The sequence below is a fragment of the Stenella coeruleoalba genome (assembly GCF_951394435.1).
Source record: "Stenella coeruleoalba genome assembly, chromosome: 10".
NCBI lineage: Eukaryota > Metazoa > Chordata > Mammalia > Artiodactyla > Delphinidae > Stenella > Stenella coeruleoalba.
Window position 1 is genome coordinate 20734451 of NC_137156.1, and position 140898 is coordinate 20875348.

Below are 140898 nucleotides of genomic sequence, written 5' to 3' on the forward strand. Positions count from 1 at the left end.
CCTGTTGGGGTCGATGATGACTATCTGAGAATCTTGGGCAAATAAGGAAAATCTGAGGAAGGTCAAATGATCTTTTTCAATCCTAAAAAGGAATTTCTCTGGTGTGTGATATTGTTCCATGATTTCTTCCATCTTGTTATACCTTCAGTATTCTTCTCCATTTAAGTCTTCATTTCATTTGAAAATGCCTCTGTCATCTTCCTCTAATTTTCATTCTACGGACCAAACTATCTCAATGTCTCTTCTAGAACTGCCCATATTGCTTCCCTTCACATCCATTCTTTTTACATTGTAAGCTTTGCAATTCTATCTTCTCTCTCCCATGATTTTCAATTAGCCTAATTTAATCTTCTCCTTGTCATTTCCTGGTTGTTAATCTCCTGGAAATCAGCTAGTATAAATAAATGTCTATCTTGCCTGATGGAAATAATCCTAATGTAAATAATTTTTAAATGGCCCATTTAATTTTAGCATGTGAATTTTAATAGAATGTAACCACATAAATAAACATCCATGTTTCTCAATGTATAAAAATGTTAATGCTGTGGATTACAGCCTTAAAATTCTGTGCTGAGCTCTAGAACATACAACTCTGGTTCTAGTAGATCTTCTCTGTGTCTATAATCGCCCTCGTGAAGGTACTTATCAGTGATTACTTTCACACAGCTTTTTATCTAGTTTCTTACAAAAAGGAAAATTCAAAGGCAACAGGAATTGATGTTTCAAGTTTGTCTAGCAGTTTGTCAACCCTGGCTGCATGTTAGAAATCCTGGGGAGTGTCTAAAAATTAGTGATATCTGGGCTTTATCCCAGACCAATTCATTCAGAATCTCTTCAGTAGAGCCCATTCATCTGTATGTTTTAGAAACTCCCCAGGGAAATCTAACATGTAACCGAAATTGAGAACTGCTGAGCCTATGGCCAAGAATATGAAAAAAGAATGATGATAAGTAAAAAATGTTGAAAAAGTTAATGGTCAGTACTACATTTAAGTCTGCAACTATATCCTCAGAGACGGCTAAGAGTCCTCTCTTTGGCCCAGTGCTGGATTTCTGCTTGTCCAAATGTGAGGTAAAAAACCAGGCCAAACATGTTGACAGCAGCAGCAAGGAAAAAGACATTCCTCCATCCAGACACAGAATCCTGGAGGAAAAAAAAAAAAAAATACACAGAATTCAGCCTCACAGTTCCTTCTCCACTAGTTCTAGAAATCCTCCATTTTGTATATTGCAACACTGATCACAAAGAATCTAGGGAACAATATGCAATAACCACTGAGCACCTTGAATTCTCAAAGAAGGTTTTATGAAACTGATGGAAACAAGAGGATGCTAAAATGAACACTGGGTTCTGGCTTGGATGAGCTTTTCTTTAAACCCAAGTAAATTAACCTACACTAATGTTTTTCTAGAAATTTGGATCTCAACATTCTTGAAAATATCATTATTACTCATTTTAAATTATGCCTAAAACAACAGCTTTAAGATTTTCACTCTTGTGTTCTCTCTGATTTGTTTTGTTTTTGACTCTTGACATCCATCACACCAACCCCCTGGATGGACATCTCAATATGATGTGAGTTACATTTGGTCTGACTGTATGATTTCCCTCATCCAGCCCTTGTAAGTCACAGTTCATTTCTGGCATTATAGTCAAAGTGGATTCCTAGCAATTTGGTCAAAATCAACCTGAAAATAGATCACCTAGAGATGTATTGAAAACAAAACAAATCTTTTTCTGTAAGTTGGCTCATGTCATCCTGCCATCCATCCCAGCCTGGTTCTGCCTTTCCATCCTCCCTACCAGACCACACTTGGTACTGAGCAAGCCTCACGGGCTATGCTCCGTGCTTTGTGTCACAGCCTTTCTCTTTCCACCCAAAATTTAACCTCCCTTCAAGCTGGCTTTGGGACCCTTTGGGTTTCCATTTTGTGATTTTTTTTTTAGAAATTGGAATTAATCTGAACAGACTGTTCATAACCTTCCCCTTCTGATCCTGTGTCTTCATCTCTTATCCTTGACATGTATCATTCACTCTGGTCATAACTAAGAGCTGTTTCATACTTTTGTTCCTCTAGGAAGTCATATGTGCTATTTTCTCTGCCTGAACTGCTCATTTTCATTAATCTAATACCTATTCATCTTTAGAAATTCAGCTTTTACTTCTCTTTCCCTGGGAAATGTGAACTACCAGACTCTGATTAGAGTCCCCTAAGAATAGAGTAATTGTGCTGGCATCCAGGCTTATTTTCCCCATCAGACCATACAATCCTTGCAGACAGAGGCCCTGTTGTGAATCCCCAGTGCCTAAAACAATACCTGCCACTTGCAGATGTTCAATAAACTGGCCCAACCTGACTGATAAGGAATCCGGTGGCAGTGGAAGAGATGATTCCTGCGATGAGCCCAAATCCCCTTGAGATTCCCATGAGGAAACTTGCATACCTGCGGGGAGATGATTTTATATAGAAAGCTGCCTATCACTCTTCAGCAACTCAATTTTAATGCAGTTCAGCTTTAATAGCAAAGTCATTTAGCCTAACGCAGGTTTTTTCTGTTCACTTCAAAATAGTTAGGGCAATGTCTGTTTGCCAAACCTGAAATCACCTATCCACCGACTCAACAACTAGGAAACAATTCTGTCTCTCAGGAGCTCAGGTTCCCACCCCAGCATCTCAGCATGGCAGGCAGTTTGCGCAGTGGATGAGACAACATACACTGGACAAACATACACTGGACAGACGGCCTGGGTCCAAATCCTGGCTCTGCCTTTGTGTGACCTCAGGCATGTCACTTAAACTTCTTGTGCCTCAATCATCTCCCTCATAAAGTAAGAATAACAATAGGACATGTAGTTATGCAGACCAGATGTGTTAATACATGAGAAGTCCTTTGAATAGGGTCTGGCTCAGGACAGGTGTATACATATGTGGTAGCTAATATCATCAACACTTTGGAAGCTTTTCCAAAACACGTGTGTGGGTCCTTTCCCAGAACACACAGTCTAATCTCTAGTGGAGAAGCTAAGGAAGTTTCATTTACTTGTCACTGGCCAAGATTGGCACTGTTTTTCTAAAAACACCTTAGGTCATGGCCACATACTGACATTTCTAGTTATTTTTCATTACTCTGCCATCATTTTGTGCATGTCAACAACAGGAAGCAGTTGCAAGAAGACTGAGGCCTAAGCCTCCGGAAGGGCCTGGGGGAGGGGAACAAACAGGTCAAATCTTACCGGGGAGCGACATCTAGGGTGTTGATGATGAATCCTGAATCACACAGGTTGCTGGTCCCAGGAATAAGTATCAGCAAAATAATAGTTGTTGTGTAACTGGAAGCCACAAAAGGCAGGGCGACAGCACACAGTGATGGAAGGAGGAGCCCTGGGCAATGGGGACACACCATCAGGAAACTTCTCTGACCATGTGTGGATAAAGGGATTGGTTAACCGAGTCCCCGCATCCTTACCTAGGGATGAAAAGAGTTTTCGGACGGTGATTAATCTGAGAAGATTCCTGGACAGCAGGAAATCTGCCAACTGACCTCCTAGAATCGTACAACTTGAGGCAGCAATAAAAGGCAGGGAGGACAGAACACCACTCTGAAGGGAGGAAATGTATACAGTAAGTAGTTACAGAGGCGCATATGAGCTTATGAGCTTATCAGTTACACAGAGCAACCATTAGCCCACCCTCCTGACACTTGGAGTTGCTTTAAGGAAATTAGCATCCTTTTCCACATGAGGAGAACACTTTCTCAGGTAAGAGAGCCAGAACTTGCATTACACTGGTCTCCAGAGAAAAGCACTACTCATTTCTAAGGGAAATTGAAGCATCAGCTAGTATGGCAGCATTGCATAGTGGTTAAGAACACAGATACTGCAGCAGCTCTACCACTCGGTAATTGTGTAATCCAGGGCAAGTCATCTCCCCTCTGTGTCCCCATTTCTACACCTGTGCAATGGAAATCATTACAATGTCTCTCAATCATTGTGAGGGTTAAATGAGTGGTTATGTGTAAAGTCAGAATGTAGTAGGCAGCACAGAACTGTTTCTTCTTATTGCCATTATCATGTTCATAGAAGTACAGGAAGCATACTCACATCTCTGATGTTGACATGGAGCACAGAACTGATGTACGTTGGTAGATAAGTTATGATTATGGTGCATAACCAGAAATGGCTGAAAAAACCCGTGAAAATGGCCCAAAGTGGCAGGCATCTGACCATAGCCTTTATGGGGACAGATCGTCTAGGAGAACTGGACTGAGAGGAAATATCTAATCAGTATGGGTATTAGAACAGGACAGAGGATGCCTCACCTGAGAGCCCCACACCCTACCCTGGAGATCTCTGCATGGCCCACAGGTAGAAGGGCTGCACTGTACCTGTTGAGCCAGTGAAGACATGATGTGGTCCTTTTCCCTGACGCTTATGCATGGGTGATGCATGGGGTCATCATAAATCACCATGAACCACAGGAGACAGCAGACACAGCCAATGCTACCTGGGAAGCTGGGATCCAATTAGTTTTCAGGTAGATTTGTGTGCTAGGGGAAGGGAGTTTCCTCTGAAGTAGCACACATCACCCCAAAACACACATATCAATTCATGGTTGTTCCACCATCATGACCTAAAGTTTCCCACTTCTTCATCTCAACTCATCTACAAATCGCCTTTTGACTAAATGTAGAGTGCCATTTGTCAATGTCAGAGCCCTCTCAACAGAGCAGAAGCATGAACGTACCACTGTATAGCTGATTAGTTACTCTTCAGACTCCAGTGGATATATCGTGGTGTGTCATTAGCAACAACTTCTTAATACACACATTACTGTCTTATTTTAGAAGATCTGAATAGTCAGGATTGAAGAGAAAAGTATTCATCCATATACAAAACAACCTGCCATAAAATGAGTGTGGCAAGGAAAATTTACCAACACATTTGCAAAAGACAGTGTTATTTGTATTCAAACAATACATCCGTTATGGATTTCCAGAAAAATATTTCTTGACAGTACCTGATCAACATGTGTGGACAAAAATGACCTGGGATTAGCATCATTAATGAGAAAGCCATCCTAGCTGGAACCATATTGAGAATAGAAACTTGTCTCATTGCTGAGATTTGTCACCTGAAGAGGTTCTATGTTAAAAGACTCTGTGGACTAATGTTCTTTAAATTTCCTCTAATTACTGGATTTATCCATTCTTTTATTTATAAAGCTATAAGTCAGGCACTATGATAGTACCAAAGTGATAAAAAAAATATGGAATGAATTTCTTGCCTCAGTCATTTCATAATCTAGTGGAGAGGCAGAAGGGGAAATAAATAATTACATGCCAACACAGCCTAGAAAAGAAATTATCAGTAAGCATCATAGAGGACAGAAAGACTTAATCTGATGGGATAAGTCTTGGTAGTCCCCATAGGGAGGTGTACATTTAATTTGAGCTTTGCATGATTCACCTGGTAGAAAATAGGTTAAGGGCATCTTGGCAGAAATAATAATTATAATAAAATATGAAGACATATTGAAAATGTGCTTCACCAGCTCTGACATATTAACCATATAGAGCAACTAGACCTGGTGTTTCAGACGTGGTGGCAGAGATTCTACAGAAGATGCCTGGGGTGGGTGTGTAAGGCTACACTCCTGATTTCTCAGAAGTCAGCACCATGCACATGGTCATCTCTTAGACTAGACTAAGAAATCTACCAATCCTCAACATTCTTCGTCATCTCCCATTTAACAATGGACATTTTCTCTCAAATGGGAAGAATGTGGGCGATAGGTAATGTAAGCCTAAAAACAAATGCCTGGGAAGTGGAGGTGTTAGGAGTTAAGAGAAAGTGACTCACCAAAGATGTAGAAGATAAAAGGCCAGCCCAATGTCTGTGAGATTAGTCCCCCCACGCAGAGGATGATGAAGGACCCAAATGCTGCCCCTGAAGAGAAGAGGGATAAAAAACACTGAGGAAAATAGCAAAGGTTGAGACTGAGTGACTTCCCTGGATGTTGTCCCAACAAAGAGGTGGCAGACTTAGAATTACTGGGTGATGAGAGTCTTTCTTCTAGCTAACAGATCTCCCCCAATAAAGTCATGAGAAGTAATTAGAAATAATCAATAATAACAATATGCCACCTGACACTTCAACGGCTCCTTAACTCCAATGTGACCAAATACAAATCCCTTTGTTTGTCATAGAAACTCTCTGCAAACATAGCCCACCAGTATTTCCTTATAATTAGAGTTACATTCTGGCAGGGGCAATATGAGGTTGGCAACAGAAAAGGAAACTCTTACAAAAACTAATAAGATAAAGTCCTTGACCTCAAGGGGATTTCAGCCCAGTTGCAGAGAAAAACGTGAACAAAATTCACTATTATAAGTGTAATAAATTGTAGACCTTGGAGTCTGAACATATTTTTCAGAGACCCATAATAAGAAATGTATCTTTCATGGCAACACAACATATACACAAATACACACACACACACACACACACACACACACACTTCAAACAAGAGTTTCATGAATCAATACTTAGTCTTACTGTGTTCAATTCACTCCCAAAATTTCCATTCTATTCTATTCACTTTCATTTTAAAAATACTGGTTTTGACCTACTTAATTGATTTTATGACCCCTTCAATGGGTCCCAATATATGCAATTTGAAAAAAAAGAATGTGGAATATAAATATGATAATAAAACTACAATTTTCTTTGAAAGTATACATGAGAAAATTAAAACTGATGATAGGATTCACAAACTGTTTACATGAGCTAAGAGTAGGATGGATGGAATTTTGGTAAAAGAAGCTGGGAGCAAAAGACCTTCCAGGAAAATGAGCCAGTAGAAGTAGAGCCAGAGAGAAGTTAAGTGCAGACTATACATGCTACAATCTGAGCATTGCTTACAGAGGGATGTTGAGTGCAAAGGCAGGTTGGGACCAAATGGTAGAGCATCTTTATATCCATGCAATAAGGAGGTCAGTCTTCTGTAATCATGAAGGCACACACTGAAGATTCCCAAGCAGGTTAGCAAAAATGCCCTGTCTGTGCTTTAGGGAGATAACCTGGCTTTGATGAGAAGTTTGAAGGAAACAAAGCTAGAGGAGAGAGAAGACCAACTGAGCATTTGTAGATAGAAGAGATGCTGACAACTGCAATGGAAGGAGCCACACAGGACGGTGGCTTTGGAGTAAAAATCTGCAGGGTGCAGCCACGCATTGGACTGGGGAGTGAGAGGCTTGATGACCCTCAGTTCTGTTCTTCAAGTACACATTCTCAGTGCTACCAGTTGGGGCAAATAGCAATGATGTAGTTATCAAGTCCTTACGATCACAAGCTCTGGTGGGGGAGGGTAGAATGGTGATTGAGAGTGTACACTCTGGGACCAAATTGCCGGGTTTCAAATATCAGTTCTACTGTCAGGTATTTATTTGTCTCTGGGAAATTTACTTAATCTCTGCATACTTTGATTCCCTCCTTTGTAAAATGAGAGTTAAGATTGGTTCAAGATGGCAGAGTAGAAGGACGTGCTCTCATTGCCTCTTACAAGAACACCAGAATCATGACTAACAGCTGAACAATCATTGACAGGAAGACACTGGAACTCACCAAAAAATATACCCCACATCCAAAGACAAAGGAGAAGCCACAATGAGACGGTAGGAGGGGCGCAATCACAATAAAATCAAATCCTATAACTGCTGGGTGGGTGACTCACAAACCGGAGAACACCTATACCACAGAAGTCCACCCGCTGGAGTGAAAGTTCTGAGCGCCACGTCAGGCTTCCCAATCTGGGGGTCCGGCAATGGAAGGAGGAATTCCTAGAGAATCAGACTTTGAAGCCTAGCAGGATTTGATTGCAGGACTTCGACAGGACTGGGGGAAACAGCGACTCCACTCTTGGACGGCACACACAAAGTAGTGTGCACATCGGGACCTAGGAGAAGGAGCAGTGACCCATAGGAGACTGAAGCAGACATACCTGCTAGTGTTGGAGGGTCTCCTGTAGAGGCGGGGGGTGACTGTGTGTCACCATGAGTACAAGGAAACTGGCAGGAGAAGTTCTGGGAAGTACTCCTTGGCGTGAGCCCTACCAGAGTCTGCCATTAGCCTCACCAAAGAGGCCCAGTAGGCTCCAGTGTTGGGTCACCTCAGGCCAAACAGCCAACAGGGAGGGAACCCAGCCCCGCCAATCAGCAGACGAGTGGATTAAAGTTTTACTGAGCTCTGCCCACCAAAGCAACAGCCAGCTCTACCCACCACCAGTCCCTCCCATCAGGAAACTTGCACAAGGCTCTTAGATAGCTTCATCCACCAGAGGGCAGACAACAGAAGCAAGAAGAACTACAATCCTGTAGCCTGTGGAACAAAAACCTCATTCACAGAAAGATAGAGAAGATGAAAAGGCAGAGGGCTATGTACCAGATGAAGGAACAAAATAAAACCCCAGAAACACAACTAAATGAAGGGGAGATAGACAACCTTCCAGAAAAAGAATTCAGAATAATGATAGTGAAGATAATCCAGGATCTCGGAAAAAGAATGGAGGCAAAGATCGAGAAGATGCAAGAAATGTTTAACAAAGATCAAGAAGAATTAAAGAACAAACAAACAGAGATGAACAACACAATAACTGAAATGAAAAATACACTAGAAGGAATCAATAGCAGAATAACTGAGGCAGAAGAATGGATAAGTGACCTGGAAGACAGAATGGTTGAATTCACTGTTGCAGAACAGAATAAAGAAGAAAGAATGAAAAGAAATGAAGAAAGCCTAAGAGACCTCTGGGACAACATTAAACGCAACAACATTCACATTATAGGGGTCCCAGAAGGAGAAGAGAGAGAGAAAGGACCCGAGAAAATATTTGAAGAGATTATGGTTGAAAACGTCCCTAACATGGGAAAGGAAATAGCCACCCAATTCCAGGAAGTGCAGAGAGTCCCATACAGAATAAACCCAAGGAGAAACACACCAAGACACATAGTAATCAAATTGGCAAAAATTAAAGACAAAGAAAAATTATTGAAAGCAGCAAGGGAAAAATGACAAAAACATACAAGGGAACTCCCATAAGGTTAACAGCTGATTTCTCAGCAGAAACTTTACAAGCCAGAAGAGAGTGGCATTATATACTTAAAGTGATGAAAAGGAAGAACCTACAACCAAGACTGCTCTACCCAGCAAGGATCTCATTCAGATTCGATGGAGAAATCAAAAGCTTTACAGACAAGCAAAAGCTAAGAGAATTTAGCACCACCAAACCAGCTCTACAACAAGTGCTAAAGGAACTTCTCTAAGTGGGAAACACAAGATAAGAAAAGGACCTACGAAAACAAACCCAAAACAATTAAGAAAATAGTCATAGGAAAATACATATCAATAATTACCTTAAACATGAATGGATTAAATGTTCCACCTAAAAGACACAGGCTCGCTGAATGGATACAAAAACAAGACCCATATATAAATGTCTACAAGAGACCCATTCAGACCTAGGGACACATTCAGACTGAAAGTGAGGGGATGGAAAAAGATATTCCATGCAAATGGAAATCACAAGAAAGCTGGAGTAGCAATACTCATATCAGATAAAATTGACTTTAAAATAAAGAATGTTACAAGAGATGAGCAAGGATACTACATAATGATCAAGGGATCAATCTAAGAAGAAAATATAACAATTATAAATATATATACACCCAACATAGGAGCACCACAATACATAAGGCAACTGCTAACAGCTCTAAAAGAGGAAATTGACAGTAACACAATAATAGTGGGGGACTTTAACACCTCACTTACAACAAGGGACAGATCATCCAGACAGAAAAATAATAAGGAAACACAAGCTTTAAATGACACAATAGACCAGATAGATTTAATTGATATTTATAGGACATTTCATCCAAAAACAGCAGGTTACACTTTCTTCTCAAGTGTGCACAGAACCTTCTTCAGGACAGATCACATCTTGGGTCACAAATCAATCCTCAGTAAATTTAAGAAAATTGAAATCATATCAAGCATCTTTTCTGACCACAATGCTATGAGATTAGAAATCAATTACAGGGGAAAAAAACGTAAAAAGCACAACCACATGGAGGCTAAACAATATGTTACTAAATAACCAAGAGATCACTGAAGAAATCAAAGAGGAAATCAAAAAATACCTAGAGACAAATAACAATGAAAACACGATGATCCAAAACCTATGGGATGCAGCAAAAGCAGTTCTAAGAGGGAAATTTACAGTTATACAAGCCTACCTCAACAAATGAGAAAAATCTCAAATAAACAATCTAACCTTACACCTAAAGGAACTAGAAAAAGAAGAACAAACAAAACTCAAAGTTAGCAGAAGGAAAGAAATCATAAAGATCAGAGCAGAAATAAATGAAATAGAAAAGAAGAAAACAATAGTAAAGATCAATAAAACTAAAAGCTGGTTCTTTGAGAAGATAAACAAAAATGATAAACCTTTAGCCAGACTCAAGAAAAAGACGGAGAGGACTCAAATCAATAAAATTAGAAATGAAAAAGGAGAAGTTACAACAGACACCACAGAAATACAAAGCATCCTAAGAGACTACTACAAGCAACTCTATGCCAACAAAATGGACAACCTGGAAAAAATGGACAAATTCTTAGAAAGGTATAACCTTCCAAGACTGAACCAGGAAGAAATAGAAAATATGAACAGATCAATCACAAGTAATGAAACAGAAACTGTCATTAAAAATCTTCTAACACACAAAAGTCCAGGACCAGATGGCTTCACAGGTGAATTCTATCAAACATTTAGAGAAGAGCTGACACGCATCCTTCTCAAACTCTTCCAAAAAATTTCGGAGGAAGGAACACTCCCAAACTCCTTCTATGAGGCCACCATCACCCTGATACCAAAACCAGACAAAGATGTCACAAAAAAAGAAAATTAAGACCAATATCACTGATGAATATAGATGCAAAAATCCTCAACAAAATACTACCAAACAGAATCCAACAACACATTAAAAGGATCATACACCATGATCAAGTGGGATTTATCCCAGGGATGCAAGGATTTTTCAGTATATGCAAATCAATCAATGTGATACCCCATATTAACAAACTGGAGAAGAAAAACCATATGATCTTCTCAATAGATGCAGAAAAAGCTTTTGACAAAATTCAACACCCATTTATGATAAAAACTCTACAGAAAATGGGCATAGAGGGAGTCTACCTCTACATAATAAAGGCCATGTATGACAAACCCACAGCAAACATCATTCTCAATGGTGAAAAACTGAAAGCATTTCCTCTAAGATCAGGAACAAGACAAGGTGTCCATTCTCGCCACTATTATTCAACATAGTTTTGGAAGTCCTAGCCACGGCAATCAGAGAAGAAAAAGAAATAAAAGGAATACAATTTGGAAAAGAAGAAGTAAAACTGACACTGTTTGCAGATGCCATGATACTATACATAGAGAATCCTAAAGATGCCACCAGAAAACTACTAGACCTAATCAATGAATTTGGTAAAGTTGCAGGATACAAAATTAATGCACTGAAATCTCTTGCATTCCTATACACTAATGATGAAAAATCTGAAAGAGAAATTAAGGAAACACTCCCATTTACCATTGCAATGAAAAGAATAAAATACCTAGGAATAAACCTACCTAGGGAGACAAAAGACCTGTATGCAGAAAACTATAAGACACTGATGAAAGAAATTAAAGATGATACCAACAAATGGAGAGATATTCCATGTTCTTGGATTGGAAGAATCAATACTGTGAAAATGACTATACTACCCAAAGCAATCTACAGATTCAGTGCAATCCCTATCAAATTACCAATGGCATTTTTTACAGAACTGAAACAAAAAAATCTTAAAATTTGTATGGAGACACAAAAGACCCCAAATAGTCAAAGCAGCCTTGAGGGAAAAAAATGGAACAGGAGGAATCAGATTCCCTGACTTCAGACTATACTACAAAGCTACAAAAATCAAGACAATATGGTACTGGCACAAAAACAGAAATATAGATCAATGGAACAGGATAGAAAGCCTAGAGATAAACCCATGCATCTATGGTCAACTAATCTATGACAAAGGAGGCAAGGATATACAATGGAGAAAAGATAGTCTCTTCAATAAGTGGTGCTGGGAAAACTGGACAGCTACATGTAAAAGAATGAAATTAGAACACTCCCTAACACCATACACAAAAATAAACTCAAAATGGGTTAGAGACCTAAATATAAGACCAGACACTATAAAACTCTTAGAGGAAAACATCGGAAGAACACTCTTTGACATAAATCACAGCAAGATCTTTTCTGATCCACCTCCTAGAGTAATGGAAATAAAAACAAAAATAAACAAGTGGGACCTAATGAAACTTAAAACCTTTGGCAACGCCAAGGAAACTACAAACAAGATGAAATGACAACCCTCAGAAAGGGAAAAAATATTTGCAAATGAATCAATGGACAAAGGCTTAATCTCCAAAATATATAAACAGTTCACTCAGCTCAATATTAAAAAAACAAACAACCCAATCAGAAAATGGGCAGAAGGCCTAAATAGACATTTCTTCAAAGAGGACATACAGATGGCCAAGAAGCACATGAAAAGCTGCTCAACATCACTAATTACTAGAGAAATGTAAATCAAAACTACAATGAGGTATCACATCACACCAGTTAGAATGGGCATCATCAGAAAATCTACAAACAACAAATACTGGAGAGGGTGTGGAGAAAAGGGAACCCTCTTGCACTGTTGGTGGGAATGTAAATTGATACAGCCAATATGGAGAACAGTATGGAGGTTCCTTAAAAAAACTAAACATAGAACTACCATACGACCCAGCAATCCCAGTACTGGGCATATACCCTGAGAAAACCATAATTCAAAAAGACACATGCACTCCAATGTTCAGTGCTGCGCCGTTTACAGTAGCCAGGTCATGGAAGCAACCTAAATGCCCATAGACAGAAGAATGGATAAAGAAGATGTGGTACATACATACAATGGAATATTACTCAGCCAATAAAGGAATGAAATTGAGTCATTTGTTAGAGACGTGGATGAATCTAGAGACTGTCATACACAGTGAAGTAAGTCAGAAAGAGAAAAACAAATATTGTATATAAATGCATATATGTGGAACCTAGAAAAATGGTACAGATGAACTGGTTTGCAGGGCAGAAATAGAGACACAGATGTAGAGAACAAACATATGGACACCAAGGGGGGAAAGCAGTGGGGGGTGGGGGGTGGTGGTCTAATGAATTGGGAGATTGGGATTGACATGTATACACTGATGTGTATAAAATGGATGACTAACAAGAACTTGCTGTATAAAAAAATAAATAAAATAAAATTCAAAAGAAAAGAAAATGAGAGTTAAAAATTATCTTCAAAGGCATATTGTGAATATTAGCTCAGAAGAGTAAAGAACTCAGAATAATGTGAGCTCTTGAAACTCTACTTTCCAGACTGATTTATCTCCTTACCACTGATAGTCTTAATTCTCATTTGCATATCTTTGCTAAAATGGTGTTTATACAGTTTACTTGTTTTTTTTTTTCTATTTTTGCAAATTCTTAAAGTTCTAAAGTTTTCCCTACAATGCTTTTCTGACTGCCCTCACAGTGCTCACAATGGTCTTTTCTGCTTCTGAGTCTCAGTGGCTTCACAGCACAGATGTATCTGTCTTATTTGTTATGTAACTGTCTTACATTGTTGAATATTTTTACAGCACTTTTCTCCCTGTCCCCCAAACCATCCTATGCATAGAAGGAAAGGTGTAATAGGGTGAAGCAGATTACAAAGTTGTGATCTATATGCATTTCCTTACCTGATCCCGCAATGCTGGTGAGCTTGCTTCGTTCAAGTGGGGGAGCCCATTTTGCCCAAATTGTAAACTGACCTGTCCATGCCATTCCCTGAAATGAAAATCATTAAGACTCTTGATCTCTAGTAGAATTCAGGAATCCATATCCCACACAGAATGAGAAAGTAACCGGCTACCTGGGCCATGCCCTGGACTGTCCGAATCACAATAACCAGAATCACTCCAAAGTCAGCAGCCAGTGGTGTAAAGAGGGTGAGAAGGGAGGAGATCAGCAAACCAGCACCAAGCATCTGCTTTGCTCCAAATATCCCTGCTAAATAGCCACTTGGGATCAGAGTCAGTATTATCCCATAGCTGATGGAGCTAAAGATGATACCCTGAGTCTCTGGGCTCCATTCATATACAGAGGCCTGGGGGGAAAAAAAGGAAAATTCTTTGCTAAGAATTTCTTTTATAAAAATTCTAATTTATAGCCAGAGCTGCTTGGGGTTTTGACCCTCCTATGAAATATCAATTTTGGCTTTCCTCCATTTTTTACCAAACAAATATTCCACCTTTTCCAAACAACCAATTATATCTCTAATTTGCTCCTCTCAGAGAGAGAAAGAAATAGAGAAATGAAGAAGAAAAGGAAAAAAAATAGAGAAGTGAAGAAGAAAAGAGACAAAGAAATGATTACATAGGTAGTTGATAGGAAGATATAAATGAAATATAGTGAAAGAGCTTCTTTTAACTATTTTGGTTCTAGTAAATAATTCAGGTGACATGCTGACTCTCATTTTAAAAAATAAGGAAAACACATCTTTACTGAATGCTTATCAAAATTAGTCCCTAAAATCAAGTTTAGGAATCATGGTCTGCCCTGGCAGAGATGACTTCCTAAAACACATATTACACATTAATAAGATCACATTTTCTTCTGATGTAACCCAATAAATAATTTTGGTAGACCACTAGATACATGGCATCATGGTATACATTGAAGTAAAGAGCCAAAAAGTGTAAAATATGAAATATTTTGTCCACTTAAAATAACTATAAATAATACAAGATATATGACTCATGTCAGAATTCAAGTTTGAGGATGAACGGCAGTAAAATAGGGACTTTAAAAAGAGGGAAGAACAATTTGGGAAGGTCCCAGGAAGGAAGAAGTACTTGAACCATTCTTTGAAGAATGCCTATGATTTGTGTAAAGAGAAATAGGAAAACTCATTCTTATTGAAGAAAAACAGCAAAAGTGGACTTGCAGTATTTGGAGTGATACCCAGTGAAACTAACCGGGACTCTCACTTGCTCAGAGCAAAGACTCTCCCTGGGTCATTGATAGCAGACATGAGTGTGCTGAGAAGTGGGCCTAGGTTCTGGAGAGTACAGCATCTCAACAGAGGAGTTTGCGACTTGAAGGTATTCTGGATTCTTGAGCACAGGTGTGTGAATGTGTAGAATGAATGATGGAAGAAAGACTGGAGACAGAGAGGTCATTGTAAATAAGCTGGCTCTGAGGTAACAAAATCATAAAATATGAGGATGACTTTAGAAATTTAAGATAAATGTTAGTTTAAAGAAAAAATTTAAATGGGTTATAACCATGAGTCTTATACAAATAAAAAATGAACATGTAATAAAGATTTTATTTAACTCATTGATTAATGGGGGAATTGGTAAGATGTTACAACTGGCCCAAAGGAGAATTCAAAGACCCACACATTTGTAAGTGGGAAGTAATGCTGAAATAGATTTTAAATATATAGCAAAACTGGCTTATTTAACTGAGAGGCAAGTGGAGGAGAGTAGCAATTGATTTTTCTCAGAACAAAATTCATTTCCAGAGCTATGGCCAAGAATCATTTGTATTACCATTTATTATATAGAACTTACTGAGTTGTAAAATGGCTCAAAGACTATGAAAAGTACAGAGACCTGCTTAAAATCAGGCAGAAGGATGTGCTTAGATACATCCTAGTGCCTAGTTTTTCATTGAAGATACCCAGTAATCTATTCCTTTCTAGAAGTGTTCACAATTTTTTCCTAGAGTCCCTACCCCCAACCTTGTAATCATAATAATCTCAGTGAGACTATTTTAATCACAGAGGTAAGCAATATCTCAAAGAAAAATACTTCCAGTCCTTTTTAGTTTGCCACTGAAAATTCATGCTTCTATATGCCACAGAATCAAGATACAATTCTTCCTTTCAAACTGGGTTTTCCCTCTCAACAAAGAGCCTTGTTCTCCATTATACTTACTCCCGAAGTAAACTCCTTGGTGGATCTGTTGGAGCGATTGAGGGTGAATGCAAGAGGTCTTTCTGTGGAGGCATTGAATAAACCAGGCTGCTGAGTGCTGTTCACCATGGCAATGATTGCAATGCTCAGACTCACACGCTGGGTTATCACGGTAAAGTTTGAGAAGTGCATGATGAGAGCCAGTCCATAGCGTAATGAACAGAATTCAGGAACTAGAGAATAACACAGATGTCTGCAGTGAGTATCCTGACTGAGATCACCTTCTTTCCATTTCTGCCACTGCTAAGTCTGAGAAAACTACAGATGATTTCATGCAGTCCCACTATCTTTTTTCACCGAAATAATCGTAACCACAACCCTTCTTTGTCATATTCTTTAGTTGGCTTCAAGACAATAAATCGGGGATCTAACCATAAAGTAAAACAAATACGGCCTTTTTTCAGAGGTGTGGGAAGCAGATGAAAATATAAGAAAAATTAAATGAAGGCATTTATGTCACATTGTTCCAAAATAAAGTGCATGAGGAAGATGGGGAAGAGCCAGTCACAGAACCTGAGTCTCCTAATTTCAAGTCTGTGGTCCCATCTGTTTTGCATATTCATCTACCATAAAGCTTGGAAGTTTATACTTAGAGAGCTGCCTTTGAATTAAGCTAACGTCCAAAGGTTCTCTTTTAATTATTTATTTATTTATTTTTAGTTATTTTATTTTTTTTAATTCATGCTCATGCCTAATTCGAAATTTTCTGCTATTTCTTTTTTTTTCTTTTTTTTTGTTGAAGATATTGGGGGTAGGAGTTTTTTCATTAATTAATTTATTTTTGCTGTATTGGGTCTTCTTTTCTGTGTGAGGGCTTTCTCTAGTTGCTGCAAGCGGGGGCCACTCTTCATCGCGGTGCGCGGGCCTCTCACTATCACGGCCTCTCTTGTTGTGGAGCACAGGCTCCAGACGCGCAGGCTCAGTAGTTGTGGCTCACGGGCCTAGTTGCTCCGCAGCATGTGGGATCCTCCCAGACCAGGGCTCGAACCCGTGTCCCCTGCATTAGCAGGCAGATTCTCAACCACTGTGCCACCGGGGAAGCCCCAAGGGCTCTCTTTTAAAATACCTGATATATAGTGTATAAATGAGCACAACCACTAACTCCTTAGTGTAATGTCCACTTGGAAGTATTTTTGTTGTATGTCACTAGGCTCTGCCTTCACATATATTCAGCTTAAAAAAAAACTAATATGGGGAACCATTTTTACTGTTTGTAGGTGATACGGTACTGGAGGAACTGTCATTCTGTTACAAGAGCAACACATTCTTTTAGGTCCCTGTGAAGTGGAACAGTGGGCCTATTTTGAAAGGGTTCCCATGTGAATGATGGATTAAATTTTTTTGCACATTTGGAGAAATGGGACTAAAGAGAAACAAAGAGAGAACCTGTGAAGAAACAGATAAACATATAAAAATATATATATAATGGGAGAAATAATTTTTAATGGCCAAATAGGCTCAGGGATGAGATTTGGTTGCCTGCAAAAGAATTATTTCCCTATTACTGGAGGTTTCCAAAGCTCATGGGAAATAACCAGCTACATAGCAAAGATATTGTAGCAGGAACTCATATATGGGTTAGGGGTTTGTTTAAAATGACTTTTTCTGGACTCCTTCCGTTCCTTATGTCCTGGAATTCAGTGATCATTTGACGTAATTTCTCATAGATACCTCATTGGGGCTCCCTAAGGAAAAAGTAGCAGGTAACAGAATGAGGGGCTGGATCTGGTCCAATGTTACACTGGGAGAATCTCCACAACAGGGAGGCTTGATAAAAAACAAAGGAGAAGGAATGGAGAACGAGGATGTGGAAATAAAACTTCCACTCTTCCATAAGGTAGCCTGCAAATACAAGACGTGACTTGGGACTTCCCTGGTGGTCCAGTGGTTAAGACTCCATGCTCCCGATGCAGGGGGGCCCAGGTTCGATCCCTGGCCAGGGAACTAGAGTCCGCATGCCGCAACTAAAGGTCTTGAGTGCCGCAACTAAGACCCGGTGCAGCCAAATAAATAAATTTTAAAGAAAAAGAGAGAGAGAGAGAGAGAGAGAGAGAGAGAGATGTGGCTTTACCTTTCCTGGTGGAAGGCTTCTCATCCATTTGGCTCCTCTGGGAAATGGTACCACACTTTGTGGGGGAGATTCCCTCTGCCCTGAATCTCTTTTACCACGACGGGCTTTTATCTATGGGGAAGAAGAACAATCCAAAACAAGACACACAGATAATTTTCTCGTGTTAATGTTGCATTCTCTCATCATCAATGAAAGTTTTGACCCAACACAGGTATATGATTTACATTTTGCAGTACGCTTCCTTATTGCTATGCTTACGGAGGACTCTATTTTTATAAGAAATCTGACTAAGTCCCAGCTAAGTGACGTAGAGCTAGTCATTTAAATTCTCTAATTGGCCATTTCCTTGTCTGTTCAATAAAAATAAATCTCCTTTCTGAGTGGTGCTGCAAGAACTGAATGAGAAAATTGCAAACCACAGAGAACCATGCAAAGGTAAGGCATATTATGGCTTGAAGCAAGGTCAGAAGACAGGAAAATTAAGCCCAAGAGCTGGGGAGGAAAGTTCCAGAGCAGCCCTTTCTTTCATTTTGACCATGTTTCTGTACATCTTTCTGTACAACCAGAACAACGACCCATGGTTCCTTCTTTGAACATGAAGAATGACATTGCATAACACATATATATATATAATACTAATAGTATTTAATGGTTTAAAATGTTTATTCTTGTCTTTGCTAACACAATTTGGACACTTTACTGGGCTGAAAAGTTCTTCAAATCACCTGAATGAGGGCTTTCTACTATAATTATGAATAAATCCAGCTACTTGACAGGTAAAGAGAATTCATGACCTCGAAATGGACATGTCTAATTTGATACCTGTACCCCAATATTTGGGGATTCATACATTTATTTCTTTTAGGTACAATCCTCATGCTAAGAATATCGTAAGTTTTGCAGTCATTCCTAAACTGAAGCGTCCATGACCTCACAAACACGTCTCATGCTTATACTGCATCATCCAAAGCTTTGCATTCTTTCTGCGTATACATTTAACAAGACTTACCTGCACACTTAAGAATGGGGGATGGAGGATCATAATGAAAGAGACAGGTGAAGAATTTTGTTCAAAAATATTCTTTGCAGTATTATTACAACATAATATTGGAGACAAATTAACCTAACCATAAGGGTTTGGTGAGTCAATTTTAATAGATTCTTATAGTGGACTTTATTAAAATAACGTTTTCAAAGATATGGAATAATATTAAGGAAATGCCTGTACTCTAGCATACAAAACAAGCACTATGCCTGTGTGGATACACGCACATCCAAGAAGAGAGAAGTGGATTCACACAAGTGCCAGCAATGGCTATTTCTGGGTTGCAGAACACACTGTGGTCACGTAATTCTGTATGATTTTCCATATTTATCAAGTGTTTTTTTAAACAATTAGTAGTTATTTTATACTCAGTGTCTTTGAAGGAACAATAATTAGGCTTCATAAAGCCAGTCAGGGTAGTTTTCTTTTTGCCAAATGGCTCTAGAATTCTGAGAACAAGGTCACCCCATCTGAGTTTTGAAATTTTCTTTTTTTGTTACAATGTACCCAAATAGATGCCCAGTTGCCAACAAGAGAATGTCAGCACCAGGAAACATGTTGGCTTTTGCTGTGCTTTTTTTTAAACATCTTTACTAGAGTATAATTGCTTTACAATGGTGTGTTAGTTTCTGCTTTATAATAAAGTGAATCAGCTATACATATACATATATCCCCATATCACCTCCCTCTTGCATTTCCCACCCTCCCCCCCTCCCTGTCCCACCCTTCTAGGTGGTCACAAAGCACTGAGCTGATCTACCTGTGCTATGTGGCTGCTTCCCACTAGCTATCTATTTTATATTTGGTAGTGTACATATGTCAATGCTACTCTCTCACTTCGTCCCATCTTACACTTCCTCCTCCCCGTGTCCTCAAGTCCATTCTCTACGTCTGCCTCTTTATTCCTGTCCTGCCCCTACATTCTTCAGAACCATTTTTTCTTTTTTAGATTCCTTATATATGTGTTAGCACATGGTATTTGTTTTTCTTTATCTGACTTATTTCACTCTGTATGACAGACTCTAGGTCCACCCACCTCACTACAAATAACTCAATTTCATTTCTTTTCATGGCTGAGTAATATTCCATTGTATATATGTACCACATCTTCTTTATCCATTCATCTGTCGATGGACACTTAGGTTGCTTCCATGTCCTGGCTATTGTAAACAGAGCTGCAATGAACATTGTCGTACATGACTCTTTTTGAATTATGGTTTTCTCAGGGTATATGCCCAGTAGTGGGATTGCTGGGTCGTATGGTAGTTCTATTTTTAGTTTTTCAAGGAACGTCCATACTGTTCTCCATAGTGGCTGTATCAATTTACATTCCCACCAACAGTGCAAGAGGGTTCCCTTTTCTCCACACCCTCTCCAGCATTTATTGTTTGTCGATTTTTTGATGATAGCCATTCTGACTGGTGTGAGGTGATACCTCATTGTAGTTTTTATTTTATTTATTTATTTTTTACATCTTTATTGGAGTATAATTGCTTTACAATGGTGTGTTAGTTTCTGCTTTATCACAAAGTGAATCAGCTATACATATACATATATCCCCATATCTCTTCCCTCTTGCATTTCCCACCCTCCCACCCTCCCTGTCCCACCCTTCTAGGTGGTCACAAAGCACTGAGCTGATCTACCTGTGCTATCCAGGACATGGAAGCAACCTAAATGTCCATCAGCAGATGAATGGATAAAGAAGATGTGGCTCATTGTAGTTTTGATTTGCATTTCTCTAATGATTAGTGAGAAATCATTAATGATGTTGAGCATTCTTTCATGTGTTTGTTGGCAATCTGTATATCTTCTTTGGAGAAATGTCTATTTAGGTCTTTTGCCCATTTTGGGATTGGGTTGTTTGTTTTTTGATATTGAGCTGCATGAGCTGCTTGTAAATTTTGGAGATTAATCCTTTGTCAGTTGCTTCATTTGCAAATATTTTCTCCCATTCTGAAGGTTGTCTTTTCGTCTTTTTTATGGTTTCCTTTGCTGTGCAAAGCTTTTAAGTTCCATTTATTCCCATTTGTTTATTTTTGCTTTTATTTCCATTTCTCTAGGAGGTAGGTCAAAAAGTTTTGCTGTGCTTTGGAAGGCTTTCCAGCCCTGCTAACATCTGGATGATATCAGGAGTTCAGTTCAGGGCTCTACACTCAGATCTTAGCTGACCCGGAGTTTGGACCATTTTCTATTTGATCTCTCTTGTTATGTAAGATCCCAAGACTTGGCAGAAGGCAATTTTTCAACTGTACACTCAGCTACAAGTACTTGTACTCCAATGAAAGGTTTCCCACCAACCTCTCCAACCAATCTGACAAACATTGGGCTCTAGAGCTGAAAGAGACTTGGAGATTCTCTGACCCAGCTGTTCTTTTTTTTTTTTTTTTTTTTTTGATGAGGAGATTGATGTGCAGAATGCTTGAAGTTGCTTTGAGTCACAGAGTATACTGAGTCAGCACCAGGTCTCCCGATGCCCAGACTACTGCTTTTTTCTATTAATACTACTTCCTCTTTATGGGCATATTTTAAGCACAAGCTTAAAATACAATTGGGTAGTTTCATTTTAAGGTATTCCAGATAGGAATTTATATGATTTTAAGTTAAGGTTTTTTTTTAAAAATTGAAGTATAGTTGATTTACAATATTATATTAGTTTCAGGTGTACAGCATAGTGATTCAGTATTTTTGCAGATTATACTCCATTCTAAGTTATTACAAGATAAATTGCCATAATTCCCTCTGCTCTACAGTATATCCTTGTTGCTTATCTATGATTTTAAATTAAGTTTTAATCATTTATTCCAGAAGGAAATTTGATGATGAAAATACTTTCAGGTTGAGCTTTGAATATTTAAAAAAAAAAAAAAAAAGACTACTCTTTCTTGCTTTTTTTTTTTTGGCGGTATGTGGGCCTCTCACTGTTGTGGCCTCTCCTGTTGCGGAGCACAGGTTCCGGACGCGCAGGCCCAGCGGCCATGGCTCACTGGCCCAGCCGCTCTGCGGCATGTGGGATCTTCCCGGACCGGGGCACGAACCCCTGTCCCCTAGCATCGGCAGGCGGACTCTCAACCACTGTGCCACCAGGGAAGCCCTTTCTTGCTTTTTTGACTAGTGGAATTATATCACAAATCCATCCCTTCAGTTCCCATTCCATCTGCTGCCATCCCTACCTTGGCTTTCATCGTTTCAAATGCTACTTTGAAATTTGCCTTAATAGCTAACTTCAGTTGTTAATTGCCCGTTTCCTGTGTATGAGACAAATGCAGAAATCAGGCAGACATCCCAAACCAATCGAAAAGAGGGTCCTTCTGTGACATAGTAATGGCAGCTATTTTTCTAAAATAATCACAGAAGCATATGATAGTATGCGATCTGAGAATTGGCATAATTGATATCACTTAGAGACAGTGGAATGAGTTTTAGCCCAATTACAAACATTGTCAAGGACCTTCCTACTCAGGAGTGACATTTCTAAAAAATAGTGAATCCTAGTGTCAAAGCTGTAAATAGGGGCTTCCCTGGTGGCGCAGTGGTTGAGAGTCCGCCTGCCGATGCAGGGGACACGGGTTCGTGCCCCGGTCCGGGAGGATCCCACATGCCGCGGAGCGGCTGGGCCCGTGAGCCATGGCCGCTGAGCCTGCGCGTCCGGAGCCTGTGCTCCGCAACGGGAGAGGGCACAGCAGTGAGAGGCCCGCGTACCGCAAAAAAAAAACACAAACCTGTAAATACACATGGAAAAAATGAATTAAAATTAAGTAAAATAAAAATTCTATACTTTAAAAATAATTTTATGACACAAAATAGAGTTATATTTGGTATAAAAATAATATAGACATAGACAAGATGACATGCATAAGCAAAATAATTTTTATCCTCTTACTATTAGTCTAGAACTCACTATTTTGTTATAATGGTCTTTCTGTTGCTCTTAGATTTCCCTTAATACTGAGCCTGTCTTGCATCACCTCTGTTAGCCGAGTCCCCTAGTTTACTCAAAGTAAATGTTACATGTGGTTGAAAGAGCAGGAACCTGCAGGTCAAAGGGTATCCAAGGACCAATTCTTCTCTGTCATTTACAGTCCGAGTAAAGCAGAGCAGATTTTATAAGATCCCAGAGCTGTCACAGTTTCATAGGAAAAATGGGGATAATATTACTTCACAGGACTATTGGGAATGAAAACAAAGGTATGAGACACGCCTTCTCAATGTAAAATATCATAATTGTAAAATGTTATTGATATTAACAACAGAAATAATAATAAGTAGTCACAAGATTGGCACTTGGGCCCTCTCAGATTAATAAATACAGGTTTACAGCAAATGAAATATCTTTCTATAAAAATGCTTTTGATTGATTGTTAAATTGGTTTTAAATGTTTCCTTTTAGAAGTGGGTTCTTCTGGACTAGAATCCAGAAGATGGATGAGGAAGGGATGCACCTTGCTACCAACACCAGAGAACATGCCAAGAAGCAATTTCTTCCATGCTAGTCAAACTGAGGCCTCTTTTATCACCTGTTTACCTTTCTGAAAGATTGGTAGTTCTGGAATAAAATTGGTTATTCCAGTAGGTCATTTACATCATGCTGTTAGTTCACGTGAACGTAATCATGAAAAAAAGAAAAAGAAAAATGTACTAAGCGGGCTTCCCTGGTGGCGCAGTGGTTGAGAGTCCGCCTGCCGATGCAGGGGACACGGGTTCGTGCCCCGGTCCAGGAAGATCCCACATGCCGCGGAGTGGCTGGGCCCGTGAGCCATGGCCGCTGAGGCTGGGTGTCTGGAGCCTGTGCTCCGCAACGGGAGAGGCCACAACAGTGAGAGGCCCGCGTACCGCAAAAAAAAAAAAAAAAAAAAAAAAGTACTAAGCACCAATAGTAGGTAATCCTAGAAGGCAGGGTTAGGTCAAAATTAAGGCGCAACTTGGGCCCTGCCCACAGGGGACTCACAGCTCTGCTCACCAAGAAATAACACAGGAGTGTTTGGGCACCTTTCCTCCAAGGAACAACCTCAGGTATACCTTCCAGGCCTGTATGAGTCCATCTCTGCTATGGAATTGGGGTTTTCTCTGGGCAGGATGGGAGAGGGCACCTTCATTGCGTCTTTTCCCCTAGGCCTTCCCATCACAGCACTGATAGGTACTAACCATAATCTCTTGGGGCACCTTTCCTCAGCTGTACAATGAGGGCAACAAACCAGGTGATCTCCACAAGTGTAGAGGTTTTCTTGCCTTCAATCTCATCCACAACTTTGTTCACATTCTCCTTTTCCTGAGAGACAATTTCAACTATATACAGAAATCTGAAGAGGCCCATGAATCACAGTCCCCAATCCCAAACTTCGTTAGTTCTGATCCAGTATTTTATTCTGCAGCCAAAGCCTGTTCGATTCATCAAGGTGTCACAGTAAATACTTACGGAATCCTTGGAGAAGTGACAATTGTCCACAGAGTCCATTGACACTGGTGGCCTCTCAAACCTTGCTGTAGGGTCTTGACTGAGTCAATTACATTTTTTAGAAAGTTTCTTCTTCATTTTGAAATCAGAAACCATATTCCCAGGTGGAAATCCTTAGGCTGCTGACAATGTTTTCCTCTGACTTTCCCTTAAACTGTTCCCTCCCTTTAATGGATCTCTGATTGATTAGTAATTATCCTCTGATCCCAAAAGAAGAAATGCACTTACCTTCACCATTAAATCAGTATTGTAAGCCCTAGACTATAGGCTACCTTGAAGAAAGAAGGCATTTTCGTCCCTTCTTCTCTTTCAAATAATTCCACAATTTCACAAGGATAAATATTGCATCACACGGCAGGCAGACTGCACTAGGTTTAGCCCTACGTTCTCGGAGCAGAGAGCCTGGGTTTGGCTTTGCCGCTTAATTTTTAACTTCATTTTCAAGTTCTCGCTGATAGAATATCTCAAAAGATGACACCATGTTTTTTCTGCTTTGAAGTCTGCAGACAGCTGAAAAAGTCAACACGACTTTTTCCTGAAGGGGAGGCAGCATGATGTGGAAGAAAGATCAGGGCTCCTGGAACTGGAGGAATGAGGTCAACCCCACCTTCACTTCCTAGTGTTTTCTGTGGCCTTGGACAAGTCATTTAACCTCCTTGAACTGGTTTCTACCTTAGTAAAACAAGGGTTTAATGCTCAACTCATGAGGTTATTGGGCAAATAAAATGAAATACATATACTAACCAGTAATAGGTCCTCAATAAATGAGATGCCCCCATAAAAGGGTTCTGTTAAACCAGCTAGACTTTCCTTAAGCATTTGGTGCCCACAGCTTAATAAATGTGAACTTTGGCTACTCTGACATCTTCCCATGAAGCTACCCTGCATCCTTCCTTCCTGCTTCTTATCTGTGCTCTTTCTCATCCAGTCTCTACCTGACTCTTGGTATTTGGACTTGTGTTTTATTTGAGATTCTTAAATTTTGGACTGTGGTTGCTACTGGGTCTTCCCAGTTTGACTCTCAGCCCTTATAAAATGAGGTGAAGTCCTGCCCTTTCTGCCTTTATTAGCTTTAAACTGCCTTAGTTGAGTTTCCCTGTCCCAGTTAGTCTTGCCCAAGGAGCCTATTGGAACCAGCACCTTAGCTTAACTACTTGTTTCCTCTGTATTAGTGTTCTATTGTGGCTGTAATCAATTACCACAAACTTAGTGACTTAAAGCACCATATATTTATTCTTCCAGTTCTGGAGGTCAGAAGTCCCAAATGGGTTTCACTGGGCCAAAAATCAAGATGCCGCCAGGGCCACACTCTCCCTGGAGGCTTTAGGGGAGAATCTATTTCATTTTTTCTGACTTCTAGATGTCACCTGCCTTCCTTGGCTCATGGCCACGTCCTCCATCTTTAAAGGCAGCAGCATAACATCTTCAAATCTTTCTAACTCTGACCCTCCTACCTCCCTCTTTATAAGGACCCTAGTAATTATATTGGGCTCACCTGGAAAATCCAGGATAATCTTCATGTCTCAAAATCCTTAATCATACACACAAAGTCCCCTTTGCCATACAAGGTAACATGTTCACAGGTTGCGGGGATTAGGATGTGAAAATCTTCAGGTGGCATTCCTCAGCCTACCACAGTCCACTTTTGAAAAGTGGAGGAGTAGCATGGAGAGCTGAAACAACAGTGTCTTCCTTCCTGTAATTGAAAATTCTGGTTATGACTTATTATAAAGTCATTCTGTACTTGGTCAGCCAATAAAAATAGTTAAAAAGAGGGCAAATGAGAACTTCTTTTGCCTAGTTTGCCCCAATGAAGGTGTGACATTCTCTAATTTGTGCAAAGGTACAGCATGACCTGGCAGCAGCCTTGGCAGAAAAAGTAGCTGAGATTGGATCCCCAAAATAGGACTAAATATAATAAGGAAAGAGTGATCAACAGTGTCCAATGCCAGAAGGTTCAAACTATATTTTTCAAGCTACATATTTTGTTTAAGTAGTGTAGTCCTATAGTTGGACTTTGCAAGCTCCCTGAAGGAATCGTGTACTTTGAGAATTTCTATATCCATAGCTCTTGGCACAGTATTTGGACTATAGAATATATTCAATAAACATTAGTTCATTGAATGGATGAATTCTTGAGTCACGCTTGCCATTAAAAATCAAGATTTCTGTAGCTGGTCCAAACCCCTTAGCCCCCATCATGATTTTCACATAACAAAGTGTCAAATCAACTCAGTGAGCTCCACTCTTAATACGTATCTATAACTTATTTATAAATATCAAGAGTAATGTAGCAGAAAAGATCAGAATCTTAGAAAGTTAAGTCTCTTTGGCCTGGCATTAGCAGCTGTTTCTAATCAGAGCAGTTGAATCCCACACTCTTTTCTGAGAATTTATTATATTCCAGACAGGATGCTAGCTTCTGAGAATATCAATTTGTTTAAGACCTGACCCATGACTCCACAGAGTTCAGAGTCCACTGAGTGAGACTATACACAAAGACAGACAACTAGGATGAAAAGTAATAAAAACTAACAATATAAGCGTGCACAAAGCACTAGGAGAGAACAAATAAGGACCCCTGTCAACACAGGGGTGTCAGAGGAAGGCCTTCTGGAGAAGGCAGTCTGGTCAGTCTTCATGGGTGCCGTGGAAGAGCCAGTAATATAGGGAAAGGACTTTCCAGAAAGAACACGGCCATAGAGGCAGGTGTGGGGAATTAGAATTGTTCAACATCCCTGGGGATTAAAGTACAAAGGCATGAAGGAAATTTGGTCAACTGACGGGGAACATGACAAACATTAAAAAAAAAAATCAATTGCTTTTCTCAGTAGTAGAAATAACTAGCCAAGAATGGAAATTGAAAGAAGCTTTTAATGTTCTCTAGTAACAAACACTCTAAAATTTTTAGGAATTATTTGAACAAGAAAAGTATGACTCAAAGGAAGAAAACAATAAAATTGCATTAAAAGACATAAAACAAGATCTGGCTAAATGGAACTATATACTATATGATTGGGTGGGAGAACTTAATATCATAAAAATATTGATCTTTTCTGAATTAATAGACAGATTCAGTAAAAATCCAACTAGAAGAAGAAAAGATGGAAGGACACACTGGAAATACCCTAAATGTTCATCAATGGGACTAACAGAATACATTGTGATACAGCCTTATCACAGAAAATTAAGCAACAGTTTAATAGAATGAGTTGCATCTATACCATTTGACTTGGATGCTTTTGTACAGTGTCATGTAATTTTTTTTTTTTGCGGTACGCAGGCCTCTCACTGTTGTGGCCCCTCCCGTTGCGGAGCACAGGCTCCGGATGCGCAGGCTCAGCGGCCATGGCTCACGGGCCCAGCCGCTCCGCGGCATGGGGGATCCTCCCAGACTGGGGCACGAACCCGTGTCCCCTGCATCGGCAGGCGGACTCTCAACCACTGTGCCACCAGGGAAGCCCAATATCATGTAATTTTAAATGAGTAAAGCAGATGCAGAGTACATTGAAAGAGATCCATTTTTTTCTAAATTTTAAATTTATTTATCCAATTTCGAATTTATTTACCCAAGAAAAGCCTCTATGAGTATTTTTGTATGAGATTCTATGAGCCAGACTGGCTGTTAACTTTGGTTATCTGATTTGGGTAACTAGTGAGATGCTAAAAGAAACCTATAAAACTAAACAAAAAGGTGACTACAGAAAAGGAACAGTTATAGCCTATGCATGTAAATTGTGTGTGTGTGTGTGTGTGTGTAAGTTTACATACGCACACATTTGTCTATGTGTGTACGTACGTGTACATACATATACGTATGTATGGGTTTCTTTGTTTTTCTGTTCTGCGTTCTGAACAAATCTCTCAAAATTTTCTTCCACTGCCCTAAAATAGCACTTCTTAAATTTAATGTGCATATGAATTACATAGGGAACTTATTAAAGTGTTAAATATATGGGTCTGGGTGGGCCTGAGGTTTAGCATTTGTATCAAGCTTCCAGATGGTGCAAGTTCCCATGCTGCTGGCCCATTGTTACTTTGTGTAGAAAGAAATGCTCTTATACTCTCTTCCATTGTATTTAGTCTACAATTCATTCCAGGAATAATATTTAGTCAAAAATTTATTTAGCAATAGAGGTCCTTCTTTCAATGCCCATATTTTTCCTAGGATTTCTAAATTGTAAAAATAGTCAACTTTTCTTGTTTAATTTCTACTTATTTCAGTTTCGTAATTTCCTGGTGATTTTAACTAGAAGTTAATCCTTCATTTATTTCCTTGAGCAGTCTAAACATAGTTACCTTTGTCTGACTAAAATTATTTTCTTTTAAAGTAAATTCATGTTCTGTTTGCTGAGTTTGACTGCTGTCTTTTAGGTCTATATTCATAAATTTTGAAATTTGGGGGTACAAACCAAATTAGTGTCTTTACTTATCTCTCTTTCTCAGTCTATCTTCTCTCCCCTCACTGTCTCTCTCAGTGCTTACCTTACACTGTCTAGAATTTTTTGTGTCACCTTCATCTGCATTTTAAGGTTCACGTTCCAGAACCATTCCAGGGCTTACCCTAGCATTCCAGGTCTCCTGCCCTGTGATAATATTCTGGTCATCCCAAATCTGGTCTCTGATCCCGTGGGCAGCTTGATTGAGGTCCCAGTTGCCAGCCTTAGTCTTTGTTTGCCCCGCTGCCTCCTCAGGACTCTATCTTGCGAAGGCCCATAGCCCTGGATGTCACCAGTCACAGAATGATCTGCCGCCTCTTTCATCATGTGTTAGATTCTAAGATGACCTCTGTCACCCCTGTCTCCTCCATGTTCATGCCTGTGTTCATGCCTTTGAGTGTGACCTGTGATTTGCTTCCAACCAACAGAATATAACAAAAGTGAAGGAATGTCATTTCCATTATTATATTATATATTATTGTATTATATATTATTATATTATATATTATTATATTATATTATATATTATTATATTATATTATATTATTCTCCATCTTGCTAACAGGTTTGCTCTCTTACGCTTTTGTTGGCTTGGAGGAGACAAGTGGTTGGATTAGGGAACACCCACCCAGGCAGAAACTAGGAGCCTGTAGGAGCTGAGGCAGCCTCCACCAGGAAATTTAAACCTTCAGTCCTGCAGCTGCAAGGAACTGGATTTTGCCAACAACTCGAGGGAGCTTGGAAGTGGATATTTCCCCCATCATGCCTCTGACAAGACTTCAGGCTCTTCCAACACCTGGATTGCAGCCAGGTGAGACCCTGAAGCAGAGAACCCAGCTAAGCCATGTCTGAACGGACCTACAGACACTGGGTAAAAATAAATACGCAGTTTTTCAAGCCACTAAGTTTCTAGTAATTCATTTTGCAGCAATAGATAACTAATACCCATGAGCAGTAGAGTCTATCAGCACTAGATGTCAAACAGTGAGCCTGTCTCTGGTCCCATGTCCTTACAGAGACCACTCTTTATCTCTATCCTCTTAATTCTGAGAGGTCAAATTCCCAGACACCACTACCAGCTCTCAGTCCTCGGGTTCGGTAGGCCTGTGGCCTCAGCCCTGTGCAAAGATTTCTCCTTACTTTCTAGCTTACAGAGATGTTTATACTGTTTCTAAGTTTTGTTATTTCCCTCCTCTATTTATATTTTACCTATTAAATAGATAAAATATAATGAAATGAAATAAAGGAGAATGAATTTTATATTCATCTTAACCATCTTTACTCCAGTAAAGATATTAAAAAAAAGACACTTAAAAACTAAAAAAAACCACAAAAAAACCCATATATTTTTACACACTGGTCTGATTATTTTCTTCAGATAATGTCCTGGAAGTAAAATAAGTGGCTCAGTTGTAACACTTACTACCAGACTGCCTTCCAGGGTGGTCATTACTTCACATTTACAACAGGCAATTCTCCAACAAGGCCCATGTCCTCCTTGTACTTTATGCAATCCTAGTCTCCAGTTCTTCTGCTTTTATTTCTCTAATTTATGCAACACCCCAAGTCCTCAATAACCCTGCGTTGATGCTGTTGGGAGTACCAACTCTATCTCCTCCAGAACAGAGGCAGAGGTTCCTCTTAGAAAAATGTCAATCCGTCATAACCTCAAGTCTCCCCAATGTCATTTTCCACCTAATTTCTTTGTATGACTTGGGTCTCAGGATAGACAGTTACCCCTGAAGTTTGATACCTGGATTTGTCTGAATTCTTAACCGAAGCTTTAGACCACGTCCAACGGAACACACTGCCTCTCAAGCCTTCAGCCGAGCTTATAGTTTTAACTACGTAATTACCACCTGAGCATCTTCCAACGCAAAAGCCGCGAAAGGACTCAGTCTCCAAAATTCACTTAACTTGCTGCACTGTACCAAATGTTAGTCTGAATGAGATAGAAAATATTTTTCAGGATTTAAAGGCCCAAGATCTTCCAACAATCAACTTACCACTTCCCAAGTTTCATGGGGGAGATTGGCAGTGGAGACATTCCAGGGTCAGTGGCTCTAATCTAGGAGGGAGCTTCAGAATCACCGGGGGAATTTTAGGAAAACACAGGTGCGGGGCTTCTCAGGAGTGAAGCTTAAGCATGTGGATGGCAGCAAAACTTCCCCTTTAAAAAAACAGCTGCTGCATCTCTAGACAAATGAAGACTGCTTTTTAAATTCTTATTATAAAGCTTGGCCTTAACCTAGTGGTTCTCAACCTTGGATAAACATTCAAACTGCCTGGGGAGATTTACAGAGCACTAGTGCCTGAGCCAAACCCCAGAGATCCTGTTGTAATTATTCTCAAGTGTGTCCTGGGTGATGAGAATTTGAAAAGCTCCTCAGGTGATTCTAATGTTCAGGCAGACTGAACATGATTGAAATGATTCAAACCCTTCACGTGGAGATTTTATTCTGGACAGCTGAGCTAGACCATGGCTCAGTCACCGGAAATAAAAGAGAGGCCACAGACTCATTTCCCAAAGAAAGCCGTTGCCCTCTTCTAGATGTATAAAGAAGCCCTGGACACACTGTATCTAAAGCAGACCCAGGACAGATACTCCAGAAAATGCTGGATGAAGCAATAGGAGTCTTGGCTTTAGACTGTACCCTCTCCCACTCTAATACTAATTCCCAGTGAAGTGTTACCAAACTGACCACTGTGTCAATTGGCAAAGCAGGAGTGTGTGTGGGTGTGCGTGCATGACTTTCTACCCCAAACATACAGAAAAATATGATTCAACTTTCAGCATAGATCAAATTTTGTGTTCTAGTATTGTTTTATTTCAAATTATATCTTGGAGAGAATGCATGATTTTGAACTGGATAAATGCTCCCCACTGCTGAACCCCAAGTGCCTGACCCTGGGTTGACCCAGATCTCTCTCTCTGAAGGCTGAACGGAGCCATCATAACTCTAATGGGCAAAAGGCTGGCCTGGAAGTTCTCTCAGCTGCAGAAAGAGAAAAAGAACAAAACAAGCAAGCAAGCAGGCAAACAAGCCACCACAACACAAAACCGTGGAGGGGAGAGAGAGGAAGACGGGACTAAGGAGTGATAGTGTGATTTGATATTCAGAGGGGCGTGTGTGTGTGTGTGTGTGTGTGTGTGTGTGTGTGTGTGTGTGTTTGAGAGAGATAGAGACAGACATAGACAGAGACAAAAAGAGAGATAGAGCCCCAGCCCCAGTAGGGAGGAACAAAACGACTTATCTCTTTCCTAGGATTCCTCCATCTTGCAGCCTAAAGACACAGGGCCCCTACTTGGCTTGCACTCTTAGTGATATGGGTCAAGGGTCAATGGGACTTGTGGTTTTTAAAAACTTTTTATTTTGAAATAATTTAAGACTTACAGAAAAGTTACAAGAAGAATACAAAGAACCCTCATATATAACCTTTACCTAGATTCACCTATTGTTAATATTACTCTTCTCTCCACCTATCCATCTATTTATAGATCTGTATCTCTCTCTATACATATAATTGCTGAAGCATCTGAGAATAAGTTGTAGGTCTCAACCTCTTTTAGCTTTAATACTTTATCCCTAAATTTGAACTTTGCCAGCTGTCCCAATGTGTCTCTTATAACATTTCCCTCCCTCAATTCAGGATCACACATTGCATTTAGTTGTCATGTTTCTTTAGTCTCTTTTAATCTGGAAAAGTTCCTCAGCTTCTTTACCTTTCATGACAATGAGTTTTTAAAGATTATAGGTGAGGTGTTTTATAGATTGATTTTTTTAAACTTCCCAGCAATGTGCCCTTGAAGACCAAAGATGTATTGGCAGCAGAGTTTGAAACAAGTGGAAGGTACATAGGAACCACAGAAAAGGGTCTGATCCAAGGGCTGAAAGCCTTGTCATCCCACTACTGCTTTATCAGGTATAGGTCTAGGGACCTGGCAGCACCTTCACTGTCCTGAAGGGTGTTAGAATGTAGAGGAGTCTTCCTAGAGGTGGGAGACTTATGGGAAGGGAGGCTGAGATTGAGTTTGGCTGTGGCTAAGTGTCAGGGAAGGGTTTTTGTTCATCTCTGGATGGAATCAGGTTCTGTCTGCAGGTCAGGGGTCCTTGAGATCTAGACTTGGGCTGTCTGGGCCCCTTTGAGGGGAGGGGATTAGGTGAGAAAGAGGAAGGGCCTAGCTTGGAATGAGCAAACAAACAGGTTCATTCTCCACCTTACCCCAGCACTCTGGACCAACAGTGGTTATGAATTTTCCCAGACATGTAATCACTCCATAAAGAAAATGTGCATGGGGAAGGGGAGGAAGGAGATGTGAGCTCTGCTGGATGCCTGACTATTTCATTCCCAGATTTATTTGTTTTTGTTTTTTGTTTCTTTTGGCTGCACTGGGTCTTAGTTGTGGCCTGTGGGATCTGTCCTTGCAGCGTGCAGTCTTCTCTCTGGTTGTGGCGTGTGGGTTTTTCTTTCTCTAGTTGTGGCGCGTGGGCTCTGTAGTTTGCAGCACACGGACTCTCTCACTGAGGCGCCTGCGGGGTCAGTAGTTGTGGCATGTGGGCTTAGTGGCCCCGCGGCATGTGGGATCTTAGTTCCCCGAACAGGGATCAAACCCGCATCCCCCCTGCATTGGAAGGTGGATTCTTTACCATTGGATCACCAGGGAAGTCCCCCCAGATTTGTTTGAAATCAATCCACCTCATGTAGTCCAGGCTCTCAGTCCTGAACTTCCAAATAATATGGAATATTTTTAATGACCCTTGACATTTTTACAAGAGTCTTTCTGTAATTCCTGGACTCCCTTCTTCTCCTGGTGAACTTTTACTTCGTCTCCAGAACATAGCTCAGAGGTTATCACCTCTGCAGAAGTATCCAAGTTCTGCCAAGAGTTACTTGCTTCTTTGTTTTTCTTCCTCAGCCTCAACACTTTTTCTTACCTTGTATAACATTTAGAATATAATTAATTTTTAAAAGATATTTTAACTTTCTGGAAACTTTTAAAGGAAATACATTTTTTTTTTTAGTTGATATATCCATAGGGTCCAGCCTAGTGTCTGCCATAAAAAAGCTGTTCAATAAATACTCATTGTGTGAATAAATGAATACATTTTAAATGACTGGATTTAATTGCCATTGTTAGTATGAATCACTTAAAATCATTCCTAAGAGCCAGATTAAATTTACATTTCTTCAATATTGGTCAAAGAAGTAGTTATGCTCTCATAAAGGCAAAACCATAGTACATAAGCCACCAAAAATGCAAGAGTGCCATCTACTGGTAAACATATAAACAGACAAGGCACTAAGGAGCCAGGCAAAATGTTTACTTTCAATGATGTGTCCCTTATGTAGCTTGTATAAAATGTGAAAGAAAGATGGAAGCAAAATTGACAGATGTTATATGGTATTTTCCTGGAAAATATTTTATACTAGTAATTTATGCAAAATATAATGATATTTTTTAATGAAAAATCAGTAAAACAAGAAACATTATACAAAATGATAAACTATTGAAAGTTTTTTCCACTTCTGTCCTTCCCCCCTAGATTAGGAATAAAATTAGGATGCCAATTTTTTCAATTTATGTTCAGTGTTGTATGGGATATACTAGCCAGTATAGTATGGGAAGAAAAATAAAGGTTACTGTTAAATGTTAATTGTCTAAATACTTCAATTAAAAGGCAAAGATTATTAGAATGGATTTTTAAAATGTAAGAACTGAACATATGTTAGCTAGAACAAAAACACCTGAAATATAAAAACACAGATAAGTTTAAAATAAATGTGTAGAAAAACATGTACTATGCAAACAGTAAGCATAAAAAGACTGGATTATCTATATTAAAAACAGATAAAGTGGAGTTGAAGACAGAATATTTTCAGAGATAAAGAGTGACATTTTATATTGGTAAAAGGGTCAGTTCACCAGGAACGCATAATCATAAATGTGTATGAACTTAATGACAAAGTTCCAAAATACATGAAGTAAAAATGGAAAGAATTAAAGGGAAAAATAAGCAATTCTACAATCCCAGTTGGAGATTTTAATACCTTTCATACGGTAATGATTGAATAACTAGATAAAATATATGAAAAGTCATAGAAGATCTGAAAAACCCTATCCATCACCTTGAATGAATGATATTTATAGGATATTACACTGAATATTTGCATCCACATTCTTTTCAAGTACACATGGTTCCGTTCATAATGATAGACCATATTCTGGGCCACTATACAAGTCAATAAATTTAGAGGGATTTAAATCCTATAGAGTATGTTATCCGACCTCAGGAGGGATAAGTTAGAAATCAATAAAAAATAAGATATCTAGGGGAAAACCCCCAATATTTGGAAATTAAACATACTTCTAAATAATCTACCACTTTAAAAATCATAAGAAAAATTATAAAGTATTTTGAACTACAGAATAATGAAAAATAAGGCATACAAAACTTCGTGAGAGGCAACTAAAACAGTGCCTAGAGGAAAGTTTATAGTTTAAACTGTTTACATTAGAAAACAAAGATAACCAAAAATCAAAGCTTAGATCCTGTGAAGGTGGTATATCTAAGAGAAGACACACACCTCCATCACCACCTATAAAAGTGAGATCCCAAAGGGTGATAAAGGTGAATTAGAAGTAAACAGATCTCACTTCCTGGAAACTGCAAGAATTCTGGGAACGCTGGTGCTGAGCAGAGCAGGGAACAAAGAAAAGAAAAAGAGAGAGAGAGAGAGACACTCTGGTAAGTTGTAACCACAAGCCAATTTTTATACATATTTGGGGTAAAATTTCACATCACTTGGGTTATCAAAACAACAACAACAAAAGCAAAAAACCCTCAAGCCATGAACTGAGTTTACTTCTTGACTGGTAGTATGCTAGCTGCCCGGCAAAAGCAAACACAAATCACCTCTGGAGGAAAGCACTTTCATGCCAGTCCTCAAAACCACAAATAATTTTACCAGAACAATCAAGAAAATAATAGTAAAACAACCAAGCACACAGAATGGACTGGAGGGCGAGAAGCAAGAATAGATGAATGGAGACTAGTTAGGAAGTTTCAATAAACCTGTGAAAAGTGACGGGGGATGATTTGTGTATTCCTGTTTAAAGTGAGTTTCTTGTAGACAACATATAGAGGGGGCTTGATCTGTGTGTGTGTATGTGTGTGTGTGTGTGTGTGTGTGTGTGTGTGTGTGTGTGTGTATGTGTGTGTGTATTCAATCTGACAACCTCTGCCTTTGAATTCGAGTATTTAGATAATTTACGTTAAATGTGATTATTGAGGGCTTCACTGGTGGCACAGTGGTTGAGAATCCACCTGCCAATGCAGGGAACACGGGTTCGAGCCCTGGTCCGGAAAGATCCCACATGTCGCGGGGCAACTAAGCCTGTGTGCCACAACTACTGATCCTGAGCTCTAGAGCCCGCAAGCCACAACTACTGAGGCTGCATGCCACAACTACTGAAGCCCGCGCCCCTAGAGCCCGTGCTCCACAAGAGAAGCCACCGCAATGAGAAGCCCGCACACAGCAACCAGAGACAAGCCCACGCGCAGCAATAAAGACCCAACGCAGCCAAAAATAAATAAATTTATTTAAAAAAAATATGATTATGGATATGTATAGATTTAAGTCTGTCACCTTATTATTACTTTTCCATTTGTTCCATCTATTCTTTGTTCCCTTCTTCCTCATTATTCTCTTCTATTGAACAACATAAATATTTTTTTATTCTATTTTATTTCTTTTTGTGGCTTATTAGCCATAATTCTTTGTTTTGTCATTTCAGTGGTTACTTTAGACTTTATAGTGTACATCATTAATTTATCACAGTCCATTTTCAGGTGATATACCACTTATATAGAATAAGAACCTTAAAATTGTTATTCCATTTCTCTTTCTTACTTTTGTGCTGGTGTTACCTTGCATTTTACTTTTATATCTTATAAATCCCACATTACATTGTTACTATTTTTGCTAAAACAGTCAATCAATTTTTACAGAGATTTAAATAACATTAAACATTTTTTAATCTATTTTCCCGTGAAGTCACAATTGCTGGTGCTTTTTATTCTTTTGTGCAGATTGGTATTTCAATTTGGTATCTTCTGTCTAAAGAACTTCCTTTAATATTTCTCGTAGTTCTAATCTGCTGGTTAGGTGTTTATTGCTTTTGGTCAGATAAAGAAAAAATATTTTACAATATTTCAGCTAAGGGCTGAGTCAGTTTTACGAAGCAAGATTACCCACTAACAAAATATTTAATTGTATAGGCGATTTTTAAAAATAAAACAGAAAACTTACATCTATGGTGTAATGAACATCATTCAATTCCTACATGTGACTAGATGAATTCCTTTATCTTTCATGTATCTGAAATAGCCCTTATTTCACCTTCATTTTTGAAAAATATTTTTGCTAGGTAAAATATTCTAGGCCTTTCATTACTTTACAGATTTTACTCCACTGTATTCTTGCTTGCATTTTTTCCAATGAGAAATCTGTGATCTATGTTTGTTCCTCTATACATAATATGACTTTTGTTCTTAGCTACTTTTAAGAATCTTCATTTGTCATTGATTTTGAGTAATTTGGTTATGTTATGTATTGGTTTAGTTTTGTTCCTGTTTCTCATGCTTATGGTTCATTGAGATTCATGGATTAGTAGGTTTATAGTTTTCACCAAATTTCAAAAAAATTCAGCCAGTATTTTTTCATATATTCTTTTTTTATCCCTTCTTCCAATTTTTTCTCTCCTTTAGGGACAGCAAGTACATATATATTTGAGACTTAAAGCTTTTCCACAGCTCATTGGTGCCGTAGTCACTTTTTATTTTTATTCTCTTTTCTCTCTGCATTTCATTTTATATAGTTTCTATTGCTATGCCTTCTAGTTTACTAATTGTTTCTTTTACAAAGTCTAATCTGTCGTTAATCCTATCCAGAGTACTTTTTATCTCATATGCCATAGTTTCCAGCTCTAGAAGTTTAATTTGTGTCTTTTAAAAATCTTTCAGGTCTCTATTTAACTTTTTGAACATATAGAATGCAGTTATGAAAACATTCGAAATGTCTTTATCTGCTAATCCCAACACCTGTGTCAGTTCTGGGTGAATTTTGATTGATTGATTCCTCTCTTATCCTAGGATATATTTTCCTTCTTGTTTGCATATTTGTTTTTTTCCAATATTAAATTTTTATCAAGATATATTTCATATACCATAAAACACACCTTTTTAAAGTGTACAATTCAGTGGTTATAGTGTATTCACAAAGTTGTACAATCATTATCACTATCTAAATTCCAGAACATTTCAAGATCTTCAACAAGAAGCCCTATATCCTTAAGTAGCAATTCCCCATTACCTCCTCTCAGCCCCTGGCAACTACTAACCTACCTTCTGCCTCTATGAGTTTGCCTATCTTAGACATGTAACATAAAAAGAATCATACAATATGTGTTATTTTTGTGTCTGGCTTCTTTCATTTAGTATGTTTTCAAGGTCCATCAGTGTTGGAACATGTATCAGTACTTCATTCTTTTTTATGGCTTAATAATATTCCACTGTATGGATTTAACACATTGTATGTGTCCATTGATCAGTAGATGGACATTTGGGTTGTTTCTACTTTGGGGGTACTGTGAATAATGCTACTATAAACAATCATGTACAAGTTTCTACATGAGTATGTTTTCAATTCTCTTAGGTATTTACATAGAAGTAGAATTGCTGGATCACATGGTAACTCTATGTTTAACTTTTTAGAGAACTACCAAACTGTTTTCCAAAAATGTTGCACCATTTTACATCCCCACAAGCAACGTATGGGGTTCCAATTTCTCCACTTGTTATTGTCTGGGTTTTTTTTATTATTATTATAGCTAACCTAGAGGATGTGAAGTGGTATCTCGTGGTTTTGTTTTACATTTACATAATGACTAATGTTGTTGAATATCTTTTCAGGTGCTTATTGGGTACTTGTATGTCTTCTCTGGAATAATGTATACTTAGATCCTTTACCCATTTTTAAGTTGGGTTATTTATCTTTTTGTTATTGGGTTGTAGGAACTTTTTATATACAAGTTACCATTCTAGATACAAGTCCCTTGTCAGATATATAATTCACAAAAATTTTCTCCCATTCTGTGGGCTGTCATCTCATTTTCTTAATGGAGTCCTATGAAGCTCAAAAGTCTTTAATTTTGATGCTCTCCAACTCAGCTAGTTTTTTCTTTTATTGCTTGTGTTTTTCGTGTCATCCAAAAAACCATTGCTAAGCTAAGATTACAAAGATTTGCCCCAAAGTTTTCTTCTCAGGGTTGTATGGAGTTTTAGTGCTTACATTTAGATCTTTGTTTCATTTTGAGTTAATTTTTGTATATGGTGGGAGGTAGGGCTCCAAATTCATTCTTTTGCATATGGATTATGCACTTGTCCCACTATTGTTTGGTAATAAGATTATTCTTTGTACATTGAACTGTTTTGGCACTCTTGTTAAAATTAATTGACCATAAATGTATGGGTTTATTTCTAGACTCTACTAAATTTTATTGCCCTATAGGTTTATCCTTATGATAGTAACACATAGCCTTGATTATTGTAGTGTTATAGTAAGTTTTGAAATTGCAAACTGCGAGTCCTGCAACTCTGATCTTTTTAAAGATTGTTTTGGTTATTGTGGGCCTCTTGTATTTCCAGATGAATTTTAGGATAAGCTTGCCAATGTCTAAAAAAAAGCCAGCTGGAATTTTGATAGGCATGCACTGAGTCTGTAGAACAACTTGGGAAGTACTGCTAATTAATAATATGAAGCCTTTTAATCCATGAACATGCAATGTCTATTTATTTAGGTCAATTTAATTTCTTTCAATGATGTTTTACAAATTTCAGTGTACAATTTTGTTTTGCTTCTGTTCATTTTATTCCTAAGTATTTTGTTACTTTTGATGCTATTATAAATGATTATTTCCTTAATTTTATTTTCAGATTGTTCATCGCTAGTATATAGACATACAATGAAATTTTATATATTGATCTTGTATCCTGCAACCTTGCTGAACTCATTTATTAGATCTATATTTTTTGTATACGGATTCCTTAAGATTTTCTGTATACAAAATTATGTTATTGGCAGATAGAGTATTTGTCTTCTTCCTTTTAAATCTGGATGCCTTTTATTTCCTTGAACCTTCAGTACAATGTTGAATAGAAATGGTGAGAGCACACATCCTTTTCTTGTTAGGTGTGCTATTACCAGCTCTTCCTAGGGCCAGCCAAGCAAAATGCCCTCTTTTAAGTCCCAGCTCACCTCAGAGCAGGCTGCAGTGAAACAGTCATTCATATCATGAGAGATATAGGTACAAACTACTTGCAAAGGATGCTAAGACTTCTTTGGAGAGGTCTTTGTCATGCTCATCATTCTGAATAGCTCAGATAAGTCTTCTCTCAGGCTTTTTTTTTAAAACCTATAATCCTGTGTCCTCTCTTCTTACCTCTGGGTGTTGCTTCCTCTCTCCCCTTTGCTCATCTGAAAAATTTGTCCTCAAGATCACTTTTGCAGTGTGCTCTTATCAAACCTCTGCTAAGCTCTCTTTCTCAGAAGCCTAGGTCTTCTCTTTCATTTTCATTTTCTTCCAGTTCAAATCATTAATATATCCTACAGGAGAGAGAAACAGCTCTCTAGAAAACCAGTAGCCATCATGGATTCTGGTATTTTCTGGCACTATTCGCCATGTTAACTTGCCTACCACCTCCAACATGTACATACACACACTCTGCTCACACCCCACAGACATACCCCAGCGCACATATCACACAAACACAAACCATGTACCACAGTCCACACCTAGCACACACCACCACACACCCCACAACATACACTATACACACACATACACACCAGACACCATATCACACAAATCACACACATGCAAGCATGCATCACAGACTACATATAGCACAAACCATCACACATCTCACATATCACCCACGCCACACTATGTACATTACACGCATGTGTGCACACCTCCTATGATGTGTGTTTAGTGCAGCATAGAAAGTTACTCTCTTGTTTAACACATACCACTATGCCTGGAACCACTCTAGACACTCGAGATTCATCAATTAAAAACACAGACAAAACTCTCTACCGCTGTGGAATTTGCATTCTCATGCAGGAGGCAGACAATAAGCAAGATACATGAATAAAATATTCAGTAATAAGTGCCAAGGGAACAAAAGAGAGCACTGTTAGAGGGCTTGGGAGCGGGGGAGGGGTGCAGCTGTAAACTAGGTGGTCAGAGTAAGCCTGGCTGAGAAGAGACACCTGAAGGAGTTGAGGGAAGGCACCCTAGGGATATCTAAGGGATGACTGTTCCCCACAGAAGGAGCAGCCAGAGTCCAGGCCTTTTTAAGGAGACTCCAGTGGCCCACTCGCCATTCTGGGTCTTCAGCTTCCTACAGCCCAGACTCACAGGGTCAAGCCCAGCCTCACATACTGGAGGGGATGCATCCCCCATGGGGCAGCTCCGATTGGTCTCTCCCTAGGCTCACCTTTGGAGACCAAATCTCTGAAGCCTCATCTGCATCCCTCTCCCCTTTAAGACCTGCAGCTCTCTGTGTGAACCAGTCCCTCCTTCATGCAACAAGAAACAGGTGCAAGATGGGGCAGCTGTCACAAGACAGTCCCCATCATGAGGTTGAGGCTTTTGTCTTGCCTGTGTTGCCTGTAGTGGCAGTCTGTTTTCTTTTGGGCATTCACTAGCTTCCTTTTCCTGATCCTTTGACAGGACAAATTTGGGGTGAGCTGTGCCTACGTCCAGAGTCACAGCCACAACAATAAAGTCGTGGGAATCTGTAAGGGGTCATCATTAGATCAGGGATACAGGGGCTCGTTCTTTCTCTTCTGTCTGTGTGCTGGTTGCCTCAGGAGTAGATCTGTCCTGTACTGTGTGCAGGGCCTGCTACCACAGGACATGCCTGAGAACGATGATTCAGTCACCTGGTGGCAAAATGACAGAAGGCTCTGTGGGCACCCAGGAGGATGCAGTGCTGAAGAGAGACTCCTGTTTGGGTGGGAAGAGAGGAACCTGTTTCACAATTTTGCCTCCAGACTGAGCTGCTGGACCAGCAGGACTGTGGCTGCACCCACCTCCCCCCAGGCTCCATCTGTGGGTCCGTTGCCCTGAGCACAGGCTTCCGTGAGCTTTCAAGGTCAGCAGCTGACCTGCCAAGCTAGGGGCCCAGAGTTTACCCCAGGCAGCTCTCAGAAGCCAAATTTAACTTCCCCTGCCTGTGTCCTCAGCCTTCCTTGCTGGCTCCTTTGGGCCACTGCATATATTTATTTCCTAAGCAAACACTTATTGTGCACTTATCATAAATACCTCTTACACCTAAGGCTATAAATGTGGCAGGGTCTTATTTATTTATTTTTGGCCCATTAAATAATAACTCTAAATTGGGTAGGGGCAGTATTTTTGCTCTCACTTTGAACTGCAGAGGCTGGAGCTGAGGCAGCAAGTACTCAACCCCAGACCCCACAGTCGCTCCTGCACGTTGCAGGTGATGGCCCCCAGCTGAGGCCACTCACTGCTGGGCCATTAGTGGCTCCCGTTTGCTGTCCTCGGTGCCTAACTCTGACTATTGATAAGTATTTGAATCTTGCGGAGGGATACCGAGGAGGAAAATGAGACACAGTATCAGGACAGAAAAGAATGGGAGAACGGCTTGAGCAAAGTCTCTGGTACCAATGAGCCCTATTACTGTACGGCCCCTCTTTTCACCACACCCTTCAGAGCAGTTCTAAAACAATCGGCGACTAAAAATAGTAAAACATAACATCAGCCAGAAAGGCTTATAAATCCCAAGGGGGTTGGTGGCAAAGTAGAAAGATCTCACGTCAGGGTCTGTGAACTCGGCAGACTTCCTGCTTTTAGATCCTCTGTGCTGGGGTCACAAAAGAGTTTACTGAATTATTAAGTTGTCCCTTCGTTTTATTGCTGTAAAAGAAAAATATTTTTCCTACTGTCTCCCCTCCCTTTCAGAACTGAGTGCAAAAGACACCGGCAATCTCACGAGCTTCCTCCCCGGATCTACGGGGCGCCACCTCCCACCGCAGTTTCACTTCTCAGTTTAGTCCAGTCTGAGTTAACTTCCTCACCCAGATCTCCGGAACCGGCAGCTACGGAGGGAGCTAGCAGTGCATATGTGCCTGCTGCATGGTGAAGCGAGTGGGAAGGGTCCAGGCCCAGGTTTTTTCGGTGGAGGGAAAAGAGACGTGTGTGTGTGTGTGTGTGTGTGGTCAGGACTGTGCTTCATAGCTCTCACACCCTGTCTGCTTTCTCTTTCGCCAGACTCCATGTCAGATCTCCGAAGATCCAGGATGTGAGGTGAGTGAAGGCCCAGGACAGGAACCCTGGGTCCTCAGAGGAGGGGACGTCCTTCTCCCCGGGAGCAAAGCACCCCTGGCAGAGCGGAGCCTAGTGTGTCTCTTGGGGGAGATAACCTGCCAAAGAATAGAAGTCTCCGGAAGAAATTCTCTACGGATCCAAGAGAGTGGTCCTGGTTATTAGAGGGACATAGCCTATCCAGTAACTTTAGTTGAATCCCTGCTTTTAATTCTGCCACTGTCAGTTCAAAGGAAAAGCCACTCTCTTCCTCCGTCCTCTGCTGCCCTCCCTGACAAAATCCCAGGAATGGGGAAGCAGGGAACAGGGCTAGGTTCACGAAGCAGCCGGAGCAGTGGGTGAAGGGACCGAGTCCTTTGTTCCTAGTCACCCCTCCTTTGTCTATTAGTTGTCAGGTCCTTGCTGGTGGACACTAGGTGTCCAGCACCCAGGATCCTATAGAGGCCCCACCTTCCCCATCTGCTTCCCACCTCCCCACATCCTGGGTTCTGCCAACCCCCTGTGTTCCAGTCACCCTGAACTTCTCCTGAGAGACAAGTCCTGGCCTGAAAAGATAGATGGTCACTTCCCTAGCTCTCCAGGAGCTCTGCACCCCAGGACCAACCCCTTCTCTTCCCAGCTGTCTTTCCAATTCTCTTTTCCTCAGGTCAGGGAGGGCAAAAAGAACTTGTTGGTTTTTCTGGTTGTCTTTTTTACTTTCATTATCATCCTGGTTGGGTCTCCACTGGGGACTTTATTAACCTGGTGTCTTTTGTTCTTTGTGGGGTGGGAGTGAGGGTTTAATTAGAGTCAAATTTAGGGAATTCCTGGCGGTCCAGTGGTTAGGACTCCTCGCTTTCACTGCCCAGAGCTCGGGTTCAGTCCCTGGTCGGGGAACTAAGATCCCACTAGCTGAGAGGCGCGACCAAAACAAACAAACAAACAACAACAAAAAATTAGAATCAAATGTGATTGTCTCAATGAAATCCTTCATAGACCACCCAGTTACCTGGGTTACCTGGATGTAAGTGTTACTACCAGTTATAAAGAAATAACTCTGGTACTAATTATTCTTAATATTCATTAGAGCAGGAAGAGTTTGACGATCCCTCACTGAGTTCTCGCTCTTGCTGCAACTTTGGTGAAGAAGTCTGCCTCATTTCTCTATCTCTCTCAGTGCTTGGTCCAAGAAAACTTTTCACAATAATGGAATGTTCTCTATCTGGGCTTTCGTGTAGCCACCGATCACCTGTGCCTATCAAGCACTGAAATGTGGCTAGTGGGTGTGAGAAATGGAATTTTAAATTCTATTTAATTGTTATTAATTCAAAGTGGCCACATGTAATAGCCACTACCATATTCCACAGCACAGCTCCATTTGATGCGTCTTCTAAATTCCAATCTATTTCTCCTCTCTAGAGAGAAGACCACGTGACCTGTGGAGGCAAGTGGCAGCTAGTGCGTCGGAAAGAGGCTCAGACAAGGTGAAGTTCCATCACTGTGGGAAAGTTCTGGCTGCTTCATCTCTGCCTCTAGATCCAATATTAGAGATTTTCAGGAAAAGCCATGGCCTCAACCCCAATCACCAAGAAGATGAGGGAGGAAGCCACTTGTTCCATCTGTCTGCAACTGATAACTGAGCCAGTGAGCATCAGCTGTGGACACAGCTACTGCCACTTGTGCATAGTGAGCTTCTGTGAGATGCATCCATGGCTGGACATGTTCTCCTGTCCCCAGTGTCGGATGCCATTTAAAATGGCGAGCCTCCGACCCAACAGGCAGCTGGGAAACCTCATTGAAGCCATCAAGGAGATGGACCAGGAAATGTCATGTGAGGAACATGGAGAGAAGCTCCATCTGTTCTGTGAAGATGAGGGCCAGCTCATCTGCTGGCGCTGTGATCGAGGATTGCAGCACAAAGGGCACACCACAGCTCTGGTGGAAGATGCGTGCCAAGGTTACAAGGTGAGTGGTGGGCCAGAGGACCTTGGCGAGTACCCGGCCTCATGTTGCCCCCCAAGACCTGAAATTATTTAGCCTGAAACCCAAGATTAGGATCCTGAAATATAACTTTCATCATGTCATTCTTCTGAGAAGTAGTTTATGATGGGTCCTCACTGAACCAAGGCCTGATGGTCACTCTTGTCCCTATCCACTCTTGATGAACTCCTCCCTGCCCTAGAATGCCATGTGCTCCGATGCACACCTGCATGTTTTATTGACTCACACCGTCTGTGTAATCTGAGAAAGCACAATGTGCAAGTCCATGGGATAGAGTCTGAAAACACAGGGGACGAAGACACACCCCCTTTTAGGTATCCTACAGTCTAGTAGGGCAGACAAACCAGCAAAAAGCCTGCCTGAAGTCCCCTGATTTGGATGGTGGAGAGGAGCACCAAGGGGTGTGGAGTGGTAACTGAGGAATCTTCCCAAAAGTGACTCTTGAAGAACACATAAAAAGTAACCAGATATAGAAGTATGGAGCAGAGAGAGGGCATTCCAGACCGAGGGGCCCACTTGCACAAAGGCACAGCTATGAGAGCGTACCTGACTCGCTGTGACCAGGCCAGAGCGTGTGTGCAGGGAAGGCAGGTGATGTCATGGGAAAGGAAGTCAGGGCCCAGAACTTGGGATCCGCTCGGAGTCTAAGCCCTAGCCCAGAGTAGTCCTGGCCACGGGGGGATTTTCATTTGCACAGTGAAGGATCAGGTTGACATTGAAAAGAACATTCTGGTACTGATACAATGAAAGGAATACCAAAGAGTAAAATTTAGATTATTCCTATAAGAAAGGGGAAAGGGAGCAGTTCCAAGCAAGATTCAGGAAGGGGAATGAGTGGAAGGGTTTGGAAGTGATTGGTCGTGGAGTATGAAATGGAGGGAGAGGTTTTGGGCAACTCCTGTTTATCACTTAAAAGCATATTAAGGAAGGCTGACCTTTGCTATTGTGGAACGAAGGAGGGGGCATTGTCCTGCTGCCTTATTCCTTCTCTGCCCTGGCTAGATTTGAGAAAATTGTCGTCCCCAGTGTGAGCTCCTTATTCCCTCCCCTATGACGTGGAGGTGGTCTTCTATTAAGGTTCTGGGTCCTTCATCAGGACACGTCAATACTGACCACCACTCGGCACATGGCAGCTCTTCCTTAAACTCCATGGAGCAGCTAATTACTGTAATGGGGATATTCCCATTGGAATTATTTTCCCACCAAGTAGTAAAAGGAGCAGCACGGGGTGATGGTTCTAAGCCTTGAGAGTCAGACTGCTTAGTTTGAAATCTTAGTTCTGCTACTTATTAGATGGGTGACTCTGAGCAAAGTTATGTAATGTCTTCATGCCTTGGTTTCCCCGGCTATCAGTGGGGATAATAGTGGTTCCCTTTGTCTCCAACATACATGCTCAGGAGGTTGTTATAAGCTTTAGGGACATTAATACGTGTAAAGCTTAGAATAGCACTTGGCACATAGTGAGGGCAATACAGTCTTTTGCTAACAAGTTCTATAGAGCCCTTTCTTGAGAGCACGTGAGAACTGAGTATACCTATTGGCTTTAGGACAAGAGCCGATTCTTTTTCTTTTTAAATCAAGATAAAATTTCTTTTTTTTTCTAATTAATTAATTAGGCTACGTCGGGTCTTGGTTTCAGCGTGCAGGCTCTAGAGTGCACAGGCTTAGTTGCTTAGTTGCCCCGCGGCATGTGGGATCTTAGTTCCACCCACCAGGAATCAAACCTGCGTCCCCTGCATTACAAGGCGGATTCTTAACCTCTGGACCACCAGGGAAGTCCCAGAGCCAATTCTTTCAGTGTTGACCACAAGTAGCAACTTGGTTTAGCTTAAACTTGCTTTCCATGAAAATGTGAGAAACTATTTTGAAAAATAACCTGAAAGCTTCATATGGATACTAACTCATTTTTAAAGGGCTTCATGATACCATTCTTCAAAAGGTCTCCAAGCTCCCCTCCTCCATTAACTGTTTCTAACAACTTCAGCTGGCATCTCAGTCTGTCTTTCCTTCCTGACTCACCATAATACATACAAAGTTCCATGTGTGCCAAACACTCTGATATTGGTTCTGTTTGGGTCAGCACATTACTTCATAAAATCTTTTTAGGTGATTTTTATCTTGTTTTATGTGCAGAATTTCCCTGGCAAGACTGCTGGTGGTGGATAGAGCTCAGGCTCAGGGTCAGCTGGGATCACAGCCCAACCACCCACCAGTTACAGCATCTTGAGCAAGTTATTTACCCCCTTTCTAAGCTTCAGTTTCTGCGGCACAGAAATGATGTTAAAAATCCTACTAACTGCTCAGTGTTGCCAAGGGAATCAAATATGTTACTGCCTATACAGCCTTCAGCATGCTTCCTGGTAAAGTGTAAGGACTCAATACATATTCAATAGTCAGGCTATTCTAATAGTCTTGGAGGGCTGGGATGCTCCTTAGGTGCCCAATGAAGAATTGTTGAATTGAAAAGACTTTATTCACCCAATTTTTCCTTCAGGAGAAGCTCCAGGAAGCTGTGACAAAATTGAGGCAACTGGAAGAGGAATGTATGAACCTGAAGGTGTTCACGGCAAAGCAAATAACCGAATGGAATGTAAGAGTTTGGGTTTATTGATCTCAAGCTAGTTTCCGTCCTAGAGCTTAGGTACAGGGGATGATTGAGCAAAGCATAGTGATGGCTTATTCTCACTAAACCAGACCAAACAGATAAAACCCAAAGAAGAAAGCACATTTGTTTTTATGTCTCTCGTTGTCTAATATCTATGAGAATTTATCTCCAACCCCTTCAACCTTTCAGTAGTAACCGGCTAGGATCCCGAAACCTCAGTTAGGAGAAGCAGAACAGGTGTGCCCATTTACCTAGAGCCCTTCTTGACTGGGTTTCAGTTCTTAATATCTCCAAGTACCTTCTGGATTTGAAGGCCTTATTAACCGTATTGCTTTGGCACATGTACCACAGTGCAGGGTATGGCTTTCAGCCTTACAGGTTCAGAAGCCACCCTTTGTGAGCACTAAGAAAACAGAATCACTCCAGGTTGAGGTTCGTATTACTCAAGCTCATTAGACTGAAGAAGGAAATCTATCTGATTTATAAGGAGGGCCAGAGTGCTCCAAGAACCTACACACTTGGCACTGTAGCCTCTAGGGTCTGAAAGACTGTCATGGCTGACAAGCCTCCCCGTGATCAGAGATGCATTCCTTTATGGAAATATTTATGTAATTAATCGGCTTACAGTCAAATCCCACAGGCCAGTGAGCCATTTTGCCTCCTTCAGAGGTTTCTTCCAACCTTCCAACCTCTGCCTAATCCTTTGTGTACAGTTGTTAAACTTGAACTCCCAGAGGACAATCTTGCTTCCCTCATTTCTGGGATCTTGGGCAATGGGGAGGATCTCGATTATAACGAATACATATGGAAACCCTGTCAATGACACTCTACCACAACATCACAGTCATCAAAACACTGCGTAAATTGAAAAAGCACTCATGGAAACTGCAATTCTCATCTCCCCAAATGAAAGCTGAGTCCGACAAGGTGTACCATTTGGTTTCTTATACGTAAGGATGAGTAGGTGGACCCGAGTTGGTGGATGACTATTTCGTAGTTAACTATGACAAATGCCTGATACCCAGACCTCCCGCTGCTGAGAATCATGGACTCTCCTAATAGCCTGGTTGTCTTAAAGTCCAGTCTTGGTGATGTTCATTACAAGCTTTTGCTTCAAGAAATTCCCTCAGACTCAGAGCTTCTTTCTTATATCCTGAATAAAAACTCATTTTTATCTTTGTCACTGATAAAGTTTTTAACCTTGGCCCTAGTCCCATGATTAAATTATCTAGCACTCCTGCACCTTGGCTGAAGAAGGATATTAATAAGGTGATAACCTCTCCCACATCTGAGTACCTGCCTTTCGGGCATGACTCTGCAGTGGGCAATTTGGGACGTTCTTCCAGCTCGAATGATTCATGGGAAAATAATATTATGGTAGCCGAGCAAACGTTCTTTTGTGTATGTATGTGTTAAAATATGCATAATGAAATTTACTGTTTAACTATTTTTATGTGCACAGTTCCATTCCTTCTTCCTCGTAACTCCTGGTAACCACAATTCTACTTTCTGTCTCTATGAATTTGACTATTCTAGATACCTCATATAAGTGGAATCATAAAATATTTGTTCTTTTTTTTTTCTGGCTTATTTTACTTAGCATAATGTCTTCAAGATTCATCCATGTTTTAGCATGTATCAGAATTTCATTCATTTTTAAGGCTGAATAGTATTCCACTATATCTATACACTGCATTTTGTTTATCAGTTCATCCAACAGTGGACATTTGGTTGGTTTCCACCTTTCTTGGCTCTAGGAGAAGATAGAAGTTCAGAAAAAAAAAATCCAGTCTGACTTTAAGAATCTCCAGAGCTTCCTTCATGAGGAAGAGAAGTCTTACCTATGGAAACTGGAGAAAGAAAAAGAGCAGACTCTGAGGAGACTGAGGGACAATGAGGCCAATCTTGAACAGAAGAGCCATGAACTCGAGAGCTACATCCTGCAACTAGAGCATAAATGTCAGGGCTCAGCCCAAAATCTGCTGCAGGTAAGGCCATGCACTTGGAGAAGGGAAGGAAGGTATCTGTTCCTGAGCTTTTAGGAAGAGAATGGTGAGGAAGCATGGGAAGCTGGGCGAGGCCTGCCTGTTTCACTCAAAAATGGCACATTAGCGTAGGGAATTTAAAGTAATGTTTCTTTTGGATACACAGCAATATTTGCAAGGTGGCCTTCACTAGTCTACAGAGCGGCTTTAGGTGAATCAGAAAATATATAGATATGGTGGGTTCCTTGGCCAAATGGAACCATGGGATAACTTTTGCTACCATTTGCCTCTGTCCCATGTTCACAAAACTCTGACTGTCAAACTGTCTCCTGAAATACTCCTCCAGATGACTGGTGGGTGACAAAGTGGGGCAGCCAAAAGAAGGTTATGAGTGATAACCTTCTCCCTGATTTGCTTGTAGAGCCCTCCAGAGCTCTTTCGGGGCCTTCTTTCAGCTGCATAATGGATCCAGCCCATTAAGACAAACTACGACTGGAGCTGTTTTTTCTATTGCCCACTCATAGAACTGGAGGTCACACTGTAGCCTGAGAATGTAGCATGACTGTCCCACCACCATGTGATACCTGCTGCTACCATCTTAATGGCCCATCACAGGGGCTATGCATGGATTCACCACTACGGACCTTTGCAATGAATGGTCTCTACTGTGGGCTCACTCTGAAGGAAATTAGGTCACTGAAAGCAAGTCTTTCCAGAGGGAGCATGGGCAAAGCTCTTGGCCCTCTATCCTAAGCAGCCCGCAGGTAGATGTGATTGCAGACACTGCAGCTCTCCACAGAGCACAGCAAGGAAGATAAACATTCTGATATGCTGAATATCCCAGGGGGCCGGGATGGAAATCATTCTATCTGGGTATCCATCGATATCTAAGGCCAGGGTTACTCTCTTTACTTCTTTGTAAGGAGTGTTTATAGAGAACAGCCCCACATGCCAAGTCCCATGAAATGCTGATGTTCCCACACTTACATTTTGTCTTTCTCCATAGGATGTGAAAGATACTTTGAGCAGGTGAGTCCTGGACAAATGCAGGAGGGAAGGGGTGTGGGTATATAGAGCTGAATGGAATTTACCACTGAAGAAATCTTGGTCTCTGCTTATTCTAGGAGTTGGGCTGTGAAGCTAGAACAACCAGAGGCCCCCTCTTTGGACCTTCACACTGTGTGCAATGTTTCTGAGCTTTACTTTGATGTGAAGAAAGTGTTAAGGAGCTATCAAGGTAGGTGAAGAAACCCTAAATGCTACGGACAGAGGGACCTTAAGTGGTAACCAAGTTCACCACCTATCCCTGGGCAGGCTCACAGCCAGAGGGGTCATTCAGATCTTTTCAGTTGAGCTGTCACCCTCTCCCTTGTTAGTTTGCTCCAGTGCTTAGACAGGGACATGGCATGCTGGTTACCTGTGCAGACCCTTCAAATTCCTGCTCTCTCACTTATCAGCTGTGTCATTCCAGGCAAATAACCTCCTCAGTTTCCCCATCTGAAACATGAAAATATTAACAACTCTCACTTCATTGGGTTGTCGGTAAAATTAAATATGTCAACATGTGTAAAGTGCTTAGCAGTGTCTGGGACATAGTGTTTATTGTTAATATTTTGGTCAATTCTCAGAGCAATGCAAGAAAGGGAGGTGAATATTATGACGGTGGTCCAAATGTTTTAGGGCCTTGGCCCAGATAACACAGATGGTAAATGTTAGAACCACGACAGAAACCAAGTTTACCAGTTCCAAAGCCTGAGCTTCCTGCTTCTTTGATTCTCTTCATCAGTGCTTGCTATATTTCCACCATCCCTTATCCACAATTACAAGATTCCAAAAGTTCTGATAACTGACAATTTTTTCATAACTTGTTTGGCTGCAAAATTGGACCTAGCCTAAAATGATTTGGTGGCTGTATTAATTATCTATTGCTGCAGACAAATTTAGTGGTTTAAAGCAATACACATATATTATCTCAGGTTTTGTGAGATAAAGCTGGGCACAGCTTAGTTGGGTCCTTTGCTTAGGGTCTTACAAGGCTGCAATTAAGGTGTTAGCCTGGCTGTGTTCTTACCTGGAAGCTAGACTGGGGAAGAATCCTCTCCCAAGCTCACTCAGGTTGTTGGCAGAATTTATTTCTTTATGGTTATGGGACTTAGGGCCCTGGCTTCTTGCTGGCTGTTGGCCAGAGGCTGCCCTCAGCTTCTAGAAGCGAGCCATCAGCTGCTTGCACATGGGCCTCCCAACATGGCCAATTATTTCTTCAGAGTAAGCTCAGGAGAGAGTCCCTAGAGCAAGTCTGCCAGAAAGATGGAGACTTATAAAATGAAATATAGTCACAGGAGTCACATCCCATCATTTTTGCCATATTCTATTGGTCAGAAGCAATTCACAGGTCCTGCCCACACTCAAAGGGAAGGAACTGCATAAGGGTATGAACACCAAGAGGCAGGATCACGGAAGGCTACCCTTGTGTCTGAGTGACACGGTGGCCGAACCTGAACTGCACTGATATGAGATTATTTAAAGTCTTTATTTATCCCACTTAGTTTGCATTTATGTTTTACTGCAGAAATATTGATGCATTAGATTACAAGACAATGCCTTAGACCCTTCCAGGGGTGGGCACATAATTTAGAGTGTCTGTATTGTTTGCCTTTATAACATCAAAAATATTCTGAGGGCTTCCCTGGTGGTGCAGTGGTTGAGAGTCTGCCTGCCGATGCAGGGGACACGGGTTCGTGCCCCAGTCCGGGAAGATCCCACATGCCACAGAGCGGCTAGGCCCCGTGAGCCATGGCCACTGAGCCTGTGCATCCGGAGCCTGTGCTCCACAACAGGAGAGGCCACAACAGTGAGAGGCCCGCGTATCGCAAAAAAAAAAAAAAAAAAAAAAAAATCTGAATTTCAAAACTCATTTGGCCCCAGGGGTTTTAGATAAGATTATGAACCTGTATTCAGTTTCCCCTCAAGTTAACAAGAACAAACAACAATAACAACTACCAAAAAATAGCAACTCTGTATTTGATCCTGTACAGATGCAAGGAAGGACTTTATATAAATTATGTCCAGATTAAACTGAGTTGACTTTTCTACTCTTATCTTTCACAGAAGGCATTACAACATGGTTCAAGTCTATCTGTTTCTAAAATGAGCTCATCTTTTAACTAGATAATTCTTCTTTTTGAAACCCTCATTATTAAAGCTTTTCTTATTAAAAAAGTAATATAAATAAATTGTAATCACTCAAACAGTATAGAGAGATACGAAAAAAAGTTCAAGGTTTCTCTTACCCTTCTGCAGGTAACAAGACCTAGGTCTTTCTCTATGTTTTTACAAACATTTAATACATAGATCGTCTCTTCCTATTCACCCATTGCTTTTTAAAGCTGTCTAATATTCCATAGTACATCATAACTATACGTAACCATATTCCTACCGATGGAGCTTCAGGCTGCTTTCAGCACTTGGGTATTATAACATTTGCAGCAATAACTTTCTAGTCCATGCAACCTTATATCCTGGTGCTTTCATTCCTGTAGAGTGTATACCTAAAGCTGGGATTGTTGTTAATCTTAACGCATGTTACCAGATTACTTGTTCCAATGTAGCAACATGCGCTCTCTCACCAGCACCAATAAAAACGATTCACACATACTGAACACTCTTTCTGTGACAGATGAGAAGAGCTTCACGTGTGTTATCTTGTTTTACACCACAAGCCTCTCTGTAGGTAGCATTTTTTCCTTTATAGATAAGGAAACCCAAACACAGAGAGGTTACGTGACTGTTGTAAATTCCCACAACCAGCAGGTGGTAACTCAGGTAGTATCTCTCTAGAACTCACTCTCTTAATCACTCTGCAATGTGGCAAAAAATGAAAATGATGTATTTTTTAAATCATTGTCTTGTGGAGTGGCCGCTGAAGGTATGTGTAGTTGGTTTTTGTTTGTTTGTTACTATTACACACAATACTACTGTGAACTTTCTTGTCCATGCTTTCTTGTGTCCTGTGAATGGTTTCCCCTGGGGATATACCTTGAATTAAAAATGCTGCTGTGTAGGGATGCACATCTAATTTTACTAGATACTACAGATCTTGAAATTGTATCACTTTATACCCTACCATCATCATAAGAGATCCCACTGTTTCACATCTCCCTCACTCTCTGCTTATAATTTTTGGCCATCTGATGGATTTGAAATGGTACCTAATTGTGGACTTAATTTGAGTTTCTCCAATGTCACTAGTGAGGTTGAGCTTCTTTTAGTAAGTCCATTAGCCCTTCAGGCTTCTTCTGTGTTTTAAGAGTTTTTCTTTTGGGTTCTTTTCCTTATTGATTTATGGGAGCTTATTATAGCCAATATCTTCTGTTATGCGTATGGCATTTTACATTTTCATCCTATCTTTTGATGTATAGAGATTCAAACTTAGAGTAGATACATTTGTCTTCAAGGTCTATGACTTTTGTTTCCAAAGAGCTCGGGCATCAACCATCTTTCTAGTGGTATTACCAACCTGTAAACATTTTAATTTCTCAGCTTGGTTTTCCTGGATCATTCAGGGAAGACTAATGAAGCCCGAAACTTTTGTGAGTCAGGCTCATGATAAGGACTGACTGAAGAGAGTTTAATAAAGGGATTATTTACAAAGAGGAGGATTTGGGTGATCATCAAGGAACAGTGAAGCAAACCAGGGCTAGGAATAGGTAGGGAGGCATTACCTCCCCAAGGCTTCGGTAGCAGATGGAGGGAGCTGTAACCAGAGGCAGAGGAATGCAGACCCTCCAAATCATAGCTAGTGGGGAGGGACTTGGGGCACTAAATACTTCTAACTCTATTTCTTTTTGCCCTGTGGTCTCCTCTAGTGCTTCTCATTGGCTTAACCAAATAGCAGTCAGAGGGAAGGGAGCCTGGTTGATGTGTCCATAGGGGTTGGCCTTCCTGGACACAGAGCAGGCTGGAGAAAGGTGGGGAGTGATCTGGAGGGGCAAGTGGAGAACATCCATCAGTGGAAGTGTTTCCTAATGCTTGATTTCCCGTATTGCCACAGCCCAAATGATCAGAGTTTAACCCAGTAACACAGTGGTTTGCTAACTCTCTTGCTGGACCACCCCATTACCACCTTTCATTTTTAAAATTGCATTGCTGGCCAGTATCACACTTTATCTACTTTTTTATGTCTTACTTGACTCTAGTCAGATATTTTTCATGTGTATTAGTCTCTTGTGTGTTACTTTATACTAATCCCTATAGAGCATTACCTGAAGCAAGAAAGAAGAGCTTACACTTAAAAGTCGGGGGACTAGGTGTATGTCCTGAAGCCTGGGTAAAATTTTGGGTTTTCCAATGACAAGCTGTGACATTAGTTGTGTCATTTTCCTTCTCCGATCCTCAGTGTTAATGGTAATTAAGTAGAGATGATGAAGGTCTCATTTCTGCTCCAACATTCCATGATTCCTAGAAGTCCTACAAGGGAGAGGAAGGGCTTTGGAGAGGACAGTAACCATGTTAACTCTGGTTAGTTCTGCTCCTTGGCTTCTCTGAGTGACTAAGATGGTGATGATGTTGAAGATGATGATGATGAGATCATTATTATTACTGCCGTTTACAGGGCACTTACTATACACCAGGAATTTTACTAAGCACTAAGCATGCATTAGCTCCTTCAATCCTCCCCACCATGCTTGGTGACAGATACGATGATTTCCACTTTATATTTAACAGAACTGAGGCTTGGAGAATGATTTGCCTAAGCTCACAACAGCTAGTAAGAGACAATGTGGTACATATATACGGTGGAATATTACTCAGCCAGAAAAAAGAACGTCATGATGCCATTTGTGGCAACATGGATAGACCTAGAGATGGTCAGACAGAGAAAGACAAATATCATATGATATCGCTTATATGTGGAATCTAAAAAAATGGTACAAATGAACCTACTTACAAAATAGAAATAGAGTCACAGGCATAGAAAACAAACTTATGGTTACCAGTGGGGCAAGTGGGGGGAGGGATAAATTGGGAGATTGGAATTGACATATTTTCACTACTATATAAAAAATAGATATCTAATAAGGACCTACTGTATAGCACAGGGAACTCTACTCAATACTCTGTAATGACCTATATGGGAAAAGAATCTTAAAAAGAGTGGTTATGTGTATATGTACAACAGATTCACTTTGCTGTACACCTGAAACTAACACAACATTGTAAATCAACTATACTACAATAAAAATAAAAATAAAAAAAGAAACAATGCTTGGATTTGAATGCAGGCTGGTTTTTTTAAAAATAAACTGTGCTCTCAGCTACAACAATCATGTCTTTTTTTCCCCCCCCAGTCAGCGTGACTCTGGATCCAGATACAGCTTATTACGAACTAATTCTGTCTGAGGATCGGAGACAAGTGACTCGTGGATGCCCCCAGGAGAATCTTGATACTTCTTCTAGGAGATTTAGTGCCTTACCCTGTATCCTGGGCTGTGAAGGCTTCACCTCAGGAAAACATTACTTTGAAGTGGATGTGGGAGAGGGAACTGGGTGGGATTTAGGAGTCTGTATGGAAACTGTGCAGAGGGACACTGTCATGGTGCAGACGCCTCAGTCTGGATTCTGGGCCATCAGACTGTGCAAAAAGAATGGCTATGTAGCGCTTACCTCTCCCCTAACTTCCCTTCAGCTAAGGGAGCAGCCCCTGGTTGTGGGGATATTTCTGGACTTCGAGGCTGGAGTTGTATCCTTTTACAACATGACCACTGGTTCCCACATCTTCACCTTCCCAAAGGCCTCCTTCTCTGACACTCTCCGGCCCTATTTCCAGGTCTATCAATATTCTCCTTTGTTCCTGCCTCCCCCAGATGAGTAAGGGAAGGAGCAAAGTCTCCTCCTTGATTTAACTAGCATAGAGAGTATAATCTGAATCCCACGAGGACAGAAATGTGGTCTCTTTTCTTCGAAGCTATTTCCTTGTACCTAAAACAGTGCTGGGTTTTTAGTGCATACTTAATAAATCTGCATTGAATAAATGACTATAATGACTGTAAAAATACCCCAAGTGGTCAGGCTGAGCTGGGGAAAAGCAAGATAATAGCGATGATTATGCTTTGTCCTCTCCATCCCTCTTCAATGGGTTCAGAGTTTCGATTTCTAAGAGTCCTTGAGTGACCCAGGAGGGTGACTCAGAGACCAGGAGGTCTGACTTCTCCCAGTTTGTTTGGTGCCATTTAAACTCATAGATGGGGGATGAGGAAAAGCTGCAATTGTCTCTGTCAACTGCAGACAAGAGCATGAAAATCAAAAATGCAATGACTCATCTAACCACTGACATGATTAATAATCTGAGCCATCAATAATCTGATGCAGTAAGTGTGGACGGCTACCAGACCTGGTGAGATCTGCTTGAGCAATAACCACCCTCCCACCCCCATCTCAGAAGCCAGTTGCAAGTCCAGGTTGTCACCTGTGCTTCTGACTGACTGGCTATAAATTGGAGGTTCCCATGATCCCCTCTTTGGGTTTGATCATTTGTTAGAATACCTCACAGAACTCTGAGAAACACTTTGTTTACTGGTCTATTATGTAATAAAAGATATGATAAAGGATACAAATAAACAACCAAATGAAAAGATGCATAGGATGAGGTCCAGAAAGGTCCCTAGCACAGGAGCGTCTGTCCCCATGGAGTTCGAGTACATCACCCTCCCAGCCTGTGGATGTGTTCACCAATTCTGAAGATCTCCAAACCCTGTGCTTTGAGGATTTTTATGGCGGCTTCATCATGTGGGCATGATCAACCATCAATTTAATTTCCAGCCCCTCCTCCGTTCCCAAAGGCTAGGGAGTGAGGCTGAAAGTTCCAAGCAACTATTCATGGCCTGGTCCTTCTGGTGATTAGTCCCCATCCTGATCTATCCAGGAGCTCACCAAGAGTTGCCTCATTAGAACAAGAGACATTCCTATCACCTAGGAAGTTCCAAGGGATTTAGGAGCTCTGTACTAGGAACCAAGGGAAGAGGCCAATGTGTGTGTGTGTGTGTGTGTGTGTATATATATACATACATATGTTTTATTATTATTTCACAACATGTTAATAAACTTTTGTTTTTCTCTTGTTAGTCTTATTTACAGGTCCCTGGTTGGAGAACCTAAGGTGGGTAGAGGAAAATGATTGTTTCCTCCCCTATACAAGCAACCCCAATGTTATTGTTCTCTGTCCCCATAGTCCAAGCACACGTACCCACTCTGGAGCCTCAGACCCACTGGATAACTGAGAGACCCCACCTTCGTGCAGGATAAGTGAAGGCACCATCTGGATATTGCTAAGTTCATCTCTACCTCCAGGTGCCCTGCAGTCCTGTCTTATCCAAGTATAGTCCTGCCCAGTGAGGGGTGGCCTCCTTAAAACGGTGGCAGGGCCTAGAGTGCTTTGCTCAGAGAAAATTCTATGTCCTTAAACACTTAAATTGCTGACCAAGAAAAAATGATGATAAACATTCAACTAAAGAAAAATAATTTTAATTAACAAAATAAATCTTTGGAAACCATAGGATAATAAAGATGAAATTACAAGTTGATTGTGGTGCAGGCAAGTTATAGAAAGAAAAATAAGCCCTATTTGTCCTTATGGGTTAAAAATTCTACTATATTAGATAAACCATTGGCTGCTCTAATAAAGATTTTTTAAAAAGGAGAATACAGAAAAAATGGAAACATGAAAAAGCATATACTGGAGATAATTTTGAGAACAATTTGAAGAATTATGTGCATATAAAACTGAAAATCTTGACTAAGTGACTTTTTAAAAAAGAAACTAAAAGACCTAACTGACTGAAGAAGGGGAAAGAAAATCGAAACAGACTAATACATACAAATGAAATTCAGAAAGTTACAGAATTCCAATTAAATAAGGGGAAAAAAGCAAAACAAATAAAGAGCACATGGATTTATGGCTGCATTTTTTTTTTTTAAGGATAGCAACTCATTGTACTGCTGAAGACTCAACTAAGTTCTATAGAATAGAAAACCCAAAAGGATAGTGGCTGAAACAAGTTGATGTCTCTCTCATGTAAAGGCCGTCCAGATGGGGAAGTGTAGGCAATCCAGAAAGTCCAGGGCTGGTATGGCAACTCCACAAAATCGCCGAGCCTTCCAGCAACCCTCCCACCATCCCTAGGTTCCAAGACAGCTTCTAAAGCTCCAGGCATCGCACCTTCATTCCAAGAGGTAAGATGGAGAAAGAGATTCAGAAGTTGAGCAAAGGGCACGTATCCAAGAGTTATCTTTTACTACCTACCCTGCAACCTTCTGCTTGCCTCCCATTAGCCAGAACTTAGTCCAAAGCCACCTGCCACCTTGGTGAGGCAGTCCATGAACTCGGGCAGCTTAGCTCTACATTATTAGAATCCTGAGCAAGATTCATCAGAGAGCTACAGGGAGTGTGGCTCCCACACCCACCCAGACCAATGTCTCACGTGTCCAGTCTGGAAAACCCTCAGCATCTGGTACCTATTTAGCCAGGAAACAAAAGAAGAGGGGCCCTCTGGTGCCCCCTCCTCATACCTTTTTGACACTCCCTCCCCCTGTAATTGCATGAAGGGTCAGGTATGTGTGGGGTACATGGTGCTACGGCAGAGGACCAGAGACACAGGCAGGGAACAGCAGGAATGACAGGATAGCAACTGAAGGAGGCAGAGGAACATAAACAGTCTAACTGACACAGAAAGAGACTCTTCTCAGGTAAAGTCCAAACTCCTCATAACGGCCTAGAAGGCAAATTCTGGCCCCGCAGACCTTGCCTTCCTGGATTAATAACCTGTTCTTCCCACTTCTCATTTTCCATATACAGTGGCCTTCTCTTCGGTCCTAGACAATGCCAAGGTCATTCTGGTCCAAGAGCCTTTGAGCATAATGTGTTCTAGGTTGAGAGTAGTCTTCCCCAGCTTCTTCTGAAGCCGGGTGAGCTCATTTTGATCACCAGCTTGGCAGACACGAAGTGTTAGGGAATTAACATCCCAGGAGTAAAACGTCAACTGAAGATGGAATGGTGTGGATGGATAAAGCTTCAACCAAATGAGCTTCAGACGAACAATTCTGAGACGCCATCTACACAGTGCCTCCGAGGACATCCAGGGAAATGAAAGCAAGTGCTCAAAGTGGGAACCAGGTCAGGAATGCACCTGTGACTGCCTTTCCACCTTCCCTGTGCTACCACCCTGCATTCTGGGGTCACACCTTAGTTACCACCTTCACCCACAACCAGATCTGAGCTCAACTTTGCAGAGACAGCAACCACTGCTACCTCCCCCACTCTTGTCCTCTTTCTATATATAAATATATGTATAGAAAGATATAGATATTAAATGACTAAATTAACAGATATTTATTATGGAATACTGTAAAATACAATAAATTATACTCTCAGTTCTAAGGAATGAACACTCCTACTGTGGTGGTAATCACCTTCCCCATACATATATTTGATCTTGCATGTTTTTCTCAGTGTGAGCATTCCCCCATGGCATTACACATGCTAATATGTGGTTTTAAATGACTGTAGCGATCTCATACGCTCAGGTTGTTTCTTGCAATTATAACTTATGTTCAAATGAACATCATTGTATGTAAGTAGGTTTTCACTTCTCTTGTTTACCTCAGGGTTTCCGAGTTACAGTATATGGACATTTATTTTAAATACTATTGATATATTCTTATCTCCCTCTTTCCCTTTCCCCCACTTCCCCTACCCACCTCTTCTGTTTCCATAACTCTCACTGTCATCAGCCAACCCCTCCAGGAGCTGGGAACCTGGAGGGGCTTTGATAATGTGGAAAACTATGGGCTGGTGAGTCAGATGGGAGAACCTTTCCGAGGAGATGGGAATGGAGAATGCTAAAGTTTGCAGGTGAAAACATCACTGGAGCCTAGACCACTTCATTAATCCCCACTTCTGTTTCCTAACGTAGGAAAGGGAGGGATATAAAAATGAAAAAAAAAAAAAAAAAGGAGGGGGGAGGGGAGAGAACAAGGAGCTGGATGCATCTGGGATTTGCTGCAGAAGCGTGGTTCCTTCTCCTGAAGGACAGGCAAAGCTGTCACTGTCCTAGAAGACTAATTCATGGCCATTCACTAAGCACGTGACAAACCACCCCCAAACTTATTTGCGTAAAACTACTACCATTTATTCACTTACAATTCTGTAGGTCAGCTGGTGGTTCTTGTAGTCAGGGTTGAATCCTGCTGGTTCTTCTCCTGTGTCTCTATCAGCTGGAGAGTCAGCTGGCGTTGGGTAATATAGGATGGCCTCACCTGCAAGTCTGGCAGTTGGTAGGCTGTTGACTGGGTGCTTCATTCTCCAGCAGACGAGCTCAGTCTCTTTCGTAACATGGGTGTTTCAGGGCTGTGGGAGAACCAAGATGGGGACAAGCTGCAACGTGCTAGGCTCTTTTCAAGCATCTTCTCAGGTCACATTTGTTAGATCACTCGGCCAAGCCCAGATTCAAGGGACAGAGATATAAACTCCACCTCTTTTTTTTTTGCGGTACACGGGCCTCTCCCTGTTGTGGCCTCTCCCGTTGCGGAGCACAGGCTCCGGACGCGCAGGCTCAGCGGCCATGGCTCACGGGCCCAGCCGCTCCGCGGCACGTGGGATCTTCCTGGACCGGGGCATGAACCTGTGTCCCCTGCATCGGCAGGCGGACTCTCAACCACCGCGCCACCAGGGAAGCCCTAAACTCCACCTCTTGATGAGAGGAGCGACAACGTCACATTGTAATGAGCAATAAGATGAGATAAATTTAGGGCAATTTTTGCAATCTATCATAAGACATTTGCTGCATACAGTCTCAAAATCTAAATTAAGGAGGGACAGAGATGCAGAGGCATTCTGAGTGCCTAGTCCTCAGTAGATTCGGCACGAGTTTCTCCCCAAAGACAAGGTCTATTAGAGCTCTCAGCACCATCAATAATTCCACTTTCTTCATCCACACAAACAGCCTCAGTGCCTGGGATTCTGTGCGAATGGCTCCTCACATCCTCTTCTCTCAGCCTTGCCTCTCACACCCACTCACACCAACAGCCTGAAGTGGAGTCTGTGCACCGGTTCTCTGGGACTCGCAGTGAGGGAACGGCGTTATCAGGCAGCTGGGATTGGAAATGCAGGAAGCTCTGCACATAGCTCTTCACCCCTAAAAAGTCCCTTCTTCATCAGGAATAAGGAAGACAGCGATCATCGTTGTTCAAGAAGGTGCTTGATTAGCATATTAATTAGCTTGTGGCCAAGAGACTATGCTAATCTCCTTGAGTTTATCCTGATGCCCCTGGACAAGTAAAAATGATCCAATCTGTCACATTCCAGGAACTGGGTGTCCGCTCATCACTCCAATTCATGGGCAGGACCTCTAGTCTTCAGATCTCCTTCTCCTTCCCACATCTTGTATCTCAGGCATCAGTCTCCCTGTGTCTCTTTTCTCTAGGTTCTCTGAGGATGGGACTGGTTGTTTTCCTTTTTTCAATCTTGATGCCACTCCTCAGTTCCTGTTTTAGTTCTCTGGACATCCTGTGATCCATTAAAGATATTAGGTAAAGTTTAAAAATAAAAATTTCCACCTTTCTATGGTCCAGCCAGATCTATGTCCAATTTCTGATTTTATTTACAAGTAGACAAGTGACACCACCCCTCTGTACCTCCATCCGCTTCCTCAAGTGTAATAGTGGGGCAATAACCCCAGTTTGTAGTGAGAAGTGCTCAGGCACAAAGCACTAGGTATACAACACAATAAACAAGATTTTTGTTAATGTATATAATGATTGCAAAACACTTTTATACTTCTGACCTGCTGAAGAGGAATTCTTGGGCCACCATCACTTAATCTTTGTGGAATCCTGGGTAATTCAATTCTTTCTCTGGGCCTACCATTACTCCAGAAAAATATTAACTCAGTTTTAGAGATCGAGGAAGAAATAACATTCACTACTGTGAGGGGCTCCGCCCAGATCAGTAGTTCTCAACCCTTGAAGCAAATTCCGGTACCTAGAGAGCTTTTAAATAACTTACTGAAGACTGGCCTGCTCCAGACAAATTAAAAAGGGATGTGGACGTGAGGGAGGGGAGCTCAGGCAGAGGACTGACATCCTGCGGTTCTGCAGGTGGCACTGAAGGGTCTTCTCCCCCAGGGGTGTCGCCGGGTGTCACTTCTTTGGCCTTACCCAGGCCCACCACACCCCAGACGAACCACAAGATAACTCCAGCACCCCCCCCCCCCCCCCCCGCCTCCATGGGGCACTCTCACTTCTCTCCAGATGCGGGTCCTGGGGGCGTTCAAGGTCCCACCCCCACCAGGGCAGGCGGCAGTATCCCTAGGGGCTGCCCTTGGGCTGCGGCCTCCCTTCCACATTGGCAGGCGGGTGGCAGGTGGGACGGGCAGCCGCAGGTTGGAGTCGAGGCCTCCGCCCATTCCGCGAACTGGGGGAAGCTGGTCTACGAGGAATTGCCAATCAGAGGGGCCCTTTCTATTCAACCGTGGCCTGATTTTAACTGAATTGCATTTGCAACCACCCTATTTCCAAATAAGGTTACATTCTGAAGCAATGGGGGTTATGATTTAAACATAACTTTTGGGGGAAGGGGGGGGTGGGTGGGACATAATTCAACCTACACATTGTCTAGGCTTGCACACTTGGACCTTGCCCTCTCTCTGAAGAGTCAACAAATAAATGAATGAGCCTTTAAAAAACAGAAACATGCAGAAGTGTGGCAGAGAGTGGCTGTTTACCAAACCTATATCATCTTCCTAGGCACTGGAATGAGAATATTTCACCTACTTCCTTACATCTCCCTTTGTAGTTAGGAGTTCCCATGTGGAAAGGGAAGCATCGTGACCCTCCAGAGAGTTTAGAGGAAGAAGTGATAAATTAGTTCAAAGAGAGCACCCACAAATTATAAAACGTACTCCCCTTTCTTCTCACATTTTTGCATTGACCCTGGCTCAGTATAGATTCGACGTAAAAGTGTACTACCCTTAAGATATTATTGGCCTTTAATAGCTGGTAAAGAGCTGCTGTGGGGTGGAGTTCAGAGAGCACGTTAGTTCCTACAGAATTTTCCCTGGCAGAAACAAAAACTAAATGACTTCCAAGCCTTTTCTAGCTCTAAGAATTCCACAGTTCTTTGAAAAGCTGGAATTGTCCTACAATTGCCCTATAATTGAAAAATAAGAACAGGAAGAGTGGATGATCTTATTCATATTTTATAAAGGATCATCAATCCTCAATTAAAACAATGTGGTATTAGTGCTTAACAGAAAGACTGACGCAACAGAATAGAAAGTCTAGAAATAGACAAGTAATACAGGAATTTTGTATCCAATAAAGAAAGCATTTCTAATCACTAGTAGTAAAGATGGACTTTTTTAATAGTGCTGAGACAACTAGATAGCCATTTGTAAAACACCAGAAGGAACTTCAAGTAGATCAAAGACTGAAACATAAAAGCGAAACAAAACAAAAAGCCAGAAGTACTCAAAGAAAATATAGGCGAATTCCTTTGATTCTTGAAATGGGAAAGACCTTTCTAAATATTACTCAAAATCCAAAAGCCATGAAAGAAAATATTGGTAAATTCAATTACATAAAAATAAAAAGGCTGCATAACAAATTTTATCATAATCAAAGTTAAATGACAAATGACTATCTGAAAAAAATATTTTGCAACTCTTATTATGAAGGGCTAATCTCGCTAATATATAGAGATTCTGAAAGCAGAATAAACCGTTGTTCCTTTACACAATATCATGTACCCATGGAAAGAATAAGGAAGACCTCTGTTTCCTGTTGTAGACACAGCTCCAGGACATATCGCTAAGCGAACAATGGTAGAGAACATGTATATATTATCCTATGAAAGGGTGAGAAAGAAGAGTATATATATTTTTCATTTCTATTTGCATAAAGAAACAGTGGAAGGGGAACTGTGTCGTCAGGGACAGTGGTGTGGAACTTGACTTCGGGGTACATATTTTTTCATACGGTTTTGATTTTTGAATCAAATTATTTATTAAAAAATAAAATTAAAAAAGATGTGACCCATGATAGTTGAAATCTAGTAATATTTTTGTCTTTAGGTATTTGTATTTGTTTTTAAGCTTCCATTGTTATACTTTTACCATGCCCTGTTATTTGCAATGTTACTTTTCACCCTTTGAAATAGAAATCCCACTTCCGGCGACCTACTTTTGAGACACACTTGAAAATGATCATGTAATTGTTGTTAACTAAATTTTTAAGAATCCAGCAATAGGTGACTGGTGAAATACACTATGTAGCATCGCACAATGGAATACCGTGGGTATTTGCAAGGCCGCCATTTTACTATTTAGGAGTTAGTACTTCTTTTTTAATCCGGTTCTGTTTTTATATGCAGAATAATTATATTTTTCTACATGGGCACATTGTTGAAGAGCTGAAAAATATGTTATGGTATAAAGAAAAGAAGAAATTCCCTTCTCCTCCCCCAATATTCCCCGTTTTTACTTTGGCCACATAGGATACAATAAAACTTGTAGCATCAAGATGAGAGAGTTCTCCCCTCATCTTCTTTTTTTTCTTTTTTCTTTTACGTGTTATTATTGTACATCCTACACAGCAAAACCCCTTATTTATGGCTTATATCTTCTTAAGGAGGCCCCACTGGTCTTCAATTGTTCTGGAGTCATATAACCTTCTGTTCTTTTCTCTGTCCCTCTCTTTTTTCTTTTCTTTCAAAAAACCCCATAGGCAGGGATAATCAAACCAATTATTAGTAAAGAATATAATTTCTGTGTCACCATTCTTACCTACTGGTCTCAGAAGATCTCTCAGACAATCAATGAGATTGATTTCAAGTCTGTCTCCTCTTACGTGGATGTTAGAGCTGATATAATTCTGTGGTCAGAACATCAAAACGATAGACTCCTGGAATTGTAAAAGACCATAAGGAGCATGTTAACCACTGGGTTTCAGACTTCTTTGACTGTAACCCCAATAAGATATGCTTTCTTCTTTATGACCCAGAACGTACACGCATATGCCTAACGACATAAGTGTCTGAAGCCTAAATTCCAGGAAGCCGTATTTATCCTTACAATGTGCACACTCTAATACGTTCTAGTCTATTCTATTCCTAACAGGCCATGAAAAACACTATTCTAATCTAACCATTTTGCTTTTAAATAAGCAAATGGAAGCACAAAGAGGTAGAATAATGATTCAGATTTATGTATGATAAATGATCAGGGCCAGGTCTCCTCTGTCCTTTCCCCTTTCTTTATATTCTTCTCTACCTCAGTCGCCCCCTTGGTGACCTCACCAAGTCTCATGACTTTAAAAGCCATCCATAGACCAATAACTCCATCTTAATTCAACTTCATCCTCCCCAAAACTACTCTTGTCAAAACTACTGACCTCCATACTGCTAAACCAAGGAACTACTCAGGCTTCTAATCACTTCAGTCTATCATCAACATTTGAACCCAGTTGATTACTCCCTTATCCACTTGGTAATCTCTTGGACTCTGCAAATTTCACAACAGAATTTCTGATTCACCCTCCCCCAACTCCACCACACACTTGCTTCTCTCTTATAGATGACCGTCTTAGGAAAACTCATCTCATTCTTTCAGCCACATTGAGTTTGAGGGCTTAACATCTAAGAAAGCACTGAACAAATTAAAAGAGAAAAACCATACGATGATATCAACACATGAAGTACGGCAGCCATTTAAATTTTTTTTTAAAGTAAAATAGGAATTGAAGGTAACCATTTAAATATAATGGAGATACAAAAAGTTAATAACAGATATTATGATAAAGGACAACACTTAATACCATGCTAATTAAAACGAAGAACTAAAAAGGGATGTCTCCTAAAAATATTATTCAACTTTATTTTGGAAATTCTTAGCAAATGCTATACAAAAAGAAAATTAAACGCTTGGTATTCACATTTAAGGAAAACAAAAAAAGTTAAAATTATTTTGCTAATGACTAGGAAAAACTCCTTAGTTTAAGGAGTAAAGGAAGTAGAATTATAGAAATCAGTAAGTTTGCTGGATACAACATATCAATACATTTCTTCCTTCCTAGCAGTAAGACCTAAAAATAGGAAATGAGTATTCCATTCACAATAGAAACAAGGAAATAAATTAATTAGGAATAGAATTGAGAAGGACACATGACTCATACAGAGAGAACAGTAGAAAAGAATGAGAATACAGAAATAGATCTCATTATATAAGAATTTAATAAATAACAAAAATGATATATTTCAGTTCAGTGTGAGAAGTGAATGGATTATTTAACAAATGGTGTTAAAACAACTGGCCATCCATCTGGAAGGATGTAAACTTGGATTCTATCTTAAACTACGTAAAACACATTCTAGAAGGATTAGAAACTAAACATTTTTTAAGAAGCAAAAATTTTTAGAAGAAAAGCTAGGAGGTGAATAAATAATGGAGGGGTGGGATTCAGTTTCTAAACCAAGAGTGGAAATCTAGAAGCTATAAAAGATACATTTGTGATTAAAATGTCTAATATTCAAATTTTATATATATCTAATAAATTTTATATAATACATATAAATGGAAAATATACCATAAACAAAGGAAATATAGAGATAAAAGCCAAGAGTAGAAAACTATCTGCAACACAGGTGATAATTATAAGGTTCATTTTTCTATCATATAAAAAACACAATTGGGCAGGAAAAAGACAAACTGCCTAATGAAAAATTAGCAGAGATATAAATGGAAATTCTCTGAACAGCTTATTCAAATGGCCAATAAACCTAAAGAAAGGATGCACTGGTGGTCATGGTAATGCAAATCAAAGTGACAATGTGAAATAATTTTACCCCCTTTAGACTGGCAGAAATTAATGAGATCACGCCCTGATGGTTGGAATGCAGGAGGGGGAGCCATTTTCAGGCTACGTCAGGGCCAACTGAAATTTAAAATACACTCTAACTAACCTAGCAATTTCAGCTTTGGAATTCTATTGTTTATTGCACTATTTGTAAATAGAGATGTCAATACTTATCAATATGAAATGGATGAATAAATTATTCTACTCCACATGCAGGACATTAAAAAAAAAAAGATTTGACTTGAAAGGATTTCTTTTACGGTTAAGAGAAAACCAGAGAAGCGTATATATCGCCATTTTGTAAATAATAAAACACTACCAGAAAAAGAAAACAGTCATGCAGGTTTATGGATAAGTGTATGTAAAAGACTGAATTCGAAGGAAAACATGAATAGCTACATACCTGTTTGGGGAAGGGGAGTAGGGATGTGAAGTGACAGTAAGGCAGACATTAAGGGGATGCAAGGAGCCATGCAAAACAATGGAGGGAAAAAGACAAAACATAAAACAACTGACTATTAAAGAATTTGTATGCACATATGTAAAAGTGTTACAACTAATTGAGCTTCGCTAAGTAAAAGTGAGTAAACCTGGTTCAACATATGGTACTTTTTTTTTCTCGGATGTGAAAAAAGACGTTATTAAAATGAATCCCAGAATTAAAGTTTCAAAAGCTTAAAGGGGCAATTCTATGAAAGTGTCCCCGAGTATTTAACGTGGTGCAGCGCACCAGGGTTGAAAACCCTGCAGGCAGAGAAATGCGATCTAGTTAGGCACAGAGTGGGAGTTTCAAATATTATCCAATCAGGGCAGTTCTGTTTCTATAAAGAGAAACCGGGACTAGCTGACAACTTGCAAATGGACCCGGGGTAAGTCGCCGAGCATGAACGATCTGCAAGTCAGAGCTCGACTGTGATGTCGCTGCAGGAGGCGTGTGAGGCCTACCTGGTAAACTCAAGGACACCAGTCTGAGTGCCATGTAAGCCAGAGGATCACCGTCATTCCCAACGTCAGACAACTCTTGAGCCACATCTCCTCAAAAGCATTTTTCAGGGCCACCCAATTTTGGAAAAGCCGATTTATCAATATTGCCCAAGAACATAATGTCCCCACTTTGGTCTCGTTGAGTTGACAAACGAGCACATAGTACACGGACCCAGCCTCAGCCACAGGTTCAATCGCAGCTACAGGCAGTTACCACTGAGGACGAAATGTTTGGGGTGTGGGACTTCAGGATCGGTTCAAAAAGCTCCCCCAGGTATTTCTAACGTACAGGTAGAGATGCAAGCTTCTGGTTAAAATGGGACTAGGGAAATAGATCCTGAGCGTTGAAGTTTAAATCACTTGGGAGACCAAAATCAAAACAAAACAAAACAAAACACACCAGCTTCCTCAGGAGTCAATTTACAAATCCCACAGCGAGAATTTAATCTCAAAAGAATTCTGACGTGGAGCAAGGATTGGCTTAAACACTGCATTTGCATGGGGCTGAAATTTATGAAACTTGTAAGACAGGAGAGCTTGTGTACTTAAAGCCCTTTCCCTGAAATAAGTAGGTGGCTCTTAAAAGAGCCGTTGGGTTATTGGAAGCAGCTTCCAACCAGAACCTTTACTTTTTCTTCGGTGCTGCCTTCTTGGGCTTGGCAGCAGTCTTTGGCTTGGTCACCTTTGCTTTGGCCGCTTTGGGTTTCACAGCCTTGGCTTTAGCGGGACTCTTACCTATTTTCTTAGGCTTCACAACCCTGGACTTCTTGGGACTCTTGGAGGACTTCTTTGTCGCCGCAGGCTTTTTAGCCTTCTTCGGAGTCTTGACACCTTTTTTACCAGCAACCGCCCCGGTGGCCTTCTTGGGCTTCTTAGAAGAACTTGTTACCTTCGCTTTCGCTGCTACCTTTGTGGCGCTGGGCTTGCTATCCACCGAGGCTACTTTCTTGTTGAACTTGAAAGAGCCCGAGGCGCCGGTGCCCTTGGTCTGCACCAGAGTGCCTTTGCTCACCAGGCTCCTAAGGCCTAGCTTGATACGGCTGTTGTTCTTCTCCACGTCGTAGCCGGCGGCCGCCAGCGCCTTCTTGAGCGCAGCCAAGGACACGCCGCTGCGCTCCTTAGAAGAAGAAACGGCCTGCACAATCAGCTCCGAGACTGACGGACCCGCGGGCTTCTTCTTGGCAGTTGCTACAGCCTTCGCAGGCTTCTTCGCCTTCCTGCCAGCTGAGGGCTTCTCGGGGGGAGTGGAAGCAGCTGGGACGGGCGGTGCGGTCTCGGACATGACGGAAGCAAACAAGAACTAAGAAAACTACTAGAACCTGACGAGGCAGTAAAACTCGAGCGGCTCGAGCGCGCGGTATTTATAGGGCGAGGCTGCGCTGTGATTGGTGCGCGCTGGCGCCCGCCCCCGGCACCCTAGCGTCCCCTGCGCGCCCCTCCGGGTCTCCGAAGGCCAATACCGGCCGCTGGGGCCTATAGGCCTTCTTCCCTGCCGCTTGCACTGAGGCACCCAGACAGCACCCTGCCCCCCTCCTCCCCCATCCCCCCCGCTGGTCGCCTAATGGAGACAGAAATACTAGGCAGGAAAGGGTACGGCTCTGCCGCCCATTACCATCAGAGGGTGCTACTTCTCTTTAAAAAAGCAGGGTTTTATCCTAGGGGGAGGTGGGGTGGGAAAGAGCTGTAAAGAAGGCAATCACGTAAGAATCCAAGGAGTTTCACGTGAAACCTCGCCTCTAGGAAGCAATGTCAAAAGGACATTTGTTTCTAATCTGCAATAAATGCAAAACGTTGTGTCTTGAGTGACTGGGGAGGGACAGCAGAAAGCGAGGGGATGTAGGCCTGGTCTGCAGGTTTGGGACAAGTTTTCATCGATGCCATTGCCTTTCCTGGCAGCGCTGAGTGATGTGTGGTAGACCCGAGACGCCGGTGCCCTTGGTCTGAACCAGCGTGCATCTATTTGGGGCAAAGAATAGTAGAAAGCAAAAGAACTGGCTAACACCGCAATTAACAAGCTGCACAGGTGGAAAACAGCACGCAAACAATTTCTGTAATTGCAACTTGCTTCTACAGTTTAATGCACTTAACGAACTTTTGACCCCTTTTCATCCTCACAACATATCCCAAGCTCAAAACCTAGCACAAGAGAAATATCAAGTAAGCACTGGGTGGACTAAACTGTTCCTGGAAAGGCATTGCACGCGGGGAAGGAAGTGTGTGGGTGTGGGTGTCGGGGCCAGGGTGGGGGATACGTTGCTTTAGTGTGAAAGCACAGCCCGGGGATAACATTTTAGGGCAGTCTCGCTTTAACTTGTTTTTGGTTGTACAAGCGTCAACAATGCTAAAACGACTTCAGACTGCGAATCAGGCCAACTACTAAGAGAATAAAAGGCCCCTCTCACAGCCCTGTTCTGGATGACATCCCCTCACAATTCTGCCCTGGGATCGCCTAGCAACAGGGAGAATGCAGTGACGAGTCATTCCCGCGCGCGCGACTGCAGTTTTCAAACAAGTCCGCACGAGCCTCAGTAACCGGAGCTTCCCTGGTAGCCCTCAAACAACAAAAGAGCTTGTTTCCGGCTTGTGGCCAATAATGTAAGGGTTCCAGACGCACGATTCGTCCAGCTTCTTTACCACCCTTTGTTACTTCTTTTCTTGAGAGTCTGTATTTACAAAATTACGTAATTTCTAAGAATTTGAAAAAGGACAGTTGGAGCTATGCGTCTTAGTTAGAAGGATAGTCATTTATAACAGGTATACAATCTTTCTCCAAGGTGAAGTTTTCGTAAGTGAAAATTTCTGGAAAGACATAAACTTTTTCTTAGAGTAATAAACGTGGCTTCTAATCAAACAAAGCTTTAAAAAGAGAAAATATGCATGCAGAATTTTCTTGTTTAGATAATTTGTACCTCCCGCGTCTAATGGGTTAAACTGCTTCAAACGCAACAGAAACACTCCATGCAAATGAAGGATGCTAGATCTCCTTTCTTAATGGCTATCCAGTATAATAAACTTAGCCAATGAGAAGGTAGAGTCTGGGTTACCGCCTCTTCGTCTAAAAGGTCCTCATTCGGTGTTCTTAAAGTCGACTATTTTACGTGACATATAGGAACAGTCGTTGGCAATATTAAGCTGTCCTCGTTTTGGTCCGTAATCCATTCATAGGCCCTAGTCCCTCGCCTGCTCCTCATAGGTAAACTCTGAGACGTTGTGCATGCCGTGATTGTGTGTCCGGCGTTGTACCTGGCTAAATGTATTCTAAACTTTAGAAAACTTAAGTTTCAGGAAGTTCCAAGTGTAAAGTCAGAGCATAAACAACACTTAACAAAGAAGTACCTTGTTGCAGGAAATATTTCTGGAAACGCTAGTTTGATTTTACTATGCTTGAATTTACATCTTGTAGGTTTCAAAGAAGTTTCTCAGTCAGTTTAAGCGTTACAGAGGGATTTCTTTTTTTGTGAAATGGTTTTGGAAATTTATAATCCGTTATCGGGTTATCGAGCAGGGAATGTAGAGTACATTAGGGCAATATTCTCTGACTCTCCCCTCCCCTCCAGAACCTAAATAAATATACAGTACCAATGAAGTTAAGGTCTGTTTTTTCGAAAAAGTAACGCTCAAGGCATTGCATTCTCATGAAAATCGTGGGCGGAAAAGAACAAAAAAACAATTTGAAAAGAGCCGAGGATATAACGTAGTGGCCAACGAAACTGCACGGTTTCTGGAAAGTTTAAATGTAGACCAATCAGAGCTTGTAACGTAATACTTAAACATTTTTCTCGCCCAATCACTTCACCTTAGGTACTATAAATAGTAGCAAACTGCTGGGCGATGTTTCTGCGCCAATATTCGGGACGTCTGTGTATGTGTCACTTGTCATGGCTCGCACTAAGCAAACTGCTCGTAAGTCCACTGGCGGCAAAGCGCCTCGCAAGCAGCTGGCCACCAAGGCGGCTCGCAAGAGTGCGCCGGCTACCGGCGGCGTGAAAAAACCCCACCGCTACCGACCCGGCACGGTGGCCTTGCGCGAGATCCGCCGCTACCAAAAGTCCACGGAGCTTCTTATCCGTAAACTACCTTTTCAGCGCCTTGTGCGTGAGATTGCCCAGGACTTCAAGACCGACCTGCGCTTCCAGAGTTCGGCGGTGATGGCACTGCAGGAGGCATGCGAAGCCTATCTGGTGGGGCTTTTCGAGGACACCAATCTGTGTGCCATCCACGCTAAGCGTGTTACCATCATGCCCAAGGACATCCAGTTAGCCCGCCGGATCCGTGGGGAGCGGGCATAATTACAGCTTTTCTCTGAAATTTCAACCAAAGGCTCTTTTCAGAGCCACCCACGTTTTCAGGTAAGGGCTGTAAGAAACTAACTTTCCAACTCAAGTTGTTCAGTATAACTTTGCATCTGCTTGGGAATGAATAGACATGCATCAACACTTGTCGGATTATGTATAATTTTTGTCTAAATATCCACTACGTATGCGAACACACTGGCCCTTTTTAAGTTTATGTAAATAATACTGTTTTTCTCTTACCTTAGTAAAGAGCCAGAGTTTCAGAGGCACGCGAAATGATTGGCATTTGCAGAGCATTTTAAAAACATGGCCTTGTATTAGTTGTGAAACACAGGAATAGTATGAGTATAAACATTTTTACGTTTCTAACTTTGATCTTGATATTTTTACGATTATCAAAATTTATTGATAATAAATTTTCGCCTTTTTAAGTATTTCTTCTACTTAGGATATTTGGAATCATGTTTCCTCTTAAGCCTAATTCCTCCAAGTACTGTAGTTACAACAGTAGCCCAGTCAAGGAAGCAAAGACTATTGGTCAAACTGACCGCTTCCCACCTGCCCCACCCGCCCCGCCCTTCCCGCCCTTTCGCGTAAGTTCCCGGGGCTTGGAGGCGGGATTAAGGGAGGGGACTGTTGGCGTCACACTTCCGGTTTGCGCGCTTTCCATTCTCTCTGGGGGAGTTGGGCGGGGGAGAGGTGGTAGGTATATAAGGATCGGCTCTCCCTTCTTTTGTCAGTTGCTGTTGGTTTGCTTCTCTCGAAACCATGTCTGGACGCGGTAAAGGCGGCAAGGGTCTGGGTAAGGGAGGCGCTAAGCGCCACCGCAAGGTTCTGCGCGACAACATCCAGGGCATCACCAAACCCGCCATCCGCCGTCTGGCCCGGCGTGGCGGTGTGAAGCGCATCTCCGGCCTCATCTACGAGGAGACCCGCGGGGTGCTGAAAGTGTTCCTGGAGAACGTGATCCGGGACGCCGTCACCTACACCGAGCACGCCAAGCGCAAGACTGTCACCGCCATGGACGTGGTCTATGCGCTTAAGCGCCAGGGACGTACTCTCTACGGCTTCGGCGGTTAATTAAGCTTTCCGATTTCGCCATCACGAGTTAGCATTTCTCAACCAAAGGCCCTTTTCAGGGCCACCCAACTACTCATAAAAGAAAGCTGTAACCATTAGCCAAGGCACAGGAGTCTGCAGCTCAATGGTGTGGTTAAAATGAAAACTACTGAGTCAGAAAACATTGCGGAGATTAATGTCTATATATCCATGTAACTCCCACTCTCGCCTCCATTCACTGGACACAGGTAGGGGGGAAAGGTGATACTCCCAACTTACTAAAGAAAAGTGGAAAAGAACCAAGTATGGCGAGAAACTTGAATCGGTTTGCAGGAACAAAGAGAAGCACTGCCCAATCAGCAAGCCCCATTCATGGATTTCAACCAATCAGAACTGATGATCTCATGTGGTTCCCCGCGGCGACCCAAATTTGGGGGATGGGAAATCGGGCGAGAAACGCCAAAGCCCTTATTTAGAGAATTTTTTTAATTTGTTTTTACGGGTTATGAAATAGACTCCGACGAGACAGCTGAATGGCTCTCAGTCATGTCCTGAGAACAGTACTGAAATTACCGCCTCTAATAGGATGATTTGTCTCGATTAAAAAAATAATCTCTAGGGCTTCCCTGGTGGCGCAGTGGTTGAGAGTCCGTCTGCCAATGCAGGGGACACGGGTTCGTGCCCCGGTCCGAGAGGATCCCACGTGCCGCGGAGCGGCTGGGCCCGTGAGCCATGGCCGCTGAGCCTGCGCGTCCGGAGCCTGTGCTCCGCAACGGGAGGGGCCGCGGCAGTGAGAGGCCCGCGTACCGCAGGAAAAAAAAAAAAAATTCAGACTGCCAGCAAACCCAGGGCATTGAATTCAGGCGAAATTAAAATCTCGTTTACGAAGAAAACGCACTTCCTTCTCTTTCGGTGTCAACACAGCCCTCAGCAGTTAGCTGTACTTTTTTCCTTACTTCACAGAGGAATGGAAATAAGGGTGATGGAAATGTTCTAAAATTAAATAGATTGTAGTGATGGTTGTACAACTAAGTAAATATACTAAAATCCATTGAGTTGTACACTTAAAGTGGGTGAATTTTATGGTATGTAAGTTATATCTCAATAAAGCTGTTTTACATATATGTATATGTATGTGTGTGTGTATATATATATATATATATATATATACACACACATATATAATCACCAGGCAGGGTAGCAGGAGATTGTTTGTAGGGTAGACACTGTTGGTCTGTGAAGAGGTTCTCTTGCTAAAGTTGAAAGTATGGCCTGCTTGGTCTAGTCTGTCATTATAGCCACAGGAGGTTTTAAGCAAGAATGTCCCTAGTCCAATTATATATTCCAGTAGCATACCAGACTTTAGAACTCAGCTGGAGAAAGGATGTGAATTCACTTGAAGTTGGCTAAAAGGAAAACAGCTTATCCTCATCTAAAAAGATATTCACAAATGCCTCTGTCATTGGGTTCCTTTTTGTATCATTTTTATAGAAGGCTGATTTCAGCCTCAGTGTGTTAGTTTCAGTCAATAGTTCTCCTAGCTTTTTTGGTCCCATTTCCCACCTGATAACTGTCCTCCAAGATTTTGGGGGGAATGATAAAAGTACAGAGCCTGGCTTAATTTAAACTGACAATGGGGAGAGTTCAAGGCTGCATTCTAGATGACCAGAGGAGCAAAAATGGGCCTGGTTGGGATAGTGGTCACTTTATGTTTTCCTTAGCTGGTGTCCTGGTGTCTGTCAGGAGATATGTATTGGTTTCATGTAATGTGCCTGATACTGTTGTAGGCATTGGGGTACACCATTAAGCAAATTAGAATTTCCTGTCCTCCATTCAGAGCATATGTAATGAAGTGTGTGGATAGTTTTCCTGCACTGGAGGGAGGTGTGGTTGCTCCACAGACCAGTTTCTGTTATGGTTGGCCTGTTTTTTTTAGTTCATAAGCCGTGTAGATAGTATCACACTCATTTTAGTCACACCCACTACCTGAGTGAAAAACCTGTGAGCCTTCCTCAGGCCTAAGAGTCATGAAGTCCTTGTTCAGAACAAAGATAATGCTGCCTGATTTGCCACTCCTGCATCATCCCTAAGAGCCAGAGAAAACCTGGCATGCTGACTGATTCAGACAGTGCCAAGTCAAGGAATTGTAGATGGGGGATCAATTATGGCAGCCCTCTGGTGGGCTAGGGGGGTGGGAGAGGGCCTGAATGCTTGTGTAGAAAATTCATGCATGCATTCATTCAACTCTGCCATAAAAGGACACAAGGGAAGACAGCAGTCTATGAAGCAGGAAATGGGTCATCAGACACCAGATCTGTCTGAATCTGTCCAGTGCCTTGATCTTGGACTTCAGTCTCCAGAACTGTGAGAAACGTTTGTTGTTAAAGCACACAGTCTATGGTGTTTTTATTACAGCAGCCTGAACCAAAACACCATTTTATGGATATAGATAATATTTTATCTGGTCCCTTCTCATGACAATTTACATTGTTTCCACTCTTTTACTATTACAAACAATGTGCTGCATTAAGCCATGTTTAAGTTCTTAGTGATCTCATCCAGTCTCACCGTTTGTATGTTGATGAGTCCCAAAATTTTTATCTAGTCCAGACCTCTCACCTGAACTTTAGAATCTCGCTTTCCCAACCACCTAGTCAGGTGTCAAGAGAGACATTAGCAGAGTAACCAGGCAGCAAAGTGTTTTCTAAAGTAGCCTTCAAGTACACCCTTTTCAAACATTAAATCAAAGATGCTGATTATTCAGTTAGCTGGTTTATCAATTTGAGGACATACTTTAAAAAACCTTTTATAATAACCATATTGTCATGTTTGAAAGTTTCATTAAAAAGATACAGTTTACTGCAGACAGAGGAAAGAGATGAGCTGGAAGGAAGGTGAAGGTGCAAGAGAGCCACTTAACCACAAAGGAGGGAGCTTCTCCCTTACAAGCTCAAAGGCCCTGACAGAGGCCTAGGGGTTCAGAACAGACTCCCTTAGTCTAGTAAATGGGAATTTACAAACTCTGCTTAGCTAGAGGCTTAGGGAGGGCCCCCAGCCTGAGGATGAAAGTCAGCAATGCCGAGGCATTTTTAAACCCGACACCACTGGCTTTACGGGGGGGTGACGACACTCAGCATGATGCCTGGCTCAAAGTCTAGAGGTACCTGAGGCCAAGGTCTGGGGAGCGACGCAGCGGAGGACGGGGAGGTGCTGGGAATGGAGAGATCATAGAAGGCAGATCTTTCCTGACATTGCTAAAGGCAAATACACTAGGAACTACCAGCTGGCGTCTTGCTCGCAATGTATTTTAATTAATCCGGCTTCTGACTTCTTGTGAGCGAAGCAGCACCCTCGCAGGTTCTGGCAATTTGTACAAATATCTACTGGTCCCTCCCAGGACCAAAAACAAGATCAGCGGCGATTCAGTAATGCCCGCTTCCCAAGAAAGAAACTGCCTCCTCGACGAAACTCCGGCTGGCAGTTGTCGCTCCTATTACAGACGATGTGGGGTAGGCAGGATCCCTCCCACTAGAAAAAGCCGGGAACGCCGGGCCATAAGTCCTTCATTGCGGTTACCGGGACTTCCAAACCCCTCTCATTAGCTTTCCTTAGTCCAGTGTTAGCCCCACCCACAAGCGAGCACTTGCGGCCTGATTAGGCGAAGGTACCCCTACTCTTAGCAGGTACGCAAAGATTGGCTGATGGAGACCGGCAGTGAAAGCGAACAGTTTGGCCTGTAGATAAGGCCACGTTAGCCTTAAAACAGAACCACTTTTTTTTCCAACAGATACGTTTTGAACACGGAAGTCGCGTACAGCTCTTCCTGAGCGGAGGTGGGCGACCCTGAAAAGGGCCTTTAAAAAAAAAAAATGTATAGAATGAGACTTTAGCCGCCGAAGCCGTAGAGAGTGCGTCCCTGGCGCTTAAGCGCATAGACCACGTCCATGGCAGTGACAGTCTTGCGCTTGGCGTGCTCGGTGTAGGTGACGGCGTCCCGGATCACGTTCTCCAGGAATACCTTCAACACCCCGCGGGTCTCTTCGTAGATGAGGCCGGAGATGCGCTTCACACCGCCACGCCGAGCCAGGCGACGGATAGCTGGTTTGGTGATGCCCTGGATGTTGTCGCGCAGAACCTTGCGGTGGCGTTTAGCGCCTCCCTTACCCAGACCCTTACCGCCTTTGCCGCGTCCAGACATGATTGTCTAAATTTTCGCAAACGTACAGGATGCAACAGGTTACTGCTTGGTCAAGAGTAATTATAAGCTAGAGTCGGACCTCGTTGAGAACTGAAAGCGCAGGCGGGAAAAGAGGCACTGACCGCGCCCCTTTGGCTCCGCCCCTCTCGGCAGTGATCCAATGACTGTGGGAGAGAGAAGCTAGTGAAGAGGTTCACTTTTAAACTCTGGATTGTTTTGCTTCCTTTGCTCTGCATCTGAGGCTGTTTATTTCTTCGGCTGAGAATTCTAGTGGAGGCTTATACAGTATTTTATGGCAAATACTGTACTTTCTCATTCAGGAGGAAGTGATTGTTAGTTGCTAAGGGTAGCAGAATATGACTCCCCATTCCCCCGCTCCCATATGCTTCTTTGGCAGAAGGAGTATTTTTGAGGTGATTATTTTTTTAAAAACACCATACACAAAAACATTTCTAAAAACAGAGTAGAATTTACTCTTTTGTGAGGGACATTTACATTTATAAAGGGAACTTTAAATTGTGTCTTTTTCTCTGTACCAGGAAGAGAAGGATGACTAAATCACCAGAGAATCTCATCAATGAGGAGGCACTAGAATTAATTCTGTATAACAACCTTACCCTCGTTGTTCCTTTTCCTGGTAACCTCTCATAACTGGCTCCCACCCACTTCTTAGCCGAAGATGGTATTTAAGGTGGTGGCTTGGGTCAGTATTGGGAGTTTACTCAGTTTTTCTAGGTATTTCTCAAGCCTACGTGAGGTATACATGTTATTAAGCTTCTGTTTGCTTTTCTTTTGTTAATCTACCTTTTATACAGTGGTTCTCAGCCAAGAACTTAGAAGGGTAGAAGGAAAGTTATTTTCCCTCCCTTATAGGTATGTTGATTATTTTGAGCTGTAGCAGAACAGCAAATGCAGAGGGAAGATTTCTCTGAACTCCCATTATCTGCCTAAAGACAGATCCTCCAAAAGGAACTCAATTGTCATAAATCCCTTCCCAAGGAGTTTCATTAACTAGGGAAGAGTGACACTTATCTGAGGAAAGGACACTAAAAATTGACACCACACCCAGACAAACCTTGGCACAAACTATTGTCCACAAAAATTAATTGTCAATCTAAGAAAGAAATAGAGGATTTTATTAGAGCCAACCTGAGGATTATAACCTGGGAGACAGTCTTTCAGAAAACTCTGAGGACCGTTCTGCTTGTCAGAGGTCAAAGCACAGTTATATAAGTTTTTGAGACAAAGAATCGTATATCAAAGTTACATATTGAGTCTACATAGTCCAGACCTTTGTGAGTAGTGGGACATCACAATCCCTTACAGGATTGAGAAAGGAATGTTATCCCCTAAGGAGTTACCTTGCTGGAACCAGGAGAAAATTGCTCTTTTCAATGAAGCAGGCATTCCTGTGTCTTCTAAGGAAGTCTGGTCAATCTGTAACGTGCACACTGCACGCTAAAGAGGGGTAGTGGCCCAAATAAGCAGAGAGAAAATTTTATGTTTAGAAATTTTCTTGTCCTGCCTTAAACATTATTTTATCCTGTCATACCTCTCCCATCTATTCTTCTAAGGGCCCAATCATCTTTCCTAAAAATTATTTACTCTCCCCTAAGAGGCCTACATACATACCACCCCCCAACCCCTCTTCCCTATTAAGGTGGTGTTTAAGTCTGAATTTTAAGCCACCTTGAGGAGTTACTCATTTTTCCCTGGGTATCTCCCACATATACATGAGGGCTTCTGTTTTGTTTTTCTCTTGTTAATCTGTCTTTTATTTCAGGGGTCTCACAGAGGGAAAATTATTTTTCCTTCCCTACAGCTGTGTGACCTTTAACCTTGCCTTTGTTTTCTTTATCTGTAAAACTGGGTAATGATAACACTGATGGAACTCTAGTGAAGATTTAATTTAGCTATTGTAAGCAAAGCATTGGAACAGAGATTGGCCCATGAAGTCCTATATAAATGTGACTTGTTTTCAGTTGGTATTATTTCTTAAAGAATCTTCCTGGACTTGAGATATTGCCCTGAGGTCTCATCTTTACTCCTAACACAGTATCAATCACACAAATATGCATTTACTCATGAGGATTGTTTTTTCTAAATCACAGCATCTAATAAAGCACAAAGTATCAAAGCATTGTTTTGTTTTTCATACGACATGTTAAACCTGGTGGGTCCAAATATGTTCCTTTGGGCCCTCTCCCAAGGTGCACTGACAATCTCAGGCTTCTAGCTTTCCTGCAGCCAAGCCTGGGGTGCTGTTCAAATCTCCATACCAGTTTCCCACTGTTGTGTTAAATCTCTTGAAAACACTCATTGAGCAGTAACTCACTTCTACTGGGACAACTGGAAAGGCTACTACTAAATTTTTAAGTCTGAAAAATTTACCCTGACCTTGACTTCCTCCTCCTTTCCTTTGAGAGACTTTATAACAAACCAAAACTCATTCTAGACTCCAACAGCATTAGCTGTAAACTTCAACCTGTGGTGTAACATCACTCTGTGGGCCTGGGTAAGAAAAACCCTTTCTAACTGAAGACCTTGCAGCAGCCATTTAAAAGATACAATCTGTACAGTAAACACCCCCTTTTGTCTTCAGCCTGACCTTAGTCACTCCCCTAATATAAAATAATAGATGCTTAATGCAATGATATTAAAATGCTGGCACCATCCCCCTGCTCAAAGTGTTCAGTAAATTTTCTTTCACAAATTTGATTTTCTTCCACATTTGATTTTAAAATGTCTGAATTTTATTTCTAAACTGAGCAGAATCTATGCAAGTAAGTAATGCCAAGTAAAAAGGAAATTTAGAAGCTAAAGTTTGTCTTTATTTCAAATTTTGAAAAATTCTAGAGTATGAGAGAAAATGATACACAGTTCAGGAAAATTAATAGCATTTATATGACGCTATGTGTCCCAAACTTGATGCATATTATTCTAATAACAACCCTACGAAGTGGGTAGTGTTACCCCCATTTTTCTGATGATGGGGAAATTGATTTGTCTAAGATGACACATTAAGTAGTAAAGCTGGGATATGAACCCGGGTAAGCTAGCATCCAGATGCTGCCAGCTTGCAGAGTATACCCTAGAAAAATTAACAAGGTTATGAATTGTAAGACTGTGTTAACCTTTTTTTCCCTAGATACTGCACAGTTGTTCTGTTGAGGGGCTCAAGTAAATGAAGACTTAAACCCAAATCCATGTTCCTTGGCTGGGGAGGGGAAGGATCAGCCAGTCCCAGCCATTGTCCCCTGCCTATCTGATCCTCAGACAGCAATGGGCACTTTTACTTTTTAAAAGCTATCCTATCAGGCCCTGTACATAAAACTTTTTTCCCAAGATACATAAAATATTAAAGGAAAAAGTCAAACAGTGTACATAAGAGCCAGCACAGCAATAAACAAGAAAAACCAAGATACCTGGACTTCAGCAGGGGCCAAAAGCTGAGGGGCAAAATCACCTTGGTTTAAGCCAAGGGCATTGGTGCCTCTGACAGACCTCTTATACGGGTAACAAAGGTCTGTGCCAGGCAGAGGCTTATACTAGTCTGGAAAAAATAAAATGTTAAAATAAAACAATATACACAGAGAGAAATATCTTTGTCATTAAAAAACATTATTTTGTAAACCAAAAGTTTTTATTGAAACCCTGAAATGTAAATAAATCCAAGTGAACAACACAACACCCATTACTGTGTATTTTGTGGGTTTTGTTTTAGGTGGGAGTTGGGCAAATTATTTTAGCAAGGTGAATCAATTCTCATCTCAGAGGTAGGCAGACTACTAGGAATAGGGTATGGAAAAAACAAGCAAAGCCTTCAGAATTGGTGGTTGTCATGTTTTTCAGCATTCTGTATTTTAGTTTGTAAAATATAGTGCAAAAGCTACACAATAAGAAGGTTATTTTTCTTCTCACATTTGGTCACTATCCCATGTGTCACTTTTCACCCAGTGCTGAATCCCCAAACCGAAAAAACGTAAAAGCAAGATCAGAGTCAAATAGCTAAAGTCCTATATTTGAGTAACAACTACAGCAAAGAACTGTGAAAAAATTATACAGCATAGCATACTATGGTACATAGCCCTAGAAAAGACAAAAGCAATGTGAGATAAAGCAATACAATCAACTGGACTATTTACAAATAGGGCTATGATTAAATAAGGTTTGATAAACTATGCTTGGATGGCTTACCTGTTAAGAAAATATGGTTTAGACCCTCGCCTCACTTACAACTCCAGGAATGTCTGGCTGCGGCAGAAGGGGTTGGGACGGGAAGAATTCTACCCTAACACACCCTTAAGGGGATTGATTTTACTTCCTTACGGTACAGCTCTTCAAGATGAAGTTGTAGGTGGCTCTGAAAAGAGCCTTTGGGTCTAAGATTAGCACTTAATGGAAAAACAAGTTTACGCCCTTTCACCACGGATGCGGCGGGCAAGCTGGATGTCCTTGGGCATGATAGTGACGCGCTTGGCGTGGATGGCACACAGGTTGGTGTCCTCGAAGAGCCCCACCAGGTAGGCCTCGCACGCCTCCTGCAGCGCCATCACAGCAGAACTCTGGAAGCGCAGGTCAGTCTTGAAGTCCTGCGCGATCTCGCGCACCAGGCGCTGGAACGGCAGCTTGCGGATCAGCAGCTCCGTGGACTTCTGGTAGCGGCGGATCTCGCGCAGGGCCACCGTGCCGGGGCGGTAGCGGTGCGGCTTCTTCACGCCGCCCGTGGCCGGCGCGCTCTTGCGGGCCGCCTTGGTAGCCAGCTGCTTGCGCGGCGCCTTGCCGCCGGTGGACTTGCGAGCGGTCTGCTTGGTGCGAGCCATGACAAAACCCCACGACGGGTGTTCTCCCAAATGACAGGGAAAAGCACTCAGCCATCCTTCTTTTATACAGCCAGGCCACCAACTATTGGACCCAAGAACATTCGAAAGTACCCGCGCCCTCCTCTGATTGGTCCATTTCTGTGCCTGGCCCCGGAAGAATTAAGAGCTGCTTTCGGGTTGGTGAATGAATCTTAAACCCTGCCCTTTAACAATAGCGACTCCGACGCCCTGACGTCATTTTATTACGCTTTCGCTTCCAAAACGTACAGCAAAATTACACAAAGCAACGCGGGCACCGCCAACGGATTGATTTTTTGTGTAATTTTTTTTTTTTTCCGGTACGCGGGCTTCTCACTGTTGTGACCTCTCCCGTTGCGGAGCACAGGCTCCGGACGCGCAGGCTCAGCGCCCATGGCTCACGGGCCCAGCCGCTCCGCGGCATGTGGGATCTTCCCGGACCGGGGCACGCACCCGTGTCCCCTGCATCGGCAGGCAGACTCTCAACCACTGCGCCACCAGGGAAACCCTCTTTTTCTTTTTTTTTAAGTACAACCACCAAAGATATTTTGGAAGTGCTTAGAAAAATTAGATGGGCTGCCATCTAAAATGATACTCAGATTTTCCTGAGTCTGGCACAAACATTGTGGAGTCAGGAAGATGTTTCTGACACGAGGGCGAAGTACCAAGGATCTAGTAATTTACTCAATCCCTTCAGGAAATGTGTAATGTTTTTATAAAGTTGAATAGATGCAGAGGTTTTGGGTGTTCCTTTAAGTCAACAAAAAATGTTGAAGGTTAACTTTAAATACAGTGCTTTTCACTATACTGAAAGTGAGTATACTTTCCTCACTCCAGTGCGAAAAACTTTACAAGTCACCGCTGGAACAAAGAGGAAAGTAGTTTGACTATAAACTGATTCACCTGTAGTTAATCCGGTCAATTTAAACTCGTGTGGCTTTCCTCACAGTCATTTCGCACATACTCTTTACTGACTTCCCTCGGGACACTCACTTATGAGCTGTGATTTTTCACCTGATGTCACAACCCTCATATGGGCAGAACTGAAAAGCATGACAGCTCTTTAAACGAAAAAGGTGGGTGGCTCTGATAAGAGCCTTTGTAAGTTGCCTTTTTTTTTCTTTTGGATAATGGATAACAAAATTGCCGTGCAAAAGTAATAAACACTTTACTTGCCCTTGGCCTTGTGGTGGCTCTCAGTCTTCTTGGGGAGCAGCACCGCCTGGATGTTGGGCAGGACACCGCCCTGAGCGATGGTCACGCGCCCCAGCAACTTGTTAAGCTCCTCGTCGTTGCGGATGGCCAGCTGCAGGTGGCGCGGGATGATGCGCGTCTTCTTGTTATCGCGGGCCGCGTTGCCCGCCAGCTCCAGGATCTCAGCCGTTAGGTACTCCAGCACCGCCGCCAGGTACACCGGCGCCCCGGCACCGACACGCTCAGAGTAGTTACCCTTGCGGAGCAGGCGGTGCACCCGGCCTACGGGGAACTGGAGCCCAGCTCGCGAGGAGCGGGTCTTAGCCTTAGCACGAGCCTTGCCACCCTGTTTACCACGACCAGACATAACTATCAGACCACAACTCAAAAACCTTCAAAATAAAAAGCAAACAATAAACAACACAGCGGCGAGAGCAATATTTATATTAACCAGAGGTAGGCTTGTGCTATTGTCCCATTGGCTACTATTTAAGAACCAATAGGAAATCAGAACCTGCATCCTTCATTTGCATACAAGACTTCCGTCTAGTGTGAGTTTTCTGTTTGCTCCAATCTCATACAGTCTGGTGGGCTTTTAATACTGTTAATAATGGAGTCTATTTGGTTTTTTCAAAGCACTGTTCTTAAATGCAATCAGAAGCAGGAGTGATTATTCTTATTGTTCTGACTTTTTGCTATTGAAATTGTGACTCATGATTTTTGGAAAGGAATAAACGCAGCACAATTTAGAAACAATATTTAAGAGGTAGGTACTTCTATGCCCAGTGTTACTTTAACTCTTCTAACTCTTTAACTCTTTTGACAGGAAAGAGGGAGAAGAGGAAACAAAAAATTTTTTGTCCCGGCCCAAGTCTTAAACTATCTGAACAATGAAAACTGAAGGCAAGAACTGGATGATCCAGCAAGTCTTCCGTTTCATTCACAGCTTACCTATGAAGCCTTCCAGGGTTACCTGGGAGGTATGTAGAGTGAGTACTGTCCTCATTTTAGAGATTGCGAAACTGAGAGAGACCCCGTTTGTTTGCCTTTGCCAAGGTTAATGGGACCAAGGACAACAAAATCCTGTCTGAAAAACTTTGTCGTCGTTCCCCAGTGCCACTCTCAACCTTCCTACCCTCCCTCTTTTCTCACTTGGCTGCCACACACAGGATTCTAATTACTTTAGAAAACTCCTCCATCATTCTCCATATCGTACTGAACTTCTTGCAGTTAGAGTGAAAATTTTGCAGCACATAAGGACTCCTAAGAATGAGAGAACAAACACCCTACAGCACATAAATACTCAAAATGAGATTACAGTATACGACTATAAAACACTATATTAATATTACTACAGGGTGTTTGGTCTTACGCTCTCATGTTGAGGAACATAAAATTAAGATAAATTACCGAGGGCGATCTTGCCGTTTTTTCTTTTAATGGTCCATGAAATAGAAATAGATGGGGCCCAGATGGAGGCGGATTACTATTACAGGAATTTTTGAGGACTCCAGCTTAAAAGTCTACTAACTAACAGGATGGTAAAAGGAACAAGAGCCTGGGTGTGAGAAAATTACTTCTAAACCAACTCGGTCAGAGAACTATATTTTGATCCAGGCAACCAAGCAGGAGAGTAAAGATGCTCATTTCCTGTTTCTTTTTTACCTTCTCTCAAGTCTTTTGACTCCTATGACGTTTTCTCTTAACAATATTCACTTCCTTTTTATTATTTATTATTATCTTCACCATGGACAACAGCAGTATACATCAACACTGGCTCAGTGTCTGAAATGTTTCAAAACCCGTGATGCAGATGTAAAAAGGTATCTCAGATGCTGCCTTGAAGACTTCATACTCTCTTTTGAAAAGGGCAGGGGGCGGGGAGCTGGGGGGGTTGTATACCTGAAGTTTAAATAGTACAGCATTTTTTGCATCCAAAACTGAAGGTTTTAAGCAATAAATATTATAAGAGCACATGGAGAAGAGTAATCACTGTGAATTAGAAGGGTTAACAACTCGAAAGAGATGTACATTTAGCATTTATTCAACATAAATAAATAGTGCCAGAGTGTTCTAGGTGATGGCATGGTGTGCCCTTGGGGTCGCTGGGGAGGAAAAAATTTTCCTCTACCCTTCTAGGTTCTTCTGGCTGGTCTAAGAATTAAATTGACATGAGACAAATTAACAGGAAAAAATTAAATTTCATTTCATTTGTGGGTCGGACACAATAAGAAAAATGAGACCCAAGGACAAGTTAGGCAGTTGAGGCTTATGCCATCTGAGAGAAGAGGTTACGGGCTTGGGACTTCAAAGGGTAGGAAGGCAATTCACAGGACGATGAAAACAAGAAAATGTTTTGTGAACAAATGTTTGCTGGGCCAAACAGAAACAATGGCACCCAGAAAAAAATTTTAATGAACAGTCTTTGCTAGGTTCCCCCCTGTCTGCACACCTCGTTCAAATTATACTGTAGTTATCTAGGTGAGACCTGCCTTCCTGGAACAGGTTCTCTATCTAAAATTCTTTTAGGCATTTAGGGGGAAGGTCAGAGTTTCTTCTTGCATCTTTTGGGCCTTGATTGCTTTCAGCTGTAAATTCTCTGCATGCCAAAGTGGCACATCTTGGGAAGGCCTGCCCTGAAACCCATCACTGCCATATCAGTTTAATTATTGCACGAACCGAAGAAAATTGTTCCCCCTCCTACAGAGGCCACATGGGGATCCTGGACTTCCACCCCCTACCCAGCAATAATGAGGCACCTCTTCCCTGTCAATGTCAAACAGGCTGAGCAAGAAACTTGGATGCCACTCCCACCTGACAATGAGGCAGTGCCCCTCCTTCTACCCCAGGCGGGAAGGGGGCCGGGAAGGGGGGGGGGGAGATCTCTTAAAAACCATAAATTTAAATAAGATCTAGAGTCTCATAACAATACCCAAAAATGCCCAGGATAAGTTTATTTTAAAAAAAGATCACTGTCATACCAAAGTCTCCATTTGAGTGAATAAAGATAATCAACATATATTAAGACCAAGAGACACATATGTTAGAATTCTCCAACTAGGATTCTAAACCAGCCATCATAAAAACACTTAAATGAGCAAGTTGGTGCCTCATCAGAATCAGCTGGGGAGATGTATGAATTTTATTTCTGGCTTCTCACAATTTCCCACATAGTTTTGGAGTCTAGCCCTGAGTCCAGGAATCTGATTTTTAATTTCCTTTTTGCTTGTTAAAGATCAGCCAGGTATCAGTATAGATGTCAAAAGGGCCTAGCTTTGAGTTTAGGGGACCCAGGTTTTGGTTTGGGCTTCTTATTTAAGGGTATAGTTTTAGGTAAAATATCAACTATTAGGAAGAAGCGGGAGAGAGGAGAGAAGAAAGATAGAAGCAAGCAAGTAGGCAAATATTATGAAAGACAAGATGGGGAAAAAAATAATTCTTATCTCAGGAGATCATTTTGAAGAGGCTGAGATATTATTTCCCAGATCTCACTCCTCCAGGGAGTGATTCTTAAATTGCAGCTTGAGTTCAATATTTTTTTTTACGGGGTGAGGGGGGGGTAGTTATAATCTAAAAAGCAAAAATTTTAATTTCTAAGAAAAGCTTCTCTTTCACAACTATGTTTTCTGTACGCTGAGATAAATGCTTCTCATATAGCAGTCAGCTGATTTGTGTGGGAGCTGGGAAAAGATCATTTAAATTTAAATTTTCTTTTAAAAGTGGTCCTTTTCGAGAAATTCTACTTCAAGTTTTACTTCTTCATCCAGACACACTGTTGTATGTCACCTACATACGGTGCTCATAAACCAAAGGAAAAGACTTTTCCCAACCTTTTTAATAGGCAGTCAACTGCTGCCCCTTTTCCCGGCTTTTTCCCCTCCCCCAGCCCCAGGCCTAGCCCAGCCGTAACTGACTCCTTTTCCTCAACCAAGGCCCTTCCTATCGGGATTACTTTTGGAGTCGCGGGTATTTTGAAAAAGGTTTCCAAGAAAAATCAGCACATTTTCCTCTCCAACTGGGGCCCTCCCGGTCTGCGACGAGGTGACACCAGATGGGGAGGGCGGGAAATTCAAATCATTTGTCCCTCCTCGAGCTGGAGTGCCACCCTTTCAAGCTCTTCTAGTGGCATCCCTGAACGCTAAGTGACCAAGACACGGGAGCCCAGATTTCAGGAATGAAAGAAAGATTGCAACGGCTTTAGATTGGCTGTTGCCATCAGTAAACAATTCTAACGCGGAATTAGAAAATCTCACTTCAACCATGTGACGAGAGCTTGAGGTAGTACCCTATAGAAGTGCCCACAGCTTGTTAAAGGAACAATTTTGCTTACTGTTTCTACAATCCCAGGGGAGTTCAGGCTCCCAGAGAAAATGCCACTACCTGCCCTCTGTTCCGTCGGGACCCCTCCTCTCCCCTCCCCCTCCTCCTCCCCACACCCCGTCCCCTCCCCCACATCCCCTCCCCGTCGCCCCCTCACACCTCACACCTCCCCACCCCTACCCCTCGCCCCCCTCCCCCACGCCCCCCTCCCCCTCGCCCCCCCCGCCCCCTCACCCCCCACCCCCACTCCTGAAAAGGCAGCCTGGATAATCATCTCCTCAGGGTCTCTACTCTGAAATCCCCTAACCGCTTCCTTACCAAGGAGGGACATTCCCATCACCATTAGAAATTTCAGGAGGCTTTGTAGAAAGGAGTGAACACTTCCAACAGCTTAATAAGCATCTGGAAGTTTAATCCTTGGGGAAAAGATGAGTTTTTTTGGGTAATGCGACACAGTAACTCATGTGTTTTAAAGCCGATAAACCTTCCAAGTCGCTTGGGGCTCTGGCTCCAAAACTGCTTCAACTATCAGCACCACAGAAAAAAACACCTGAAAGTAAATGTAACCAGTAGAGAATTGCACTCATCATCAAAAAAACGGAAGTTTCAGCTCTTCTTTGACAAAGTGGGTGGCTCTGAAAAGAGCCTTTGGATTAAGTGCCTATACAAGCACTTACTTGGAGCTGGTGTACTTGGTAACGGCCTTAGTGCCCTCGGAAACAGCATGCTTGGCCAGCTCCCCAGGGAGCAGTAGGCGCACAGCCGTCTGGATCTCCCTAGATGTGATCGTGGAGCGCTTGTTGTAATGCGCCAAGCGCGACGCCTCACCCGCGATGCGCTCAAAGATGTCGTTGACGAACGAGTTCATGATACCCATGGCCTTGGATGAGATGCCGGTGTCTGGGTGGACCTGCTTCAAAACTTTGTATACGTAGATGGAGTAGCTCTCTTTACGACTACGCTTGCGTTTCTTCCCGTCTTTCTTCTGCGCCTTAGTGATGGTCTTCTTAGAACCCTTTTTAGGGGCCGGAGCAGATTTAGATGGCTCTGGCATAGTTCTTCCGAAGAGCTGTAGTAAACGTTAAATCGCCTTCTCCACAACTAGAACTAGTAGTGTGAAGAGTTCAGAACCCATATATTTATAGTCGTTCAACGCAAATGAACAATCAAGAGGTCTCACTTTTGATTGGATAAGAGTAGTACAGGTTCACTAAGGGCGGGAGGGGCGTGGTTTATGCAAATAAAGGATACACAATTTGTTTTTCTATTGGATAGAAAAACAGCATACTTTTGACCAATCGGATAGCTTGCTGGGGCATCCCTGTACTGTCTGTAAAATGATTTGTTCCTATGTCATCCAGCGTTTATTCCTTTTGCTCACAATGTTTGTTGTTAAATTGTATAAGGTAATTACGTCTGGCCGTGGTGAATAAGTAGGCAAGATTCGAGCTAAAGCTAAAACTCGATCTTCTCCAGCTGGTTTGCAGTTCCCAGTAGGCCGCGTACACTGGTTGCTCCGTAAGGGCAACTACTCCAAACGGGTCGGTGTCGGGGCCCCCGTGTACCTGACGGCCGAGATTTTGGAGCTGGCGGGCAGCCCGACCCGCGACAAGACGCGGGTCATTCCGCGCCACCTGCAGCTGGCCATCTATAAGGAGGAGGAGTTCAACAAGCTGCTCGGTAAAGTCACCATCGCTCAGGGCGGCGTACTGCCCAACATCCAGGCTGTGCTGCTGCCCAAGAAGACTGAGAATCACCGCAAGACCAAGGGCAAGTAAAGCCTAGACAAAATACGAAATTCTTTTTTATAAACTGTCTAGTGGTTCTTTTCAGAGCCATCTACATTTTCATTTAAAAAGCTGGTAGCCAGGTATCTATCTCTGTTTTGTAAAAGACAAAGTGACGTCAAAACGCTGACTTCCAGGGAAACTGGACTTCCCACAAGCATTATTTTAGTGCGTACCGGGTGAAACTTCCGTAGTCAACAAAAGCGTTTCTAAAGAGGAGGCAGAAGCATCGCTCGGGCTTGAGAATAAAAAAAGCAAAGAAATTTTCCTTTTGCCAGTAATAAACCTGTTCGGGCTTTCAAGGTTGTAAATTTAAGCAAAATCTATTTTTTTCTGACGAAAGTTTGGTTGCAGTCCAGTGTGTATCTGTCATCACTTTTACACGTGATTTTTTGAATCATCCACCCAGTGACACTGCCATGTAGTTTCACAAAAGAAAAACTCAGGGTTAGGGGAGCTGTGATGACCAGAGAAAGTGGCAGTCCTGGCGGTTCGAGATTTATTTAAACCTAACCCAGCTGTCTGGGGGAGAAAAAACAATTGTACTCAGTTTAGTGTGGACCAGCTGTATTGACAACCCGCGAGCGTGTCAATATTGACACGCTGAGAATATTGAGAATATCAGGGGAACTCATCAACTGAATCGGAAGTTAACATGGTCCTTAAGTGTCTCGTTATGCACGCTGTAGTTGGCGGTAGGATGAAATAGAACGTAGGAAAATTCCTTCAGATCCCAGAGGCAAAAAAGGCACCGGGAATGGGTGGTAAAGTAATTCATCCAATCAGATTCTCTAGTAATTAATTCTCCTTCCCGGTCACCTTTCAGCCAATGGTTTTATCGCGCGGTACTTTTGAAAAACTACAAGACCAATCAGAATGCTTCTAACTATATTTAAAGACAACTGCCTAAGCCTGCAACAGGCCTGTGGGTGTGTGGTCAATCGCGCGTTATGGCTCGCACTAAGCAGACCGCTCGCAAGTCCACCGGCGGCAAGGCCCCGCGCAAACAGCTGGCCACCAAGGCGGCCCGGAAGAGCGCACCGGCCACGGGCGGCGTGAAGAAGCCGCACCGCTACCGGCCCGGCACGGTGGCCCTGCGCGAGATCCGCCGCTACCAGAAGTCCACGGAGCTGCTGATCCGCAAGCTGCCGTTCCAGCGCCTGGTGCGCGAGATCGCGCAGGACTTCAAGACCGACCTGCGCTTCCAGAGCTCGGCCGTGATGGCGCTGCAGGAGGCGTGCGAGGCCTACCTGGTGGGGCTCTTCGAGGACACCAACCTGTGTGCCATCCACGCCAAGCGCGTCACCATCATGCCCAAGGACATCCAGCTTGCCCGCCGCATCCGCGGAGAGAGAGCCTAAAGAAAATTATCTTCCTAATTGAAAAAAGGCTCTTTTAAGAGCCACCCACAATTTTACTTAAAGGCGGTTGTGACATGATTGCTGAGGCGTTAGAAATCACTAATGGTGGAAAGCGTATAGTAAAAACTCAAGTAAGGGACTTTAGTATACATAAAACCAAAGTAAGCCTTTATTCGGGTTAGACTTATTCAGGGAATTATCTCTCATAATTAAAATACTGTCTTCAGGTCAGTTGGTCTACCCAAACTGGAATTGTAGCTCAGGCAATAGGAACTGACCTCAGTACTCACCAGCAGAGATCCACTAAATTTATGTAACCTTTAAGATTTGCCTATGCATCTGAAAATCAAGGGGGGTTGAGATACTGAAGGGTACCAACTGTAGAGCTTTTTCTACTCATGCCTCCTTGTAATACAAAGAACATTTACTTAAATGTTAATTTTTTAAAAAAAGTTTCCACATATTGATGCACAATGTAACTGATGAAGCAGATGGTTTTCTGAGGCTTAACGCTTACACAACGCGGTGACTTAAAACTACAAACAAAATTACAAAGTAGATACTGAATATTTATAATGAGAAAATTAACAAATTCCAATTTTACGAAAAAACAAAACCATAGCTATCACAAAATTCAGAAAAATAGCACATTAAGTTGAATACACACTGCAATGCTTTATTTTCCTATATTTTTGACAGCATACTCTGATTCCCTCTTTAAAGGAAAATTGTTTAGTAATATTTTCTATAGAGTGTAGACAGTGGGAAGAGAATTCAGTATTCCCTCTAGGGTGGTTGATCACAATTTGTTTTATTCCATTGATAACTTAGAATTTCAGCCTCAAAGCACCGTAGGTGATGTCAAGTTTTTAGAATTGTTTTCAAATTTGGAAAATCCTCTGTCAAGCTTCTTTCATATGTGAATTGTAAAATTTGGAAGAATTCTTCACAGACTAGCTTCTGGCACTATACATTTCAAATCTCAATTCTCCCCTATGCATTCACTCCCAGTGCTGGGTACATGGATATATGACGTCTAGTCCCATATTTTCTTGCCATTAATCCAGGTGAGTTTATCAGTGGGCAGTAGGAGTACTCCTTGAAGCCATTCTTAGAGCAGACTGGCTAGCAACAACTGAACTATCAATATATATAAGCACATCTGCACATCACTTTATATATGTCATTAACCCCAAACAAAATATAGATGCAAGTAAATTTTCTCAATGCCAAATATTCTCATCAACATCCCAGCATAATCAGACAAAAGGTGAATTGTAACAGAAGATTGAATGGACAGAAATGGTTTTTACCAGCTGTGATTAAAATCTGTCAACATTGCAATTTTAAAAAAAAGTATTCTTTAAATGAGGGCAAGTGAACATACTATACTCCCAGGGGCCCCTCCCAGGACCTTGGAAGTACAGGGTCTGACACTTGAGTTTCATTAACTTCAGGGTAAATCTGCTTCTCAGCACAGGTTATGCTTTTCCAAATTACACATGGCCTTCCTTGCCCTCCTACCACTCTGTTATACCACACCTCAGCAAGTGCCCTGTTGAGAAACACTGGTCTCGGATGACTCAGGACTCTGAGATAGAGTCAGCATAATTATAGGATCAGGTCAGCATAATTATTTCCTTGGAAACAGCTAGATTCTACTCCAGAGCAAGTATTCTCTTGTGTGTTCCTTTCAGCGTTTACATAGATCTTTATTGTTCAAGACGGTAGCCAATAGCCATATGCGGCTATTGAGCGCTTGAAACACGGCTAGTCCAAATTGAGATGAGCTTAAGTGTAAAAATACATACCAAATTTCAAAGAGTTAGTATGAAAAATAGAACTTAAAATCTCCTTAATATTTTTACCTTAGATGACTTGTTGAAATATTTTTATTTTAGTGGGTTAAAATATTATTAAAATAGATTTTACTTGCTTTAGTTTTCTAAAATGTGGCTACTAGAAAATTTTTGATTACTTACGTGGCTCATACATGGAGGATAATTATACTGGCTCACTGATCAGATATGAACTCATTATGTCCTTAATGTGACCAAGCCTCAGTAATAATGGCACCTACCTCAAGGTGCTGTGACAAGAATGTGTTTGAAAATAAATGAAGAGTGTTCAGCAATAGTGCTTGGCACCCTCGTAAATTAGTGCTCAAGAAATGCTAGCTGTCAACACTATTGCTGTTACCACTGTGCCCTATATCCCTGTTCCCTTCTGAAATTCTCTAATGATGTAATCACGTCTTGTACTGGACCTGTCCCTCTCTGGCATGGATTTCAACCACAAAGTTACTTTTACATCTCCCTCAGGCTTAGAAGAAATGATATCTAGAGCACTGCCTAGGGGAAGTAACGGGATATTTAATTTTTCAGCTATGAGAGCACTGTGTATGTACAGAAAAAAATTTTTTTTACAATAATGCATTTACAAGGAGCCTTTAATTTCTGCGTACACTTCCAACGTACACGAACATTTCATGAATTTTCATCATTATCAGTCAGCAGTTTAGTTTATGCAGTATTCATATTCATTGCCACTTTTGGCTAATCCAGCCATGTTTGACCAATTATTTGAGTATATTATTGCTGTTGCCAATATTATTTTATAATAATAAGTGAATACTGAAAATAATATTAATAATGTCAAAATAAAATATAGGTTTTATAAACTAAACAAAATCGTGACAAAGACCTTTTCGTTAAACTAGCTAATTTTTAGAATTGAATGAATGTCTTATTAGACCCAAGCCGGTAAACTATGTGAACAGTTGTGAGGGAATGGAACAAAAGTAAAGAACACGGACAAAATTGAGGAAACATTGTTGAAGACTATCTAAAGTCTAGGTAAAATTAGAGATTTTAAACAATAACTTAGCTCTCTGTGAATGAACTCTTCCTGAAGCCTTACTAAAGAATGGTTATATTTGTTTTTGAGGAATATGTTTTACTTGAAAGTAAAGGACATGTTTCAACTATGCAAATACATTTGCAGGAAACATTCAATGATAGGATCAACTGTATATAAATCCAATAAATTTACACCCCAAAGGGCATTCACAAGAAGTTTGAAGAAAAATTAGAGAATCAACTCTCTTTGCTTAGGTTGATTCCTTCCCTGCCTCTTAGAGCTGATGTGAAAATCAAGCAAATGGGTGGAACTGAAATTATTTGAAGGAGAAAGGGAACATAGAAGTACATGGTGCTATTACTATAAGCCCTATCTGTGATTATATGTGGAGTGTCTTTATTAGGTCTCCTGGTTGTTGCAACTTGACCCAACCTGAACTAAGTGGAGAGGCCCCGGTGGCAGGAGTTCAGGTGGCTCAGAGAACCAGGAACTCAGGAGGTGTCAGGAACCCAGATCTTGCAGCACTCTCTGTACACCTCTCATCTCTGCTTTTCTACACACTTTGGCTCCATTCTACTCTTTTTATCCACTAGATCTCTTGGTTTCTCCTACACAGTGACTAAGACGAGGAATGAACTCCATGGCCACTACCACTAATGCAGGAAATTACTCAACTCACAGATTCGTCCTTGTGGCAATGGTTGAAGAACTGAGCTGCAGGTCTGCAGAAGCCCCTGACCCGGGAAATTGTCTTGAGAAATTCTCTGCCCACCAGAATAGAAATAGGACGCTGGACTTTCTCTACCCAGGAGGAATGCCATGAATATGAAAGAATCTACATATAATACTGTTAATGAAAACTAAAGCCCTTTATTAGAGACATCACCTCCCCCCGCTCAATACACACACAATTTCCAAAACTTAACCGATATATTTTTTCTCCTTCGCGTAGAAAATGTTGGGTGTTACAAATGTTACAAAAATGCGTTTAAAGCATCTTCGATTTTTTGATGTTAAAGTCCACCTAAAATGAGGATCCTTGACTGGCCGGCCAGGACAAAATGGCCGACTAAAAGTTGTTTTTCATGCGCTCAAATCCATCACACATTTGTTGAAAGTTACACGATGCGAGGAACAGAAACATCCCTGGTCCAGCCTTGCCCTGGGTGGAAGAGTCATTGCCACCGCTGTAGCAGTTTTTCAAATGTTCCTTTGCTGCCACAGCCCACAGGAATTAACAAAAGAATGCGAGGCAAGAGCGCCTGCACCCACCCTCCTCCCAGGATCGGATGATACCAACGCCCCCGAGAGCCAACAACTTGACTTTCGAAACATGGAAAATGTCCGAAATACCAGATACATTTCTGTATCACGCGAATAGTGCTAACCCAACGGAAGGAAAACAAACATTGGAGACTAAGGATGGAGGCCGGCCACCATCCAATTAAATACAGGGTGAAAATTACGGGCTGGGGAAGTGAGCCAACCCGCGAGCAGGGCGGGACTTTTGAATGAGTTCTTAGCCCAATCGGAATATCCCGTTAAGACTAAGAAACTGGCTGGATTTCTTTGTGGTTGTATTTGCTGTCCACAGGAGTGGAGCGGGGCAGGCGGATAGCCCAAGTACGCAAGCCTCCGGACAGCGCTTGTAATTGCTGACCAGGAGACTAACCAAAAGCACCGCAGAGCAAAGAGCAACCCATAGGGATGGGTCTATGCCCTGCAACCTCACAGCAGTCACCCTGCCAAGCCCTCACTGCCCATCTTAGGGTAGCGTGAGCAGCCTTCTGCAACGACTCCTGCGCAACCTTGATTTAGATTAAAAGGCGAAAGGGGATATAGGTATACAGAAACAGCAAGTACGGAAGGAGTATACAGGTCTTTTTTTTGATATCAGTGGTGGCTCTGAAAAGAGCCTTTTTGGGTTTTAGAAGCAGACGATTAACAACCTACTTCTTTTTCGGTGCAGCCTTCTTGGGCTTGGCAACCTTGGGCTTGGCGGCTTTGGTCTTCGCTGCCTTAGCTGCGCTCTTGGCGGCCTTCTTGGGTTTCGCAGCTTTAGCTTTCCTTGGGCTCTTGGCAACTTTCTTGGTCACAGTAGCTGCGGCTGGCTTCTTCGCCTTCTTCGGGGTCTTCTTGGCGGCTTTTTTCGGGGTGGCCGCACCCGTGGCTTTCTTGGGCTTCTTAGCTGCCCCAGCGGCCTTCTTGGGCTTGGCCGCACCTGCTTTCTTAGCCTTGGGCTTGGCTTCCCCAATGGCCCCTTTCCTGTTGAGCTTAAAGGAGCCGGAAGCACCGGTGCCCTTGGTCTGCACCAGAGTGCCCTTACTCACCAGGCTCCTAAGACCCAGTTTGATGCGGCTATTATTCTTCTCCACATCGTAGCCCGCGGCTGCCAGCGCCTTCTTGAGCGCAGCCAAAGACACACCGCTCCGCTCTTTGGAAGCGGCGACAGCCTTCGTGATGAGCTCGGACACCGGCGGCCCAGACGCCTTCCGGCGCGCCCCGGCCGGCTTCTTGGCCGCCTTTTTCTTAACCGGGGTCTTCTCCGCAGGAGGCGCGGCGGCGGGAGCGGCAGGAGCGGTCTCCGACATGCTGAGTGCTGAAGATCTAGAACTCGGGTACAAGTGGCAAGTCGCCGATGGAACTACGCTTGGGCCGGGCCGCCGTATATATAGAGCGCAGGCGCGCGCTGATTGGTGCTCCGGTCGCCCGCCTGGCTGGCAGGCTCTGAGCCGCCGCGGTGCGCCCAAGTTGTGTTTGTTCCACTTCACAAAAGGGGGAAAATATTAAAATACGCAGCACCAAATCACCCGAATTTGGTCGGGAAAGGATCCGAGAAGCCTCAGGCTTCGTGCTCTCCATTTATTTTTTCCGCAACCACAAAGACTACTCGTCCAGTCGTCCCCAACTCCCCCAACTCCTAGGGAAGTCCTGGGCAGTCGGAGACCACTTTCTGTTTTTCTTCTAAATTACCTGTTCGCTCCTTTGCCCCTGAAAGTTCTTTTTCTCAGGGGTGGTTGGGCACATGCTTCCCTTTTTTTTGAGCCAAAAATGAAATGGTTTCCACCTAAATTTTCACCATAATTCTGTTTCTTCGCAAGGGAAGTAACACAGGTCCTCTGTGAATTCTGCGTACAGACCCACAGGAACTGTGGACTGGGACCAGGATTCTGGGGCCAGTCCAAAGCAGTTAGGGCGGGATGGGAGGGGGTTCGTAAGCCTTGGGGGGGTCCTGGATGATGGGGGGTTAGAGACTTAAATCTTTGATTTGAAGACATTGAAACTCTATCAAATCCCTCTTTTCATAGATGGGGGCGGGGCACTCTTCTCACTTCTCCAAAGGCGAGAAATTGGGCTGTTTTTTAAAAGCTCTCGGGTTTCCCTCTGGGTTGTGCAAGGCAGGGGGTCTGGCCCTCAAGGATAGGGATAATGAGGGAAGAAAGGAGACCCCCTAAGCCTGCAAATAACCCCCAAATAGACTTGGCCGCTAGGGACGTTTAGATGATCTGTTTTCAAAGAAAACAAGCATTTATTTATTTATTTTTGCATGCCGCAATAAAGAGATGAATTTCAGCACATGAAAATTCTAGGTTACTTCCAGTAACAATATCTAACACATGTCGTGGTACAGGACACTCTCTAACTGGGAACCCAAAGATACAGATGGAAATAAAGCAACTGGCTTCAACAAGATACACTTTTGACTTTTAAGATGAACTATAGATTTGAAACAGAAATGAAACGGCAAAATTTTAACAGAAGTAGAGGAAAATTACTAGAACAAATAAATTATTATGCCACTTTTTGCTGATAAGCTCACCTCTTATCTCCTCTAAAGCCGGCCATATATATTCTATTCTAAAGCCCCCTTTACTACTACTACATCTAGATAAAAATATGTACTAAAGATGTCAGTCTTAGATGTGATAGTCAAAAGGGGTTATACAAATTAAGTTCACTGATGAATGAAAAATGAGGTATCTTCTTTTAGACTAAGGATAACCCCATGGTTTCACTGAATAACATTCATTCAACATTTGGAAACTATGTCTACTACTGGTCATGTCCTCTGGGAATTAACAGCCTAATAAGATTAGTGATGGATGAATTAGCAACCACAGAAAATCGCTTTAGACCTGTCATCCATCAGTGTGACTTTGGGCATAGGAATTGTAAGAAATCATTGAAAGTGTACGAACAACTAAAGTACCTTCATCATGCTAATATGTTTTGGTAAAAACATAAAATAAGAACATGCCATTTTGTTCTGATTCTATGTGCAATGAGCCCCCTCTTCATCTGAAACTCAGCTAAGTATGCATGACCACCAGGAAAAGAGCTGTGTGGAGTCTTGATTACCAGGTCACTGAACCTCCCTTCACTATAAAGTGGTGTACCTGGGCTTCCCTGGTGGCGCAGTGGTTGGGAATGCGCCTGCCGATGCCGGGGACACGGGTTCGGGCCCCGGTCCTGGAAGATCCCACATGCCGCGGAGCGGCTGGGCCCGTGAGCCACGGCCACTGAGCCTGCGCGTCTGGAGCCTGTGCGTCTGGAGCCTGTGCTCCGCAACGGTAGAGGCCACAGCAGTGAGAGGCCCGTGTACTGCAAACAAACAAAATTGCAAATAAGCAGCATGTAAATTTGATTACTGTAATTCAGTTTTCTAATATGACCACTCAGTTTAAATCACTCAAATCGCATCTCTCCATATGCAAATCTGAAGTCCAGAACCAGCCACTCAAATTCTTGCTCTCAACCTCCTGGCCACATAATAGAGATCAGAAGGCAGAAAAACAAGTAGCCCTTCTCTAGATCCCTGTAACTTGTGTTGAGAAAAGTCAAAAACAAAGCAAAGATATTTCTTCATGTCTTTTCAAGCTGTAGTAGAGAATTCTCCACGAGTCCACTTGTGGTTCATCTAATGCTCTAAGGCCATGCTATACAGTAAAATGGAATGTGAGTCATACACGTAATTTTAAGCTTTCTAGTAGTCACAATGAAGAAATAAGAAGAAATAGGTGAATCTAATTTTAATAATATATTTTACTTAACTCAGTATATCCAAACTACTATCACTTCAACATGTAATCGATATTTAAAAATATAAGACAGTTTCTATTCTTTTTTTCATATGGTAAGTCTTCAAAGTCTGGTGTGTATTTTACATTTGTAAAATTTCAGACTAGTCACATTACAAGTGCTCAATGACCACATGTGACTAATAGCTGTCATACTGGACAGCACGCTGTCCAGTATGACTTAATATTTCCTTTTCGATTGGGCTCAGAGTATGCAAAATTATACGTTTACTTGTAGAAGATTGATACATTAATAAAGGTCTTGTTCAGTAGAGATGCAAGTGAATTCTTTCTAGTAGAAAAGATAACCCTAAAAGTTATGATTGTATTGCCTAATAGGAATTAAACAATTTTGTATCTGATTTTTCAGCCTTCCAGCATTCTTTCTTGCCCTGACTGAACACATATTTCATTCTCCTGTATCCTGCTTTGACCTAACTTTTTCAATTCTGCTTGCTCCGTCATTAATACTGAAATCATTCTCTGACCCGTGCACAAGCTCACTATACACAGTACTTGTATGAGAGTCATGTTTTGAAAATTATACTTTTACACTTGGTTATTCAGTTTGTCCTACAAGCTCTGAATCAGAATCTTTAAAAACCATTCTAAAAAATTGGAAGATACAAGATTTTTTGACCATGAGCTATAAAGCCACCTTAGATCTTGTAGATGTCCCATGAAGTCTCAGGTTTTGAACAAACCTGTGAGCAACAAAAGACCTACTAAAATTAACTCCAGGGAAGATTCAGATTAAGGTAGTTGTCTGCCCACTCAAAATTGATGGTCTCGAGATAGCCAGCAATAAACTGAGGACAAAGGTAAATGTTGCCATGCAATAAATTGTGTATTCTTGTATTTACACACATCCTAAATCTTACGGGTTGGCTAATTTTGTTTCATATTCTTCGGGTCGGGAAAGCTGGTGGACAAAGTTAAAGATGCAGAATGTCAAGCCCAAATGGAGCTGGAGCGAGAGAGAGAGACTCAGACAGCAAGACACACTCAAAGGAGAGTGAGAGGAGTTGTTGGGACAGGTGTATGGATCCGGGGCTGACAACTGATTTTTCTTTCACTTCCTCCTTCTACCATGCCAGGAGAGTGTTCTGTCCGTTCGTTATAGGCCCCAACTGGAAGTTATTAAAACCTGATTTTTGCTGACTCGCCAAGGAAACTTTCAGTTGAGACTAAAATTTCTGTATCTTATTCCCTGACACACTTTCAAAATACACTGCGGAAACCAACAGAGAATATAGTAGTAAAGCACGTAGTGGGAGCTCAGTGAATACATAGAGAGTATTACAAAAGGAACAATACATTGCAAAACATTTGGAACTGCTATTAGAATCACATCAGTGACACAAGAAACTAGGGCATTAATAGCCACCTGATTTTTCAAGCTTGTTTTCAAATGACTTTAAATGGTTTCAAAAGTGAAACCCACCCTCAAAAGAAAAGGATTTGTCAATAGCGAGAAGATATACATTTTTACACTTTCTCAGTTTAGGCTGCTAATGAAGGCAATTATAAAGCACAAGATGAAAACATATATTAGGCAATAGCCTTAATCAGAATAAATACATGGCTTTACACGATGACTATTTTGGAGGAAACAGGGGCATACAAATTTTGGTAGATTTGTTAGGACATGTTATTGCTTTTTATTTCCTAGCTCATCACTGTGCCATGCATAAGATTTTCACATATGCTTACTGAGCACTTGTTAAGCAAAGGACACCAGGAGGGAACAAAAGCAAAGATAAGCCAAGCAAAGTGTCTCCTCTCAAGGAATTATACGTTTTGAGACTGACACAGACAAGTATAATTATCATACAGTGTGATAAATCTGATAAGAAAGACACAAACCACTGAGAGAACAAAAGTATAAAAACCAAAAATGTTCATGTGCTGCTTAAACGTTTGCCTTCAAGTACTTACTAATCCAATTGGGAAATGAAGACATCAGAGAACAGGCTAGAACAGTGGTTCTCAAAATTTAGATTTCAGGACCCCTTCACATTTCTAAAAATTAGTAGCCCCCCAGTAAGTTTTGTTAATGTAAGTTACATATATATAGATATTTACTACTTTAGAAATTAAAACTGAGTATTAAATTTAATAATCACATGTATATGGTGTTTACTACCTATAAAATGAATCATATCTATTCATAATTATATATAACAAACAGCATAGAATATATTCATTTACATTATGTATATAGATTTTGTACATAAAATGTATAGCACATAATACTATATATACTATATAGAGATTTATATGTAAAATATATAGTAGTATAAATATATAATATTAAATACATACTACTATATATTTTACATATAAATCTCTACATAGTATGTATATTTTATATATACTATATATAGACGTGGATATGAAATCTATAATATGTAATACTATATATATAATATTATGTATTATAAATGTAAATGATAGAAGGTCAACTCAGGAAGGTTCCTCACTCCGTAGCCCATTCAAAATCCTGGCAGCCCCAGGCTAATCTGAGACTTGTAAGGCTGCCTGAAGGTTGGGAGCACAGCTGAGTTGTTAGTGCAAAAGAGCGGAAGTCAAGACAGCAGCCTTGGAGCCAGCACACTCATTTCCTCCTCCGTAACACTCCCCACTGCTCCCTCGTCCCAGGAATATAGTGAAGATTGAATTAGATAATGTGCGTACAGTTCCTGGGATTGGACAGAGCACACAGTAGCCTCTTATTTAAGGTTTATTTCCATTACATCCTTGTACCATGGGAGCCTCCTGTCTTGGGGTGACCCTGAGACAGCTGATACTCTCCTTCATTTGGAGGAGTGGGTAAGAGTAGACCAAGTCCAACAAGCTGGTTCACTCTTTCCAATTATGTGTGCTTCCCCTGGCAGCTTCTGAAAGGTCACCAGGCCTAGGAACTAACCCAAGAAAGACCTCAGGAAGAGATTCTAATAAGAAGAGAAGAAGCTTGCCCATTAGAGAAGGGAGATGTGTGTGTGTATGTGTACTGGGGAGTGAGAGGAGAGAACATAATCAATAATCCTGACGTCACCCTGCATTTTTTACTACTGAACTCACTTAAACCTTCTTAAGTTAAACACAATTTCTGGTTGGGACCAAATTCTTACAATGTTAGCTTACCTAAGAATTTGTAGCTATGCTTCAGTTAATACGTAGATTTCTTATACTTTTCATGGTTAATGATAGTAGCACTTATATTTACCTCTTAATTTTATAAAATAGTCCAGGAAAAATACAGATGTGGCATAGTATGTTTATCAAAAGGACTGGCTCAGAAGCTGGAATGCCTGAGTTCAAACTCAACTTTGCCATTAGATAATTTTATTACCTCCTCTATGCCTCAGTTTTCTCATCTATAAAGTGGCAATGGTTGTACTTGTTTTACAGGTTGCTATGAGAATTAATGAGTTAATGTTTATGTAGTTCTAAGAATAGTACCTGCCATGTTGTAAGTACAAATTTTTATATACATATTTTAAAAATTATTTTAAAAGTTATACATACATTCTTATAAACACAACACCATTCTGTAATTGTTGGTTTAAGAGTGTCAATAATACTAATAAAGATAACAGTTAACTGAACACTTTCTATGCACCAGGCATTATATGCACTATGTTCATTCTGTCTTCACCACCATCCTATGACTACCATCACAAGCATTAGTACTTCACCAATAAGGAAATGAGATTGAGAATTCAGATTTCTCCTAGGAGAGCCCTGCAGACTGATTACAATTCATGTACCCTGAACACACACACACACACGCGCGCGCACACACACACACACACACACATATCAACTGAACTAAAGTCAAAGACCTTTGTTTTTCTATTATAAAATTAAAATACTCCCATAACTATTAATTACTTACTAGTCTGTTTAATGAGTTGTAGGCAGAAAGCGTTTTCACCCCTGCAAACAATTCTGCACGAATATCACACCCTTCCGGCAGAATCAAAGGTGTTTACAACACATCTTGCTGTCTGTTCTGATGGACACTAGATGGCGAGCCCAACCAACCTAAGCTCATTTTGGCGGCTGGCATGTTCCAGGCTCTCCAGGCCCTTATGTAATTTTTAACCTTTAGTTATAATTTAACACTTTTCTGTTTCTTTTGGTGAACAGAAATTTTTATTCCCGTTTGACAGATGGTGATCCTGACACCACTGTGAAGCCCTGAGAGTTCAGCAAGTCTATAGGCAGGCAAGAGCAAGGGAGGAACAGATTAAGTGGCTTGGACTGACAGTTGTCTAAGTAGTCCAGAAATATCATGCTGGATAATTATTTCATTCCACAAAAAATTAATCTGCACCTTCGATAATCCCCTCTGGGTTTAGGGAATAAGGAAGCAAATAAGACAGGCTCTACCCTTATGGTGGAATTTGGAGGATGGGGACCTAGAAAAAGATATGGAATAATGGCTGTGGAAAAGGTCGGAGTGGACATGAAAAGGAGGAAACAGTCGACTTTCCCCAGGCATGGAGGTTAGCCATAGTCTTACAAAGGCAACTTTTAAAATACTAAATTATTTTTCTTTCCTTTCTTAAAGTAAAAATGACCACAGTGAGGAGGAAGATGACAGAAGAAAACACTATTGTGCAAGATAACAACACTGGTACTATCTTGGTTAAGGTATATCAATTATGACAATGGTGATAGTAATAGCAAATTTATTACACACTATGTGCTAATAAGGATAAAAAGATTTAAAGGGTTTGTGACTTTGCAATGTGCCTAAGATCAACCCAGCACCTTCATTGTAACACACACGCTCCAAACAAAGCCTCAAGAAGTAGACTGCACTGAAGTGTAGGTTGTGTAAAAGTCCAATTAACAATTTAATAAATGGGTTTGTTTTGGCTTCAACCCTTCCCCGCCCAAAGGCATTTACAACGTAGGATGTCGTTGGCACCAATAGGCACTAGATGGCGCTCCAAATTAACACTGTTCTTGTGGCCAGGCTAAGTCATCAATCATTAACTCTGGGTTGACATATTACCCAGAAGATTTCAAAACTCATTCATATATAGTCTTTTGATGGACAGAAATGATAATTACCTACAGTTGACAGTGACAATATTGAGAAGCTGTGAGACTGGAGTAAAGGCCCAGAGCAGTCAAGTACCAAGCTGGCTACCGGGACCTTTGGAGTCAATAATCTTTATAAAGAGAAATAAATTGTCAAATGGACAAGAAACCCATGGTTGATTCATTCACCTCCTCAAGCAATTCATAAGGAGGAGAAGCACAGATAACTAACCTCGAAGTGCACACAGTTTAGAGTAAGGGGAAAAGGCATGGAAAGAGAATGGACAGAAATGGTTTACATCTGGCAGTATAGTGTGGAGTAGGGACTAAAGGAGAATATGGCCAATTTTACAAAATCATGGGGGTAGAAACAGTCTCGTGCAGAAGCCACTTCAACTGTGTCTTAAATGTGAGTAGCAAATTAGGCATAAGAGCCCCAAAGACCTAAAGAGACTGCATATGTTTTATCCTTTTAAATTATTATTATTTTGATAGTGAGATAACCACAATACAGTCTGTAAGAGGATGCTGACCTATCACCTGGTAGGGAGCAGCATCCTCAGATAAAAAATATCATTGATAATATTAGTATGATATTAGAATATGTACTACTAATAAACATGGTTTAGCCTTGTTTATTTGCCAGGCACTTGTTGAAGGCTTCATTTATCCATTTTTATTCTTTTTCACTTAATTCTAAAAATCATTTTATGAAGTAGCTGTTATTATCACCTCTTTACAAATGAGAAAGTGGAGACGGAGAGTTTCAGTGGCTTTGCAGTATAACTTTCCCTTGAAGATTGATTATAATTCATGTGCCTTTAAAGCACACGTATATACTCATCAGAAATGAGATACAATAGGGTAGTTTACAAAAGCTCTGATTATACTAAAGTGAGCAAGAGTAGACTTTGCTGTTCTTCTCATCGGTAATGAAAAATACATATACGACAGTTTTCATTAGAAGATATTAAATATCGAGGACGTTTTCTCCCTTAAAATTTCTAAGGCTTTTCGAAGAGCTGAAAGATAACAGTTGACAAAAATAGTCATCGCAATGGTCCCAAACTCTTCCCAAATGAAAGAGACATTTATACCATGGTATCTCGTTAGTTCTGATGGCACTCTAAACAAAAACGTACAACATACAGTTTATTCCTAACCTGCCAGTCTGTAATTATTACCTTCTAGGGGTGTCCATATCTGTTAACAGCTGCAAGAGGTCATTCACATAGAGTATCTCATTTGGTGATCAGAAATTATTATCCCCATTTCACAGATGAGCAAACTGAGGTTCAGAGAAACTGGAGTAAGGCCATAGTACCGTTAAATCTTTCCCTTTTTGTAGCTCTTTGGAGCTCTCCTCTGCTTGCTAGATGGTATGCTGCCTGACTCATGAATCATTCAATAAAACCAATTCAATCTTTAAAATTTACTTTGCTGAATTATGTTTTTTAGCAGCAGCTTAGTGACTGAGTAAGGGGAGAGGGAGGGAGGATGGTGGAATTTGGAAATGATGACTAAACGGTACTAAAATGTTTCATTGTGGAGGGGATGACAAATGTTCTAAAATTGATTGTGGTATAGTTGCTCACCTTTATGAATATTCTAAAGCCGTGGAATTTTATACTTTAAATGGATGAATTGTATGTACGTGAATCATATCTCCATAAAGCTGTTACCAAGAAAAAAAACTAATTGTACAATCAACCCCCATGTGCTCATCAGCAGTAGTCAACATTTTCCCCACCCGATTTCATATCCCCACACAGTTAAGAGGCCTTCATTTCCAACTCTGATTTTTTCTGAGATGGCCAAAATTTGCATACATGCTTTAAAAGGTATCACTTATTATATTTATTAGGCACTTAAAGGTTTCAGGAAAATCAGGCACTAATATCCTTTTGAAATTTCTCAGAGAGTAGTTCTCAAACTTTGTTGTGTGTGTTGGGGGGAAGAGGGGTATTTAAAATCCCGTTGCTCTGGTGGCACCATACAGCAATTAAATCAGAGTGTCCGGGGGCTATAGCAGGGCATCAAGAGGTTTAACGATTCTCCGGGTGATTCCAATGTGCAGTAGTCTGTGAAATATAATTTAACTACATAAATTATGAAAGATGTTTCGGTAGATAGGATCTAATCTGTTAATCTTATGATTTAACTAATTCTGATCAAAGAATAAAATAAAATTTTTATGCAAAAACATCAGGATTGGAAAGTTGAACTTAAAATTTTTCAAAATGTATAATTAAATTTTCAAGTTATTCAATATTTAAATATTTAGATCAGAAAATCGTTAAAGATACTTTCCCCAGTCAGCAACATCCTCCCTGGGTTTAAAAACCAGAAGGACAGCTGGGTCACCGAGTGTTTCCCAAGCAGGTACTCAGGATTGCAGGAGAGCTCAAGTGCAGGAGACCCATTTCTTTTCGCCAGTGGCCCCGGAAAAGGATCCCACTGGCCAGGAAGTTTCATCTGGGATCCCCGGAGCCTCGGCAATGGCTCCAGGGTGACTTCTTGGGCCACCCCCGTTCCCCCGCCCTACCCAAGCGGCTGAAAAGCGCCAGGACGGACGGTCGGAGCCGGCGAAATGGGCCCGCGAGCCCGGCCGGCGCTTCTCCTCCTGATTCTCCTGCGGACGGTGGCCACGCAGGGGCGACCGCCGCGTGAGTCCGGGGGCCGCAGGCCAGAGAGGGGAGCGGGGGGTGGGGGGAGGAAAAATCGAAACTAGCTTTTCTTAGCGATTGGGAGTTCGCTAAGCTCGGAACGACTGCTCAGTCCTGTGCGCGGTCCCCTCCCCCAACTTTCCCCGGAGGGGACGTGGGTCACTGGGGTGCAGATGGGGTTACGGGGCCTCTCGCCCCAAGACCTCCACGCCCACCCCCGGCCCGCTCGCTGTCCCTGCTGCTATGGAGTTACACTCGGAACCACCCACTCCCTCCTCCGAGCGTGACGTTTCTAGGTATAAACCTTTTCTCATCGAGGCCAAGCTCTCGGATTAGGGGTCCTTGGACTCGGATCTCGGTATTCTTGTTTCTACTGGTGGTTGTGTCGTTTTACCCCCGATCATCCCCAAACAGGAAGTTCTTTTCACCAAGGGCGACCTCGGCCGGAGCGCCCCCTCGGTGTTTCCTTTCCCGGGCGCTCTAAGGGTTGGGAGACTTTGGGACGAGCGAACGCACGGCGGACCCAGCTGGGTTTCCATTTCAGAACCACTGGCGCTGTGGGTGGGAGGTTCTTGACAGAGGTCAGCCTAGGGACTGACTGACTCTTGGTGATTGTTCTTTTGCCTGGAAAAATAACATATCTGCTGTTTTTGAACTTTTGAACTGAATCGCACAGTTCTTTTCAGCCCGGAGTTGTTGATTTGCAGTGTTAATAGTATTGTATAATTAACCGGCCTTTACTAAAGGATGCCAAAGGGATGGTAATTAACATGTAAGTAATGACCTCAGTTTTAAATCGCCTTCAGATCTGTGATCCTGTTTGACTCTACTATGCATTTGGGAGGTAGGAGCTATTAGTATGTTGATTTTACTCGTGGTTAACGACCTCAGGTTAAATCCTTTCCCCAGGTTACAAAGAATTCAGGCAATCTGGTTTTCTGACACTAAATGAAGTACCACTGGTTCTAATCTTAGCTGACAGTGTTCGCCCTTACTGTTGTCTGGCACAGCTCTGGACGCTTCATACTTCGTCATGTAGCCTCAGAACCACACTTGGAGGGTAGCTAGTATGTGCATCCATACTTTATAGATGACGAGAATGAGATAAGACTTGCTCACAGGTGGTGACTTTGTTCGATGTTACTCAGGGCTTTTGAGGCAGAGCCCGTGTCTCCACTTCATAGCTGCGATCCTTAAAAGTCACACTGCATTAGAGGTTGAATCATAACATTTGTTGGACACAAGTCTTCACTGTTCACAAGTATTGAAGGAACACCACCCATGTGTTACGCTGTTCTAGACCCAGGAGAGAGCAGGGAGCCTAGTCCTCCCGTGCTTTGTATTCAAGTAGACGGGGATGACAATACACAAAAGGATAGAGAGCATCAGGTAATGGGTGCCCTGAAGGCGTGTGAAGCACAGAGATCAGGGCAGGCCACTCTCCCTGGCTGGGTTTGAACAGATACCTGAAGGAAATAGAGGTGATGCTGCCTGGGAGTAGCGCTTCCCGGACAGGCTGGGGAGACATGGCAAGGATTTGCAACCTCAGCACTACCGATGTTTTTTTGTTGTGGGGACTGTCGTGTGCATTGTAGTATGTTTAGCAGCATCCCTGTCCTTTACTCACTGGATGTTAGTACACTCTCCAGTTGTGACAACAGAAAATGTGCCCAGACATTGCCAAATGTCCCTTAAGAGACGAAATGTCCTGGTTGAAGAAAGAGCAAGGGCACCGCTGCAGCAGGAGCGCAGGGGCCGGAGGCCTAGAATAGGCAATGGGCTCAGCAGAGGAGCCGCGGGCGAGTCTCCTGGGGCCTCACAGGCTACAGTGTGGATTCCAGCCCAGCAGTGATGTGATCAAGCACAGCTGTTGAAAAGATTGCTCCAGCTGCTCCGTGGAACGCATAGTGAAGGGCAAGCAGACAGGCAGGAGTTGATGGACTGGGCCGGTGGAAGCAGAAGTGGTGGCGAGAAACGGTTGTATTCTGGATCTATTTTGAAGGAAGTTGCTGAGGGATCTATGAAGGATCACATGACAGACAAAGTCGAAGGTGCCTCTGTTATTGTTTTATTTTATTTTTATTTTATCGGCCTGAGCAACAGGGGGATAGGTGATGCCATTTCTGAGATGGTGAAGGTGGAAGAAAGAGCAGTTTGGGGGAAACCAGGAGCCTGGTTTTGGACTTGTTCAAGTTTGAGATTCCAGTGAGTCATCCAACTGGTGGTATCACGTAGGCAGTTGGAGTGTAAGAGTCTAGAGTTCACGGCCAGAGACAAAAATCTAGAAGTCAGCATTTAGTCACCCAACAAGTGTGTATTAAGCACGTACTACATGCCAGACACTGTTCTAGGCATTGCGGGTACATCCCTGAACTCCCTCATTCTAGAATTGAGGGGAGGTGTAAGGAAGCTCTCACCTGCCCAGAAGTCTGTCCTCTTGGGCTTACTGGAGTTTTTCTATATTTGCATTTGATTGGGAACAGTTTTGCTGCTGAAAAGCTGCCCTGAGCTGTTTATCAGCACATCTTCCAGCATTTGACAGCAAACATTTACAGGCAGACCTCAGAGATATTGTGGGTTCGGTTTCAGACCACCACAATAAAGGGAATGTCACAGTAAAGCTACTCACATGAAGTTTTTGGTTTCCCAGTACATATTCAAATTATGTTTACTACACTGTATTCTACTAAGTGTGCAATAGCATTGTCTTAAAAAAACAACATACATACCTTAATTTAAAAGTACTTTATTGCTGAGAAACGTTAACCATCATGTGAGCCTTCAGAGAGGCAAAATCTTTTTATAACAGTAACATCAAAGATCACTGATCACAGATCACCATAACAAATATAATAATAATGAAAAAGCTGGAAATCTTGCGAGAATTACCAAAATGTGACGCAGAGACATAAAGTGAGCAAAGGCTGTTGGAAAAGTGGTGCTGATAGACTTGCTTGACACGGGGTTGCCACAAACCTTCAATTTGTAAAAAACACATTAGCTGCAAAGTGCAGTAAAACGAAGTCTGTCTGTACACTGTAAAGCATTTAGAGATGGAAGTAGTGAAAAAAAACAATAACTCCTCTGGACTTGGATCTAATTGGCTCTGAGCACTAACTCTCGAGCTCAACTGCCCTGGCTAGGCACACCTCGGGATTTTCTAGAGTCTGTTGGATCCAAGGGAGGCTGCTGTAACTGTGACTACTGGGGCAGAGGCTGGGGCCTGCGATGGGGTGGAAGGCACACGTGGCAGAGGGGCACAAGGGGAGAGCAGACGGGAGGGGCACGCGGAGGGAAGGCAGGCACCGCGTGTCACTTTCACGGGGTGGGACCAGACACAGCTGGTACCAGTTGATTCAGAAGGCCTGCCTCCCAGTTCCCCAGGCAGCTCACAGAGAAGGCCTGTCGCCCTCTCCCCAGGGTCACACTCCCTGCGCTTCCTCTTCATGGGTGCCTCCGAGCCAGACCTTGGGCTGCCCCTGTTTGAGGCCTTGGGCTACGTGGACGACCAGCTGTTCGTGTCCTACGATCACGAGAGTCGCCGTGCAGAGCCTCGTGCCCCGTGGCTCTGGGGCAGGGCCACCAGCCAGCTGTGGCTGCAGCTGAGCCAGAGCCTGAAAGGCTGGGATCACATGTTCATCGTGGATTTCTGGACCATCATGGACAACCACAACCAGAGCAAGGGTATGTGGCGAGCACGCCTCGCCTTCCCGAGGTGGGCGGAGTGTGTGCCCGCCTCAGGGATGCATCTTGAGGGAGACGACTGGCTATTTGAGATCGGGGGACAGGGAAGAGGGCAGGAGTTTGATTCCTAAGGTCACTGGGTCCCCGTAATGGCGAAAACAGGGGCCTGCTCCTTTGGTTTCAGTAACGAAGCTGGGAGTGCTGTCAGAGTCCCACACCCTGCAGGTGATCCTGGGCTGTGAAGTGCAAGAGGACAACAGCACCAGAGGGTTCTGGAAGTACGGGTACGATGGGCAGGACCATCTTGAATTCCGTCCTGAGACGCTGGATTGGAGAGCAGCAGAGCCCAGGGCTCGGACTACCAAGCTGGAGTGGGAAGTGAACAAGATTCGGGCCAAGCAGAACAGGGCCTACCTCGAGAGGGGCTGCCCTGAGCAGCTGCAGCGCTTGCTGGAGCTGGGGAGAGGGGCCCTGGACCGGCAAGGTATGGCGGGAGCACCCTCTGCCCCTCTCTTGACGGACGGACAGGAGGGGGATGCAGGGCATGGGATCCCTGGCTGGGTTTTCAGAGATGGTCCAGGTTGTGTAACTCTCTGCGAAGGTAACGAGGTCTGAGTTTTCCACCCTGAGGTCTCCAGCTCTGAGGTCTCCACCTTACAATTGAGATGTATCATCCAGCCATGAGTCACGGTTTTCATTTTTTTTCCATGCACGTAGCTAAAGAGGAAGTAACTGTGATTTTTCTCTTGATTTAACCAAGAACGCTATGTATATTTATAACTCTTAGGAATTCAGAGATGCCACTTATCACATGAATACCAAGACAAGAAATGAATACCAAGGAGGCAACCGGTCAGAGTAGCAGAATCTTGGAGGGTAAAGGTTACGTTCACAGAACATGGTAGTAGTCACATAGGCTGCCTATCTTACAAGGCCCCTTTTTACAAGAATAATTATTGGGTTGAACCAGGTGAAATTACCAGTAGTACATATTCAATCACTTCTGAGCCTCATAGGGGCAATTTCATCTGATTCAACTTAATATCTTAACAAAGAACATAAGACATGGGCAACAAGTATGCATATTTACATGTGGGACTGGAGAACAGGCTCATATGACTGTGACTATTCTCTATGTGACACCACATCAGAACCCAATCTTGGAACATGTGTTGGGCACAAAATGGTGTGTCTCTCCTACAACTTGCTCTGTCTGCACAGGGAAACTCCCTCCTCCAACCCATAGAGAAAGTGAAGTGAAAGTTCTGGTCTTCCTGGCATGGGTAGGAATCCCCCCTCCAGATCCTCCCTCCTTCCTGTTCAGCACTTCCTTTGGTGAAAGTGACTCATCACGTGGCCTCTGCAGTGACCACTCTACGGTGTCAGGCTCTGAACTTCTACCCCCAGGACATCACCATGAGGTGGTTGAAGGACAGGCAGCCACTGGATGCCAAGGACGTTGAGCCTGAGGACGTGCTGCCCAACGGGGATGGAACCTACCAGGGCTGGGTGGCTTTGGCTGTGCTCCCTGGGGAAGAGCAGAGATACAGCTGCCAGGTGCAGCACCCAGGCCTGGATCAGCCCCTCACTGCCACCTGGGGTATGGATGAGAGCCAGGGGCTGAGAAAACCTGGTGTGGGTGGGATGGGAGTGGTCAACAGGGCAGTGAGGGGAGGGTTGGCTCTGGGATGGGGCAGTGATCATGGGCTTTCACTTGCTTTTGCTATTTTAGAGCCCTCGCTGTCTGGCACCCTGGTCACTGGAATCATCAGTGGAATTGCTGTCTGTATCATCCTCTTCCTTATTGGAATTTTGTTCAGCATCTTGAGGAGAAGGCAGGCTTCCAGTGAGTAGGAAGAAGGAGGAAGCCTCTTAGCATCTCTGCCCCCAGGACACACTAACCCTCCTGCAGGAAGTGGGGCAGGGGGAGGGCAAAGGGGAGCTGGCATCCACGAGAAGCCTTCTCATCTGTCTTTCTCTGGGAGCCCTGGCATCTCCCTGGGAGCAGGAATTAATGATTTCCCTCAGAATGAAAGCTCTGAATTCAACAGACATCTTTTGAATGCCTGTTATTTTGCAAGGTGCTGTTTTAAGTAGTGCGGGTGCTTTGAGGTTAAGTCACCTTTGCTATCTCAGAACCCAGGTCTAGTAAGGAATGAAATCCATGACAGGTAAATGCAGTTAAAGACCCCCAAAGATCCTAAGGCAGATATGAAGCACATGCTCTGGGGTGTCAAGGGAAAGGATGACCACGTTCATCTGGGAATCAAGAAAGGCTTCTGGATCTTGAAGAAGTAGGATTTCTTTAGGTGAGGTTGAGGACTAGGGGAGGTCAATGCAGATGTAGCAACTGTGCAAGTGGGAGAGTGTGAGGCATGCTGGGAGGTGAGAAATTATTATCAGTTGGACCCTTGACTTTACGTACTTTTCAGTCTGCGTTTCTACTCCCTGAACATTGGTGGTGCAGGGGAAAGAGGGGCAGACAGAAGCCAACTCCTGTAGAGCCCTGGGGGCCTTTGGGATGTTATGTTATGAGCACTGGAGGGGCGGCGATCAATGCAGGGACTTAAATAAGGAAGGAGGAACCCAGTCTCCTCATGGAGTGAGTTGTTAGGAGGTGAGATGGGAGACAAGGAGACCAGTTAGGAAGCTATTCAGCAACTCCAGATGAGAGATAATGGTGCCTGAAATCCAGGAGTTCCTTGGGAAGGGGGTGACAAGAGTTGACATGCGTGGCCGGGGAGGGGAGGAGGCAAGAGGATCGTAGGTCTGTGATGCCTCTTTCCTGGATCTTGTCTTTACAGGAGGAGCCGCAGGGGACTATGTCTTAGCCGAATGTGAATGAAGTGCAGCCTGCAGACTCCTTGTGGGGAAAGAGAGGGTGCACTTGAGGCGTTCTTCATGTTTCCGGACAGCTGGACCTAAGAAATAGAAACTGTCTCAGGAACTCTCTGCTCTTAGCCTTCCCCGTTCACTGTCCAAAAGTTCCCCATCTAGGTTTCTGAGTTCCTGCTTCTTGAAGGGCCCTAGTTGTGACCTCTCCCCGAGAACTGGCTCTCCTGAATCCCAAGCTGCGTGTAGAGCCTGCCTCCATTTCCTGCATCACCTCAGACTCCATACACCTACGTCATCTCATCTCCTAACGGTGGAATGAGTCTCCTTAAATTTGGGGGGACCTGTGATTCCTTTAAACATCTGAGAATAGCTTTGAACCTTCTCCTCGGGACATACACTCTAATACCCCTACCAGCATTTGACACACGCATCCAGGCGTTTCCTGGACCCACTCAAGTTTCCTTTTAACCCTCTCTCTATTATACAAGAACTCACCTGTTTCCAAGCCCCGTGGTCTCTTCCATCAGAGGGAGACCTGGACAGTTGTACAGTGTGAAGGTTGTGCACTGCACAACCCGAGGAGGCACCTTTCCCAGAAGAGGCATCATGGATGTCTGTGCGTTTTATGATAGTCTTCCCGAAAATGGGTGGGAAGTGTCTTGAGGAGGGAATGTCTTTTTCTAATTTGCACATAGGTGCCATGTAGGTTTCCTTAGGTTAATGATACCCGCACTTACAATGCCAGACTTGAAGTAGCACAGGATTTGATCTCTGCTCACACCCTCTCCTTGTTCTGACAATGAAAATGATAATTAAGATGATGATGATAACGAAAAGGTGGCTGACACTTATTTATAAAGCTCTTCCTTGGTGCCAGACTTAGTTCTGAGTGCCTACTTACATACATTATCTCAATAGTCCTTTGATGTAAGTACCGTTATCCTCTTTTTTTTTTTTTAAGATGAAGAAAGTGAAATATAAAATAGAGTCTCACAGCTTACCAGGGACAGAGACGGGTCTCAAACTCAATCAATCTGGCTCTTTTTTTTTTTTTTTAATGGTACGCGGGCCTCTCACTCTCGTGGCCTCTCCCGTCGCGGAGCACGGGCTCCGGATGCGCAGGCTCCAGACGCGTAGGCTTAGCGGCCGTGGCGCACGGGCCCAGCCACTCTGCGGCATGTGGGATCTTCCCGGACCGGGTCACGAACCCGTGTCCCCTGCATCGGCAGGCGGACTCTCAACCACTGCGCCACCAGAGAAGCCCCAACCTGGCTCTTTGATCCAGCCCTTGGCCCTGCATTCAGATGGTTAGATGCCTGGAGTAAATGGGGAAGGAAGGAGATGGCTGTGGAGATCGCTCTTCTCCTGTCTCATTGTCTGTATTCTCAGTGAGTTTGACCCAAATGAAGGGAAAAAACAGCAGAAAACAATATCAGCCATGTTTCCTTTCAAAGTCCCTGAGGGAAGAACCCTGGAATGTGACCCCTGTTGCCACCACTGGCCAGCTCTATCTGGCATCACTCATGGGACTGTGATTGGGGGTGTCAGTTAGTTACTGTGTTGGACCTCACAGTGTCCTGCTCCAATCAGGACCACCAGGGTGGAGGCGTTTCCCTTCAAAAACTGGAGCAACTTCTCTCATATTAAAGATGGAAAACTAGAAGCCACTGAGTGGCCTTGGTCAGCACCAAGATGCTGACCCCAGCATCTTCCTGGGGTCCGTGAGAGTCTGGTTCTCATCCCCACCCGTGCACATTCAAAAAAATTTACCAGGTCACTCAGGAATTAGTCGATTCTGGGAAAATAATTTGTCTGACCATATTCAAAAGGGTACTAATATACACACGCAGAAAACTTGTGTTTACTTTGTGCTGACACGTGTATTTGGCAGCATAACTGTGAACAAGGCTTTCTGTCCTGGAGGGCAGCTGCCTCAGATCAAATACAGCTCGAAAGTTTGTTTGGTAGGTATTGAACTTGGGCAAAGAGATCTCAACTATTTTTTTAAACTTTTCTTTTTTTGCAGTTCCCAAAGTTAAGTGGATAAAAGTACATAGGATTTGTGCTTACTACAGAAAAGTTGAAAATGAATTAAATTGAAACTATTATTCCGTTAGCCAGTAATAAAGTCTATTAAAAATTTGCGTATTTCCTCTCACTATTATTGCTATATTAAAATATATAAAATTAGTAGATACATATATTTTAATAAATGCATAATTCATTGTGTTGTGTACCGCATGGCTTTCCTGATGTATTTATCCATCTTATGTATAGACTTAATCGACTTAATCATGTTATTTTGGGGACATTTATACTGCTTCTAATTTTTTTAATGTTTTGTTTCATGAAATATTTTCATTAAACCATGGTATCTGAATTAATTGTTTTTCTTCACACTAGACACATTACCATCTAAGCTGTAACACATTGGTCATTTCACCTCCAAACCATGGTGGAAGCACACTGATAAATTCTTTCTCCTTAAACATCATCCTATACTCACAGCAGACTGCCAAAAAGCTTCCTGGCTCATACTAAGCTTCCTACCTCATTAAGGATATGTTACAATTAATTAGGCAACATTTGTCTTATATTGGTTTGTTTCTCACAGGCCAAAATTTCAAGAAACATTCTACTCTTCACAGTAATACACAATTATTAACAGTCGGCAACTGCGGCCTGCTCATTTTTTTTAATAACCGTAGTAATAAATCTCCATTTTCTTTCAGTGTTTCTTAGCTTAATTTTTCTAGCCTTGTTCATCAATTCTTAAGGTCAACTACATTTGAAAAGTCAGCTTTAAAAATCCGTACATTTAAAAATCTGTATCTTATTTTGCCTCTGGCAAAACCACTTACAAGAAAAAAAAAAAAAGAAAAACCACTTACAAGGGTGGTAGTAAGGAGAAGCGCGCCATCTTGTGGCCAAAAATGTCACAGTGGTCTTTCGACCATGGGGTGGGGGGAGGGGATTCCTCAGGGGAAAAGAGTAAACAAGGGGTGGGGCGCTGGGGATCACTTTCGGAGAAAAGCCCCTGAAAATTTGAGAGCAAAGCTGAAACTATTCACCAGCTATTTGAATCTCTGGAATCGCAGGGCACTGTTGAGCTACCTGAACTGGGAACAGAACAGAAGGAAAACGAACAAACCTGCTGATCTTTGAGGCAACCTGCCAGCAGTTGGTTAAGGCTGCTGGGCGGTACAGGCAAAACTTCGGCTTCAGTTATAATAATATAGTCTTAGAGTACCGTGTACTTGATACATTCTTCAGGTACACACACACACTTAAAAACAAAAGACCTTCTCTAAAATGCTGCAAGTTTCTTATAAGTTACACACTCTAATAATAACTAGAATTTAAAAATGCATGACTTTAACCATGGAAGATTTTCACATGCGTGGAGTGATATTTTTAATTTTGATTTCTTTCTGTGGACTTTGGGTCATCATATTTTCTTCTCCCTTTTGGAATCAGTGATTAACATGTAGAATATTAATACAATATTAAATCATTTCATGTGACAATTTGATTAAAAAGCCTGGGTTGCCTTGACATCCTACATGCATTTATTACTTGGCCTGACATGCATGCTGGTATCTCACATATGCTGATTCTGAGTAATTCTCTAAGGTGTTTACTCATGTGTGAGAGATACACATGATGTGTTTTAAGCAGATGCTTCTGTAGCTTCTATTTCTTGGCTGAATGAATTTTCATTCTCAGAAAAGTCTTCTTAGGCTTAAATATTTTCTAAAACTAATTTTTTTTTCAGCTAATAATTATCAAGTACTTACTAGATGCCAGGCCCTGCTCTAAATATTAATTTAATTCTTCAGAAGAATCCTGTGAGGTAGAAACTCTTGTTATACTGCTACCCTTATTTTGCTGTATGGAAACCAAGGCACAGAGAGGTTGGTTAACTTGCTGAAGGTTACACAGCTGGAAAATGATTGTATTAATTTTTTTCCCAGCTAGCCTGGCTCATCTTCATAGCCACTACACAATCCCTCTCTCTGAATCAAGAAAACGTGTGGTTGGCATTGTTCCATCTTTTTAGGATGCTCCTTTGAGTATCCATTCTGCTGCCTAGTGGCAGCACCTCTGATTATTTCCTGAGTGAGGAGAGAACCTGTTTTAACATTTCAGAATATACTCTATAGTTATTTCATAAATATTTGAAACATTTGGGAATTCTTTTTTCTGTTCACACACAAAATTCTAACTATCAAATTCACATTTTTATTAATTCTATTTATCATTCAGGGAGGTATTATGGGATAGGTAGCATTGAAGCGCCTGTGAATCATTTTTCACCAGATTTGCATAGAAAGCATTGTAAATAAAGTAATTAAGTAAAAAAAATAAATTCTGGCTTTTGACCCAAAGATTCTAAAATAGAATTTTGGAGCCTTCAGTGCATTTGTGTGTGGAGGGGGAGGTGAGGATAATACCAATATTTGCATAAACTTCAGTGAAAGTCTTGTCAGTTAACGTTACCCTATGAGTTGATGAAATATCCTGGATCTTATTCTGTAAACAGAGTGACCACAATGGCATTTTCATAAGATAGTCAGCAAGCAACTTGGATACTGCCAAAGGAGCTTCGCTATGTGTGCAAGAAAGCACCTGTTTTAAACATGGATGTAACAGTTAATGATCTTTGCTTTGCGTACTTTTGTGTTCAGTTTTCACCATTAAAACAAATGCAAAATCCTTTCTTTGGGCTTTGTGTGTGTGACTAAGGAAGTATTCAATGGAACTTTGAGAATCAAATTTAACTACAAACGTGTTTATAAAAATTTTGAAGCAAATGTTTAAGAAAGGATACTGTTAGAAATTCTCTTTCCAAATAACATTTTCTTTAGTAGGTCAAAATGTATTATGAATATTTAAGGGAGAAAACCCACACAAGGACAGCAGGCCTAGAAAGTGCAAGTGCCAAAAACTTTTAGTAAAAGAGTTTGAACTAAAGAGAAAAAGCAGGGTGTTCCCTGGTGGCCTAGTGGTCAGGATTCAGCACTTTCACTGCTGTGGCCTGGGTTCAATCCCTGGATGGGGAACTGAGATCGCGCAAGCTGCATGGCACAGCCAAAATTAAAAAATAAAATAAAATAAGGAGAAAAAGCAGGAACGTTTTCCTAGAAGGATAAGGAGAGGAAATGAGAAAAATATGGAGAGACACAGTATATGTATGTTATGGAAGCAAAAACATGCCAGTGGGAATGACAGTTTAATTCAGGAAAAATGAATAAGAAAATAGATCATACCAAAGTAAAGATTAGGTGGCTGAAAAAGAGAAATGCATTTAAGACTTAGATGGGAAGGAGATAAATCAGCCAGGGGTCAGAAGAGCTGTCTGCCCCAGACCAGGATTGGTGTCCCCAAATGCCCAGAGTAACTACTGTCATGTTATAAATCCCTGTCAGGCTAAGTGGGGCGAGATTGTACTTATGTATTTCTGCAACTATAATATTGCTCAAAAGTATTTCTACCCTGGGATTTCTTTTTCCTAAAGTACAACTGTACCCTGAAAAGTGTTGGTATATTCTGGTAGTTTTCAACCCTGGCTAAGTATCGGAATTGTCTTTTGAATACATATATATTCCATGGGATATGTGTACATATATTCTATATATATATATATATATATATATATATATATATATTCCTCAACGGTGATATTCTGATTGAGTTAGTTTGTGGAGAGTGGTTCTGGGCATTTTATATTTTTAGAAGACTTTTGTTTAACATCACAGTTTTATTTGTGTGAATATTTCATGTGTCCATTTAGCCACAACTTGTTTGCAGGGTTTTTATTTGAAGAGCCTCACTCACATGAATGGGGCTCTGTGAAGCCAGGTTCACTCTGAGAATGAGAGTTCTAGGGTGACCCACCCTTTCCCAAGCTACAGGACCAAGGAATACCTGAACTCTTCCTAGAGTGGAAGAATCCATTTTTAATATAAATCTATAATTGTATACCTCTTAAATATTCCTGTTTTGACATTCATGATTTTTGAGTCAATGTCATTGAGAAAAAATTAGAAAAGAAGAAATTAGGAGAAGGGAATAAGAAAAAAAGAACCATGTCATACACATTATTTTAAATTTATTTTCATGAATTAAAAAGCATGTTGAGATTTCATGTTTACCTGTGAACGCTGACCTTGCACTTTTCCTCTGTAATGAATGGCATTTCTTCCTAGCTAAGTCTCTGCTTATAAGGTGCATGTTTGTGGTGGGAAAGGGTAGTGAAAGTCAGGAGCCTAAAAACACTCACTTTGGGGCAGAAGAATATAACCATCTAATTATTTCAGAAGTGATACAAACCATATGTCATCCAGAGCTTTCCTGCCCTCTCCTGGGTCTTTTGTCTCCATCTTTGGGTCTCTTCTCCCTTTTTACCTAAGTCTGAGGTTATTATATGAGGTCTCTCTCAGACCATAATCTCATTCTAAATCTCTCCAACAGACATTTATTTATTAACCAGGATGGGGGGGAGGGGTGTCTTTTTTTTTTTTTTTCAATTTAACTAGAGTGACTCTTACTGTGGAAATTTTTTAAAGTTGTCAGGAAGCCAGAGAAACTTTTTGATTTGAGAAATCCTTCTCTTCAAACCATATTCAGATTCAGTTCTGTTCTATTCGGCTTTTTTTAAAAAAAGAATGAAAACAAAAATGGGATTAACCTGTTCAAAACACCCATAATCTCATCATAGGCCTCCCAGGGGAGGGCCCTGTAGGCTTTGTAATGACCTTAATCAAGTATTAGCCCTATCTTACTATTAATCCTGGACTCTACAAAACAAACGTATGTTCTTGTCTCTAAAACTAGAGAAGGTTGAGAAAGGATTAATGAAAGAAGGAAAGGAGCTTTTAGGAAATGCAGGCCAATCAGGCGCAGGCCAGGAAGAGGGTCCAGAGGTAACTGATTACCCAAGCCTAGTTTTAAATTCCTTCTCTCACGTGCGTTTGCAGAAAAAGGAGTCACCCAGTACATGTTTGAATTGAGGAAGAGAAGAAAAGGAAGAAGTTTTAATTTGCAGTCGTTTGTCTACCTTTTTGTCTTTCCAAACACAGGTCTTTTAGGACGAGAGCCTCTTCATGGCCAGGCTTATATTTCGCCCCATCAAAATGCGTCCTTTAAAACTGAAACATTAAAAGGACTGAAAGGGAAAGTCCCTTGACCTATAACTCTATCTTCCTTTACACATTATTTTTACCTTCCCCAAGGAACCATTATCTAACATTAGTTACCAAGTTACCAAAAGGAAATGTGGAGTGAAGCTCTTTGCTCCGTGTCCTTGAGCTGAATATACTCAACTTGCAAACGCGCACGGAAGAAAAATAGTGCAGGGCAAAAGAGAAACTAAAGCTCTTCAGCTGATTGAAGGCCACCTCACATTACGGCCCGCCAGACGAAGAGCTAGGTATTCCGACCAATCAAAACATTGAAATGTTAATAAGCCCCTCCTTGCCCCACCCCTTGATGACCTAATGTGGAAAAGCCACCAGGGCTCTCGTTTTCAATCAGGTCCGCAAGAATGCTATTTAAAGAGCAGTGCTAAGTTCAAAAAGTTACTGTGACAGCAGCCATGTCTGGTCGCGGAAAGGGTGGTAAGGGCCTCGGCAAAGGCGGCGCTAAGCGTCACCGCAAGGTCTTACGGGACAACATCCAGGGCATCACCAAGCCAGCTATTCGTCGCCTGGCCCGGCGTGGTGGTGTCAAGCGCATTTCTGGGCTAATTTACGAGGAGACTCGCGGGGTGTTGAAAGTGTTTTTGGAGAACGTGATTCGGGACGCTGTTACCTACACCGAGCACGCCAAGCGGAAGACTGTCACCGCCATGGACGTGGTTTACGCACTCAAACGCCAGGGCCGCACCCTTTACGGCTTCGGTGGTTGATCACGGCATCGGCCGAGACAGACTTCGACATCATCTAAAAAAACCAAAAAGGCCCTTTTCAGGGCCGCCCACAAACTCGCTGAAGGGCTGTTGGACGTTGCGGAGGTGTGTGAAAGCCAAATGTCAGAGCTAATTTAACATGCGAAGTATGGTCGGAAGCTGCATTAACACGGCAGCTATGTAACTAAATACTTAGGGCCTTGCGCTTCACTAAGGTGTTAAACTTGGGTCTTTATGAAGAAAGTAGGCTTTCACAAACGGTGAAACGCGAAGTGATGTATAAGATTGGACCCATGAGAGAAATGTGCCTATTTTATGCATCTGGAAATATTAAAACTGTCCTTAAGTGGACGGCTGGAGGCATCCATGGCACAAAAGTTCACAGTATCACCCACACAACAGAGAGCTATGCAAATGAAGGCTCTTTGGGGACAAGCTTTCATTGGCTGGTTCTCAGTGTGGCGAAGAAACCACTGTTTAATTGCGGAGGGTGGTGTTACAAGGCTGTTTTCCTATTGGCCAAAACAAGGGGTTTCATACCGGTACCCGGAACTTAAGGGAAAACCTTCATTGGTTAACTTTTTAATCCGATGCAATCCAGGCGCTAATGGGCCCGAGGAACAAAGGCGCAGAGTGGCCGAGCCGCTTCTACACAGGTTGGAGTAGTGCCGGGAGGTCGGCTGGCTTCTGGGCGGGATGAAGCCAGTTGTTCCTCCTTTCTCTTTGCGGTGATAGTCTGGGGTCAGTCCACTGCTGGACACAGAGAAGTAGCTCACTGCCTTGTCCAGCAAGTGAAGAATTTTCCTGCACTATCCCAACTCCAGCCTCAGAGGGAAACAGTGGCCACCTTATCCAAGCAAAGCAGGGCTGTGGCTGATTCTGTACAAATTGAAACCATTGTATTTAGTCGTTTTCCATATAGGATACAATTAATTTTTTTTTTCTGTGGCCCGATTATACAAATGAATTCAGACAGGATATAGAACATGTTTGTATGTGTGACTGCATTAATTACGTAGTTTTGCAATGGGCTTTGTTCGAAGTCGCCCCCAATACCAAGGCCCAAAATAAGATTAACAGTATAAATTTATTTTATGAGGATCTTTAAGAACGCTAAATTACAAACTAAGTGAAAACAAACAACTGTTTAAAGCGGAAAAGATGCTTTAACTCCGACCCTAAGCGTTTCCTAATACAAGCAGGTTTGTGATTTAAAGGTCACACCCTAATATTTGAACCTCCAACATCTCCACACGTTTTAGAGTTAACGTTTTTCAGCCTGTGTAGCACAATCTGAACAAGCCTATCATTCTCTTCATAAATAGAGAACAATTATATCAAGACTAATGATATTATCAAACCAAATTTTAATGTAACAGTATGTGCTTAATATATAGTCATCTGGTAACCACTTGCAAACTAATGAAGGTGAAAGGCATTTCAATATTCTTGCAAATGTAAAACGAAAACATCTGTGATTTATGCAACTAATCACTCATAGTGGAAAGAAATCTGTTTAACGAGAGGTAAACTTCTCACTAATCCAAACTGAGACCTTGGTTTCTGTATATTAACCCCTGTAAAGTCCATGGAGACTGAGTTCAGAAATCTTACATGGAAAGGCACATTAAGTCATATACTAGCGTATCATTAGGTGAAAAAACATGGTCAGGTATGGTTGGGCACGGAGCTGATCTCCTCTCCTCTCTCGGCTTAAAATCCAGCACTTTTCTAAGCATTTAGGAACTTACATACAAGGAATGTGCCTTATTTTTATTAGGATGGACAACCTAACTTTCTGGAACTGGGCAGTCAGCATACCATTAAGTATCCAAAGCTCTTCAAAGTCTGTACCGTTTGTCTGACAAGACACTTATCACCACATCACAATCTTGCTTATTGTCAAGTGATAAAGTTGACGAATAGTCTTTTCTTCCGGGGTCTTCTGAAAATGCAATGTCACACCCTCAAAATCATTTGAGTGGCTCTTAAAAGAGCCGTTGGGTTCTATGAAAACTGGCCGTTGCCGAAATGTTACTTCTTGGTTGTTGCTTTCCTAGGATTAGTCTTCAGCTGGATCAGTTTAGAATTCCCAGCCTTGGGCTTCCCTGCTCTGGCCTTCGCTGGACTTTGCCGTTGTTGTTTGCCCTTGGCGCCTTTAGCTTTTCTGCCACTCGAACCTGCTTTCTCAGCCATTGTTTTCCTCGGCGTCTTTGCTTTTTTGTTGGTCTTAGCTTTCTGCGGAGATTTGGAGTCTCCGGCCAAGACCTGCTTCTTCGTCTTGGTAGAAGCAGGCTTCTTGACCTTTCCCTTGGTGGGCTCAGCAGCAACCTTCTTGCTGAGCTTGAAAGAGCCGGAAGCACCGGTACCCCTGGTCTGCACCAGAATTCCTTTGCTAACCAGGCTCTTGAGACCCAGCTTGATGCGGCTGTTGTTCTTCTCCACGTCATAGCCCACGGCTGCTAGCGCCTTTTTCAGTGCTACCACAGACATGCCAGCTCTGTCTTGAGAAATGGAAAGGGCCTCGATGATCAACTTGGACAATGAGGCGCTTGTGGTCTTGCGACTTTCACCCGTCAAACCAACCGGCTTCTTGCCCCTTTTTTGGGGGGGAGGTTTTTCCATGGACGGTGGAACCTGGTCCGCTAGAGCGACGGGCACCATCTCAGACATTACATTAGAGTAGAGCAATACGTACCACCTAGCAAAGAGCATAAACTACTGCACGGGCCTCAGGGCCTTATATAGGGCAGGGCGCGCTGTGATTGGTGCGTCGCTCAGGCACCGCCCCCGCCCTTGGGGAAGGAGCATTTGTGTTTGTTTCACGGCCAAAAGTTGAATGCCTCGAATACCCTCTGCACGGAATCGCCCAGGTTCCACTGCTGAATAAACCATAGAGATACAGATTTCAGATGCCTTTTTGCCTTTTAATGAAAAATGACCCTGCATGCCAAAACTGTTCAATAAAGCCCTCGATTTTCAACAAAATTCAAAGGGAAGCACAAAACTTCCTCTTTTCCGTGTAAATATAAAAGTAATTTTTAACGAATGACTTATCTCATCTCTTCTAACTGGTCTTCCAAATGGTTGGCTTTCAGTTGGTGGAGAAAATAAATTATTCACGCCCTGATTTTTATTGAAAATTATTTATGTATATGAGGGAAGTAACACAGATATCTTAGATGTCTCACTGCAGAGTTGGAAGATGCGTTTAGAATTGTCAAAAAACTTCAGGATAACACCTTATTTGGGCAAACAATCTAATAAACAATGATCTACAGGCATGTGGATTGCTTGTGACTAAAACCACTTCTCAGTCCCTAAGGCTTGATAGCAGACCCTCAAGCATGGAGTAAATTACCTGGATTTCACACATGATATCTCCTTGGCCAAAATCAGGTCCCCCTTGTAGAGGGCATCTTGAACTGAGTTTTGCTTCTGGTTTCATTAGTTCAAACCTTACCCCTATACCCACACCCACCCCCTTCACCCTCCACCCTCAAAAAGAATATGTAAGGAAACAGATACAATCCCTGCACTTAATTAACTATAAAATATGAGGCAGGAACCCTGGTCTGAAGAGCTCAGTGGAAACGACAGACCCAGATCTCTAACAGGACTGGGCTGGCAGGTGTCCTGCAGAGCTGTGGGAAAAGAGTTATTGGAATAATGTCTAGGATGTTTCTCTGGGCTTGTTCTAGGACTCAGCTTTCTCAGAGGTGTATAAGAGTTTCAAGGCCTGGCCTTCCAGGAGGATGTTGAGGGAACGGTGTAATATGACCAGAGTCCAGGGTTCAGCAAAGGAAAATCCCATAAGGACCATCTTGCAAAGATCCGCAACTGCCTGCGTGAGAAATTTGGTGACATTCTACAGACTGGGCAACCACTGGAGGCTTTTAAGGAGAGAGCTTGTGTATTTTTGTAGTAGTTGTCTTCTTGTATAGTGGTTGTAGTTGCCTTGATTTTCGATTTTTCACATAAACAATTATTGTGGAAAGCCTAATGTCAGAGGTTGGTAGTCTGTTGTAATAGTCTCAGAAGAAAGACAAGAGCTTCATTTGAGGAGAGAGTGTGGGAAAAGAGAGAGTCTACATTTGAAATACTTCTGAAGAGGAAATGAGATGATGAGACTTTCAAACTTCTGATTGCAAAGTGAGGTAGAAAAGTCTCTTTCACTCTCTCTGTCTCACATACATGCTCACATGTGCACTTACACACACATTTGAAACATAAATTCTGAAAACAATACTACCTTAAGTGCATTCTGATATATTTTCATCTAGTTTATTTTATTTTTTAAAAAATGCTGGTTGCAAATCATGAGATTGATTTCACAGCCTACTAATACATTGTGAAGCTCAGTTTGAAAATTCTTTTCTCCTTAGAGATATTACGGGTGCATCTTACCAAGGGCTCTGTTTTAACGTGTATTTGGTTTCTCTGAACCTCGGTGATCCTGAGAGGTCGTACCATTAAACGTCAGTGGCTTAGGGTCGGGTATGAGTGGATTGATACTTATATTTACAGGTTGACAGAACATATCACTCATTGCTGTAAAAGTAACAGAGAATTGGCTAGTTTTCTAAAATTCTTAGATTCCATAATTTAAGATCCAGAGAAAACACCATGATTCATATTTTGCATTATAATTCGAAAAGATACCATAAAAACAAGCTCACACACATATACACCATATATATGTGCCAGTCATTGTCCCAAGTATTTTCCCCTCAAAAAATTTTTTTAAAAAATGTATGAAATCATTTTATAGATGAGGAAACTGAGTCACTGAAAAGTCACACAACTTGCCCAGAGTCTTAGAGCTAGTGAGCAGGAAGGCTGGGATTTGATTTCAAGAAGTCTGGCTTCAAAAGGCTCTCCTTCACCCATCTCACACTTAGTCTGCTCAGGCAACTCAAACAAAATACTCTAGAGTGCATGGCTTAAACAATAGAAATTTATTTCCTCAAAGCTCTGGAGTCTAGAAATCCGAGGTCAGGGTGCCAGCATGGTCAGGTTCTGGTGAGACCTCTTTTCCTACCCTATAGATGGCTGCCTTCTTGCTGTGTCCTTACATGGCCTTTCATGAGTGCATGCACACCAGGAGAGTGATGGCTCTCTCTTTCTCTTCTTATAAGGCCATGAATCCTATTGGATTAGGGCCCCACCTCTATGACCTCTGTAGCCTAAATTACCTCCTAAAAGCCCTGTCTCCAAATATAGTCACATTGGGGGTTAGGGCTTCAGCATATGAATTTTGGAGGAGGGGTGGGCATAAATCAATCCATAGCAGATACTTTTCTCATGGAATGATTAGGAGGCTTATTAGAGACAACCTAGATAAGAGTAGTTTTAGTTACACATAGCCAAACATGGTTCATTATTCCAACACAGTCCTGGGCAAAGGAGGCACCTGATAAATATTCCCTTTTTTGGTCTTAACCTAAGATCCTACTTATTCTTTACAGAGTGCTTTCCCGTGGAACTGTTGCAATCCTGTTCATTGTTTTGCAGCAGTTTATTTCTTATGGGATCATGGCTAATAAAAATATGGGGAAAAAACTACCTTCACTCATGATGAAGGAAATTACATTTCAATATTTTTTTGGTCTCTCTGATTAAGTGTTTTAAAAATATTCTCAGTAAATATGACTGCCGTAAAATAGGAATTATTGTATTATGTTGGTGTTATAAGTTGGCATGGTCCTTCTGAATAGCAATTTGATGAATGTATACATTAAGGGCCTTAAAAAATGGTTTTACCTTGTGATTTAGGATTTCTACTTCTAGAAGTCCGTCCCAAGGAAATAATCAAATATTTAAACAAAGATTCATGTAAAAAGAAGTGTGATCTGTATGATTTATAATGCATAAAAATGGAACTCCTTCTAAATAGCCAGTAACAGGACTAATTAATAAGTAATCATACATCTATAAAAAATGTGCGTTTCTAGGCATGTTACCTAGAAAATTAGCTGTGTATATGTAGCATGATACCTAAAGTTGCGTTATATATGATATACACTTATTAGAGATGGATCTCATATATATGTTCATATTCATATATACATATAGAAAAGAGATACTAAGATTTATTTTAATTTTCTTTGTTATATATTTCTCTTCTTACAAATTTCTGCAATTATCATTTAATATTTTTATACTCAAAATAAATGTTTTAGCCAAGTTCTTATTGATCCTTCCGTGATTGTTAAAAATACCTCCTTTTATCTTCTTCTAGTATCATTTTCATTGACTTATTTGTGAGATGCAACAGTGTCCAGCAGTGACCAGTGGTGGGAAAATACATTTCTAAAGCCCATTTGCTCCTCCTGTAAAAAGAGAGATTGATTGATTAATTCACTTCTATAATTCATCAAATATCTGATATTGTACTTGATTCTGAGAACAGTAATAATGGCGATGGCTAATGTTCATTGGCGTTTGTTCTGTGCCAGGCACTGCTCTAAGCCCTTTAGATACCAATGCACTTAATCTTGCAACAACCTTCTGAGGTACGTATGATGGTCCTCCCTGCTTTATACATGAGGAAATTAAGGCTCAGAGAGACTGAGTTTCCCAGATGGCACAGCTGTTGGATGGTGAACCATCCTCTACAGTAAAACCATACCCTCTAGCATTTGAGTCTACGTGCATTTGTAAATAAAAGATGAGCATGATCTAGTCAGTGTCCTATAAATTACATTTGAGCTACGTCTTGAAGGGCGGGTAGGAATTTGTCAGATGAGGAAAGGGTATTAGGGCTTTTCACAAAGGAGACATAGTGACAAAGGCCAGGTGGTGGGGATTGTCTAGGGTGAGGTGCTTGGGGGTGAGCCTTGTAGAACCGGTTGTGAAGGATGAGGAAGGCCCTTGCATGACGACAGGTTGAAGAGTTCAAGCTTGTTATTCCCACATGAAGCAGTTTTAACAGTTCCCAGAAGCCTCCCTTCTCTTACATGCTCCTCTCTCTGGGCTGCTGGCAGATGAAATCATTCCCCACTTTCAAATAAACCAAATCAAACATCTAATAGAAATGTACCCAAATAAATGCTTAGTCTCTTTCCTGGGTTGTTATGAAATGCGTTTTTCCAACTCTTCTTCACAGGTAGGCAGAGGCAAACCTAATTTTATGCTCTCTTGGTGTCCAAATGCAGTGCAAGGAAATAGGGTTTGCTTACTAAGGAGTCCTCTTTACTACCTGTGGGCTGACACATTAGTGGGGCGGGGACATATGGGTTTCTGTGAAAATTGGTCGCACGTTTGCGTAATATGAATACTCGTAATTATAAGCCACGCTTGACACAGCTTACACTCAGGCCGTCACTCCACTTTACAGAGAGAGGTTCTTGCTACATGGTTTGTGTGTGCTTGTAAAAATGTAGTCACAGTTACATAGTTATTTAAGTTTTGAGAAAGCTCTGCCTGGAAGCAGATCCTGGTGGTAGTGGCGGGTGGGCAAGGGGGAAGCAGTCCTCTCTTTAGCTGGTGAAGGCCACAGTCTCCCACACAAACCATTGACCATCTCTGCTGACTCATGGTGTGATCTCTGATGTTCCAGTAGTTTAACAAACTCACTGTTGCTTCAGATGTAGCAGCCTTAACAATTGCAAGTGGCACGTGTTATCTTAAACACTGTTGAAAATGCACCAGATTGAAGGACTGTGCTGGAGGGAAGCACAGCTCTTCTCACCAGCTCACGCCCAGAATGAGGGCAGTGATGGTGGTGCTAGACAAAGAGGGACAGGTACTCAAGGTAGAACCAATACGGCTTTGATTTCTCTTCTTTTCTTCATTGCTGGGTCTTCCTCCAAGAGTTCTGTATGTGCTTTCCAACTAACATTTTATTGTCTGAGAATAAATTGAGTTAATAGTGTAAAGCACTCAGAACAGTACCTGGCCCATACTAAGTGCTACACTAGTGTTAGCTACTCTTGTTATATTAAGCATTTTAATTAGTGCTAATGTGCAAATTATATCTACCACCCCTCTTGATCCCCCCTTTTCCTGTTTTCCATTTTCCCTTTCCATAGCATTTATTCCTTTCTCATATTCTATGTAATTACTCATAGTAACGATTGTTTGTTGTCTCTCTTCCCCAGCTGAGATGTAAGCTCCAAGAGGATAGTGACTTTGTCCTTTTCCAAGGAGACAGTCACTGAAGATAGCTGGAGGAACAAGAACCAGAAGGTGGTCCTTAGGACCAGAGGAGAAAGGGCAGAAATCCCCTCCTTAGACCATCCCAAAACTCTGTCTTCATTCCCTCTGTGGTGAAAATATCAAAGACGAGGTCCAGCATATATGGGAGGATGAAAACCAGGAAAAGTAGAGTGTGTGCAAATCTGGCTGCAGTACAGAACATGAGAGAAAGAGGCCGCAGACAGTGGGCAGGGGAAGAGTCCGTCAAACCGTGTTTCAGGTCTTTGGAGTATCCTAAAGGAAGATACAGCTCTTTCAGACCCATTCCAGACCATCCATGATGCCCCAGCTCACATGCGAGAAGGATAAAGACCCCACAGCCCCTTCCCCTCATTTCCAGCTTATTAAAATTTCTGATCATTTTAGGACAGTAAAAAATTCTGTATGATACTATAACAATGAATATAAGTCATTATACATTTGACCAAACTCATAGAATGTACAACATGAAGAATGAACCCTAAGGTCAACTATGGACTTTGGGTGATTATGCTGTGTCAATATAGGTTCATCCTTGGTTTAAAAAAAAAAAAAAAAGTACCATCTGGTGAGTGATGCTGGTAATGCGAAAGGCTATGCGTGGGTGTAGGGAGTATTTGAGGAATCTCCGTACCTCCCTCTCAATTTTGTTGTAAACCTAAAACTGCTCTAAAAAAAAAAAAACTTATAAAAAATGTATATAGGAAAAACAATTCCAATCCACTCAGCATTATTTATGTCTAGAATCGATGCAGCCAGGCTCAGTCTCTGATGCTTAGAGTCAGGGAGGCCAAGTGCTTCCAAAACCTCCAAAAAGCTCTTACCCTGGTGCTTGCTGAGTATCCTTGACCCACCTTTGAGGCTAGCAGCCTTTCTTCCATTCAAGGTCTCAGAACTTGCATCTTCTCTGTAGAATTCTTAAACACACAATCGTATTTGTTTGTTTATTTCAATTTTTAAAAATATATGTATTTCAGTGCATTAAAGCCCAAATGCATGTGTTTAAAAATCTAGTGACCAGCATCTAACACCTCAATTATTTAAACAAATCTAACAATAAAAGGGGCACATTTTTTTTTTTTAATGTGGACCATTTTTTAAAGTCTTTATTGAATTTGTTACAATATTGCTTCTGTCTCTTGTTTTGGTTTTTTGGCCATGAGGCATGTGGGATCTTAGCTCCCTGACCAGGGATCGAACCGACACCCCCTGCATTGGAAGGCAAAGTCTTAACCACTGGACCACCAGGGGAGTCCCAAAACAGGCACATTTTAATCTTTGATATTTTTATATCCTGTCCTACAGCTGAGTTTGGGCCAATTATAGTAGGGAAAAAAAGTGAGAAGAAAATAAAGGAAAAAAAGAAAAGAAAAGAAGGGAGGAGGGGAGGAGAGGAGAGAGAAAAGAAAATGAGAACAAAGTTTCTTCCTTATTGCTTTTGAAGCCAATTCTTTTACTGTTGGAGAACTCGATCTTGTCAGAAGACAAGTTTAGAGCTATAAGTGATGAAGTCAAGGTTTTACCCCAGTGTTGCCTCCTCTAAGTATATCAGTCTCCTCATAGAATGAGACAAGTCCCATCATTTCTGTTCCTTCATCCCTTGGAGCCTGCAGCTGGGGAGATCTAATACCATGAATACCCATAGCAAGATGAAACCAGCTCTTTCCATTAATTACTATACAAATTGCTTACTGGATGATAAGGTTATGTAAGTCTTCAAATGAGCAAACCAAAGCTTCATTTTCCTTCCTCAGAACTGAGGTGGGACAATAAGAAAGTGGTTGATTCTCCAAATTTACTCACTTTTTTCTAATTTATAATAAACCCATAGTACTTGAAGATATGTCCAGCTGATTTTCAGAGTCCAAAGAATTTAGTCAGAGCCTAGAACGTCTTGCTGGCAAGGTCAAAGGCAACTGTGTATTTGGCCCAATTAATTTTACGCTTAGTCATCCAGGATTGCACAGGGTGAAATTTTGGAAAAGCTAAATAATTTTTAATACCTTTTAAATTTAGGACTGTTGGACTGCAAAGTACTGAATCTACACACCCTTCGAAATCTGGACGCTTCAAGACAAGTGATAGCTATCATGTCCTTAGGTATACGCCTAGAGAGCTAATTAAGTACAAGTGTGGGAAAAATAATGCATTTTCTGTCAACCTGTTGGACCAAGGTAAATGCAAAGGAATCCGTTGGCAATCTTTTTATATCACTTGTGAAATTCCTATCATTTAAGAAAGACCAGCTCCTACCGACTGAGGTCTTCAGTCACAAGCTGCCTTAGTTCCCTTTAGGGCATAAAGAAGGTTATAAATGAAACTTGTCAAACATCGCACAAAATCTGAGTACCTACCATGTACCAGGCACCCTTCAAAGTGAGTTCTATGCATTAAAGGTCTTTGATCATCACAAACATCTAGAAGGTAGGTGCTATTACCATCATCCTCAAGATATAGAAGAGGTACAGAGAGATTAATGACTTGCATCAGTCTCACAGCTAATAGGTGGCAAGCTGAGCGTCAAACCGGGAGGTTTTATCTCCAGGGGCTACACTTCTGTCAACAGGGAGCAATGCTGTGCAGCCATTTTACTGGCATCCATACCATTTCTAGGACAAATATTTTCTATTTTCTATTTCATTTAATCCTCACCCCATCTTCTCAAGTAGGTAATTACTATCACCCCACAGGCTCAGAGCACTACGTTTGTCAAACAGTAACTCAAAGACATTTAGTTAATTATTAGCACACTGTTAACTTGTGTATAAGGTATGCCAAGCAATAGATTGATTTCATCCAAGTCAAAAAAGATGACTATGAAAGAGAAAGAGGGGAGGAAATACCTTTGGACTGTCTAGGAACAGGATATCATGTTTGTACATTATTTTCAGTAGGAAAGAGTTCAGTGTGGACAATCTGTTCTTACACAGACCAAAGAGGATTAAAAAAAAAAGAAAAATAGTGATTGTCTAAAAACTCTCAAGATTGGCTGTGAAGAATATGTGACAGGCTGCCTCTGTATAATATGGTCCACTGACTCTCAGTCAGCATTTCCATCTTAGGTAGGTCATATCTTCACCATTTCTGGCATCAGAGTCTCTCAACTTCCCCGCTTTGGTCAAGACCCTCATAATAGAGTAGTGGGTTTTAGTCTCCTCTTTGTAACACGTAGTCATCTGCATATTAGACAGAGGAGGAAGACAAAAACGTTATGAGGACAATCACAAACATAATAAGAAATATTTGAAACCTCTATTATCTTCAAGTACTTAATTGGCATGTCTTAATTAGAAGAACAGGCCTCAAAGATTACCTTGATGGATTTAAGTTAAATAAGTGTCATTTTTCCTAACCACAGTTGTAACTCTAATTTGAGCCATACTCAGAAATAAATTATGTAGTACACATTCTTTTGTTCAGGAACTTTTAGTCAAGGTATAGATAGAGGACTAGGCTCTGAGGATTTTTAATTTTTTTCTAATACTTGAGAAGAACAAATCTGAGATCTAATCATTGGAAAAACTGATAATGGAGAAAAGGACAAAGAATAACACAATGGGAAGGAGAAGGAAAAAGCTATCTATTCTAGATCTCATCTTGATCTGTAGAACCTTAGGAGGAAGCTTCCTACTTCCAAAATTCTGGAAATCTTTTAATGTGTCACGATTGGCTTTCCAATGAGAGTGTATATCCAAGTGGTAGGATTCTAAACATGTTTATGCTGTGAAAAAAAAGAAAAAATCCATTTGTCCTGAACTACAACATTTGTAGTTAAAAATACTGGAAATGGCCTTTTCTAGCGTTGTTAAAAGTTGACACTTTGGGGAGTCTCTTTTAATACAATCTTTAATTGTATATTATGTAGAGGTGTGTCTGTTGAAGTCTTTTTTTGAAATGTAGATTGCATTTGTTGTATATATGACAGTGTAGCCTACATTAGTTTTAGATAATACCTGACACCTGAAAATGTCAAAAGAGAAGAAAAGACAAGTCACATGGATCTTGTGGTACAATTTCAAATGATGAGAACTTATGGGACTATTTAGATGTAGGTCATATTATCATTATTATTAAGGTTAGAAGTAAAATTTTGGCACAGTAAGTTTATGTTCTTTTGGGAATTTTACTTTAAATTATTTGTATTATCTTCTCAGCAGTTAGGGGGTGATATAGATTGATATGTTCTGATAAGAATAGTTTTATATTTTATCCATGATCTCATTTTTTATTATTTAAAACTATTACAAGTATTCCCAGGTGGCAAAAAAGATCCATATATTTCAAAACAATAACATGAAATTGATTTGTTAATGCTGTGGTTCTTGAGATATGGTTGAAGCACGGTCCCACCTTTATTGTTTTTCAATTTGTACTAATTGGATATATAGCAAAATTCAATCACTTGCCAAGTTTTTGAGATAATCAACATCTTTGTAAAACTTGAACTAGTTTGTGCTTGTGTTGGAGTTATTTTTTGTTACATGACCATGAAGTCTGGAGGTGGTTGGGCTACAGAGAGATGAGAGATTTGGATAGTCAATTTTTATTGAGGGGTGGTTGATAAATTAATATAGTTATAAATTCAGTCTTTAATGGCAGCTCTAAAGTATTCTTACCTTGTCAGCATAAATAAGACAATACATATAAAATTGAATTTACTACATTAATGAACAGTAACAACTTTCTAATAAATAAACAGACCAAACATAGCCATTGCTTGTGTACATATTTGTGTTTCTCTGCAGCTATAGTACTTGGTAGAGTCAGAGCTGTTTGTATTAACGACAGCCCTTTAGAAAAACAGGCAACTGTGTTCCCTCATAGGCATAAGGAAACCAGGAGGCCGTCCAAAACCTGCCTTGTCCTCTGGGCCCACATATACACTTTACATATCCCTTCTACATATATAAAGTAGCAAAAACAAGCATAGCTATTTCTATTCTCCTACGGCATCTATATGTTCTCTAACCTGTTAATCTATGGTCATTCTCAACTGTGTGAAAATAAAAGACTTGCGTAGATCTGTTTTTAGTGATGTGTATTTTGTACCCTCCAACTTATTTAATTTACCCAATTTAATATTTATCTAAATTTTTAAAGTTATCTATAGACTTTGAACTCAGTATTTAAGCTGACACAATGAGTCCTTATGATTTGTAACATTAGAAAAATTAATTCCATTTTAAAAATGACATTACCTATCTACCTTATCACTATTTTGTGATAATTTAGTTCAATGCATAATTTACGTAATGTAAAATTTTAAATAAAGTGATGATAACTCATCTAATCAGTAGAGTTAAAGAAATTTAGTAATTTTAACTTAGTTTTCTTTTTAAAGAAAATAACCCCTAAACTTGTGTAAACTAGAATACTAACATTATTCTTACATTATAACAATAATAAAGAAAAAGATGTACAGCCAGTTTGTAAGGCAGAATTGTTAAGCCAGCAAATTTATCCAAAGGGTTAACTTGATTAGAAATATGTGATTTTTAAATTTCCTATAGAATTACATGCCATGTATTAAAATATTTAAGTTGTTCAAAAATAATGGAGTAGTTCTGTTTTGTTTCTTATCTTGTAATGTGTTAACGAAGACCACTAATTAAATTCAGTTAAACTTTCTTTTCTGTCTGAGTTACAACTTAAAGAGGTAGCACGTTTAAAGCATCTGGAGAATTTGATTTTGCTCTTATTTTAAATTGATGTATGTTTTTTAGTCTTTATATAAGCTATTTAAGTTTACATTATAACTTTTAAAATTTTCTGCTGAGGTAGATAATTTGCTCAAAATTATTTGTATTCATAAAGCAGAAAATATTCTCAATCATTGTACAAGTTAGAGGAGCTAATTGTGAAACTGAAACAAAACTTAAAGAGATTTACTTTAAAAGCAACCAGAGATTTAAATATGTTGATCAGTTAAAGAAACAAATGTGATTAAGATCAGAGATCCCTCAGGGTACACCACAGCTGGGAATATGAGTAAATTCTCTGATATCCTTCTAAGTTTGGTAGGAAATTCTAGTTTCCAGTGCCATATCCCTCACAATGAACTCATTAAGGTTAATAAACTATTTAACGTTTGTTCTATACAGGTATTGGAAGCCCTCTCTTTTTTCTGACTCAATAGCTTTATTTATAATGACATATTTCTTCTCTCTCCTCTCTGACCTTACTTAAAGAGCAAGAAGGGACAATATTTTTTTGGAATTATTGAATAATAAACTTTAGAGGCTTCGGCATAGCAAGAGACAGGCCAATTGTAGGCTGGAGATACTGTTTCCTTGTTTTCTTTCTTGTCTTAAGTCTCCTGTTAGGTCTAACGCTTTATTAAAGTTAAAAGTTTTAGGCGGCCATTTTATATTCATTTATCTTTGAAGCAGGAATGTTATTTTTGCAGATACTGACAATTATTTGGACTCATACTGAGTAATCACGATAACAGACAGTTTTGAAAGGAAGAAAGAAACTCTGATTTTTAGTTAAAAGAACCCACAGTATACAAACACAAAACACCAAACACAGTGGATCCCATCAAAGGCCAGAAAGAAAAACACCAACTTCCTCGTCCTGTGTTCTCAAATGCCAGAGATGACCAGAATCCTCAGACAAACACAAACAACCCAAAAAAGATGAACAAATGAACCAGATTCCAGATACCCTGTCCTCTGCCACCAACTAATTAATGATCTAGCGATAAAACCACTAATGTGTATCCAATCGACAAAGTACAATCTAAGAACCAAAATAAGAAGCAGACTTGGGAAAAAATAAATTTTAGCATACAAGAGCCAAGAGAAGATGAACAGAAAACTCAAAGTGCCCAGGGCTAGACAAGGTACATTTTCAGTTCACTTTTCTATTGATTCCTAAGGTAGGGCTCGGGTAAACAATGTCTTGGTGGAATCTTCAGAAATAAATGGTCCAAGGTGTTAATGATTAGGCAGCCTGCTCTTGTATTGAAGAGAAATCAAGCAATAGTTGTTATTTCATCCAACAAAGGCAAACCAGAATTTATATGTGAGGAAAAGAGGGGAAGAGAAGGAGAAAACAAAAACAAAACAAAACCTTGTAGTCAGCCTGGGATAGTGAATGTTTGCACATTTTTGGGGTAAACTGATCAGCTGGCAGTGAGGAGAGGTTAGTCTGATTTGGATCATCAGTCCTTGCGCAGGCTCACTAGGGGTATAGAAAAAAATCCAATTTCAGTTGTTGAAGGACTTGGGAAACTTTATAGTTTGGCTGAAGAGCTTGTGTGATAAGCATGTGCCATTGTCCTATATTTGCACTTCTACCTTAATTAAGCCAGGGCTGCACCTCATTTCTCAGGTAACTTCCAGGTTAGGCAGCCAGTAACTGTGGAGCCGTGTTCCAATGGACGCCTGTCTAGCGCCAGACAGGCCGTAGTATTTTTCCCAGGATCAAAGAAAACTGCACATTTCGAATCACGGGGTCTTAATGTTAAGTAATCTAAATCACATTGTATCTTACCTCAAGTCGTTAAACAACAACAAAAAAACCTGTTTTCCTTGTAACATAAATTTTATTCCTGTAGTCTCCCACTTTTTTACAGAGAAAGCAAAGTTTACTCCTAGGTGCTGACAATGTGTTCTAGACTTGGATAAATTAAATGGAAAATGCGTTTCTTTCACCTTAAAATCTTCCCCTGGAACAAAGATTAAACTGCTTAAGGGAAGGTGGAACTTGCCAGCTCCCCCCACCCCCTCCCCGCCGCGCGACTACCTGGTTTGGGAAGGTTCTCTCCTAGAGACTCTGTATGCCAAGTTCAATAGCCTCCTTTCTCTTCCCGCCTAGTTTCCCCGCCTTTCGGTGCCAGCCCTCGGTTCAACCTCCATGGAAACTTGCCAAGTTGCAAGCATCTCTTAAAGCAGTTCGTCAACCCCGACTACGTATTACAAACCACCAGCCACCTACGCAGTTAATTTTCATGTTCAGATAGCTGTAGGTCAATTACAGTACATTGATCACTGGGACTCAAAAAATAGCTGACTTTATACTTGCGGTGACCCCCTAATTGCAACGGGTAATGGATAACATTTGACACAACAGTGCCAAAACCCAACAACCTGGCAGTGCTTTTAACAGCTTCACTTGTCATTCCTTAGATCCATTAATAGGACTTACAAATTTCTCTACCTTTGTCTTCTAATTAATGCACAGTACTTTTGGCCAAACTTCAACTTATAGAAAATAAGCAGCAGGTTACAACTCTCTTTGTGGACATGTGGGTGGCTCTTAAAAGAGCCTTTGGGGTTAGGTGTAAAGACGCTTACTTGGCAAGTTTACTTGGAGCTAGTGTACTTGGTGACAGCCTTGGTACCCTCAGACACAGCGTGCTTGGCCAGCTCCCCGGGCAGCAGCAGGCGCACGGCCGTTTGGATCTCCCTGGACGTGATGGTCGAGCGCTTGTTATAATGCGCCAGGCGCGACGCCTCGCCCGCAATGCGCTCGAAGATGTCGTTGACGAACGAGTTCATGATGCCCATGGCCTTGGACGAGATGCCGGTGTCCGGGTGGACCTGCTTCAGCACCTTGTACACGTACACAGAATAACTCTCCTTGCGGCTGCGCTTGCGCTTCTTGCCATCCTTCTTCTGCGCCTTGGTCACTGCCTTCTTAGAGCCCTTCTTCGGGGCAGGAACGGACTTGGCTGACTCTGGCATTTTAAAACCTCAAAACACGAAAAATAAAATGAAAGTAGAAAGAGAGTTTCTGCTATTTATAGGGCCTTTATGCTAATGAAGGATGCAGACTGCGTCTTAGTTAATTGGAAGACAAACAGCAAGGCTGTCATCTATGGGCAGAACTATGTAAATGAGGAATGGAAATAAAGCTTTTCTATTGGCTACTTAGGTGAATCTTGGTACTAACCAATCAGACAATCGGATTTACTCCCCAGGAAATGCCTATAAAAGCAGCAGTGTTCTATCTGCTTTCAGACTTGGTTTGTTTTGAGAAGTACTCATTTTTTGTTTTTTTCTTTTCTGTTTACTTTGCGATGTCTGGACGTGGCAAGCAAGGTGGTAAGGCTCGGGCTAAAGCGAAGTCTCGCTCTTCGCGGGCCGGTCTCCAGTTTCCCGTGGGCCGAGTGCATCGCCTACTTCGTAAGGGCAACTACGCTGAGCGGGTCGGGGCTGGCGCGCCGGTGTATTTAGCAGCGGTATTGGAGTACTTGACGGCTGAAATACTGGAGTTGGCTGGTAATGCGGCGCGCGACAACAAGAAGACTCGCATCATCCCACGCCACCTGCAGCTGGCCATCCGCAACGATGAGGAGCTTAACAAACTGTTGGGCCGCGTGACCATCGCTCAGGGCGGGGTCTTGCCGAACATCCAGGCGGTGCTGTTGCCTAAGAAGACCGAGAGCCATCACAAGGCCAAGGGCAAGTGATTTGACAGGGATTTGAGTTTCCGGAAGTGCTTTCAAACCCAAAGGCTCTTTTCAGAGCCCCCCACTATTTCAAAGGAAGAGCTAACACCACTTGGAATATTAAAGAAAAAGGAAGGTAAGTGAATATTTATCCAAGATAACAAGAAATGGAAGAAAAATCTCTCTAGATGTTTAGAAAAGGCTCTCATTGTTACTAGAAACCTCCCTCTCTGCAGAACGCGGTAAATCGGTTAAGGTCTAATGATCCACGAAGTGGTTAGGCATTTCAGACAGTCGAGTGATCTGCCTTTAGTCAGTAAAGCCTAAGCACGGTTTAACTGCAGGGGTGGATATACGGTGGTCTCAAATGAACATGCCGAGTGAAATGGCCAGAACCTCTTAGACGCCTCGTTCTAGGCTGCAGACAACCCGTCTTTCCTAATCCCGCAAGGGAGTTAGACTCTCTGCTCCCGCTAACTTTCAACGTATCATCTGAAATTTACCACGTACTGAAAGGGGCTTTTGAAAAATTGATTACCTGGAGTTAACATAATGGTAGCTTAGAACAGACTGAATCTAGACTCTAATTGTGGCTTCTCCCCACATTTACAAATTGTGAGATTTCGGGCCAATTTCTAACCTGGTAGTTTTGTTGTATGTAAATTGGGGATAGAGTGATGGTGTTTCCATTGATTTTTTTTTTTTTTCTTTTGACAAACCGCTTAACACCCGTAACCTAGATTAGTGCCTGACATTCAACGAACTATAGTTAGTAGAGGTTCAAACGCCTAGGCCCCTAACGTAGCCTCAAAAGGGATAGAGTAGGGCTGCAGGCCTCCCTAAAATAGTTAACTACTAGGGATCTGGTAAATTAGCTGCTCCAACTCAAAAGTGTCGATCTGGTACTGTGCAAAAATTCCTAGGATCCTATTTTCCGGGATTGAGTCTCATCAAGTAAACATTTCTTCTGCATGACTCAGTTTGTGCTTGGATGAGTAGGCAAGGAGGCTGAGTAGGCCAAAACTTGGGACCTGTGCGGCCCAGGGAGACGCACCCTCATTCAAACATCTCTGGCGCTTCACTGAAGCATTTTGCGTGGCATCAGTTCTTTTGGAGCATTCAGATCCGAGTGTGT

The 140898-nt window shown here is 41.7% G+C and overlaps 16 protein-coding genes and 1 pseudogene across 20 annotated transcripts; 8 read left to right on the forward strand and 9 right to left on the reverse strand.

The window, feature by feature from the left end:
• Positions 1–921: 921 nt before the first annotated feature.
• Positions 922–68767, reverse strand: SLC17A2 (solute carrier family 17 member 2). Its single transcript, XM_079935693.1, has 13 exons — positions 68464–68767; positions 65993–66110; positions 18235–18345; positions 16125–16336; positions 14054–14287; positions 13881–13968; positions 5861–5947; positions 4387–4505; positions 4103–4264; positions 3469–3601; positions 3236–3383; positions 2355–2445; positions 922–1143 (listed from the first exon to the last, which is right to left on the reverse strand). The coding sequence occupies exons 3-13, from the start codon at positions 18260–18262 to the stop codon at positions 1009–1011; spliced, it is 1437 nt and encodes a 478-aa protein (XP_079791819.1). The 5' UTR covers positions 18263–18345; positions 65993–66110; positions 68464–68767; the 3' UTR covers positions 922–1008.
• TRIM38 (tripartite motif containing 38) lies at positions 43296–58286 on the forward strand. 2 transcript variants are annotated; one of them, XM_079934651.1, is made up of 8 exons: positions 43334–43433; positions 43536–43571; positions 44988–45533; positions 48064–48159; positions 49932–50162; positions 51166–51188; positions 51284–51396; positions 56507–58286. In XM_079934651.1, the coding sequence occupies exons 3-8, from the start codon at positions 45135–45137 to the stop codon at positions 57028–57030; spliced, it is 1386 nt and encodes a 461-aa protein (XP_079790777.1). In that variant the 5' UTR covers positions 43334–43433; positions 43536–43571; positions 44988–45134; the 3' UTR covers positions 57031–58286. The 2 variants fall into 2 exon arrangements, with proteins under 2 accessions (XP_079790776.1, XP_079790777.1); XM_079934650.1 differs by having other exon boundaries at positions 43296–43571.
• Positions 68768–68989: 222 nt separating the features above from the next.
• H1-1 (H1.1 linker histone, cluster member) lies at positions 68990–70358 on the reverse strand. The gene has a single exon (XM_079935695.1). It carries the CDS (start codon positions 70324–70326, stop codon positions 69670–69672), a length of 657 nt encoding a protein of 218 aa, XP_079791821.1. The 5' UTR covers positions 70327–70358; the 3' UTR covers positions 68990–69669.
• A 2337-nt stretch (positions 70359–72695) lies between these two features.
• On the forward strand, positions 72696–74207 carry H3C1 (H3 clustered histone 1). Its single transcript, XM_079934024.1, has 2 exons — positions 72696–73393; positions 74080–74207. Exon 1 carries the CDS (start codon positions 72923–72925, stop codon positions 73331–73333), a length of 411 nt encoding a protein of 136 aa, XP_079790150.1. The 5' UTR covers positions 72696–72922; the 3' UTR covers positions 73334–73393; positions 74080–74207.
• On the forward strand, positions 73321–74465 carry H4C1 (H4 clustered histone 1). The gene is made up of 2 exons (XM_079934027.1): positions 73321–73393; positions 74080–74465. The coding sequence occupies exon 2, from the start codon at positions 74108–74110 to the stop codon at positions 74417–74419; it is 312 nt and encodes a 103-aa protein (XP_079790153.1). The 5' UTR covers positions 73321–73393; positions 74080–74107; the 3' UTR covers positions 74420–74465.
• Positions 74466–78247: 3782 nt separating this feature from the next.
• On the reverse strand, positions 78248–78639 carry H4C2 (H4 clustered histone 2). The gene has a single exon (XM_079934617.1). It carries the CDS (start codon positions 78594–78596, stop codon positions 78285–78287), a length of 312 nt encoding a protein of 103 aa, XP_079790743.1. The 5' UTR covers positions 78597–78639; the 3' UTR covers positions 78248–78284.
• Positions 78640–82977: 4338 nt separating this feature from the next.
• H3C2 (H3 clustered histone 2) lies at positions 82978–83440 on the reverse strand. The gene has a single exon (XM_079934859.1). The coding sequence runs from the start codon at positions 83417–83419 to the stop codon at positions 83009–83011; it is 411 nt and encodes a 136-aa protein (XP_079790985.1). The 5' UTR covers positions 83420–83440; the 3' UTR covers positions 82978–83008.
• Positions 83441–84402: 962 nt separating this feature from the next.
• Positions 84403–85068, reverse strand: H2AC4 (H2A clustered histone 4). The gene has a single exon (XM_079935284.1). The coding sequence runs from the start codon at positions 84996–84998 to the stop codon at positions 84606–84608; it is 393 nt and encodes a 130-aa protein (XP_079791410.1). The 5' UTR covers positions 84999–85068; the 3' UTR covers positions 84403–84605.
• A 4508-nt stretch (positions 85069–89576) lies between these two features.
• Positions 89577–90081, reverse strand: LOC307192527 (histone H2B type 1-B-like). Its single transcript, XM_079933506.1, has one exon. The coding sequence runs from the start codon at positions 90003–90005 to the stop codon at positions 89625–89627; it is 381 nt and encodes a 126-aa protein (XP_079789632.1). The 5' UTR covers positions 90006–90081; the 3' UTR covers positions 89577–89624.
• A 252-nt stretch (positions 90082–90333) lies between these two features.
• Positions 90334–90755, forward strand: LOC307192375 (histone H2A type 1-D-like; annotated as a pseudogene). Its single transcript has one exon. The product of its transcript is annotated as a histone H2A type 1-D-like (transcript).
• A 56-nt stretch (positions 90756–90811) lies between these two features.
• Positions 90812–92122, forward strand: LOC307192711 (histone H3.1). Its single transcript, XM_079933987.1, has one exon. The coding sequence runs from the start codon at positions 91689–91691 to the stop codon at positions 92097–92099; it is 411 nt and encodes a 136-aa protein (XP_079790113.1). The 5' UTR covers positions 90812–91688; the 3' UTR covers positions 92100–92122.
• Positions 92123–96852: 4730 nt separating this feature from the next.
• On the reverse strand, positions 96853–97607 carry H1-2 (H1.2 linker histone, cluster member). The gene has a single exon (XM_079935697.1). It carries the CDS (start codon positions 97547–97549, stop codon positions 96908–96910), a length of 642 nt encoding a protein of 213 aa, XP_079791823.1. The 5' UTR covers positions 97550–97607; the 3' UTR covers positions 96853–96907.
• A 9948-nt stretch (positions 97608–107555) lies between these two features.
• On the forward strand, positions 107556–116583 carry HFE (homeostatic iron regulator). Of its 3 annotated transcripts, XR_013830298.1 has the most exons (7): positions 107556–107760; positions 111181–111444; positions 111629–111928; positions 112769–113044; positions 113177–113290; positions 114249–114589; positions 115241–116583. XR_013830298.1 is itself a non-coding variant. In XM_079935145.1 (6 exons), exons 1-6 carry the CDS (start codon positions 107685–107687, stop codon positions 114287–114289), a joined length of 1071 nt encoding a protein of 356 aa, XP_079791271.1. In that variant the 5' UTR covers positions 107556–107684; the 3' UTR covers positions 114290–116583. The 3 variants fall into 3 exon arrangements, 2 of the variants coding, with proteins under 2 accessions (XP_079791271.1, XP_079791272.1); XM_079935145.1 differs by having other exon boundaries at positions 114249–116583; XM_079935146.1 differs by having other exon boundaries at positions 112811–113044; positions 114249–116583.
• Positions 116584–121858: 5275 nt separating this feature from the next.
• On the forward strand, positions 121859–122261 carry LOC307193404 (histone H4). The gene has a single exon (XM_079935310.1). It carries the CDS (start codon positions 121877–121879, stop codon positions 122186–122188), a length of 312 nt encoding a protein of 103 aa, XP_079791436.1. The 5' UTR covers positions 121859–121876; the 3' UTR covers positions 122189–122261.
• Positions 122262–123748: 1487 nt separating this feature from the next.
• H1-6 (H1.6 linker histone, cluster member) lies at positions 123749–124903 on the reverse strand (the record flags this gene model as incomplete). The annotated part of the gene is made up of 1 exon (XM_079932853.1): positions 123749–124903. The coding sequence occupies one exon, from the start codon at positions 124901–124903 to the stop codon at positions 124223–124225; it is 681 nt and encodes a 226-aa protein (XP_079788979.1). The 3' UTR covers positions 123749–124222.
• Positions 124904–138628: 13725 nt separating this feature from the next.
• On the reverse strand, positions 138629–139147 carry LOC307193446 (histone H2B type 1-C/E/F/G/I-like). Its single transcript, XM_079935381.1, has one exon. It carries the CDS (start codon positions 139054–139056, stop codon positions 138676–138678), a length of 381 nt encoding a protein of 126 aa, XP_079791507.1. The 5' UTR covers positions 139057–139147; the 3' UTR covers positions 138629–138675.
• A 125-nt stretch (positions 139148–139272) lies between these two features.
• Positions 139273–140595, forward strand: LOC307193445 (histone H2A type 1-C-like). The gene has a single exon (XM_079935380.1). The coding sequence runs from the start codon at positions 139296–139298 to the stop codon at positions 139782–139784; it is 489 nt and encodes a 162-aa protein (XP_079791506.1). The 5' UTR covers positions 139273–139295; the 3' UTR covers positions 139785–140595.
• The last annotated feature ends 303 nt before the right edge of the window (positions 140596–140898 follow it).

Excerpts from the sequence above, each read along its gene's own strand:
- H4C2 (XM_079934617.1), bottom strand. The coding sequence starts at position 78,596 with ATGTCTGGACGCGGCAAAGGCGGTAAGGGTCTGGGTAAGGGAGGCGCT.
- TRIM38 (XM_079934650.1), top strand. The coding sequence starts at position 45,135 with ATGGCCTCAACCCCAATCACCAAGAAGATGAGGGAGGAAGCCACTTGT. Across the intron at positions 45,534-48,063 it reads ATGCGTGCCAAGGTTACAAG|GAGAAGCTCCAGGAAGCTGT; the intron begins GTGAGTGGTGGG and ends TTTTTCCTTCAG. Across the intron at positions 48,160-49,931 it reads AGCAAATAACCGAATGGAAT|GAGAAGATAGAAGTTCAGAA; the intron begins GTAAGAGTTTGG and ends TCTTGGCTCTAG.
- H1-2 (XM_079935697.1), bottom strand. The coding sequence starts at position 97,549 with ATGTCGGAGACCGCTCCTGCCGCTCCCGCCGCCGCGCCTCCTGCGGAG.
- LOC307193445 (XM_079935380.1), top strand. The coding sequence starts at position 139,296 with ATGCCTATAAAAGCAGCAGTGTTCTATCTGCTTTCAGACTTGGTTTGT.
- LOC307193446 (XM_079935381.1), bottom strand. The coding sequence starts at position 139,056 with ATGCCAGAGTCAGCCAAGTCCGTTCCTGCCCCGAAGAAGGGCTCTAAG.
- H4C1 (XM_079934027.1), top strand. The coding sequence starts at position 74,108 with ATGTCTGGACGCGGTAAAGGCGGCAAGGGTCTGGGTAAGGGAGGCGCT.
- HFE (XM_079935145.1), top strand. The coding sequence starts at position 107,685 with ATGGGCCCGCGAGCCCGGCCGGCGCTTCTCCTCCTGATTCTCCTGCGG. Across the intron at positions 113,045-113,176 it reads GCCCCTCACTGCCACCTGGG|AGCCCTCGCTGTCTGGCACC; the intron begins GTATGGATGAGA and ends TTGCTATTTTAG. Across the intron at positions 113,291-114,248 it reads GAGGAGAAGGCAGGCTTCCA|GAGGAGCCGCAGGGGACTAT; the intron begins GTGAGTAGGAAG and ends TTGTCTTTACAG.
- LOC307192527 (XM_079933506.1), bottom strand. The coding sequence starts at position 90,005 with ATGCCAGAGCCATCTAAATCTGCTCCGGCCCCTAAAAAGGGTTCTAAG.
- H2AC4 (XM_079935284.1), bottom strand. The coding sequence starts at position 84,998 with ATGTCTGGTCGTGGTAAACAGGGTGGCAAGGCTCGTGCTAAGGCTAAG.
- H3C2 (XM_079934859.1), bottom strand. The coding sequence starts at position 83,419 with ATGGCTCGCACCAAGCAGACCGCTCGCAAGTCCACCGGCGGCAAGGCG.
- H3C1 (XM_079934024.1), top strand. The coding sequence starts at position 72,923 with ATGGCTCGCACTAAGCAAACTGCTCGTAAGTCCACTGGCGGCAAAGCG.
- SLC17A2 (XM_079935693.1), bottom strand. The coding sequence starts at position 18,262 with ATGGATGAGAAGCCTTCCACCAGGAAAG. Across the intron at positions 14,288-16,124 it reads CCAAGGAGTTTACTTCGGGA|GCCTCTGTATATGAATGGAG; the intron begins GTAAGTATAATG and ends TTTTCCCCCCAG. Across the intron at positions 2,446-3,235 it reads ACCCTAGATGTCGCTCCCCG|GTATGCAAGTTTCCTCATGG; the intron begins GTAAGATTTGAC and ends ATCTCCCCGCAG.
- LOC307193404 (XM_079935310.1), top strand. The coding sequence starts at position 121,877 with ATGTCTGGTCGCGGAAAGGGTGGTAAGGGCCTCGGCAAAGGCGGCGCT.
- H1-1 (XM_079935695.1), bottom strand. The coding sequence starts at position 70,326 with ATGTCCGAGACCGCACCGCCCGTCCCAGCTGCTTCCACTCCCCCCGAG.
- LOC307192711 (XM_079933987.1), top strand. The coding sequence starts at position 91,689 with ATGGCTCGCACTAAGCAGACCGCTCGCAAGTCCACCGGCGGCAAGGCC.